This window comes from Pseudophryne corroboree, chromosome 2, assembly GCF_028390025.1.
Source record: "Pseudophryne corroboree isolate aPseCor3 chromosome 2, aPseCor3.hap2, whole genome shotgun sequence".
NCBI classification, from domain to species: Eukaryota; Metazoa; Chordata; class Amphibia; order Anura; family Myobatrachidae; genus Pseudophryne; species Pseudophryne corroboree.
Genome location: NC_086445.1, coordinates 25,124,649 through 25,268,827, shown reverse-complemented (window position 1 = coordinate 25,268,827; position 144,179 = coordinate 25,124,649). Strand labels below are relative to the sequence as shown.

The window sequence follows — 144,179 nt, the reverse complement described above, 5'->3', positions numbered from 1 at the left end:
CCTGACTGTAGGAAGTGCAGAAAACGACCCAGCTGAAATTCCTCTGTTTGGGCCTTCCTGGCCTCACACCACGCAACATATTTTCGCCAAGTACGGTGATAATGGTTTGCGGTTACTTCTTTCCTGGCTTTTATCAGCGTAGGAATGACTTCCTCCGGAATGCCCTTTTGCTTTAGGATCCGGAATTCAACCGCCATGCCGTCCAACGCAGCCGCGGTAAGTCTTGGAACAGACAGGGCCCCTGCTGTAGCAGATCCTGTCTGAGCGGTAGAGGCCATGGGTCCTCTGATATTATTTCTTGAAGTTCTGGGTACCAAGCTCTTCTTGGCCCATCCGGAACCACGAGTATCGTTCTTACTCCTCGTTTTCTTATTATTCTCAGTACCTTTGGTATGAGAGGCAGAGGAGGGAATACATAAACCGACTGGTACACCCACGGTGTCACTAGAGCATCCACAGCTATTGCCTGAGGGTCCCTTGACCTGGCGCAATATCTAGTTTTTTGTTTAGGCGGGACGCCATCATGTCCACCTGTGGCCTTTCCCAACGGTTTACCAACAGTTGGAAGACTTCTGGATGAAGTCCCCACTCTCCCGGGTGTCGGTCGTGTCTGCTGAGGAAGTCTGCTTCCCAGTTGTCCACTCCCGGAATGAACACTGCTGACAGTGCTAAGACGTGATTTTCCGCCCATCGGAGAATCCTTGTGGCTTCTGCCATCGCCATCCTGCTTCTTGTGCCGCCCTGTCGGTTTACATGGGCGACTGCCGTGATGTTGTCTGATTGGATCAGTACCGGCTGGTTTTGAAGCAGAGGCCTTGCCAGACTTAGGGCATTGTAAATGGCCCTCAGTTCCAGAATATTTATGTGTAGGGACGACTCCTGACTTGACCAAAGTCCTTGGAAATTTCTTCCCTGTGTGACTGCCCCCCAGCCTCGAAGGCTGGCATCCGTGGTTACCAGGACCCAGTCCTGTATGCCGAATCTGCGGCCCTCTTGAAGATGAGCACTCTGCAGCCACCACAGTAGAGATACCCTGGTCCTTGGAAACAGGGTTATCAGCCGATGCATCTGAAGATGCGATTCCGACCACTTGTCCAAGAGGTCCCACTGAAAGGTTCTTGCATGGAACCTGCCGAATGGAATTTTGCTTCGTAAGAAGCTACCATTTTTCCCAGGACTCATGTGCAGTAATGCACCGATACCTGTTTTGGTTTCAGGAGGTCTCTGACTAGAGATGACAGCTCCTTGGCTTTCTCCTGCGGGAGAAACACTTTTTTCTGTTCTGTGTCCAGAACCATCCCCAGGAACAGCAGGCGTGTGGTAGGAACCAGCTGTGACTTTGGAATGTATAGAATCCATCCGTGCTGTTGTAGCACTTCCCGAGATAGTGCTACTCCGGCCAACAACTGCTCCATGGACCTCGCCTTTATAAGGAGATCGTCCAAGTACGGGATAATTAAAAACTCCCTTTTTTCGAAGGAGTATCATCATTTCTGCCATTACCTTGGTAAAGACCCTCGGTGCCGTGGACAGTCCAAACGGCAGTGTTTGGAATTGGTAATGGCAATCCTGTACCACAAATCTGAGGTACTCCTGGTGAGGATGGTAAATGGGGACATGTAGGTAAGCATCCTTTATGTCCAGGGATGCCATGTAATCCCCCTCCTCCAGGCTTGCAATAACCGCCCTGAGCGATTCCATCTTGAACTTGAATTTTTTTATGTATGTGTTCAAGGACTTCAAATTTAAAATGGGTCTCACCGAACTGTCCGGTTTCGGTACCACAAACAGTGTGGAATAGTAACCCCGTCCTTGTTGAAGTAGGGGCACCTTGACTATCACCTGCTGGGAATACAGCTTGTGAATTGCCTCTAGCACAGCCTCCCTGCCTGAGGGAGTTGTCGGCAAGGCAGATTTGAGGAAACGGCGGGGGGGAGACGCCTCGAATTTCAGCCTGTACCCCTGAGATACTACTTGAAGGATCCAGGGATCCACCTGTGAGCGAGCCCACTGATCGCTGAAATTTTTGAGGCGGCCCCCCACCGTACATGGCTACGCCTGTGGAGCCCCCGCGTCATGCGGTGGACTCAGAGGAAGCGGGGGAAGAATTTTGATTCTGGGAACTGGCTGACTGGTGCAGCTTTTTCTCTCTTCCCTCGTCTCTGTGCAGAAAGGAAGCGCCTTTGACCCGCTTGCTTTTCTGAAGCCGAAAGGACTGTACCTGATAATACAGTACTTTCTTAGGCTGTGAGGAAACCTGAGGTAAAAAAATTTCTTCCCAGCTGTTGCTGTGGATACGAGGTCCCAGAGACCATCCCCAAACAATTCCTCACCCTTATAAGGCTCTATGTGCCTTTTAAAGTCCGCATCACCTATCCAGTGTCGGGTCTCTAATACCCTCCTGACAGAATGAACATTGCATTAATTCTGGATGCCAGCCGGCAAAATATCCCTCTGTGCATCCCTCATATATAAGACGACGACTTATGTTCGCAAAATAGTATCCCTGTTTGACAGGGTTACAGACCACGCTGCAGCAGCACTATCTGCAGGTCTCAGTCTAGTACCTGAGTGTGTAAATACAGACTTCAGGATAGCCTCCTGCTTTTTATCAGCAGGTACCTTCAAAGTGGCCGTATCCTAAGACGGCAGTGCCACCTTTTTTGACAAACGTGTGAGCGCCTTATCCACCCTAGGGGATATCTCCCAGCGTAACTTATCCTCTGGCGGGAAAAGGTACGCCACCAGTAACTTTTTAGAAATTACCAGTTTCTTATCGGGGGAACCCACGCTTTTTCACACTTCATTCACTCATTTGATGGGGGAACAAAACACTGCCTGCTTTTTCTCCCCAAACATAAAACCCTTTTTTAGTGGTACTTGGGTTAATGTCAGAAATGTGTAATACATTTTTTATTGCCGGGATCATGTAACGGATGTTCCTAGTGGATTGTGTATATGTCTCAACCTCGTCGACACTGGAGTCAGACTCCGTGTCGACATCTGTGTCTGCCATCTGAGGGAGCGGGCGTTTTTGAGCCCCTGATGGCCTTTGAGACGCCTGGGCAGGCGCGGGCTGAGAAGCTGGCTGTCCCATAGCTGTTACGTCATCCAGCCTTTTATGTAAGGAGTTGACACTCGGTTAATACCTTCCACCTATCCATCCACTCTGGTGTCGGCCCACAGGGGGCGACATCCCATTTATCGGCATCTGCTCCGCCTCCACATAAGCCTCCTCATCAAACATGTCGACACAGCCGTACCGACACACCGCACACACACAGGGAATGCTCTGACTGAGGACAGGACCCCACACAGCCCTTTGGGGAGACAGAGAGAGAGTATGCCAGCACACACCAGAGCGCTATATAATGTAGGGATAAACACTATCACTGAGTGAATTTTCCCCAATAGCTGCTTGTATAAACAATATTGCGCCTAAATTTAGTGCCCCCCCTCTCTTTTTAACCCTTTGAGCCTGAAAACTAAAGGGGAGAGCCTGGGGAGCTGTCTTCCAGCTACACTGTGAAGAGAAAATGGCGCCAGTGTGCCGAGGGAGATAGCTCCGCCCCTTTTTTGCTGACTTTTCTCCCGCTTTTTTATGGATTCTGGCAGGGGTAATTATCACATATATAGCCTCTGGGGCTATATATTGTGATTATTTTGCCAGCCAAGGTGTTTTTATTGCTGCTCAGGGCGCCCCGCGCCCTGCACCCTCAGTGACCGGAGTGTGAAGTGTGTATGAGGAGCAATGGCGCACAGCTGCAGTGCTGTGCGCTACCTTGGTGAAGACTGAAGTCTTCTGCCGCCGATTTTCCGGACCATCTTCATGCTTCTGGCTCTGTAAGGGGGACGGCGGTGCGGCTCCGGGAACGAACACCAAGGACGGGTTTTGCGGTCGATCCCTCTGGAGCTAATGGTGTCCAGTAGCCTAAGAAGCCCAAGCTAGCTGCAAGCAGGTAGGTTCGCTTCTTCTCCCCTTAGTCCCTCGTTGCAGTGAGCCTGTTGCCAGCAGGTCTCACTGTAAAATAAAAAACCTAACATATACTTTCTAGGAGCTCAGGAGAGCCCCTAGTGTGCATCCAGCTCGGCCGGGCACAGAAATCTAACTGAGGTCTGGAGGAGGGGCATAGAGGGAGGAGCCAGTGCACACCAGATAGTACCTAATCTTTCTTTTAGAGTGCCCAGTCTCCTGCGGAGCCCGTCTATTCCCCATGGTCCTTACGGAGTTCCCAGCATCCACTAGGACGTCAGAGAAAATTAAACCCCCTTTTTTTTAATGTGGGCCGGTGATAATGTTACGGTCCTGATGCTCAGGACAGGGGAGATCTTATGTAGTGAGCCCTGAGCACCAAGACGGAATGCTGGGATTGGGAAATGGGAAGGAAATAGCCCCTAGCACCCTACCTCCTTTGTCTTACCCGTGTTATCAATTCACACCTGAACGACTATGGTTTCTTGGGCCCATGGCAGCCGCGTTTGAAGGGCGGATTAGGTCTGCCCAACTCCGATGCCCCCTCAGGTCTTAAAGAGAGACAAGGCGTGAACTGAGACAGGGTAATAACAAGGGGACCTCTAACTGAAACAACCACGCTAGGGGCTATAAGCTACCTAAAAACTAAACGTATGTGCGGTACGCCGCCAAAGGAAAAGAACTACAAAGAAACCACTGTCCACTCCCCCACACGGCACCGCCGAGTTCCGGGGAGGACAGTGAAAGTGGGAACCTCCGCAAATGCACCGATTCACAGTGAAGTAAACACTAAGCGGCATAGGCCACAACACGCGGCAGAAGCCGCTACTCACGAAACGGGTGAGAACCCCAGATGACAGCAACAGGTTCGCAAGGACTAGAAGGATTCCCAGGACCGGCATCGGACCTACAAAGTACCAGAGGGCAGGGAGCAAGATCACCAAACACAGCTGACAGGAACAGAGTTCTGCAAGGCAGGAACCGCATCCAAGAAGCTATCACCGGCAGGGCTGCAGTGTGCTGGCTCACATAAAAAGGCCCTGCTGGCCAATAACAGGAGGGCCAGCAGAACCAGCCCCCAGACCCTAATTACTAGTTGCCGCGAGCAACCTAATTAACTATTCTTAGCAACGGGGAACGCGGTCCACCTGTGGCGTCCCCGTTGCTATGCACCCGGCGGCCCTGCACGCACGGCGTCCTGCGTTGCCAGGGACCCGGCGGCTATCGTGCGCACGGCGTCCTGGCATTGCTAGGCGCCGTGCGGGGAACAGGGAAGGAGAAAGGCGCGGCGGCCGTGACCGCTGCTCAGTCAGGGCACGGCCGAAGACCGCCGCGCCTAACACACAGTGCCAGTTACAATGCCTCACAGTGCCAGATACATGCCCCACAGTGCCAGATACATACCCCATAGGGTGTATAGCTATAGGGAGAGAGAAGAGGGTGAGATGGGTGTATAGCTATAGGGAGAGAGAGGAGGGTGAGATGGGTGTATAGCTATAGGGAGAGAGAGGAGGGTAACATTGGTGTATAGCTATAGGGAGAGAGAGAGGAGGGTGAGATGGGTGTATATAGCTATAGGTAGAGAGAGAGGAGGGTGAGATGGGTGGGTGTGTTGCGCTGCGGCATCATCAGGCCGGACAGTAGCTGCTGAGAGGGGGCATGTAGCCTGGTGCTGCCCTCTGATGCTGTGCCCTGACTGCTGCCTTACCCCAGCCTGGCTCTCTTCATGTTCTACATGTACAGTAATGTGTGTATAGCTATAGGGCGAGAGAGGAGGGTGACATGGGTATATAGCTATAGGGAGAGAGAGAGGAGGGTGACATGGGTGGGTGTGTGCTGCTGCGGCATCATTAGGCCGGACAGTAGCTGCTGAGAGGGGGCATGTAGCCTGGTGCTGCCCGCTGCTGCTGTGCACTGACTGCTGCCTTACCCCAGCCTGGCTCTCCTCATGTTCTACATGTACAGTAATGTGTGTATAGCTATAGGGAGAGAGAGGAGGGTGAGATGGGTGTATAGCTATATGGAGAGAGAGGAGGGTGAGATGGGTGTATAGCTATAGGGAGAGAGAGGAGGGTGAGATGGGTGTATATAGCTAAAGGGAGAGAGAGGAGGGTGAGATGGGTGTACAGCTATAGGGAGAGAGAGGAGGGTGAGATGGGTGTATATAGCTATAGGGAGAGAGGAGGGTGAGATGGGTGTGTATAGCTATAGGGAGAGAGAGAGGAGGGTGAGTTGGGTGTATATAGCTATAGGGAGAGAGAGGAGGGTGAGATGAGTGTATATAGCTATAGGGAGAGATAGGAGGGTGAGATGGGTGTATAGCTATAGGGAGAGAGAGGAGGGTGAGATGGGTGTATAGCTATAGGAAGAGGAGGGTGAGATGGGTGTATAGCTATAGGGAGAGAGAGAGGAGGGTGAGATGGGTGTATAGCTATAGGGAGAGAGAGAGGAGGGTGAGATGGGTGTATAGCTATAGGGAGAGAGAGGAGGGTGAGATGGGTGTATATAGCTATAGGGAGAGAGAGAGGAGAGTAAGATGGGTGTATAGCTATAGGGAGAGAGAGGAGGGTGAGATGGGTGTATAGCTATAGGAAGAGGAGGGTGAGATTGGTGTATATAGCTATAGAGAGAGAGAGAGAGGAGGGTGAGATTGGTGTATATAGCTATAGAGAGAGAGGAGGGTGAGATGGGTGTGTGCTGCAGGGGCATCATCAGGCCGGACAGTAGCTACTGAGAGGGGGTATGTAGCCTGGTGCTGCCCGCTGCTGCTGTGCCCTGACTGCTGCCTTACCCCAGTCTGGCTCTCCTCATGTTCTACATGTACAGTAATGTGTGTATAGCTGTAGGGAGAGAGGAGGGTGAGATGGGTGTACAGCTATAGGGAGAGAGAGGAGGGTGAGATGGGTGTATATAGCTATAGGGAGAGAGGAGGGTGAGATGGGTGTATATAGCTATAGGGAGAGAGAGAGGAGGGTGAGTTGGGTGTATATAGCTATAGGGAGAGAGAGGAGGGTGAGATGAGTGTATATAGCTATAGGGAGAGATAGGAGGGTGAGATGGGTGTATAGCTATAGGGAGAGAGAGGAGAGTGAGATGGGTGTATAGCTATAGGGAGAGAGAGGAGGGTGAGATGGGTGTATAGCTATAGGGAGAGAGAGGAGGGTGAGATGTGTGTATAGCTATAGGGCGAGAGGAGGGTGAGATGAGTGTATATAGCTATAGGGAGAGAGAGGAGGGTTAGATGGGTGTATAGCTATAAGAAGAGGAGGGTGAGATTGGTGTATAGCTATAGGGAGAGAGAGGAGGGTGAGATGTGTGTATAGCTATAGGGCGAGAGGAGGGTGAGATGAGTGTATATAGCTATAGGGAGAGAGAGGAGGGTGAGATTGGTGTGTGCTGCAGGGGTGTCATCAGGCCGGACAGTAGCTACTGAGAGGGGGTATGTAGCCTGGTGCTGCCCGCTGCTGCTGTGCCCTGACTGCTGCCTTACCCCAGCCTGGCTCTCCTCATGTTCTACATGTACAGTAATGTGTGTATAGCTATAGGGAGAGAGGAGGGTGAGATGGGTGTATATAGCTATAGGGAGAGAGAGGAGGGTGAGATGGGTGTATAGCTATAGGGAGAGGAGGGTAAGATGGGTGTATAGCTATAGGGAGAGAGAGGAGGGTGAGATGGGTGTATAGCTTTAGGGAAAGAGAGGAGGGTGAGATGGGTGTATAGCTATAGGACGAGAGGAGGGTGAGATGGGTGTATATAGCTATAGGGAGAGAGAGGAGGGTGAGATGGGTTTATATAGCTATAGGGAGAGAGAGGAGGATGAGATGGGTGTATATAGCTATAGGGAGAGAGAGGAGGGTGAGATGGGTGTATAGCTATAGGGATAGAGAGGAGGGTGAGATGGGTTTATATAGCTATAGGGAGAGAGAGGAGAGTGAGATGGGTGCATAGCTATAGGGAGAGAGAGGAGGGTGAGATGGGTGTATAGCTATAGGGAGAGAGAGGAGGGTGAGATGTGTGTATAGCTATAGGGCGAGAGGAGGGTGAGATAGGTGTATAGCTATAGGGAGAGAGGAGGGTGAGATGGGTGTATAGCTATAGAGAGAGAGAGGAGGGTGAGATGGGTGTATAGCTATAGGGAGAGAGAGGAGGGTGAGATGGGTGTATATAGCTTTAGGGAGAGGGAGGAGGATGAGATGGGTGTGTATAGCTATAGGGAGAGGAGGGTGAGATGGGTGTTTAGCTATAGGGAGAGAGGAGGGTGTGATGGGTGTATAGCTATAGGGAGAGAGAGGAGGGTGAGATAGGTGTTTAGCTATAGGGAGAGAGAGGAGGGTGAGATGGGTGTATAGCTATAGGGAGAGAGAGGAGGGTGAGATGGGTGTATAGCTATAGGGAGAGAGAGGAGGGTGAGATATTTGTACAGGTATAGGGAGAGAGAGGAGGGTGAGATGAGTGTATATAGCTATAGTGAGAGAGAGGAGGGTGAGATGGGTGTATAGCTATAGGGAGAGAGAGAGGAGGGTGAGATGGGTGTATAGCTTTAGGGAGAGGTGGGTGAGATGGGTGTATATAGCTATAGGGAGAGTGAGGAGGGTGAGATGGGTGTATATAGCTATAGGGAGAGAAAGGAGGGTGAGTTGGGTGTATAGCTATAGGGAAAGAGAGGAGGGTGAGATGGGTGTATAGCTATAGGGAGAGAGAGGAGGGTTAGATGGGTGTATAGCTATAGGGAGAGAGGAGGGTGAGATGGGTGTATAGCTATAGGGAGAGGAGGGTGAGATGGGTGTATATAGCTATAGGGAGAGAGGACGGTGAGATGAGTGTATATAGCTATAGGGAGAGAGAGAGAGGAGGGTGAGATGGGTGTATATAGCTTTAGGGAGAGAGAGGAAGGTGAGATGGGTGTATATAGCTTTACGGAGAGAGAGGAGGGTGAGATGGGTGTATATAGCTATAGGGAGAGAGGAGGGTGAGATGGGTGTATATAGCTATAGGGAGAGAGAGCAGGGTGAGATGGGTGTATATAGCTATAGAGAGAGAGAGGAGGGTGAGATGGGTGTATATAGCTATAGAGAGAGAGAGGAGGGTGAGATGGGTGTATATAGCTATAGGGAGAGGGAGGAGGATAAGATGGGTGTGTATAGCTATAGGGAGAGAGGAGGGTGAGATGGGTGTATATAGCTATAGGGAGAGGGAGGAGGATAAGATGGGTGTGTTTAGCTATAGGGAGAGAGGAGGGTGAGATGGGTGTATATAGCTATAGGGAGAGAGGAGGGTGAGATGGGTGTATAGCTATAGGGAGAGAGAGGAGGGTGAGATATGTGTACAGGTATAGGGAGAGAGAGGAGGGTGAGATGAGTGTTATAATCCTGACACTCAGGTCAGGAGAGATCTTATACTGTGAGACCTGAGTGCCAGGACGTAATGCTGGAAAGGGGAAACGGAATGGGAATAGCCCCTGGCGCCCTACCTCCGTTGTCTTACCCGTGCTGTCAGTTCACTCTTGCGAGACTATGGTTTCTTGGGCCCATGGCAGCCGCGTTTGAAGGGCGGATTACGTCTGCCCAACTCCGATGCCCCCTCAGGTCTTAATGAGAGACAAAGAGTGAACCGAGGCAGGGTAATAACAAGGGGCCCTCTAACTAAACAACAAGGCCAGGGGCTACTGGCTAACCTGAAACTAAAAGTATGCGCGGCTTACCGCCAGGGAAAAGAACAACCAAATTAATCCACTTGTCCACTCTCCTACACGGCACCGCCGAGTACCGGAGAGGACTATGGAAGCGGAAACCTCCGCAATGCTCCAATGCAAGAAAACAATACTAAAGCGGCCTAGGCCGCAACACGCGGCAGGGCCGCCACTCACGAAACCAAGTGAGAACCTCAATCGACTGCCACAGGTAAATGAGGACCAGGAGAATTCCTTGGGACCAGGTGACAAACTCCAAGATTCAGGAACTCAGAGAACTGGAGGGACCGGACACAGCAGACCAGGAACAGACGTTCACCAAACATGAGCAGCATGCAGGAAGCTATCACCGGCGTCTGTGTGAGGCACTGAGGAGGCATTTAACAGGGAACCCTCCAATAAGAGCACAGAGCCTAATTACAATAAATGTCGTGCAGCTGCCTTGCTGCACGACCAGAGAAACGTGTGAACACTTTAATTAATCAATCCCTGCAACGGGGAACGCGGTCTGCCTGTGGCGTCCCCGTTGCTAAGGTCCCAGCGGCTCGGCGCGCCCGGCGTCCTAGCGTTGCTAGGGACCCGGCGGCTCAGCGCGCACGGCGTCCCTAGTTGCTAGGCACCGGGCGGGCAAGGAGGAGGGTGCAGCGGCCGCGGTCGTTGCTCGGAGACGGACCGAGCGACGCCACGGACCGCGGCGCCTAACAGTACCCCCCCCCCTTGAGGAGGGGTCAAAGAACCCCTAAAGCCCGGTTTCTGAGGAAACTCCTGAAAAAATAATCTCTTGAGTTTAGGGGCATGAAGATCTTTATCCAGGACCCAAGATCTTTCCTCCGGACCATAGCCTTTCCAGTGAACCAAAAAATAAAGCCGGCCCCGAGACATTTTTTAATCTAAAACCCTCTCTACCAAGAACTCCTGTTGCCCCTGAACATCCACCGGAGATCTACCCTGGGAAGTCCTCCGAGGAAATCTCCTGGAAGAAAAATACTGTTTAAAAAGGGAACAGTGGAAAGTATTTCCAATTCTGAGAGATCTTGGCAAGCGTAGCCGAAAAGCAACTGGGTTGACCTTCTTAATGATAAGGAATGGTCCAATAAATTTGGGACCCAATCTAGCCGAGGGTTATCGGAGCTTGATGTTGCGAGTTGACAACCACACCTTATCTCCCACCTTAAAAGTGCAAGGACGTCGGAGCCTATCAGAAAATTTCTTTTCTCGGAAGGCAGCTTTTCTCAGGGCAAGGTGCACTTTTCTCCAAATTGCTCTGAGATGGGAGGTTAAGGTCAACGAGGAGACTGGAGAATGATGGAAAAAAGAGTTGGCTCTAGGATGAAAACCAAAGACTGAAAAGAAAGGAGACTCCTTGGTGGAAGAATGACAAGAGTTATTATAAGCAAATTCGGCCAAAGGAAGAAATTCAGACCAATTATTCTGGAGTTTGGCCGAAAATAAGCGTAAATATTGTTTTAATGACTGGTTGACTCGTTCGGTTTGCCCGTTGGACTGTGGATGGTAACCAGATGTTAAAGACAGTTTCATATTCAATGAGGCACAAAAACGTTTCCAGAATCGTGCGATGAACTGCGGACCCCGATCAGAGACAATATCAGTGGGCAAACCATGGAGCCTAAACACATGGCGGAGGAACAAAACTGCCAACCCTTGAGCAGAGGGTAATTGGGGAAGAGCAATGAAATGAGCCATTTTACTAAAACGGTCCACTACCACCCAAATGACTCGAAATCCGGCTGAAAGGGGAAGGACCACCACGAAATCCATGGATATATGAGACCATGGCCTGAGAGGAACGGCTAAAGGTATGAGTTGCCCGATCGGCAACGAACGAGGGACCTTATGCTGTGCACAAACCTGACAGGAACGGACAAATTCCTTTACGTCTTTAGAAAGACTAGGCCACCACACTGAGCGAGAGACTAACTCCAAGGTCTTAGTGATAACTGGATGACCCGAGACTTTGTTGTCATGAAATTCAGCTAAAACAGTGCCTCTCAAAAATTCAGGGACAAAAAGACGATCAGCAGGAGTAAGTCTAGGAGCCTGGTGTTGAAGCTGGTTTAACTGAGTAAATAAATCCTGTGTGAGACCTGCCCGGATGACTGAAGATGGAACTATGGGGGTAGTAACAGGATTGCTATTGTGAACCGGAAGAAAGCAACGTGACAGGGCATCAGCTTTCGTATTCTTGGAACCAGGCCTGAAGGTGATAATAAACCTGAAACGAGTAAAAAACAATGCCCAACGTGCCTGCCGAGCATTAAGCCATTTAGCTGACTCAATATATTGCAGGTTCTTATGGTCAGTAAATACTGTAATAGTATGCCTAGCTCCCTCTAGCCAATGCCTCCACTCCTCGAAAGCCCATTTAACTGCCAGTAATTCCCGATTACCAACGTCATAGTTGGATTCTGCGGAGGAGAATTTCCTGGACATGAAGGCACAAGGATGTAATTCCTGAGACTCCGGATCTTCCTGAGAAAGGATAGCCCCCACTCCAACCTCTGAGGCATCAACCTCAACAATAAAGGGGAGCTGCGGATTAGGGTGTCTGAGGACAGGAGCCAAGACAAAGGCCTGCTTCAAGGCCCGAAAGGCAGACTCAGCTTCAGGCGACCAATTGAAAGGATCCGCTCCTTTTTTAGTCAAAGCTACTATAGGAGCGACCAGGTCAGAAAAGGTATGAATGAACCGCCTGTAATAATTTGCAAACCCTAAAAAGCGCTGAATTGCTTTTAAATTAGTGGGTTGCGCCCAATTAAGGATGGCCTGAAGTTTTTTCGGTTCCATAAAAAATCCCTGGGGAGAAATAATGTACCCCAAGAAGGACACTTCAGTGATGCGAAAATCACACTTCTCAAGCTTAGCGTATAAATGATTCTCTCGTAGTTTTTGAAGAACCAGACGCACCTGGGTAACATGTTGTTCCATAGACTCAGAGTATATCAAAATGTCGTCTAAATAAACGACCACGAACTTCCCAAGGAAGTCACGGAGAACATCGTTGATGAGGTCCTGAAACACTGCAGGAGCATTTGACAGGCCAAACGGCATCACCAGGTATTCATAGTGACCCGACTGAGTGCTGAAAGCCGTCTTCCACTCATCCCCAGATTTTATTCGGATGAGGTTGTAAGCTCCCCTAAGATCGATTTTTTTAAAAGATCACGGCGGAGCGTAACTGATCAAAAAGCACTGAAATCAATGGCAAAGGATTGGTGTTTTTAACAGAAATCTTATTCAAAGCCCGAAAATCAATACATGGTCTGAGTGACCCATCTTTTTTCTCAACAAAGAAAAAAACTGCACTCAACGGAGATTTCGAAGGCCTAATAAAGCCTTTTTTCAAGCTTTCCTGAATGTAATTATTCATGGCCGTGGTTTCTGGCCCGGACAGGGCATATAATCTCCCCTTAGGCAAAGTGGCACCTGGTACTAACTCTATCGCACAGTCATAGGACCGATGGGGAGGCAGAATGTCCGCATTGCCTTTGGAGAACACATCGGCAAAATCTTGATATTCCACAGGAATAAGTTCTGGGACAACTGCCGCAACCCGGACTGGATGGGAAATACATTCCTTAACACAAAAAGGACCCCATTGGGAAATCTCCCCAGACCGCCAATCTATGGTGGGATTATGAAAGGCAAGCCAGGGGTGACCCAAAACTACAGGAACTGCCGGACAATGTGTAAGGTAAAATTCTATGTCTTCAGAATGTAAGGCCCCCACTGTCAGTAATACTGGAGGTGTGCGGTGAGTAATTATCTCATTGGAAAGCGGACCCCCATCCAAGCCGTGCATGGTGATACGTTTATCCAATGGTATCTGTGGAATGCCTAAAGCCTTAGCCCAAGCCAAGTCCATAAAATTTCCTGCAGCTCCACTGTCGACGAAGGCTGACACCAATGAACTGAGGCTGCCAAAGGAAATCTTAACAGGAACTAATAGAGAATCATTTGAGGAGATTAGCTGCAGACCCAAGTGAACCCCCTCACAATTCACTTGGTCAGAGCGTTTCCCGACTTGTTCGGGCAGTTGCGAGCAATATGTCCCTTACCACCACAATACAAACAAAGACCAGAACTTAATCTTCTGGTTCTTTCCTCTGGGGACAGCCGGGAGAGACCCATCTGCATGGGCTCCTCGACGTCCTCAGGAAAGGTATAAACACAAGGATTAGGCCTAAAAATTGTTCCTCTTTCAGCCTTCCGCTCTCGGAGACGACGATCTATTTTAATAGCAAGCTCCATGAGTTTGTCGAGAGTCTCAGGAGCGGGGTACTGAAGGAGACTGTCTTTAATAAGTTCAGACAAACCGAGGCGAAACTGACTGCGCAGGGCCGGGTCATTCCAGCCACAGTCGTTCGACCAACGGCGAAATTCGGTACAATACACCTCTGCTGGATTTTTACCTTGTTTAAGGGCACGCAGGTGACTCTCAGCTGACGCCTCTCTATCTGGGTCATCATATAACAGGCCTAACGATTTAAAAAAGGCATCTACAGATAACAAAGCAGGATCATCTGTTCTTAACCCAAACGCCCAGGTCTGTGGATCACCCTGGAGCAACGACATAACAATCCCAAACCCGCTGAGACTCAGTACCAGAGGAACGAGGCCTTAAACGAAAATAAAGGTTACAAGCTTCTTTAAAATTAAAAAAATCTTTTCGGTTACCCAAAAAACGGTCGGGTAAATGCATCTTTGGTTCTAGGACCACACTCGGGTAGGCTCGCAAAAGATCTTCCTGCGATTTCACCCGAAGAGTAAGGTACTGAACCATCTGAGTTAGTTCTTGAATTTGGTTAACCAAAAGCTGACCGGGATTTGGCCCTAACCCTGCCGGATTCATGAAGCCGAATTTTACTCTCACCAAAACAAAAAATGGAAAAAATTAACCCCCCTTTTTTTTTTAAATGTTTTGGGCCGGTGATAATGTTATAATCCAGACACTCAGGTCAGGGGAGATCTTATACTGTGAGACCTGAGTGCCAGGACGTAATGCTGGAAAGGGGAAACGGAATGGAAATAGCCCCTGGCGCCCTACCTCCGTTGTCTTACCCGTGCTGTCAGTTCACTCTTGCGAGACTATGGTTTCTTGGGCCCATGGCAGCCGCGTTTGAAGGGCGGATTACGTCTGCCCAACTCCGATGCCCCCTCAGGTCTTAATGAGAGACAAAGAGTGAACCGAGGCAGGGTAATAACAAGGGGCCCTCTAACTAAACAACAAGGCCAGGGGCTATTGGCTAACCTGAAACTAAAAGTATGCGCGGCTTACCGCCAGGGAAAAGAACAACCAAATTAATCCACTTGTCCACTCTCCTACACGGCACCGCCGAGTACCGGAGAGGACTATGGAAGCGGAAACCTCCGCAATGCTCCAATGCAAGAAAACAATACTAAAGCGGCCTAGGCCGCAACACGCGGCAGGGCCGCCACTCACGAAACCATGTGAGAACCTCAATCGACTGCCACAGGTAAATGAGGACCAGGAGAATTCCTTGGGACCAGGTGACAAACTCCAAGATTCAGGAACTCAGAGAACTGGAGGGACCGGACACAGCAGACCAGGAACAGACGTTCACCAAACATGAGCAGCATGCAGGAAGCTATCACCGGCGTCTGTGTGAGGCACTGAGGAGGCATTAAACAGGGAACCCTCCAATAAGAGCACAGAGCCTAATTACAATAAATGTCGTGCAGCTGCCTTGCTGCACGACCAGAGAAACATGTGTGAACACTTTAATCAATCCCTGCAACGGGGAACGCGGTCCGCCTGTGGCGTCACCGTTGCTAAGGTCCCAGCGGCTCGGCACGCCCGGCGTCCTAGCGTTGCTAGGGACCCGGCGGCTCAGCACGCACGGCGTCCCTAGTTGCTAGGCGCTGGGCGGGCAAGGAGGAGGGTGCCGCGGTCGTCGCTTGGAGACGGACCGAGCGACGCCACAGACCGCGGCGCCTAACAATGAGTGTATATAGCTATAGTGAGAGAGAGGAGGGTGAGATGGGTGTATAGCTATAGGGAGAGAGAGGAGGGTGAGATGGGTGTATAGCTATAGGGAGAGAGAGAGGAGGGTGAAATGGGTGTATAGCTATAGGGAGAGGAGGGTGAGATGGGTGTATATAGCTATAGGGAGAGAGAGGAGGGTGAGATGGGTGTATATAGCTATAGGGAGAGAGGAGGGTGAGTTGGGTGTATAGCTATAGGGAGAGAGGAGGGTGAGATGGGTGTATAGCTATAGGGAGAGAGAGAGGAGGGTGAGATGGGTGTATAGCTATAGGGAGAGAGAGGAGGGTTAGATGGGTGTATAGCTATAGGGAGAGAGGAGGGTGAGATGGGTGTATAGCTATAGGGAGAGGAGGGTGAGATGGGTGTATATAGCTATAGGTAAAGAGGAGGGTGAGATGAGTGTATATAGCTATAGGGAGAGAGAGGAGGGTGAGATGGGTGTATAGCTATAGGGAGAGAGAGAGGAGGGTGAGATGGGTGTATAGCTTTAGGGAGAGGTGGGTGAGATGGGTGTATATAGCTATAGGGAGAGAGAGGAGGGTGAGTTGGGTGTATAGCTATAGGGAAAGAGAGGAGGGTGAGATGGGTGTATAGCTATAGGGAGAGAGAGGAGGGTTAGATGGGTGTATAGCTATAGGGAGAGAGGAGGGTGAGATGGGTGTATATAGCTATAGAGAGAGGAGGATGAGATGTGTGTATATAGCTATAGGGAGAGAGAGGAGGGTGAGATGGGTGTACATTGCTATAGGGAGAGAGAGGAGGGTGAGATGGGTGTATAGCTATAGGGAGAGATAGGGTGAGATGGGTGTATAGCTAAAGTGAGAGAGAGGAGAGTGAGATGGGTGTATAGCTATAGGGAGAGAGAGGAGGGTGAGATGGGTGTATAGCTCTAGGGAGAGAGGAGGTTGAGATGGGTGTATAGCTATAGGAATAGGAGGGTGAGATGGGTGTATAGCTATAGAGAGAGGAGGGTGAGATGGGTTTACAGCTATAGTTAGAGAGAGAGGAGGGTGAGATGTGTATATAGCTATAGGGAGAGAGGAGTGTGAGATGTGTATATAGCTTTAGGGAGAGAAAGGAGGGTGAGATGTGTGTACAGCTATAGTGAGAGAGAGGAGGGTGAGATGGGTGTATAGCTATAGGGAGAGAGAGGAGGGTGAGATCGGTGTATAGCTATAGGGAGAGAGAGGAGGGTGAGATGGGTGTATAGCTATAGGGGAGAGAGAGGAGGGTGAAATGGGTGTATAGCTATAGGGAGAGAAAGATGGGTGTATATAGCTATAGGGAGGAAGAGATGGGTGGTATATAGCTATAGGGAGAGAGAGGAGGGTGAAATGGGTGTATATAGCTATAGGAGAGAGAGGAGGGTGAGATGGGTGTATATAGCTATAGGGAGAGAGAGGAGGGTGAGATGGGTGTATAGCTATAGGGAGAGAGAGAGGAGGGTGAGACGGGAGTATAGCTATAGGGAGAGAGGAGGGTGATATTTGTGTACAGCTATAGTGAGAGAGAGGAGGGTGAGATGGGTGTATAGCTATAGGGAGAGAGGAGGGTGAGATGGGTGTATAGCTATAGGGAGAGAGGAGGGTGAGATGGGTGTATATAGCTATAGGGAGAGAGAGAGAGGAGGGTGAGATCAGTGTATACAGCTATAGGGAGAGAGGAGGGTGAGATGGGTGTATATAGCTATAGGGAGAGAGAGAGGAGGGTGAGATGGGTTTATATAGCTATAGGGAGGGAGAGGAGGGTTAGATGGGTGTATACACCCTGGGCAGCATGAAAACCTACTCTGGCAAAAAGGTAGCATATTGGGCCGTGGCACAATCCTACACCCCCACCAGTATAAATATTACCTCATGTTTCCTCAGGCAGCCAGCACACTGCTCAACGCCATTTTCTTCCAGCAAAAAGCAAGGGAAGAAACGCTGATCCTCGTCTCAAGTTATGGTTTTAGTATCAGAGTGCAAAAAAGGGGGGGGGAGTGTATATTGTGGTATTATAACCTATTATTGACAATATATATATAGAGCGGAAAGTCTCTGTGTACAAAGTACACGACACAGGGATTTTTTATTTAAGCGCTGAGTGGTGGACTGGCAATGTTTTTTTCTGTGTCCCTCTGACAGATTTTACTGTGGGTCTGTCCTCTATAAGCCCGGAGTGTCTGTGGTGTGATTGTGCACGTGTGTGACATGTCTGAAGCAGGGAGCTCTCCCTCGGTGGGAGTCATGTTAGGGACACAGAGTTGTAATGTGACACCAAGAGCCTGATTGGGTGAAAGAATAACGTGATAGTGTGAATCATATCAGTAAGAGATTGGATAAGTCTGAGTCTCATGCAGAAAACTAAAAATAATCAGTTGAAGATGTGATTTTTAATAGTTCTGCCTTTCATCCACAGGGGACCCCTCTGGGTCACATAAACTTTTGCACAAGTAGTATGAACTGATACAGACACGGACGCTGATTCCTGTGTCGACACTAGTGACTCCAGGGGAATAGGTCCTAAGTTAGAGAAAAACATTCAAAACATGTTTTTAGCTATAAAGGAGGTATTAGAAATTATGGGCCCCCTCCTTTACCACAGGAGCAGGCTTACTTTAGTAAAGAAGTAATGTAACTTTCCCTCCACCTCATGAGCTGAACAGTCTCTTGGAGGGAGTCTGGTTTAACCCGAAAAGAAAGTTCAGATTCCCAAAAGAAGTCAGGCAGCTTAGCTTTTTCCATGCAGAGGACAGGAAAAGGTGGGAGTCACCCCCCATGTTAGACAGTGCCCTGTCACGGTTAAAGGAAAAAGGTATTTCTCTAACGTCCTAAGTGGATGCTGGGGACTCCGTAAGGACCATGGGGAATAGCGGCTCCGCAGGAGGCTGGGCACATCTAAAGAAAGCTTTAGGACTATCTGGTGTGCACTGGCTCCTCCCCCTATGACCCTCCTCCAAGCCTCAGTTAGATCTCTGTGCCCGAACGAGAAGGGTGCACACTAGGGGCTCTCCTGAGCTTCTTAGTGAAAGTTTTAGATTAGGTTTTTTATTTTCAGTGAGACCTGCTGGCAACAGGCTCACTGCATCGAGGGACTAAGGGGAGAAGAAGCGAACTCACCTGCGTGCAGAGTGGATTGGGCTTCTTAGGCTACTGGACATTAGCTCCAGAGGGACGATCACAGGCCCAGCTTGGATGGGTCCCAGAGCCGCGCCGCCGGCCCCCTTACAGAGCCAGAAGGCAGAAGAGGTCCGGAAAATCGGCGGCAGAAGACGTCCTGTCTTCAACAAGGTAGCGCACAGCACTGCAGCTGTGCGCCATTGCTCTCAGCACACTTCACACTTCGGTCACTGAGGGTGCAGGGCGCTGGGGGGGGGGGCGCCCTGAGACGCAATAAAAACACCTTGGATGGCAAAAAAAATGCATCACATATAGCTCCTGGGCTATATGGATGCATTTAACCCCTGCCAGAATCCATAAAAAAGCGGGAGAAAAGTCTGCGAAAAAGGGGCGGAGCCTATCTCCTCAGCACACTGGCGCCATTTTCCCTCACAGCTCCGTTGGAGGGAAGCTCCCTGTCTCTCCCTTGCAGTCACTACACTACAGAAAGGGTTAAAAAAAAGAGAGGGGGGCACTAATTAGGCGCAGTATTAACTGTACAGCAGCTATAAGGGGAAAAACACTTATATAAGGTTATCCCTGTATATATATAGCGCTCTGGTGCGTCTCCCTCTGTCTCCCCAAAGGGCTAGTGGGGTCCTGTCCTCTATCAGAGCATTCCCTGTGTGTGTGCTGTATGTCGGTACTTTTGTGTCGACATGTATGAGGAGAAAAATGATGTGGAGACGGAGCAGATTGCCTGTAATAGTGATGTCACCCCCTAGGGGGTCGACACCTGAGTGGATGAACTGTTGGAAGGAATTACGTAACAGTGTCAGCTCTGTATAAAAGACAGTGGTTGACATGAGACAGCCGGCTACTCAGCTTGTGCCTGTCCAGACGTCTCATAGGCCGTCAGGGGCTCTAAAGCGCCCGTTACCTCAGATGGCAGATATAGACGCCGACACGGATACTGACTCCAGTGTCGACGGTGAAGAGACAAATGTGACTTCCAGTAGGGCCACACGTTACATGATTGAGGCAATGAAAAATGTTTTACACATTTCTGATAATACGAGTACCACCAAAAAAGGGGTATTATGTTCGGTGAGGAAAAACTACCTGTAGTTTTCCTGAATCTGAGAAATTAAATGAGGTGTGTGATGATGCGTGGGTTTCCCCCGATAACAACGGATAATTTCTAAAATGTTATTGGCATTATATCCTTTCCCGCCAGAGGTTAGGGTGCGTTGGGAAACACCCCCTAGGGGGGATAAAGCGCTCACACGCTTGTAAGGGCTCTACCTTCGCCTGAGATGGCCGCCCTTAAGGATCCTGCTGATAGAAAGCAGGAGGGTATCCTAAAAGGTATTTACACACATACTGGTGTTATACTGCGACCAGCAATCGCCTCAGCCTGGATGTGCAGTGCTGGGTTGGCGTGGTCGGATTCCCTGACTGAAAATATTGATACCCTAGATAGGGACAGTATATTTTTGCCTATAGAGCATTTAAATATTAAGGGAGGAGTTATTTGGGGTCGGTCTTTCAGACCTGGTGGCCACGGCAACAGCTGGGAATTCCACGTTTGTACCCCAGGTCGCCTCTCAACATGAGAAGACGCCGTATTATCAGGCGCAGTCTTTTCGTGGACAAGCGGGCAAAAGGTTCCTCATTTCTGCCCCGTGACAGGAGGGAGAGGAAAAAGGCTGCAGAAATCAGCCAGTTCCCAGGAACAGAAACCCTCTCCCGCCTCTGCCAAGCCCTCAGTATACGCTGGGGCTTTACAAGCAGAATCAGGCACGGTGGGGGGCCCGTCTCAATGAATTTCAGCGCGCAGTGGGCTCACTCGCAAGTAGACCCCTGGATCCTTCAGGTGATATCTCAGGGGTACAAATTAGAATTCGAGACGTCTCCCCCTCGCCGTTTCCTAAAGTCGGCTTTACCGATGTCTCCTTCTGACAGGGAGACAGTTTTGGAAGCCATTCACAAGCTGTATTCCCAGCAGGTGATAATCAAGATACCCCTCCTGCAACAGGGAACGGGGTATTATTCCACACTGTTGTGGTACCGAAGCCGGACGGCTCAGTGAGACCGATTCTAAATCTAAAATCTTTGAACACTTACGTACAGAGGTTCAAATTCAAGATTGAGTCACTCAGAGCAGTGATTGCGAACCTGGAAGAAGGGGACTACATGATGTCTCGGGACATCAAGGATGCTTACCTTCATGTCAAAATTTACCCTTCTCACCAAGGGTACCTCAGGTTTATGGTACAGAACTGTCACTATCAGTTCAGACGCTGCCGTATGGATGGTACACGGCACCCCGGGTCTTTACCAAGGTAATGGCCGAAATGATGATATTCCTTCGAAGGAAGTGAATTTTAGTTATCCCTTCCTTGGACAATTCCCTGATAAGGGTAAGATCCAGGGAACAGTTGGAGGTCGGTGTAGCACTATCTCTGGCAGTGTTGCGGCAGCACGATTGGATTCTCAATATTCCAAAATCGCACCTGGTTCCGACGACGTGTCTTCTGTTCCTAGGGATGATCCTGGACACAGTCCAGAAAAAGGTGTTTCTCCCGGAGGAGAAAGCCAGGGAGTTATCCGAGCTAGTCAGGAACCTCCTAAAACCGAGCCAAGTCTCAGTGCATCAATGCACAAGGGTTCTGGGTAAAATGGTGGCTTCCTACGAAGCAATCCCATTCGGCAGATTCCACGCAAGAACTTTCCAGTGGGACCTGCTGGACAAATGGTCCGGATCGCATCTTCAGATGCATCAGCGGATAACCCTGTCACCAAGGACAAGGGTGACCCTCCTGTGGTGGTTGCAGAGTGCTCATCTTCTAGAGGGCCGCAGATTAGGCATTCAGGACTGGGTCCTGGTGACCACTGATGCCAGCCTGCGAGGCTGGGGAGCAGTCACACAGGGAAGGAATATCCAGGGCTTATGGTCAAGCCTGGAGACATCACTTCACATAAATATCCTGAAGCTAAGGGACATTTACAATGCTCTAAGCTTAGCAAGACCTCTGCTTCAAGGTCAGCCGGTGTTGATCCAGTCGGACAACATCACGGCAGTCACCCACGTAAACAGACAGGGTGGCACAAGAAGCAGGAGGGCAATGGCAGAAGCTGCAAGGATTCTTCGCTGGGCGGAAAATCATGTGATAGCACTGTCAGCAGTATTCATTCTGGGAGTGGACAACTGGGAAGCAGACTTCCTCAGCACGACCTCCACCCGGGAGAGTGGGGACTTCACCCAGAAGTCTTCCACATGATTAAAAACTGGACAGATATTGCGCCAGGTCCAGGGACCCTCAGGCAATAAGCTGTAGACGCTCTGGTAACACCGTGGGTGTACCAGTCAGGGTATGTGTTCCCTCCTCTGCCTCTCATACCCAAGGTACTGAGATTGATAAGATGGAGAGGAGTAAGCACTATATTCGTGGTTCCGGATTGGCCAAGAAGGACTTGGTAACCGGAACTTCAAGAGATGCTCACGGAGGATCCGTGGCCTCTACCTCTAAGAAGGGACCTGCTCCAGCAAGGACCCTGTTTGTTCCAAGACTTACCGCGGCTGCGTTTGACGGCATGGCGGTTGAACGCCGGATCCTGAAGGAAAAAAGGCATTCCGGATGAAGTCATCCCTATCCTGATCAAAGCCAGGAAGGATGTAACCGCAAAAACATTATCACCGCAATTGGCGAAAATATGTTGCGTGGTGCGAGGCCAGTAAGGCCCGACGGAGGAAATTCAACTGGGTCGATTCCTACATTTCCTGCAAACAGGAGTGTCTATGGGCCTAAAATTGGGGCCCATTAAGGTTCAAATTTCGGCCCTGTCAATTTTCTTCCAAAAAGAACTAGCTTCAGTCCCTGAAGTTCAGACGTTTGTAAAAGGGGTACTGCATATACAGCCTCCTTTTGTGCCTCCAGTGGCACTTTGGGATCTCAATGTAGTTTTGGGTTCCAAAAGTCACATTGGTTTGAACCACTTAAATCTGTGGAGTTAAAATATCTCACATGGAAAGTGGTCATGCTGTTGGCCCTGGCCTGGGCCAGGCGCGTGTCAGAATTGGCGGCTTTATCCTGAAAAAGCCCTTATCTGATTTTCCATTCGGACAGGGCGGAATTGAGGACTCGTCCTCAGTTTCTCCCCAAGGTGGTTTCAGCGTCTCACCTGAACCAACCTATTGGTGGTGCCTGCGGCTACTAGGGACTTGGAGGCCTCCAAGTTGCTAGATGTTGTCAGTGCCCTGAAAATATATGTTTCCAGGACGGCTGGAGTCAGGAAATCTGACTCGCTGTTTATCCTGTGTGCACCCAACAAGCTGGGTGCTCCTGCTTCTAAGCAGACTATTGCTCGTTGGATTTGTAGTACAATTCAGCTTGCACATTCTGTGGCAGGCCTGCCACAGCCAAAAATCTGTAAATGCCCACTCCACAAGGAAGGTGGGCTCATCTTGGGCGGCTGCCCGAGGGGTCTCGGCTTTACAACTTTGCCGAGCAGCTACTTGGTCAGGAGCAAATACGTTTGTAAAATTCTACAAAATTGATATCCTGGCTGAGGAGGACCTGGAGTTCTCTCATTTGGTGCTGCAGAGTCATCCGCACTCTCCCGCCCGTTTGGGAGCTTTGGTATAATCCCCATGGTCCTTACGGAGTCCCCAGCATCCACTTAGGAAGTTAGAGAAAATAAGAATTTACTTACCGATAATTCTATTTCTCATAGTCCGTAGTGCAGTGATTCCCAAACTTTTTTGAATCATGGCGCCCTAGATTATCAGAATTTTTTCACGGCACCCCTAGGCCAAAAGTTTCTTATTGAGAATTTTAGAAATCAATAAGTAATTTATGTTTATGTGTCATCATTAGTTTCTTTAGTGTGGTGCGGGACAATATTTGCTTCTGTTTGTCCTCATATTTTATAACTGGCAGCCACAAGCACTGGTTTTGTCTATTACTTTGACCAGAAATAGTTTGAATTGGTCCTGGACCACCAATCCAAGGCACCCCTGCTAGTGTCCTGAGGCTCCCCAGGGTGCCTAGGCACACAGTTTGGGAACCACTGCCGTAGTGGATGCTGGGCGCCCATCCCAAGTGCGGATTGTCTGCAATACTTGTACATAGTTATTGTTACAAAAATCGGGTTATTATTGTTGTGAGCCATCTTTCAGAGGCTCCTCTGTTATCATGCTGTTAACTGGGTTCAGATCACAGGTTATACGGTGTGATTGGTGTGGCTGGTATGAGTCTTACCCGGGATTCAAAATCCTTCCTTATTGTGTACGCTCGTCCGGGCACAGTATCCTAACTGAGGCTTGGAGGAGGGTCATAGGGGGAGGAGACAGTACACACCAGATAGTCCTAAAGCTTTCTTTAGATGTGCCCAGTCTCCTGCGGAGCCGCTATTCCCCATGGTCCTTACGGAGTCCCCAGCATCCACTACGGACTATGAGAAATAGAATTATCGGTAAGTAAATTCTTATTTTCTCCCTGCGCCTGGGACGACTTCACTTAAGGAGCCGGCAGACTGCAAATTGGAGTCTACGTTGTAATCTATTGATGTGGCCAATGGGACACTACTCAGGCCTACCATTGCCTGTGAGTGGGTGAGTAGTGCTATTGAAAAGTGGTCAGAAAACTTGTCATTAGACATTGACACAATAGATGGAGACGAGATACTCCTAACGTTAGGTCATATCAAAGACGCTGCTGCGTACATGCTAGAAACCATGAAAGATATTCGTCTCTTTGGATCAAGAACCGCTACCATGGCAATCTCAGCACGGACGGAATTGTGGATTTGCCAATGGAAGGCTGACACAGATTCCAAAAGGAATATGGAGGCTCTCCCGTATGAAGATGGGCTGGATGCTTTAGTTTCTGCGGCTACCGCAGGTAAGTCGACATTTTTGCCTATTGCGCCTGCGCCGGTGAAAAAGACACATCACTCTCAGATGCAGTCATTTCGGCCCAAAAATTACAAAAAAGGGTAAAGGAGACACTGTGGACTTTATTTCCTTTTCCCCTTTCTTTACCCACAAAGAAAGGGGAAAATGAAATAAAGTCCACAGTGTCTCTAGGATCACAGGAGCAGAAATCAACCTCTGCTACTGCCAAATCTTCAGCATGATTGTAACTTTTGAACCATAACTGCTATTTCACATCTGCTTGCGGCAATAAACTTTTCTGCAAATTCTGACGTCCTAGAGGATGCTGGGGTCCACATTAGTACCATGGGGATGTACCAAAGCTCCCAGTACGGGAGGGAGAGCGTGGAGGCTCCTGCAGAACTGATTGACCAAACTTTAGGTCCTCAGAGGCCAAAGCATCGAACTTGTAGAACTTAGCAAACGTGTTCGACCCTGACCAAGTAGCCGCTCGGCAAAGCTGTAAAGCCGAGACACCCCGGGCAGATGCCCAGCAAGAACCCACCTTACGAGTAGAGGGGGCCTTAACAGATCTAGGACACGGCAATCCTTCCATAGAATAAGCCTGCTGGATCGTGAACTTGATCCAGCGAGAAATCGTCTGCTTAGAAGCATGGCACCCAATCATGTTGGGATCATAAAGGACAAACAGAGAGTCTGGCTTTCTGTGATGTGAAGTCCTCTTCACATAAATTTTCAAAGCCCTCACAACATCCAAGGACTTTGAGGCAGTTGAGGAGTCAGTAGCCACTGGCTAGGTTGGTTGATATGAAAAGCCGACTCAACCTTTGGAAGAAACTACTGACCTGACCTGAGCTCACCTCTAGCTTCATGGAAAATCAAGTAGGGGCTCTTGCAGGACAATGCCCCTGTGACGACATGTGATGACACAGCCAGCGTGTCGTGTCGCACAGTGGTAAAAGACACGTGGTTACTTTCCTAGCCCTGGTCCTACACATGGACTTCATCAATTGCCAATATGTTATTAGTTCTATGTTAGGCAATATTGTACTGTATTGTGTGGTTATTATATTGTACAGTTATATTGTATCTGTTATATTTGGTATATGTAGTTTATTTGGTTATTATATATTCAATGTAATTGTTAACTGCATAAGTCTAGGCCAGAGTGTTAGTAACATATATAAATCAGTTCATTGTAATGTAAGTCCCCTAGCTGTACACTCAGATGTGATTAGGATGAGTAGGTTATGTAGTAACCAGGTTATGTATGGAGATTCAGGTAATCTGATCCTGTGCACTCCATTGTGTACAAGAGTCCAGACACCTCGTCTCCACTCCTGACTGACCAGCTTGTGTGATGAATAGACAGGAGGGTATAACAAGAGGAGTGAGCTCTGCTGGGGAGAGAGATCTGAGACAGAAGGTGAGAGAGTAGCAGAAGACTGACTAAGAAGTAATGTTCTGTCAGGAGTTCCAGGAGGGATTGTCGTGTAGAATTGGATCACAGAAGTGTGCTGAGCTGTTTATAACCCATTCTGTTCAATAAACCACTGTTGGTTTTTCATCTACCACCGTGACTGAGTGATTTTGAACCCAATATCCTCACAGCCCCCAATTCAGACACACGCCTAGCCGAAGCTAATGCCAACAGTGTGACCGCCTTCCAAGTGAGAAACTTGATCTCAACCTCCTGCAGAGGATCAAACCAATCCAATTGCAGGAACTGCAACACCACGTTAAGATGCCAAGGTGCCGTAGGAGGCACAAAGGGAGGCTGGATGTGTAACACTCCTTTCAAGAAAGTCTAAACCTCAGGGAGGGAAGCTAATTGTTTCTGGAAGAAAATGGACAAGGCCGAAATCTGGACTTTTATGGAGCCCAAACGTAGGCACACATCCACACCTGCCTGCAGGAAGGGGAGAAACTCCACCGTAGGAAACTTCTTGGATTCACACCAAGACACATACTTTTTCCAAATGCGATGGTAATGTTTAGACGTTACTCCTTTCCTAGCCTGTATTAGGGTAGGCATAACCTTGGTCGGAATGCCTTTCCGAGCTAAGATCTGGTGTTCAACCTCCATGCCATCAAACGTAGCCGTGGTAAGTCTTGATAAGCGAACGACTCCTGTTGCAGAAGGTCCTCTCGTAGAGGAAGAAGCCTCGGATCTTCCAGCAGTAACTCCAGAAGATCCGCATACCAAACTCGTCTTGGCCAGTCCGGAGCAATGAGGATCGCCTGAACTCTTGTTCTTTTTATAAGTTTTAGAATCCTTGGGCTGAGTGGAAGAGGAGGAAACACATACACCGACTAGAAGATCCATGGAGTTACCAGTGCGTCCACCGCGACCGCCTGTGGGTCTCTCGACCTGGAACAGTACCTGCGAAGCTTCTTGTTGAGGCAAGAGGCCATCATGTCTATTTGAGGTATGCCCCAAAGACTTGTTACCTCTGCGAACTCCTCGGGGTGGAGTCCCCACTCTCCTGGATGGAGATCGTGTATGCTGAGGAAGTCCGCTTCCCAGTTGTCCACTCCCGGAATGAAGATTGCTGATAACGCCATTGCATGCTTTTCTGCCCAGAGGAGAATCTTTGTTACCTCAGCCATTGCAGCTCTGCTCTTCTTTCCACCTTGTCGGTTTATGTAGGCCACCGTCGTTACATTGTCCGACTGCAACTGAATGGTCTGATCTTGCAGAAGATGTGCCGCTTCTATAAGGCCATTGTACACGACTCTTAGTTCCAGAATGTTTATCAGAAGGATAGATTCCAGACTTGACCACCTGCCTTGGAAGTTTTCCCTTTGGATGACCGCGCCCCAACCTCTGAGACTTGCATCCGTGGTTAGACGGATCCAGTTCTGAATCCCGAACCTGCGGCCCTCGAGAAGGTGATGCATTTGCAGCCACCATAGGAGCGAAATCCTGGCTTTCAGCAACAGAAGTATCCTCTGGTGCATGCGCAGTTGAGAACCCGACTATTTGTCCAGGAGATCCAGTTGGAATGACCTTGCATGAAATCTTCCGTACTGTAGAGCCTAGTAGGAGGCAACCATCTTCCCCAGAAGGCGAATGCACTGATGAACCGATATCCAGACAGGTTTCAATACATCTAGGACCATTGATTGTATCACCAACGCTTTCTCCACCGGTAAAAATACCCTCTGCACTTCCGTGTCGAGGATCATCCCTAGGAAAGACAATCTCCTTGTCGGCTCCAAATGTGATTTTGGAAAATTTAGGAACCATCCATGATCCCTGAGCAGTCGAGTTGTGAGAACAATGGACTGCAACAACTTCTCCCTGGATGATGCTTTTATCAGCAGTTTGTCCAGGTATGGAATTATGTTCACTCCCTGCTTGCGGAGCAGGACCATCATCTCTGCCATTACCTTGGTAAACACCCTTGGTGCCGTGGAGAGACCGAATGGCAGTGCCTGGAACTGATAGTGACAGTCCAACAGTGCAAATCTGAGATAAGCCTGGTGCTGCGGCCAAATTGGAATGTGAAGGTACGCATCCTTGATATCTAAGGATACCAGGAATTCCCCCTCCTCCAGACCTGAGATCACCGCTCTCAGGTGAACACCCTTGGTGCCGTGGAGAGACCAAATGGCAGTGCCTGGAACTGATAGTGACAGTCCAACAGTGCAAATCTGAGATAAGCCTGGTGCGGTGGCCAAATTGGAATGTGAAGGTATGCATCCTTGATATCTAAGGATACCAGGAATTCCCCCTCCTCCAGACCTGAGATCACCACTCTCAGAGATTCCATCTTGAACTTGAATTTGAGGTTCAATATTGGTCTGACCGAACCGTCCGGTTTCGACACCACAAATAGGTTTGAGTAGTAACCCTTGTTTACCAGATGAGGTGGAACTGGAATAATGACATTTGCCTTTTCCAATTTTTGAATAGCTTCCTGCAGGATAGCCCTTTCTGTCAGCAAAGCTGGTAAGCCTAATTTGAAGAATCTGTGAGGTGAAAGTTCTTGAAACTCCAATCTGTACCCCTGGGATACAATATCTTGCACCCAGGGGTACAGGCCTGAGGCCACCAAGACCTGACTGAAATTCCGTAGATGAGCTCCCACCTGCCCAATCTCCAGGCTGGGAGGTCCACCGTCATGATGAGGATTTTGAGGAAACAGAACCCGGCTTCTGTTCCTGGGAACCTGTCGGTGCAGGTTTTCTGTATTTCCCCTGACCACCTCTGAAGAAGGTGGAAGAGGCTTTGGACTTCTTAACCTTTGCGGTCTGAAAGGACTGCATTATAGATGTAGAAAAAGAATTCTGCGTCGGGGTGGCTGAGGGAAGAAAAGTTGACTTACCCACAGTTGCCGTGGAGATCCACGCATCCAAAGCTTACCCAACTAGAGCCTGACCTGTGAAGGGTAGGTTCTCCACACTCTTCTTGGATTCCACATCCACAGACCACTGGCGCAGCCAGAGTTCCCTGTATGCCGAGACAGCCATGGCAGACGTCCGTGCATTCAGATGACCAAGATCCTTCATGGCCTCCACCATGAAACCTGCAGAATCCTCCATGTGCTAAAAACATTTCAATGTCACTTCTATCCATAGTATCTAAGTCCTCTAGTAATGTGCCTGACCACTTTAATCAGTGGCGTAACTAGAAATTTTTCTCCCCCAAGCCAAAAAATTGTCTTGCACCCCCCCCCCCCCCCCCCCCAATAATTGGCATTAGGAAAGCGATGAATCTGTGCCACAAAATAAGGGACGTGGCCTTGCTGAAATGGCCGTGGCTTTGCATAAAGGGGCGTGGCATTGCAGGAAAACATACCTTATACCCCAGTTTTGCAACCTGCACGCCCAGAAGTTGGCCACCACAGGAAAGAAAAATAATCCTGATTCATGCCCCTTACATTATTTGTCATTTTTCCTCCTTATAGTAATGCCCAGTATACATTATGCCACATACTGCAATGGCCCTTAGACATTATGCCACACACAGTAATGCCCATGACACAATATGCACACACTGTAATGCCCCTGACATATTATGCCACACCGTAATGCCTGTAACACATTATGACAGGAATCGCAATGCCCGTTATACATTATGCTACACACTGCAATGCCCCTGATACATTATAGCACATACAATGCCTGTGACACATCATGACACACACCGCAATGACCCTGAGACACTATACCACATACCACAATGCCCGTGATATAGTATAACACACACCGTAATGCCTGTGACACATACGCAGTGCTCGTTATACCCTATGCCACACACCGCAATGCCCGTTATACATTATGCCACACACTGCAATGCCCCTGAGACATTATACCACATACCACAATGCCTGTAATATAGTATGCCACACATCGTAATGCCTGTGACACATTATGACACACACCGCAATGTCTGTGATACATTATGCCACACACCGTAATGCCCATTACACATTAAGTGCTACAGTAAGGCTTCTAATTACTTTTAAATTACATGCTCGTTGCCAGGGGTTTCATGCTCTTGGTTTCATGCACGGTGCCGGGGTTTTCATGCTCAGGGTGTCATGCTCGTCGCCAGGGGTTTCATGCAGTAGGTGTTATGCTTGTTGCCAGAGATATTTTGTGCTGGGTATCAAGCTTGTTGCCAGGGGGTAATATTCGTTGCCAGGGGTTTCATGCACTGGGTGTCATGCTCGTTGCTAGGGGGTAATGCTTGTTGCCAGGGATTTCATGCACTGGGTGTTGCGCTTGTAACCAGGGGGTAATGCTTGTTGCTAGGGCTGTGCTCCCAGTGCCACATATGCCGCACAGTGCCAGATATTCCCCCACAGTGCCAGGTACACACATGCCCCCAGTACCAAATATGCCCCCCCTGTGCCAGGTACACACATGCCCCCAGTGCCACATATGCCCCCTCAGTGCCAAATATGCCTCCCCCCAGTGCCAAATCTGCTCACCCAGTGCCAGGTACAACTCCCCCCCCCCCCCCCCGTGCTCCCCCACTGTTTTGTGAAGGAGGATAAGGAGGGCACAGCGCGCGCCTCTCCTGTGTCCCTCCTGCATCTCCAGCGGCAGCGGCGTGTCTGTTAAATAAAGTGCCGGTTCATGGGCCAATCAGAGCTCACGGATGGGCACTTCATTTAATAGACACGCTGCTGACGCAGGAGGGACACAGGAGAGGCGCATGCTGTGCCTCCGTGGCAGCAGAGATAAGTGGCGTCTAGGGCGCCCTGCAGCCCTGCGCACCTCCGAGCGATCGCAGTGGATGCGGACCCCTAGTTACACCACTGACTATACTATGGCTTTAGAAATCCATGCACAAGCGATAGTGGGCCTTAGCGCCATGCCTGAAGCAGTGTATATGGATTTGAGTGTAGATACAGAAGCATATACTATAGGGGGGTTTTCCCACTTTTTCCTATCCTCTTCAGGGAAAAGAAAAGCAAGGAGAACCTCTTTGGGATCTGGAATTTTTTCTCTGGGTTTTCCCAGGATTTCTCAAACAATTATTATTACTATTATTATTATTATCATCCTTTATTTATATGGCGCCACAAGGGTTCCACAGCGCCCAATTACAGAGTACATAAACCAATAATCAAACAGGAAAACAGCAACTTACAGTTGATGACAGTATAGGACAAGTACAGGGTAAATAAACATAGTTACATCAGCAGATGACACTGGAATAAGTATCAGGTGGCAGAAGACTGTTGGATTTGGTGCAGTTGAAGATTATTAAAGTAAGAAAGGATAAGCACATGAGGGAAGAGGGCCCTGCTCGTGAGAGCTTACATTCTAAAGGGGAGGGGTAGACAGACAGGGGTGACACAGATGGGGTACATAGAGAGCGTGGAACAGAGGGTTAGGATGAGAGTTGGCTGGGTTTGGTGAAGAAGTGGGTCTTGAGAGCCCATTTGAAGTTTTGTAGAGAGGTGGAGAGTCTGAGGGGGAGAGGTAGGGAATTCCAGAGAAGTGGTGCAGCATGTGAAAAATCTTGGAGGTAGGAGTGGGAGGAAGTAATCCGTAGGCAGGAGAGTCGGCGTGCATTAGCAGAGCGAAGAGGATGGGTGGAAGTGTAAAGGGAGATAAGGTCAGAGATGTAGATGGGAGAGGAGTGGGTGAGGGCTTTGTAAGTGAGTGTGAGAAGCTTGAAATGGATTCTGAAAGGGAAGGGGAGCCAGTGAAGGTCTAGTAAGAGAGGAGAGGTGGGCGTAGTGCGTTTGGTGAGGAAGATGAGCCGGGCAGCAGCATTGAGGATAGATTGGAGTGGAGAGAGGTATTTGTCTGGAATGCCAGTCAGGAGGAGATTACAGTAGTCCAGTCTGGAGATGACCAGTGAGTGGAGTCTTAGTAGCATCCTGGGTCAGAAAGGGTCTGATACTGGAAATATTTTTTAGATGAAAACGGCAGGTTTGTGAGAGGTGCTGAATGTGTGGTTTGAAGGAGAGGGAGGAGTCAAGGATTACTCCAAGACAGCGCACTTGGGGGGTAGAGGAGATAGTAGTGCCATCAATAGATAATGAGATTGTGGGAGGTGAGGTTATGCGGGAGGGAGGGAAGATGATCAGCTCGGTCTTAGACATGTTAAGTTTAAGAAAGCGCTGGGACATCCAGGAAGAGATAGCAGAGAGACAGTTGGAGATACGAGTGAGGAGAGCAGGGGAGAGGTCTGGAGAGGAAAGATAGATTTGGGTGTCATCAGCATAGAGATGATATTGGAAACCAAAAGAACTAATGAGCTCACCTAGTGAGGACGTATAGAGAGAGAAGAGAAGAGAACCAAGGACAGAACTTTGGGGTACCCCTACAGTTAGTGGAAGTGAGGTGGAGGTGGTGTCATGAGAGGTGATAGAGAATGAACGGTCAGAAAGGTAGGAGGACAGCCAAGAGAGGGCAGTATCACCCAGACCAATGGAGTGAAGGATTTGCAGTAGGAGAGGATGGTCCACAGCGTCAAAAGCAGCAGAGAGATCCAGTAGAATAAGTAGAGAGTAGTGTCCCTTAGAACAATGCGTTCAATTCCTTATATGCAGGGAATGTAAGGGAGGATTTCTTATTGTCAGTAAAGTAAGCCTCCTCGACCTGTTCAGGTACCTTATCAGTAATGTGTAAAACGTCCCCGAATGGCCTCAATCATGAGATGCAACCCCTTAGCAAGTGATACTTCCCCCCTCAGTATATCCCCCTCACCGTCTCCCGTATCAGAGTCGGTGGCCGTGTCGACCGGCATTACCTGGGTAAGAGCACGTTTTTGTGGGCATATACCTTCAGAGAGACACAGAGTTAAGGAGCCAGCACACACAGCGCCCCAGTAGGCAGCGATATAATAACAGCCTGGTGCTGCCTGAGTGACCTTAATAGACTACACAGGAATTTAGTGAACAAACACTCTCCCCGCTCTTCTATAACCCCCTGGTACTGCACAGGATAGCTGGAGTTATGTGGAGGGTCAGCGCTCCCTGTCAGCGTCTGTGATCTGCAGGGAGGAAAATGGCGCTGGTGAGTGCTGGGTCAACTCTGAGAAGCTCCACCCCCTTGTAATGGCGCATCTTCCCGCACTTCTAAGGATTATACTGGCCTGAGGTAATGGTGACTAGCAGTAGCAGAGTCCCTGATAGTCTTAGTGACCAGTTTTAGGGTATTGTCGCTGGCCCAGGGCGCCCCTCACAGCGCCGCACTACAGCACTGTTGAGCCCTCATGGAGCGCAGCTTCAGCACTGCGCTCCCACCCTGATGCCGCCATTCTCACCGGCTTCCCTCTTGTCAGGGCGCCAGCTTCCTACTCACCACCGACGTCTTCTGGCTCTGTCATGGGGTGGCGGCAGTGCTGCGAGAGCGAGCGGTCGCTTCGGGTGCTTGCGATCGACACCCTCAGGAGCTCAGTGTCCTGTCAGCGGAGATAGTGGCCATAAACTTCAAGGGTTGGATACTGTTCCCCCCCTAAGTCCCACGAAGCAGGGAAGCTGTTGCCAGCAGCCTCCCTGTGCCTAACATCTTAAAATTAAATAATAAAACCAGAAAAGCTCTAGGAGCTCCCCTGGCTGTGACCGGCTTCACCGGGCACATTTTCTAAACTGAATCTGGTAGGAGGGGCATAGAGGGAGGAGCCAGCCCAAAATATCCTAGTGAACCTGTCTATATCCTATGGTACTAATGTGGACCCCAGCCTCCTCTAGGACGTAAGAGAAAATAATACTACTAACAGGACACCAAAGGCTACTCCACCTGCTTAATAATAGCAGGACACAATAGGCTGCTCCCCCTGCATAATAATAATAATTATAAATCAGGACACCACAAGCTGCTCCTCTATAATTATAACAAGACACCACAGGCTTCTCCACCTATATCATAGTAATAAAAATAACAATAGGGCACCACAGGCTGCTCCCACTGTATAATAATAACCTAACACCACAGGCAGCTCCCATGGTATAGTAATAACAGGACACCAGAGACTGCTTCCCCTCTAAAATTCTAATATCAGGAGCTCAGAGGCTGTTCCCCTTGTGTAATAACAGGATTTGGCAGGATGCTCCTCCTGTATAATAATAAGACAACAGAGGCTGCCCCCCTGTATAACAGGACACCACACGTTGCTAATTATCCATTTACCTCTAATATCTAGCCAGAGTTGCCGACATTCTGGCTGCTCTCTGCGGGAGAGAGCAGCCAGGTCAGCACAGCAAGGGGGCAGGGGAGGGCTGGATGCGGTGAGGAGGTGGTCCGAAGGTGGGGCGGGGGCAGAGCAAGGGCGAGACAGGGGCGGAGCAAGGGCGGGGTCTCGCTGACGCCCGCTTTAAGCCATGCCCCCCGCTCTGTAATGCCGCGATCTCCTGCATTACACTGCAGGGGGCGTGGCTATGATGACGCGATTCTGCAAGAATCGCGTCATCAACTGCCCGGACCGCCCACTTTACACAGAAAGTGGGCGGACGGGCAGGGGGACCCCCGATTCCGGGAGACTTGCCTGCTCTTCCGTGGGGCCGGGAGGGACACCCGATTTTCGGGAGCCTCCCGGCCATTCCGGGAGAGTAGGCAAGTATGTATCTAGCCCAGGCCTGGCAAATCTATGGCTCTCCAGCTGCTGTGAAACTACACTTCCCAGCATGCCCATATTTTAGCGTTCCCTAAATGCAAAACTGTGGCAGAATATGCTGGGACTCCTAGTTTCACAACAACTGGAGATCCACAGGTTTACCAAGCCTGATCTAGCCATTGCTTCATGCCTTTCAATATACCCATAGGCCAGGCATGTGCAGGATATGGGAGATTGGGGGTAATTCTGAGTTGATCGCAGCAGGAATTTTGTTAGCAGTTGGGCAAAACCATGTGCACTGCAGGGGAGGCAGATATAACTGTGCAGAGAGAGTTAGATTTGGGTGGGGTGTGTTCAATCTGCAATCTAAATTGCAGTGTAAAAATAAAGCAGCCAGTATTTACCCTGCACAGAAACAAAATAACCCACCTAGTGATGAGTGGGTTCGGTTTACGAGAAAACGAACCCCCCCGAACTTTACCCTTTTTACACGGGTCCGAGCCATACTCGGATTCTCCCGTATGGCTCGGTTAACCCGAGCGCGCCCGAACGTCATCATCCTGCTGTCGGATTCTCGCGAGATTCGGATTCTATATAAGCAGCCGCGCGTCACCACCATTTTCACACGTGCATTGGAGATGATAGGGAGAGGACGTGGCTGGCGTCCTCTCCGTTTATTTATTGTAGAAGAGACAGTTGATTGCTTGTTTATTACTAATGTGGGGAGGATTGGGGATCAGCTGTTAGGAGTACAGTGCAGAGTTTTGCTGATAAGTGACCACCAGTTTTTATCCGTTCTCTGCCTGAAAAAAACGCTCCATACCATATCTGTGCTCAGTGTGCTGCATGATATATCTGTGCTGAGTGCTCACACTGCTTAATTGTGGGTACTGGGGAGCAGCTATAGCAGGAGTACAGTAGAGTTTTGCTGACAGTGACCACCAGTATACGTTTGTCTGCCTGAAAAACACTCCATATCTGTGCTCACAGTGTGCTGCTTTATTGTGGGGATTGGGGACCACCAGTATAATTATTAATTAATAATATTATATAGGAGGAGTACAGTGCAGAGTGCACTGCTGTACCTACCTACCTACCTCTGTGTCGTCATCCATTAAGTATACTATCCATCTACATTCCTATACCTGTGGTGCATTTTAGTTTAGCAGTTTGCTGACAGTGTCCACCAGGTCCAGTATACTATATATAGCAGTACGGTAGGCCACTGCTGTACCTACCTCTGTGTCGTCACTCGTCATCCATTAAGTATACTATCCATCCATCTACATTGTATACCTGTGGTGCCTTTTTTTTAGACTAGTTTTGCAGTTTGCTGACAGTGTCCACCAGGTCCATTATACTGTATATAGCAGTACGGTAGGCCACTGCTGTACCTACCTCTGTGTCGTCACTCGTCATCCATTAAGTATACTATCCATCCATCTACATTGTATACCTGTGGTGCCTTTTTTTTATACTAGTTTAGCAGTTTGCTGACAGTGTCCACCAGGTCCATTATACTGTATATAGCAGTACGGTAGGCCACTGCTGTACCTACCTCTGTATCGTCACTCGTCATCCATTAAGTATACTATCCATCCATCTACATTGTATACCTGTGGTGCCTTTTTTTTAGACTAGTTTAGCAGTTTGCTGACAGTGTCCACCAGGTCCATTATACTGTATATAGCAGTACGGTAGGCCACTGCTGTACCTACCTCTGTGTCGTCACTCGTCATCCATTAAGTATACTATCCATCCATCTACATTGTATACCTGTGGTGCCTTTTATTTTTATACTAGTTTAGCAGTTTGCTGACAGTGTCCACCAGGTCCAGTATACTATATATAGCAGTACGGTAGGCCACTGCTGTACCTACCTCTGTGTCGTCACTCGTCATCCATTAAGTATACTATCCATCCATCTACATTGTATACCTGTGGTGCCTTTTTTTTAGACTAGTTTAGACCATTTTAGACTATTGATACTGGCATATAATTCCACACATTAAAATGTGGAGGTTAAAAAAATAGGGAAAGATCAAGATCCACTTCCACCTCATGCTGAAGCTGCTGCCATGGCCGAGACGATGAAATGCCATCAACGTCGTCTGCCAAGGCCGATGCCCAATGTCATAGTAGAGAGCATGTAAAATCCAAAACACAAAAGTTCAGTAAAATGACCCAAAAAGCAAAATTAAAAGCGTCTGAGGAGAAGTGCAAACTTGCCAATATGCCATTTACGACACGGAGTGGCAAGGAACGGCTGAGGCCCTGGCCTATGTTCATGGCTAGTGGTTCAGCTTCACATGAGGATGGAAGCACTCATCCTCTCGCTAGAAAAAAGAAAAGACTTAAGCTGGCAAAAGCACAGCAAAGAACTGTGCGTTCTTTGAAATCACAAATCCCCAAGGAGAGTCCAATTGTGTCGGTTGCGATGCCTGACTTTCCCAACACTGGACGGGAAGAGCTTGCGCCTTCCACCATTTGCACGCCCCATGCAAGTGCTGGAAGGAGCACCCGCAGTCCAGTTCCTGATAGTCAAATTGAAGATGTCAGTGTTGAAGTACACCAGGATGAGGATATGGGTGTTGCGTGTGCTGGGGAGGAAATTGACAAGGAGGATTCTCATGGTGAGGTGGTTTGTTTAAGTCAGGCACCTGGGGAGACACCTGTTGTCCGTGGGAGGAATATGGCCATTGACATGCCTGGTCAAAATACAAAAAAAATCAGCTCTTCGGTGTGGAATTATTTCAACACAAATGCGGACAACAGGTGTCAAGCCGTGTGTTGCCTTTGTCAAGCTGTAATAAGTAGGGGTAAGGACGTTAACCACCTCGGAACATCCTCCCTTATACGTCACCTGCAACGCATTCATCATAAGTCAGTGACAAGTTCAAAAACTTTGGGTGACAGCGGAAGCAGTCCACTGACCACTAAATCCCATCCTCTTGTAACCAAGCTCCTGCAAACCACACCACCAACTCCCTCAGTGTCAATTTCCTCCTTACCCAGGAAAGCCAATAGTCCTGCAGGCCATGTCACTGGCAAGTCTGACGAGTCCTCTCCTGCCTGGGATTCCTCCGATGCATCCTTGAGTGTAACGCCTACTGCTGCTGGCGCTGCTGTTGTTGCTGCTGGGAGTCGATCGTCATCCCAGAGGGGAAGTCGTTAGACCACTTGTACTACTTCCAGTAAGCAATTGACTGTCCAACAGTCCTTTGCGAGGAAGATTAAATATCACAGCAGTCATCCTGCTGCAAAGCGGATAACTGAGGCCTTGGCAGCCTGGGCGGTGAGAAACGTGGTTCCGGTATCCATCGTTAATTCAGAGCCAACTATAGACTTGATTGAGGTACTGTGTCCCCGGTACCAAATACCATCTAGGTTCCATTTCTCTAGGCAGGCGATACCGAAAATGTACACAGATGTCAGAAAAAGAGTCACCAGTGTCCTAAAAAATGCAGTTGTACCCAATATCCACTTAACCACGACATGTGGACAAGTGGAGCAGGGCAGACTCAGGACTATATGACTGTGACAGACCACTGGGTAGATGTATTGCCTCCCGCTGCAAGAACAGCAGCAGCGGCACCAGTAGCAGCATCTCGCAAATGCCAACTCGTTCCTAGGCAGGCTATGCTTTGTATTACCGCTTTCCAGAATACGCACACAGCTGAAAACCTCTTACGGCAACTGAGAAAGATCATCGCAGAATGGCTTACCCCAATTGGACTCTCCCGGGGATTTGTGACAATGCCACCAATATTGTGCGTGCATTACATCTGGGCAAATTCCAGCACGTCCCATGTTTTGCACATACCTTGAATTTGGTGGCGCAGAATTATTTAAAAAACGACAGGGGCGTGCAAGAGATGCTGTCGGTGGCCCGAAGAATTTTGGGCCACTTTCGGCGTTCAGGCACCGTGTACAGAAGACTGGAGCACCACCAAAAATACCTGAACCTGCCCTGCCATCATCTGAAGCAAGAGGTGGTAACGAGGTGGAATTCAACCCTCTATATGCTTCAGAGGATGGAGGAGCAGCAAAAGGCCATTCAAGCCTATACATCTGGCCACGATATAGGCAAAGGAGGTGGAATGCACCTGTCTCAAGCGCAGTGGAGAATGATTTCAACGTTGTGCAAGGTTCTGCAACCCTTTGAACTTGCCACACGTGAAGTCAGTTCAGACACTGCCAGCCTGAGTCAGGTCATTCCCCTCATCAGGCTTTTGCAGAAGAAGCTGGAGACATTGAAGGAGGAGCTAAAACAGAGCGATTCCGCTAGGCATGTGGGACTTGTGGATGGAGCCCTTAATTCGCTTAACCAGGATTCACGGGTGGTTAATCTGTTGAAATCAGAGCACTACATTTTGGCCACCGTGCTCGATCCTAGATTTAAAACCTACGTTGTATCTCTCTTTCCGGCAGACACAAGTCTGCAGAGGTTCAAAGACCTGCTGGTGAGAAAATTGTCAAGTCAAGCGGAACATGACCTGTCAACAGCTCCTCCTTCACATTCTCCCGCAACTGGGGGTGCAAGGAAAAGGCTAAGAATTCCGAGCCCACCCGCTGGCGGTGATGCAGGGCATTCTGGAGCGAGTGCTGACATCTGGTCCGGACTGAAGGACCTGCCAACGATTACTGACATGTCGTCTACTGTCACTGCATATGATTCTCTCACCATTGAAAGAATAGTGGAGGATTATATGAGTGACCGCATCCAAGTAGGCACGTCAGACAGTCCGTACGTATACTGGCAGGAAAAAGAGGCAATTTGGAGGCCCTTGCACAAACTGGCTTTATTCTACCTAAGTTGCCCTCCCTCCAGTGTTTACTCCGAAAGAGTGTTTAGTGCAGCCGCTCACCTTGTCAGCAATTGGCGTACAAGGTTACTTCCAGAAAATGTGGAGAAGATGATGTTCATTAAAATGAATTATAATCAATTCCTCAGTGGAGACATTCACCAGCAGCAATTGCCTCCAGAAAGTACACGGGGACCTGAGATGGTAGATTCCAGTGGGGACGAATTAATAATCTGTGAGGAGGGGGATGTACACAGTGAAAGGGGTGATGAATCGGAGGATGATGATGAGGTGGACATCTTGCCTCTGTAGAGCCAGTTTGTGCAAGGAGAGATTGATTGCTTCTTTTTTGGTGGGGGCCCAAACCAACCAGTCATTTCAGTCACAGTCGTGTGGCAGACCCTGTCACTGAAATGATGGGTTCGTTAAAGTGTGCATGTCCTGTTTATACAACATAAGGGTGGGTGGGAGGGCCCAAGGACAATTCCATCTTGCACCTCTTTTTTCTTTCATTTTTCTTTGCATCATGTGCTGTTTGGGGACTATTTTTTGGAAGTGCCATCCTGTCTGACACTGCAGTGCCACTCCTAGATGGGCTAGGTGTTTGTGTCGGCCACTTGGGTCGCTTAGCTTAGTTACACAGCTAGCTCATTGCGCCTCTTTTTTTCTTTGCATCATGTGCTGTTTGGGGACAATTTTTTTGAAGTGCCATCCTGTCTGACACTGCAGTGCCACTCCTAGATGGGCCAGGTGTTTGTGTCGGCCACTAGGGTCGCTTAGCTTAGTCACACAGCTACCTCATTGCGCCTCTTTTTTTCTTTTCATCATGTGCTGTTTGGGGACTATTTTTTTTAAGTGCCATCCTGTCTGACACTGCAGTGCCACTCCTAGATGGGCCAGGTGTTTGTGTCGGCCACTTGGGTCGCTTAGCTTAGTCACACAGCTACCTCATTGCGCCTCTTTTTTTCTTTTCATCATGTGCTGTTTGGGGACTATTTTTTTGAAGTGCCATCCTGTCTGACACTGCAGTGCCACTCCTAGATGGGCCAGGTGTTTGTGTCGGCCACTTGGGTCGCTTAGCTTAGTCACACAGCTACCTCATTGCACCTCTTTTTTTCTTTGCATCATGTGCTGTATGGGGACTATTTTTTTTCAAGTGCCATCCTGTCTGACACTGCTGTGCCACTCCTAGATGGGCCAGGTGTTTGTGTCGGCCACTTGGGTCGCTTAGCTTAGTCACACAGCTACCTCATTGCGCCTCTTTTTTTCTTTGCATCATGTGCTGTTTGGGGACTATTTTTTTGAAGTGCCATCCTGCCTGACACTGCAGTGCCACTCCTAGATGGGCCAGGTGTTTGTGTCGGCCACTTGTGTCGCTTAGCTTAGCCATCCAGCGACCTCGGTGCAAATTTTAGGACTAAAAATAATATTGTGAGGTGTTCAGAATAGGCTGAAAATGAGTGTAAATTATGGTTATGAGGTTAATAATACTATGGGATCAAAATGACCCCCAAATTCTATGATTTAAGCTGTTTTTTTTAGGTTTTTTTAAAAAAAAACACCCGAATCCAAAACACACCCGAATCCGGCAAAAATTTTTCGGTGAGGTTTTGCCAAAACGCGTCCGAATCCAAAACACAGCCGCGGAACCGAACCCAAAACCAAAACACAAAACCCGAAAAATTTCAGGTGCACATCACTAAACCCACCCAAATCTAACTCTCTCTGCACATGTTATATCTGCCTCCCCTGCAGTGCACATGGTTTTGCCCAACTGCCAACAAAATTCCTGCTGCGATCAACTTGGAATTACCCCCAAAATTAGAGATGAGCGGGTTCGGTTCGTCAAGATCCGAACCCCCCCCCCCCCCCCTCCCAAACTTCACGTGTTTTACACGGTTCCGAGGCAGCCTCGGATCTTCCCGCCTTGCTCAGTTAACCCAAACGAGGCCAAACATCATCATCCCGCTGTCGGATTCTCACGAGATTCGTATTCCATATAAAGAACCGCGCGCCGCCGCCATTTTCACTCGTGCATTGTAGATTGAGCGGAGAGGATGTGGCTACGTTCTCTGCCTGAAAAGCTCAATATCTGTGCTCAGTGTGCTGCATTGTGGTGACCACCAGTATATAGTAGTACAGTACAGTAGGCCATTGCTGTATCTTGCAGCTCCGTGTCAGACTCAGTTCTAGTATCCTGATCAGTGCTCAATATCTGCTGCATTGTTGTGTGACCAGTATATCTCTCTCTGCACATGTTATATCTGCCTCCCCTGCAGTGCACATGGTTTTGCCCAACTGCTAACAAAGTTCCTGCTGCGATCAACCAGTGGCGGATCTAGACTTTTCTTTCAGGGGGGGGCGGTTTACTGGGTAGATATGACTCCTCCCCTCTGTAGTCTCAACTCCTCCCCTCTCCGGTACTGACTCCTCCCCTCTCCTGCAGTCGCTGCACCCTACTCTTGTCAGATCATACATCAGGCCCCTGTCAAAAAGCAATGTGGATGATTGAATTGCATGGAATCTTTTTATGAAACCTACCAGGCTACTCCTGCAAATAATTAACACATGAATCCTTTACTATTTAAATATACATTTTAGCTTATCAGCATCAACCCATTTCCATCTCTATACCACACAGCAGTGTGATGCAGCACGTCTCTTATCAGCTCTAGCACAAGCCGTCATCCAGTGACGCTAGCTCTGCAGCTACTCCCCGTACCCACCTCATCCCAATTCTATTGGCCCGGTGGCAGCAGCTACTTCCTCAACCCAGTCCCAAGCTCCGCACCCACCCCTGGACGGACTGGAGCAGAGATGGAGGAAGAGCAATGTGGGGAGCAGTGTGAGCGCATTCATTGTGGAAGCACCCGGCAGGATATTTTGTGGCAGAAACTCAGCCAAGTACACCATTGTGGCCAATGGAGCTCTCTAAGTCTGGTGCCCAGGGCAAACACCCTGCTCTTTTCATCTTACCCCAGCTCTGCCTATGAGTTATACAGGATAGTGCAGTACCAGCAGAAGTTCCATAAGGTTCATTTCAAATTGAAAAGTGAAATTGTACTGGTTCCAATAGAAAGTAATAATAGAACAGTATGAAATGAGCGAAGGAAGAGAAGAGGCTGAGCAATCAGTAATAGTGAGACATTACTACAGCACACATTAAATATATGGATAAATGACACATAAAGGAAAACAGCCAGCCCATCTAATTATAAAAATAGTGGTAAAATAGGTGACCCCTGAATGAAAGGGTAAATATACCCTGAATAAGAAGAGGCTGACATATCAGTGGTGCCCTTGCTCTTACACTGGAGAAAGTACCTGTTGGAGTAGTCCAGATGTCTCTGAGAAGATGATGTGGCTACCCTCAAGGGAACACTCTGTTTCTCTCCTTACCCACTGACGGGTGTGAAAGCGAATGCTGGGGGGGACCAGTAATTTGCAGCTGCGAGAAAAGTTGTGGACCTGAGACCTGGGAGGGGGGCAGTGACTGTCAGGGCCGTCTTTTCGTATGGGCTCAATGGGCTCTTGCCCAAGGGCCCCAGGAGTATAAGGGCCCTAGACTGATAGCTGAGGGACCCCTCTTTCCAGGGGTACCATATTTTTTTAAATCGGCCTTGAGGAACCGGAGATATCCAAAGTGAAAGCAGTGGTCCCCATCCGAGCCTGTTAATTGCTCTTCCTAGCCAGATATCTCAGGTTCTGTCTGACACAGAGGTTTTCTGAGGGTATAATCCAAAAGCTGGAACTCTCCCCTTTTGCTTGTCTATACTATGCCCAGAACCAGAGATATCAGCCTTCCAGCAGCTGGTCCCTGCTCCAGCTCCACACGCCTGGTATACAGTTTTATATATTCATTGGAGGATTGCTCTGGCTCCTGACCTCTGATCCCCAAGTCCCCAGTACCTTCTGAAAGTTAGCACTCTGTAGTTTTTTATCCCATTCAAAGCTAAGAAATATATTTTCAGGAACTTGAGATATCTGCAATCAAGCAAGCTTCCCTCCCACCAGAAAATGATGAATATTAAGCCCACTCCACTATCCACCCCTCCCCTGCATATTAAACATTCCCTACCACCCGGAAGTCAATGACCAGGGCGCTTTCATTCAGCCCAATGCCCCCGTCTACAGTTAAGTGTTCTCCCTTCTGCCCCATCTGTGCAGTAAAGGAGCAATTAGTATAAATTACTACTCCAGGTCCTACATGCTGAGCGGAAGATAGAACACCCCCTACCGCCCGCGGGACATCAAAGCTGCCGCTGATAGCACACCCCACTTCTACTACCGCTGGAGGATGGGTAGGGGGCCCAATGCATTGCTGTGCCCAAGGGCCTACACTGCCGTTAAGACGGCCCTGGTGACTGTAGAACTACAAGCATGGTCATCCAGGTCAGGCTGGAACTTGTAGTTACACATGATCCAGCTGCTATAGGTAGCAGATATCGGTGGTGGGAGTAAGACACTGGGGAAGGAGGGAATATACTGGGAGTTCAGACACAACCAGAACGATGGGAAGGTAGAAAGTGAAAGTGAAACTCAGGGTCGCAGGGGGGTGGGGGGAGGGGAGGGCTGCTGCTGCCTTCTCTCCTGGAGATCGTGCCCGATAGAACGAGATAACGTTACTGGCAGCTGGTGCTGGAGGCAGAGGGGAGAGATGTCTCATAGTATGTGATGAGTCCCAGGAATACAGCGCTGACTGTATGTGCCGCAGTGGCCGGAGTTGCAGACAGCTGGGCATGGCTGAGACTATGTTAGGGGGGGGCGAATGCTCTGATCGCCCCCTGCTGGATCCGCCACTGCGATCAACTCAGAATTACCCCCATTGTTGTAACATGCAGAGAGTGACCAGTTCTAGGGAGAAATCTTTTATTGTTTCTGTAGTCCCCATTAATGGCAGAGTCAGTCTCTGACAAGATGGGTAGCGGGATTGGAAATGTAGGCACCTCAAGCAAAGGTGCCTACTAGGTTAAAAATACAAAGAGTGGACAGCTGAGGGGCATGGCCTAGCGGAGATCCGGGCTGGATGCGCTTACTCTGGGTCCAACATAGCCGCCTCTTAAAGCCCTCTTTCCGCGCTCACCGCCGCCCAGCTTTGTCCCTCCAGACACCTGCGGCTTCCTCCAGTGTCCGGGTTAGCACAGCGGAGCCGAGAGGCCTTTTTAAAGGCGTCTGCAGGTTGCGGCCTACCCGCAATCGGAAGCCGCGGACTAAAGTTGAGGCCACTGCCCATCGGGAGAGCTGCGTTAGCGCTGTTGTGGAGAAATTAGCTCCAAACCGCTTGGCTTGCTGCTGGCCGCTGCCCTGACCTTCCCTAAGCCCCCTGCTCCCTTGACCTCTCCCAGGCTGCCCTCAGGGGGGATTTTAGAGTCATCTGAGCCCTTCAGGAGTGAGACCTTCTGGCTACACTCCTCAATTGCTGCACAGTGAGTTTCCCTAACCTGCTATCTCTCAACCTCTTGCCTGTCTTTAGCCCCCTGGGAGACAAGGAGGGACTCCTGCATTATTACACCCCTCTCTCCAGGCCTACTGTAGGGATTGCTTAATAGATTTGTGCACTCCATTTTAAGGGCTTCCCCACAGGCTTCAACCCCATACAGCTGTGTGTGTGGCTGCTCACTCATTTTGTTGTCCTTGGAGGGTCGCATACAAGTAAAGAAGCTCACTACAGTGCTCCACCTTCTTACCAACCCTTGGAGCTTCCCCATAACTTTGGCTGTCATGTAACCGGAACCATCCACAACCTTTATGCTTACCTGACTGCTGTTATTTTTATCTCAAGATCCTTCTCATTCTCTGTGTTGACTCTGCATCCTGTGAACCGTGATATATATAGAAAATGCTGCCGAAAAAAAGGCTAAGGGTGTTCTGCCCTCGATAGTGACCTTCCCATCCTGGAAAGCTGCTCCCCCTTCCAATCCTATATCAAAGTCTCCCACCCCTTTCTCTCCGGCAAGCAAATCCCAGAGTGCTCCCTCTGTTTCTGAGTCTGATGCCCCGCTTACAGTTAAGACTGTGTATCAGGCGCTGTCTGCAGTTAAAACTGAGTTAACGCAGGACCTCACGGCTGCTATACGGGAAGTTAAGACGGTACTTGGCACTATTGGAGAACGCACAGACCATCTGGAACGGAAAATGGGGGAACTGGTAGCGTCTCATAGTGATCTCATCACCGCCCATGATCATCAGCAGAGCGACCTTGCAGCGTTTAAAGACAAGATCACGGAAATGGAGGATCGCTTGAGGCGCAATAATATTAAAATTAGAGGCATACCGGACTCGGTGTCAAACTCAGAGCTAGAGGGGTATGCTCTCTCCCTATTTCGGAAGCTTCTGCCGGGAGCGGAGTCCAGGGATCTGCTTATTGATCTAATACACCACTTGCTCAGACCACGTTCAGTACCCTCTTCACTGCCGAGAGATATACTTTTTGAGGGTACATTTTTGTACTACGAAGGAACGTATCCTTAAAACAGCTAGAATGGGCGGAGACTCTAATTCTGACGTCCAGGGCGGGGTGCAGCTATTTCCATATTTTTCTGCGTTAACCATTGCCAAAAGGAGATCGTTAACCCCCATTATCTCAGCTCTGCAGGCTCAATAAATCACCAACAAATGGGGATTCCCGGTTAAGTTAATTAACTCCTACGAGGGCTATTCGTACACAATCTCCTCCTTGGATGCTGCAGTCAAGTTGCTACTGGAATGGGACATCTCTATCGCTTTGCCTTCTAGTTCTAGGATACCCTACAAGCCGATTCGTCTGTCACCTGAAAGTGGTCTCTCTACATTTTGGTTGGACTTTTGGACTTTATAGTCTGACAGACTCATGGTTGGTACTCAGTGTTGCACATACTCTATTGTAGGAGCTCAGCACATGAGTAGCCTATTGAGATTCTATTGGAAAGGTCCCCCTTTCCAAGTTTCTATGTTAACTCAATCTGTTTATTTAGTTTCAGGTCAGTATTTCTAATTTTGTTGTTATATTTTGTTCTAATGGGTGGTGGCGCTAGGCCACATGTTCTCCCTCGATGTTACACTATTGCATTTTTTCCTTTCCTCTGCAGTAGTCACGCCGGCCCGATATACTGGGCTGTTTTGGTTTTTTTTTTTCCCTTTCCTTGTTGCCTTACAGTACCTTCACCTTTCTCCTTTTGGCTCTACTACCAATATTTGAGACTTTTCTCTATTACTATCCCACAGTGATATATGATGTTTAACATTTTCTATATTGTGCCTTTGTGTTTCTTTTTCCATGGTCCAGGTTCTTTCTATGAATGTTAAGAGGTTAAATTCCCCGAATAAAAGACGGTTAGCGCTGAGATAGTTTGCCAAACACAGTGCTGACATAGTGGCTTTACAAGAGACCCACTTCTCCTCCCTTGGTCCTCCCATCCCGAAAGACCGTAGATTCCCCCTTGGATACATTGCTAATGGTCCCTTTAAAAGGAATGGTATGGCTATCCTGTTTAGGAATACTATTTCGTTTTCATTACATTCGCAAGTGGCTGATAAAAATAGCCGCTACCTTATCTTAAGTGGCCTCTTAGATGATAAATTAGTCACTATGGTTTCAGCATATGCCCCTAACTCGGATCAAGTATCCTTCTGTCACAAATTATGTCTAGCTATAAAGAAAGTCCGTAAGGGCTCTCTCCTCATCTTAGGTGACTTTAACCTGGTGTTGGATCCTAAACTAGATAAGTCCCCCAAGCCCTCGGCCATTCATGTATCCTCTTCTAATATCCAATCTTTGTCCTTTCCGAAATCTCTAAACTGAATTTGACCTTTATGACATATGGCGTGTGCAAAACCCTACTGGTTGTGAATACACATATTATTCACCAGTACACAGTTCATACTCTCGCATTGATTTTATATTTTCCGATAAGTGGACCCGCCAGTTCGCCAGGTCTATAGATATTCTTCCTATAATGTGGTCAGACCATGCCCCGATAATTCTTAAATGGGATGTTGCCCGTCAGTTTACCTCACCTCACCCTTTGAGACACTCTCCTCACTTATTACCTGACCCTGTGTCAAGAAAGTCCATTGCAGATTGCATTATGACCTATGAGGAATTTATCCATCCAACAGACACGTCCACTTTGAATTATTGGTGTGTACGTAAGGCGGTGGCTAGAGGGGCGGCGATACAAGCTGATCCTGAACTTAAATTAAAAGAGCTAGAAGACAAGAATAATAGCCAACCCTCAAAAAGTTTGCGGAAAGAGTTAGCTGATACCCGATCCAAGTTGTAGACCATGTTGCAGAATCTACTTCTGGCTGCCACCCAGGCTTCTTTTAATAGATTGCGTCAAAAGTTTTACTTAGCAGGTAACATATCGGGAAGAATGCTTGCTCGTAATCTTCGTGCGCAGCAGGCTAGAAATAGAATCAGACATATTATTCTTGTTTCCGGCACCAAACTTTCGAATCCCCTAGATATCTCTAATCAATTTGCCACCTTCTGTTCTCAACTGTACAACCTTTCTTCTGATTCTTCTGTCCCCCAACCCACTCTTTCATCTATTACTTCATTTCTGGCGGACTTGAAACGCCCCTCGTTATCCAAGGACCAACTGGATTTATTGAATGCTCCTTGGACATCTGAGGAGACATCTAGAGCCATTCGGTCTCTCCCTAAGGGCAAAGCTCCAGGCCCTGACGGCTTTATTAATGATTTTTATGTCACCTTTCAGGATCTTTTGGTTCCCTCTTTACTCACAGTTTATAATGACATAACTGCCCGTGGTAGTCTTCCGACAGAGATGCTGGAGGCCCAAATAGTCACATTTCCTAAACCTGATAAGGACCCAGCTCTGTCAGAACTACTGCCCTATTGAATGGTGATATTAAAATATAAGCTAAATTGATAGCAACGCGCTTAAATACTTTTCTTCCTGCATTAGTCCACCCGGATCAGGTTGGGTTTGTACCTGGCAGGCAGGCGTCCGATAATACACGTAGGGTGTTTAATTTAGTAGATTCTTTACCTCATGATAGGGGCATTCTTTTGCTATCTTTATACGCAGATAAGGCATTTGATCGTCTAAACTGCCTATATAGGTCTGAAGTCTTAACGAAATTTGACTTTCGTGACCATCCATTTTAGCGCTATAGGGCTCCCCGTCGGCTCGAGTTTTCAGTAATAGCTTCTTATCGGACTCCTCCATTTAGAACTGTACCTGTCAAGGTTGCCCTCTCTCTCCCCTCATTTTTGTTTTAGCAATCGAGCCACTAGCAGCTAAAATCAACGCCTACTCCCTTTTCCCGAGTTTACAAGCTGGCCCCTCCTCTCACAAATGATGCTTATTCGCAGATGATGTCTTATTATTTGTAACTGATCCGTGCACTACTCTCTCTATTTGCATAATACTCTAGATAAATTATCTGAAGCGTCCTATTATAAATGAAATACCACCAAAACAGATGCCCTTCCTATCAACCTCTCTCTTTCTATTGCTTCTCTTTGTGCCCTATACCCCTATAACTGTCAAACTGCTTCAACGCTATTTGGGCATTCACATTCCATCACCATCTTCCTCCATTTTTGAGGTTAATCTCCCTCCACTTCTTCACTCATTGTCATCATTAACTAAGTCATGGCTCACATATGATATATCTTGGCTGCCTTTAAGATGTCCCTACTCCCTAAATTAATGTATCTCTGTAGGACTATACCATACACTTTTCCCAAAAAGTATCTAGATAAATTTAACTCTACATTAACTCAATATGTGTGGTCGTCTCGCCCGCCCAAATTAGCTCGCTCATGAATGTTTCTACCCAAAAGTAAAGGTGGTCTGAACCTAACCGACTTAGTATTGTATCAGGGAGCTTGCCTCCTAACTCAAGTTAAAGCCTACTGCAATGTGCACCTGGGATTGGAGTGGACGTGTCTTGAGGACTTGGCCTACCCACGTTTCCCCTTAAGAGATTTGTTCTGGTTACCCAAGTCTCTTCGCCCGAAGTCTTTAAATCTCCTCCCCTCTACTCACGTGACCCTGCAGGCTTGTGATAGATTGACCTCTAGATTGTCTCCTACTTTTCATAACCTACCTCTGATCTCCTTACGCACGGTGGCCAACCTTATTCCTAACCTTAACCTTGCAAAATGGTACTCCAGGGAGATTGCTTCACTGGGGGACCTGCAAGATGTTTCTTTAATCAGCTCCTTTTCCAGTCTCCAAGAGACTTTTAGGCCCTACACACTGGCCGATTTTCTGAAAGATATGAACGATCTCGTTCATAAATGAACGAGAACTCGTTCATATCTTTCAGTGTGGAGACTCCAGCGATGAACAATGCGCGTCCCCGCGCTCGTTCATCGCTGGTCTCCCGTCGGCTGTGCATGCAGGCCAATATGGACGATCTCGTCCATATTTGCCTGCACTTCAATGCAGCCGCGTGACGGGGGGAGTGAAGAAACTTCACTCCCCCCGTCACTACCCCCCCGCCGCCGGGTCGCTCGTCGGCCGTATCCGCCGTCGGGCAGCTCGGCGGCGGATCGGCTAATGTATAGGGCCCCTTTCTCCTTGCCTAGCTCAGAGAGACTACAGTATTATCAAATTCAGCATTGGTGGGATAGCTTACAATACACAACGACTATCTCTTTGAATCCTCTTCTAGCCTCTGTGTTTGGCCGACTTTTTTCCTTTTGGTATAAAATATTTATGGAAATGACTCCTTCTCCCAAATCTAACCCTCAAAAGCGATGGGAATTAGACATTGGCCAAGTTCTATCAGACTCTCAATGGAAGAAAATATTTCAGTCCACAAAATGTCTAAATCTCTCAGATTCATATTAAGCTGTTACACAGGTTGTGCTTACACCCGATAAGACTGCACACAATCTGACCCTCTTGCTCAAAGTTTTGTTGGTGTCTTTGTGGGGAGGTTGGACACCATATGTTTAGGTCTTGCTCTCTTCTAAAATTGTTCTGGGAAGCAGTATTTGGGCTAATTAACGTTTTATTAAATCTCTCCCTGACCCCCTCTCCCCTTATAGCCCTCCTGAACGTCTATCCACCCACAGTGGGTTCTCATCTACATTATGGCCTTGCTCAATGTTGGAAACAACCCTCCCTACCACCAATTCCACTTACTAATGGAGACGGAGTATATACCTTACTCCTTTTCTGCCAACTCCCCTTTTGTGCGCTAGTTGCCTTGGAATGAGTACGTTGCAGATGGTGAAGAGGCAAAACACATCGTCCGCCCCTCTTCCCCACTCATACCTCAGTTTAACTTGAATGAAACTGGGGAATCTCCAAACACTTAGCCTGGTTCTGAGCCTCTACCATTAGCCCTGTCCCCCTTACATCCCATACTTAACCTTGAGGGTCATTTAGACCTGATCACTCGCTAGCGTTTTTTTGCGCCGCTGCAATCAGGTCAGAACTGCGCATGCACTGCAATGCGTAGGTGCGTCGCACGGGTACAAAGCAGATTGCTGCTCAGCAATGGATTGTGTAAAGAATCTGTTCGCAAGGTGATTGACAGGAAGAGGGCGTTTCTGGGTGTCAACTGACCGTTTTCTGGGAGTGTTTGGAAAAACGCAGGTGTGTCCAAGCGTTTGCAGAGAGGGTACCTGACGTCAATTCCGGGACCGGACAGGCTGAAGTGATCGCAGCGGCTGAGTAAGTCCAGAGCTACTCAGAAACTGCACAAAGCTTTTTGTACCGCTAGGCTGTACATGCGTTCGCACACTTGCACAGCTAAAATACACTCACCAGTTCGCGGCGACTATGCGACCGCAGGACTGCAAAAAACAGCTAGCGAGCGATCAACTCGGAATGAGGGCCCTTGTCTTTAGACCTCTGATGCATTTTATTGAATTTAACTGTGGTAACTAGCGTAACAGATGGGTCCACTGTTATCTTGAGTAGTTTTCTGCGCCTAGTCACAACATGAGTTAATAGTATAAACCCTTCATCTATTGTTCTCAGCTGCAATACAATACAGAGAACAATACAGCAGGGGATTAAATCCGACTGGCCAGTCTCAGTTAATCCTATTAAATGTCAAGATAAATGTGGACCCATCTGTATGTTATACTTTTATGATATATTGTCTCATGATGCTGTATTGCCTTGACCCCCTCTTCTTTTCTGTACTTCCCCATTTTGAAAAGCAAAAATTCTCAATAAAAATTATTGATGTTAAAAAAAAAATTGCAAAGAGTGAACTAGGATTAAAGCCTATTTATCATAAGGGGGCATTAAATAATAGCTGTTTTGACTGCAATCCCCATACAACTAGGCTCACCTACTTAAAGGGCTGTGGTCGAATCTTTCCTAGTGCTCACTGTGCTAGCCTCACCGGTTGCATTTCCCCCAAAGCTACTTGCTGCCAAGGTACCATTTTAAGTTTTTCAGCAGTTGAAGCAGTAACTTCCCACTATAATCCTGCCGACTACACCACTGAGCCCTCACGGTAACTATGCTTATGAGTTTTCTCCTTGTCAGCAATTCTGGAGGAACTTCTTGATCTTGGCAATGTATCTGCTATCCCACATTGTCCACCTTATTGATAATCTTCATAATGCTCCAGGATACATGTAATGCCTCTCAGCAATAGTACACAGATGTTCTGAAAGCTCCTTGCAGACCATGGCTATCTCAGGAAATCATACGGGAACAGTTGACCTGTACTTGGGGTTAATCACATCAGTTTAATTACCTATGGACATGATTTAAAATGCTATTGGTTACCCTGAACAGGGCTACAGCCCCATTTGAAAGGGTTTTTATCTTTAGTAGTAACTGGAGCCAAACTACCTCCAAGAGTATCAACAAAATATTGTTTAGTTTATACCAGTGGTTTCCAAACTTTTTGGAATCACGGCGCCCTAGAATATCAGAATTTTTTTCACGGCACCCCTAGGCCACAAATTTCTTATTGAGAAATTTAGAAAGAAATATTACATTAAGTAGATCGCGTTTATATGTCATCCTTAGGGTCAGGCGTGTGGTGAGGGACAAGATTTGCTTCTGTCTGGCCACATATTTTATGACTGGCAGCCACCAGCACTGGTTTTGCCTTTTATATTGACCATGAATAATTTGAATTGGTCCTGGACCACCAACCCAGGGCACCCCTGCAAGTGTCCCGAGGCACCCCAGGGAGCCACGGCACAGTTTGGGAACCTCTGGTTTATAAGTTTTCCTCAGCGATGCGGTGTCTATTGCCTAATGGTCTGTCCTCCACCATGTTTGGTTCTTCTTTGGAACCACCCATCTTATTACACCAAAGCCCCTCCTGTTATGTCATAGAAATGAATGTCTAATATAGACACCAGATAGTTTTATAACAATATTTTATAACAACAATATTGTACAAACATATTTAATAAAGAAGTTAAAATATAGTGATCTCAGAAATGACAGAAAAATAAAACTACAATGTAGTCTGTATGAAAATATCACTATACAAACTGACAAAATTGTTTGAAAAAGATCTTTGCAGCATCCGCTCTGCTTTAATATGAGAGAGAGAGAGAGAGCCGTCTTATACAGGACACACAAATATACATACTGCAAATGTATGGAGCTTCAGGAGCACCCATATATAGGACAGACCTTATACCCCACCGCTGCTGTATCCTGATAGTGTGACAGTGTTTTTTATGCTTTGTTATATCTTTGAGTAACTGCAAGCAATTCCGAGCTGGCCATATCTCAAATGTATCTAACTTACGGCTGAATGGGAGTTTGTGTCTCAACTGGGTGTTTGTATGCAAAGCTGTCTCCAGTGGCTATTTAGATGCAATTGTGAGCTAATATAAGTTGTGCATTTGGCCATTCCATGTCACTGTCCGTTGGATATTTTGCACCTGGTATTGGGTATGTGTAAGTACAGTTTCTGGTCATGGCGGCTGATCTAGTCAGTGGAGAGATGGGTTCAGAGTGTATACAAAACGCATCTAACTCCGATTACCGCCATGAGAATTTTGTTCGAGGAAAGTGACAGGAATTGCAGACACATTACCTGCAACTCCGAATCAGGCCTTAAATGTTCATTTATAGCCTCACGTTCCTCCGGGAACTTGGACTCATTGTTGCATTAATTAGAATTGAGGGGAAGTTTATGGCAGGAACTTGTCTCCCAGGTTTGAGAAGAAAAATGAACAAATATACAAGAATGTAATTAATACAGTAACGTAAGTGATGCCGCAATGAAAAAGAAATGTGAAGGTCTATAAACAGCCGGTGAGTAAAGAAATATGCTTACTGAGGTTTATTCTTTCAATAACATATTCTCACTTGCAAACACACAAAGTATCACCTGAGCAAATCCACTTAACCTGGGTATACGCCGAAAGATTTCTGTCCAATCTGTCTGGTGGGAACAAAAACCTGGTCATGTATGGGAGCAAATGACAATCAACCATTTGCTCCCAAATGCTGGAAATGGACAAAAATATTTGTTCAGATAAATTTGTTAAATCAAATGGAATTAACTAATTTGTATGTTTTCCAGCATTTGGGAACAAATGGTTGGCATTTACTCCCATATACTGTATTACCAGATTAGACAGACTAAGTATGTAACCAGCTTTACTCAGGACATGAAATTGGCTTCTCATCTGAGTGACTTCTCTGATGAGCAACAAGATTTGATTTATGTGTAAAACATTTCCCACACTCAGGACATGAAAATGGCCTCTTTCCCGTGTTCTCTGATGTTTATCAAGATTTGATTTACATGAAAAGCATTTCTCACACTCCAGACATGGAAACAGCCTCTTTCCTGTGTGTGTTTTCTGATGTATAACAAGAATTGATTTGTGTGTAAAACATTTCCCACACTCAGGACATGGTAATTACCTCTTTCCTGTGTGTGTTCTCTGATGTCTAACAAATTCTGATTTCAGTCTAAAACATTTCCCACACTCAGAACACGGATATGTCTTCTCTCTTGTGTGCGTTCTCTGATGAGTAACCAGATATGATTTACGTGTAAAGGATTTTCCACACTGAGAGCATGGAAATGGCCTCTCATCTGCATGATGTTGCTGATGTTTAACAAGCTCTGATTTCAGGGTAAAACATTTCCCACACTCAGAACATGGAAATGGCTTCTCGCCAGTGTGACGTCTCCGATGTGTAGCAAGATTTGATTTATATGTAAAACATTTCCCACACTCAGAGCATTGAAAGGATTTCTGCCCTGTGTGACGTCTCTGATGTGTAACAAGATCTGATTTCAGTGTAAAACATTTCCCACACTCAGAGCACGGAAACGGCTTCTTACCTGTGTGACGTCTCTTATGTGTAGCAAGATTTGATTTATCTGTAAAACATTTCCCACACTCAGAGCATGGAAATGGCTTCTCACCTGTGTGAGTTCTCTCGTGTGTTATTAAACGTGATTTATATCTAAAATGTTTTCCACACTCAGAACATGGATATTGCCTCTCAAGTTTCTTAGCTGGCTGATGGGTAATACGCTTTTTGATCTGTGTAAAACATTTGACATCTATAGGACAAGGAAACGTATCTACTGTAGGTGGTGTAACAGATGTAGCAATATCAGCGTTATCAGAATATCTTTGATGACCAGAGGGTTCAGATGACATATCAGTATGGTGAGGTACTGGATATATGATTGGAATTATTGGATTTTCTTCTGGAGATTCTCTTGTGATACCATCTACTTCACAATTCTGAATTAAAACGAGATGATGGTCTGAGATATTCCGGCTGCTACATTCATCTGCTGGAAATAAAAGAAATATATGGAAATATGAACATTTGTCTAAAAGTAAAATTTTTCATGAAAGACTATGTGATGTATTCAATTAAGTCTGTTTTTTACGCCTAGGCAAAAAACTTCACTTTTCGTTATTTTTTTAGGGTGAATGGGGATTCGCCCTTTTTAATAGCAGGGCCGTTTCCTTGCCTAAGCAAAAAATTCAGCAGAAGCAACAACAAAAAAAGAAAGAAAGGTTCAGATAATACACATTTTCTCACCTGCGGCTGCGATTTTGAGGCAATTTTTTGCAATGACTTTTCACTTTAAGAAAAATAAATAAATGAAAAGGCACTGGCGAAAATGCCTTAAAAACACGTGAAAACGGCCGGCAATTGAATAGGCAGGGTGGCAAATTCAATAGTTTAGAGGTTACCGGAGCTAATTGCAAATTGCCATGATATGGGCAGATGTTGGAGTCATATTTGAATTAACTGGCATCAAAATAAATTTATATTGATAGATATTGATAGGCTCTTCTTCCTCTTCAGACACCAATTCAAGCTTCTCACACTCGCTTATAAAACTCCCACACAAACCTCTCCCATTTACGTATCTGACCTAATCTCCCTTCACACTCCAGCACGCCCACTTCGCTCCAGAAATGAATACAGTCTCATCTGCCTGATTACTTCCTACCACTCACGCGATTTTGCCTGTGCTACTCCTGAACTCTGGAATTTTATCTCTACCAGACTCTCCTCCTCTCTTCAAAACTTCACACAGGCTCTCAAGACCCACTTCTTCATAAATGCCATCCAGATCTCATCCTAGCTCACTGCTCCTTCCTCGCTGTCGTTGCCCTGTCTGTCTGCCCCTCCCCTTTAGAATGTAAGCTCTTATGAACAAGGCCCTCTTCCCTCATGTGCTTCTACATCCCATACTTTTATTATCATTTCATACTCCGTACCACGGCACCTAACCCTTAGTTTGCTGCCTCACTGCTGCATATCCCAGTGGTACAATCTCTCACGCAGCAATGTTTATAAACCATGCACTTGTCCTGCACTGTTTTGTACTGCAAGTTATAGGTTTCTTATTTTATTCATTTGCTTATGCACTTTGTAATGCACTGTGGATTCCTTGTGGCACCATATAAATGAAGGATAATAATATACACTCACTTGCCAGAAAACCTGGCATCAAGAGTTTGCCAGATTTGAACCCAGCAGAACAGTATTTCCCAACCTCAGTCTTCAAAGCATACTAACATTCCAGAGAGCTGCTGTAATACTATCAAAAGAAGGACCCAGGCTTTATCGGATGTGTCTGTAGCTAATATATATATATATATATATATATATATATATATATATAGGAGTGCACCCCCACGCAAGCTACATGGTGTGCTCCTGCAGCAGACAAGTGGTGGTAAAGGTATAAAATGAGTAGAGGGACACTGATTAGATCATTTGCTAATGCTTGCCGGAAGGAGCTAACAGAGTTTGAAAAGGGGATCATCGTAGGGGTTGTTAAATCCATTGCGTCTTTTGTCATTAATGTGTGGATGAACCTCGCCCTGGAAGACCCCCAAAACTGCAACCCAGGAACCGGAGAGTGCTAACCAAGGAGCTGCAAAAGAACAAGGGTTGTCCCATTCATACCATTACACTAGAGTTCTAAATGGCCACTAATGTGCCGGTTTTGACAAGAACACTTGGTAGGAAGACCCACACACTTGGATATTATGGACGAGCAGCTGCTTATAATCACAAAGAAGAACGCAGCCCAGCGCTTACAATGGTGTAACAAGCACAACAATTGGACAGTTGAACAAGGACGGCGAGTGTTATAGAGTGACAAATCACGGTTTACACTTTTCAGGTCAGATGAATGTTTGGGTTTGGCGATTGCCAGGAGAACGTCTGATGCCAGAGTGTACAGTACCAGCAGTAAAGCACGGAGGTGGTGGCATTATGCTGTGGGGCTGTGTCAGCTGGTGTGGCATGGGACCACTAGTTGTAATGTATGGTCACATTCATTCTGAGAAGTACAGTATTCAGATGTTCCTTATAATAACTCTGTGCTCCCAACATTGTGGCAGTTCTTCAGAAACTCCGAATGTTTTTATCAGGACAACAATGTCAACTGTCATGGGATGAGTCTACAAAGAGCGTTTGTTCTGTATTCTTTGGGAATGTCTTACAGTCAATGTATTTCTACGGGCTCCAGATCTCCAGCAGTGTAGCAAGACATTCCTGTCAGCACAACTGGAATGTGGAACCTTCCGGACTGTACCCAGGCACCTCCACCTTACTATGCATGGAGACACTGTTTACTAATAAGAACGTCTCCAAGAGAAAGATCCCGATATTGAGCTACAGATGCGTCTTCATACATTTTTGCTGCAGTCACGCCAAACAGCACTTCTTGGCACACCAGGTCGTGCTGGAATCTTCTAGCGTCAGGCGTCTTTTTTTGCTTCCTTCTTTTGCCGAAAATGCATCTTATTCACAACACTCGTAACTAGAACGCACGAGGAGACTGTGCCGAGTAATCTGATATACAGATGGAGCCTCGCTCATCTAGCCTTCTCTGGTGCACCAAGGCTTATTAGCATAAGTCTTTCATCTATTGTTCTCAGATGCAATACAATACAGAGAGAACAATCCAGCAGTGGATTAAGTCATTACAGCAGGGGATTAAGTCCATCTGCCCTGACTCAGTTAATTCTATTAAAGGGATAGATGAGCATGGCTTCATCTGTATGACACATATATATCTGTGTGCGACTGAGTCTCTGAATCCCTACCCGAAGTGTTACAATGTAGCAGCCACAGCTTGTTTCCAATAGAAGTTCTGTTCCGTATACAGACTTAGTCACACACAGTATACAAGTGACTTTACTCAGCACAGTCTCCTTGTGCATCCTACATGCCCGGCATTAGCAGAGTTGCACTGGACCTGGCAGCTCACTGACGCCAGGCATTTCACGCTGCATGCCGTATTGAGGCTACATGTATGGAGGACACATCTGTATCTGCAAAATACAAAGAACTGTGGCACATTATATTTACTGGGACATTGGAGATCTGCCTAACAAAGTTTAGAGTAATCGTTAGGAGAGGCCACATGATATCTGTGCGTCCAAGTATTCCCCTGACTGGGTAATGCCACTTACATACCAGCACACTAGGCCGATGCCTTACCTACTAGCTATTACATGGGTGGTATTCATGTGACCGCCGGTCAGCTGACCGACAGTCACATGACCTCCTCCACCAGCCCGACGGGTCACTGTCCCGAAGGTCGACATGCCGACCAACAGGGACTATTTCCACTCGTGGGTGTCCACGACACCCATAGAGTGGGAATAGAACCCGTGGCGACCGCAGGTCGCCACCGAGCCCGCAAGGGGCTTGCTGCACTCGCCCCTCCCCGCCGGGATCCCGGCGTCGGTATGCTGCCGGGATCCCGGCGTCGGTAAGCTGACCGGCGGTCATACATGTTACACACACCCTGTAACATCAGTGATTGGAGTCCTCTGCGCAGGTTACAATATCCTGGTCAACATGAGCACCAAGATGAAGAACAAGTGAGATAGTGGCCAGCCCGATCCGGTACCACTGTGGCTTGTGGACTGTGGGCCGGGGTCCTGGATGGGTGCAGTGCCGATATTCACGCATATGGTCAACGTTTAACTGCGCAATTGTTGAAATAGCTTTAAAAAAAAAAATCGCAGAAGCCATGCATTTTATGAAGTGTGCGTACAGAGTCGCAGTACCAATTGAGATGCACGGTCTCTGACCTGTAATGGAAATGTATTGAATGGGATGTGGCAATACCTAGGAAAGATATGGCATCGGGAAGCACTCACACAAGCTGGTGAAGGGAGTGTGATGCTTTGGGCAGTGTCCATCTTAGAACTCTGTGTACGGCCACTGATGTAGACATTACCACATAGCTACAAATCATTTCATGGTAATGGTATTCTCTGATGCAAGTGGCTTCTCTCAAGATAATGCGCCCGGCCACACTGCATGGATTATATGAAAATAGTTTGAGGAACATGATGAAGAGTTCAAGGTGTTGCCCTGGCCTCCAAACTTACCAGATCTCAATCCGATCGAGCATCTGAGGGATGTGCTGGAACTAATACTATCCGCAGTGGTTCCATCTCATAACTTACAGGACCTAAAGGACCTGCCCGTAACATAACATCCTGGTACCAAAGACCACAGCACAAAGTTGCGGCTTTGTAGATTCCATGACCTGCTGGATCAGAGCTGTTTTGGTGGCACATTATAGAGAAACAGCATATAAGGCCGTAATGTTTTGGCTCATCTGTGTAATTATGACAGGAGACCCATGAACCACGACACCCTCTTCCCTAAATCAGAGATTATTACAGCATTTGAGGCTAAGATGATCCAGAACTCATCTTGCATGCAAGAGCCATTATCCCAGATAACCAAATATAATGAGGCAGTAAAAGGGCCTTGTCCAAGTGTTCTTAGCAAATTAGGGAACGCTCTCTAGAGGAATAAATAAAACAATTGTAGACAAATAACACACTCTGCGTCTGATTGGTCTAATATTAAAGTATGTAAATGGGAAAATGAAAGGTAACCTCTTTAACGTCCTAGTGGATGCTGGGGACTCCGTAAGGACCATGGGGAATAGACGGGCTCCGCAGGAGACTGGGCACTCTAAAGAAAGATTAGGTACTTTCTGGTGTGCACTGGCTCCTCCCTCTATGCCCCTCCTCCAGACCTCAGTTAGAATCTGTGCCCGGCCAGAGCTGGGTGTTCATAGTGGGCTCTCCTGAGCTTACTAGTAAAGAAAGTATATTGTTAGGTTTTTTATTTTCAGAGAGCTTCTCTGCTACGTGGGACTGAGGGGAGAGAAGCAAACCTACTCACTGCAGCTAGGTTGCGCTTCTTAGGCTACTGGACACCATTAGCTCCAGAGGGATCGAACACAGGTACCTGACCTTGATCGTCCGTTCCCGGAGCCACGCCGCCGCCCCCCTCGCAGAGCCAGAAGTACAGCAGCCAGCAGAAGAAAGAAGACATCGAAATCGGCGGCAGAAGACTCCTGTCTTCACTTAAGGTAGCGCACAGCACTGCAGCTGTGCGCCATTGCTCCCACAGCACACCGCACACTCCGGTCACTGTAGGGTTCCGGGGCGCGGGGGGGGGGGGGCTCCCTGGGTAGCAATTTAATACCTTTTTTGGCAAAAAATAGACATATATACAGTCAGGGACTGTATATATGTCCGAGCCCCCGCCATTTTTACACATTGAAAGCGGGACAGAAGCCCGCCGCTGAGGGGGCGGGGCCTTCTTCCTCAGCACTAACCAGCGCCATTTTCTCTTCACAGCTCCGCTGGAAGCAGCTCCCCAGGCTCTCCCCAGCAGTATCCAGGTACAGAAAGGTAAAAAGAGAGGGGGGGCACATAAATTTAGGCGCAAAAGACATAAAATCAGCAGCTATTGGGTAATCACTTATTTTAGTGTAAATCCCTGGGTTATATAGCGCTGTGATGCGTGCTGGCATACTCTCTCTGTCTCCCCAAAGGCCTTTGTGGGGTCCTGTCCTCAGTCAGAGCATTCCCTGTGTGTGTGCAGTATGTCGGTACGGCTGTGTCGACATGTTTGATGAGGAGGATTACGTGGAGGCGGAGCAAGTGCAGATAAATGTGGTGTCGCCGCCGTCGGGGCCGACACCTGATTGGATGGATATGTGGAAGGTCTTAAATAATAATGTAAGCTCCTTACATAGAAGGTTTGATGACGCTGCAGCCTTGGGACAGCCGGGGTCTCAACCCGGGCCTGCCCAGGCGACTCAGAGGCCGTCAGGGTCTCATAAACGACCACTATCTCAGATGGTTGACACAGATGCCGACACGGAGTCCGACTCCAGTGTTGACGATGATAAGGCACATTTACAGCCTAAGATGACCAAGGCCATCCGCTACATGATTATTGCAATGAAGGATGTATTGCACATTTCAGAGGTTAACCCTGTCCCTGACAAGAGGGTGTATATGTTTGGGGAGAAAAAGCAGGCAGTGACTTTTCCCCCTTCACATGAATTAAATTAATTGTGTGAAGAAGCGTGGAGCTCCCCTGATAAGAAAGTAGTGATTTCCAAAAAGCTAACGGACAGGTTACTTTGGGAATCCTCCCCTAGGGTAGACAAGGCGCTGACACGCTTATCTAAGAAGGTGGCCCTGCACCTAAAGGATCCTGCGGATAGGAAGCAGGAAGCTATCCTGAAGTCAGTTTATACACACTCTGGTACTCGACTGAGACCAGCTATTGCTTCGGCCTGGATGTGTAGCGCTGTAGCAGCATGAACAGATACTCTGTCAGAGGAGATAGATACCCTGGACAGGGATACTGTTTTGCTAACCCTGGGCCATATAAAAGACGACGTCTTATATATGCGGGATGCTCAGAGGGACATTTGCCTGCTGGGCTCTAGAATAAATGCAATGTCCATTTCTGCCAGAAGGGTCTTATGGACTCGGCAATGGACAGGGGATGCCGATTCTAAAAAACACATGGAGGTTTTGCCTTATAAGGGTGAGGAATTGTTTGGGGACGGTCTCTCGGACCTCGTGTCCACAGCGACAGCTGGAAAGTCGACTTTCTTGCCTCAGGTTTCCTCACAGCCTAAGAAAGCACCGTATTATCAAATGCAGTCCTTTCGTTCTCAGAAAAGCAAGAAGGTCAAAGGTGCGTCCTTTCTTGCCAGAGGCAGGGGTAGAGGAAAGAAGTTGCACCATGCAGCCAGTTCCCAGGAACAAAAGTCCTCCCCGGCTTCCACTAAGTCCACCGCATGACGCTGGGGCTCCACAGGCGAAGCCAGGTGCGGTGGGGGCGCGTCTCCGAAACTTCAGCAACCAGTGGGTTCGCTCGCAAGTGGATCCTTGGGCTGTACAAATTGTATCTCAGGGATACAAGCTGGAATTCGAAGTGACTCCCCCTCACCGTTACCTAAAATCAGCCTTGCCAGCTTCCCCCATGGAAAGGGAGGTAGTGCTGGCGACTTGCTGTACCTCCAGCAAGTGATAATAATGGTCCCCCTCCTTCAACAGGGATGGGGTTACTATTCCACAATGTTTGTGGTACCGAAGCCGGACGGTTCGGTAAGACCCATTCTGAATTTAAAATCCCTGGACATTTATATGAAAAAATTCAAGTTCAAAATGAAATCGCTCAGAGCGGTCATTGCAAGCCTGGAAGAGGGGGATTTTATGGTATCTCTGGACATCAAGGATGCTTACTTGCATGTCCCCATTCATCCACCTCACCAGGAGTACCTCAGGTTTGTGGTACAGGACTGTCATTACCAGTTCCAGACGTTGCCGTTTGGTCTGTCCACGGCACCGAGAGTATTTACCAAGGTAATGGCGGAAATGATGGTACTCTTTCGGAAGCAAGGAGTTACAGTTATCCCGTACTTGGACGATCTCCTCATAAAGGCGAGGTCCAGGGAGCAGTTGTTGATCAGCGTAGCACACTCTCAGGAAGTGTTGCCACAGCACGGCTGGATTCTGAATATTCCAAAGTCGCAGCTAATTCCTACGACGAGTCTGCCCTTCCTGGGTATGATTCTGAGCACAGAACAGAAGAAGGTGTTTCAACTGGAGGAGAAGGCTCAGGAGCTAGTGACCTTGGTAAGGGACCTCCTAAAACCAAAACAGGTCTCGGTGCATCACTGCACGCGAGTCCTGGGAAAGATGGTGGCATCATACGAAGCCATTCCCTTCGGCAGGTTCCATGCGAGGATCTTTCAGTGGGATCTGTTGGACAAGTGGTCCGGATCGCATTTTCAGATGCATCGGCTGATCACCCTGTCCCCGAGGGCCAGGGTGTCTCTTCTGTGGTGGCTGCAGAGTGCTCATCTTCTCGAGGGCCGCAGGTTCGGCATACAGGACTGGGTCCTGGTGACCACGGATGCAAGCCTCCACGGATGGGGGGCAGTCACTCAGAGAAGAAACTTCCAAGGGCTGTGGTCAAGTCAGGAGACTTGTCTGCACATAAAATAAGAATTTACTCACCGGTAATTCTATTTCTCGTAGTCTGTAGTGGATGCTGGGTACTCCGTAAGGACCATGGGGAATAGCGGGCTCCGCAGGAGACTGGGCACTCTAAAAGAAAGATTAGGTACTATCTGGTGTGCACTGGCTCCTCCCTCTATGCCCCTCCTCCAGACCTCAGTTAGGGAAACTGTGCCCGGAAGAGCTGACATTACTAGGAAAGGATTTGGAATCCAGGGTAAGACTCATACCAGCCACACCAATCACACCGTACAACTTGTGATAACTATACCCAGTTAACAGTATGAAAACAATAATGAGCCTCATTAACAGATGGCTCATAACAAAACCCTTTAGTTACGCAATAACTATATACATGTATTGCAGAGAGTCCGCACTTGGGATGGGCTCCCAGCATCCACTACGGACTACGAGAAATAGAATTACCGGTGAGTAAATTCTTATTTTCTCTGACGTCCTAGTGGATGCTGGGTACTCCGTAAGGACCATGGGGATTATACCAAAGTTCCCAAACGGGCGGGAGAGTGCGGATGACTCTGCAGCACCGAATGAGCAACTCAAGGTCCTCCTCAGCCAGGGTATCAAACTTCTAGAATTTTGCAAATGTGTTTGAACCCGACCAAGTAGCAGCTAGGCAAAGTTGTAAAGCCGAGACCCCTCGGGCAGCCGCCCAAGAAGAGCCCACTTTCCTCATGGAATGGGCCTTTACAGATTTAAGATGCGGCAGTCCAGCCGCAGAATGTGCAAGCTGAATCGTGCTACAGATCCAGCGAGCAACAGTCTGCTTTGAAGCAGGAGCACCCAGCTTGTTGGGTGCATACAGGATAAATAGCGAGTCAGTTTTCCTGACTCTAGCCGTCCTGGACACATAGATTTTCAGGGCCCTGACTACGTCCAGCAACTTGGAATCCTCCAAGTCCCGAGTAGCCGCAGGCACCACAATAGGTTGGTTCAATTGAAACGCTGATACCACCTTAGTAAAAAATTGGGAACGAGTCCTCAATTCCGCCCTATCCATATGGAAAATCAGATAAGGGCTTATACATGACAAAGCCGGCAATTCTGATACACGCCTGGCCGAAGCCAAGGCCAACAGCATGACCACTTTCCACGTGAGATATTTTAACTCCACGGTTTTAAGTGGCTCAAACCAATGCGACTTTAGGAAAACCAACACCACGTTGAGATCCCAAGGTGCCACTGGAGGCACAAAAGGGGGCTGAATATGCAGCACTCCTTTAACAAATGTCTGAACTTCAGGCAGTGAAGCCAGTTCTTTTTGGAAGAAAATCGACAGAGCCGAAATCTGGACCTTAATGGAACCCAATTTGAGGCCCATAGTCACCCCAGACTGTAGGACGTGCAGAAATCGACCCAGCTGAAACTCCGCCGTTGGGGCCTTCCTGGCCTCACACCAAGCAACATATTTCCGCCATATGCGGTGAAAATGTTTTGCGGTCAAATCCTTCCTAGCTTTAATCAGCGTAGGAATGACTACCTCCGGAATACCCATTTCCTTTAGTATCCGGTGTTCAACCGCCATGCCGTCAAACGCAGCCGCGGTAAGTCTTGGAACAGACAGGGCCCCTGCAGCAGCAGGTCCTGTCTGAGCGGCAGAGGCCATGGGTCCTCTGAGATCAGTTCTTGAAGTTCCGGGTACCAAGCTCTTCTTGGCCAATCCGGAACAATGAGTATAGTTCTTACTCCTCTTCTTCTTATTATCCTCAGTACCTTGGGTATGAGAGGAAGAGGAGGGAACACATAAGGTGTCACTAGAGCGTCCACAGCTATCGCCTGAGGGTCCCTTGACCTGGCGCAATATCTTTTTAGCTTTTTGTTGAGGCGGGACGCCATCATGTCCACCTGTGGCCGTTCCCAACGGTTCACAATCAGCTGGAAGACTTCTGGATGAAGTCCCCACTCTCCCGGGTGGAGGTCGTGCCTGCTGAGGAAGTCTGCTTCCCAGTTGTCCACTCCCGGAATGAACACTGCTGACAGTGCTATCACGTGATTCTCCGCCCATCGAAGAATCCTTGTGGCTTCTGCCATTGCCACCCTGCTTTTTGTGCCGCCCTGGCGGTTTACATGGGCGACCGCTGTGATGTTGTCTGACTGAATCAGAACCGATTGGTTTTGAAGCAGGGGTTCTGCTTGACTCAGGGCGTTGTAAATGGCCCTTAGTTCCAGAATATTTATGTGTAGGGAAGTTTCCTGACTCGACCAGTGTCCTTGGAAGTTTCTTCCCTGGGTGACTGCCCCCCAACCTCGAAGGCTTGCATCCGTGGTCACCAGGACCCAGTCCTGTATGCCGAATCTGCGGCCTTCGAGCAGATGAGCACTCTGCAGCCACCACAGCAGAGACACCCTGGCCCTTGGGGACAGGGTGATTAACCGATGCATCTGGAGATGCGATCCGGACCACTTGTCCAACAGATCCCACTGGAAGATCCTTGCATGGAATCTGCCGAAGGGAATTGCTTCGTAAGAAGATACCATCTTTCCCATTATTCGCGTGCAGTGATGCACCGACACCTGCTTTGGTTTCAGGAGGTCCCTGACCAGAGATGATAATTCCTGGGCCTTCTCCTCCGGGAGAAATATCTTCTTCTGTTCTGTGTCCAGAATCATGCCCAAGAACAGCAGACGCGTCGCAGGAATCAGCTGCGACTTTGGGATAGTCAGAATCCAGCCGTGCTGATGCAGCACTTCCTGAGATAGTGCTACGCTGACTAGCAACTGCTCTTTGGACCTCGCCTTTAGAAGGAGATCGTCCAAGTACGGAATAATCATGACTCCCTTCTTTCGGAGGAGCATCATCATTTTGGCCATTACCTTGGTAAATACCCGCGGTGCCGTGGACAGACCAAACGGCAACGTCTGGAATTGGTAATGACATTCCTGTACCACAAACCTGAGGTACTCCTGGTAGGGTGGATAAATGGGGACATGCAGGTAAGCATCCTTGATGTCTAATGACACCATAAAATCCCCCTCTTCCAGGCTTGCAATGACGGCCCTGAGCGGTTCCATCTTGAACTTGAACTTCTTTATATAAATGTTAAAGGATTTTAAATTTAGAATGGGTCTCACCGAACCGTCTGGTTTCGGTACCACAAACATTGTGGAATAGTAACCCCGTCCCTGTTGAAGGAGGGGTACCTTGATTATCACCTGCTGAAGATACAGCTTGTGAATTGCCGCCAGTACTACCTCCCTTTCTCTGAGGGCAGCTGGCAAGGCTGATTTGAGGTAACGGCGGGGGGAAGTCGCCTCGAACTCCAGCTTGTATCCCTGTGATACTACTTGCAGAACCCAGGGATCCACCTGTGAGCGAGCCCACTAGTCGCTGAAGTTCCGGAGACGCGCCCCCACCGCACCTGGCTCCGCCTGTGGAGTCCCAGCGTCATGCGGTGAACTTAGAGGAAGCGGGCGAAGATTTTTGATACTGGGAACTGGCTGTCTGGTGCAGCTTTTTCCCTCTTCCCTTGCCTCTGGGAAGAAAGGAAGCGCCTTTGACCCGCTTGCTTTTCTGAGGCCGAAAGACTGTACCTGATAATACGGTGCTTTCTTAGGCTGTGAGGGAATCTGAGGTAAAAACTTCGACTTCCCAGCTGTTGCTGTGGATACGAGGTCCGAGAGACCATCCCCAAACAATTCCTAACCCATATAAGGCAGAACCTCCATGTGCCTTTTAGAATCAGCATCACCTGTCCACTGCCGGGTCCATAATACCCTCCTGGCAGAAATGGACATTGCATTAATTCTGGATGCCAGCCGGCAAATATCCCTCTGTGCATCTCTCATATATAAGACGACGTCTTTAATATGCTCTATGGTTAGCAAAAATAAGAATTTACTCACCGGTAATTCTATTTCTCGTAGTCCGTAGTGGATGCTGGGAACTCCGAAAGGACCATGGGGAATAGTGGGCTCCGAAGGAGGCTGGGCACTCTAGAAAGATTTATGACTACCTGGTGTGCACTGGCTCCTCCCACTATGACCCTCCTCCAAGCCTCAGTTAGGACACTGTGCCCGGACGAGCTGACATAATAAGGAAGGATTTTGAATCCCGGGTAAGACTCATACCAGCCACACCAATCATACCATATAACTCGTGATAGGAACCCCGGTTAACAGTATGACAACAAAAAGGAGCCTCTGAAGAGATGGCTCACAACAAAACCCGATATTTGTAACAATAACTATGTACAAGTATTGCAGACAATCCGCACTTGGGATGGGCGCCCAGCATCCACTACGGACTACGAGAAATAGAATTACCGGTGAGTAAATTCTTATTTTCTCTGACGTCCTAGTGGATGCTGGGAACTCCGAAAGGACCATGGGGATTATACCAAAGCTCCCAAAAGGGCGGGAGAGTGCGGATGACTCTGCAGCACCGAATGAGAGAACTCCAGGTCCTCCTCAGCCAGGGTATCAAATTTGTAGAATTTTGCAAACGTGTTTGCCCCTGACCAAGTAGCCGCTCGGCAAAGTTGTAAAGCCGAGACCCCTCGGGCAGCCGCCCAAGATGAGCCCACCTTCCTTGTGGAATGGGCATTTACAGATTTTGGCTGTGGCAGGCCTGCCACAGAATGTGCAAGCTGAATTGTATTACAAATCCAACGAGCAATAGTCTGCTTAGAAGCAGGAGCACCCAGCTTATTGGGTGCATACAGGATAAACAGCGAGTCAGATTTTCTGACTCTAGCCGTCCTGGAAACATATATTTCCAGGGCCCTGACAACGTCTAACAACTTGGAGTCCTCTAAGTCCCTAGTAGCCGCAGGCACCACAATAGGCTGGTTCAGGTGAAACGCTGACACCACCTTAGGAAGAAACTGGGGACGAGTCCTCAATTCTGCCCTATCCATATGGAAAATCAGATAAGGACTTTTACAAGACAAAGCCGCCAATTCTGATACTCGCCTGGCAGAAGCCAAGGCCAATAACATGACCACCTTCCACGTGAGATATTTCAGATCCACGGTTTTAATGGCTCAAACCAATGTGATTTTAAGAAACTCAACACCACGTTGAGATCCCAAGGTGCCACAGGGGGCACAAGCGGGGGCTGAATATGCAGCACTCCTTTTACAAATGTCTGAACTTCAGGTACTGAAGCTAGTTCTTTTTGAAAGAAAATCGACAGAGCCGAGATCTGTACCTTAATGGAGCCCAGTTTTAGGCCCATATTCACTCCTGCTTGCAGGAAATGCAGAAATCGACCTAGTTGAAATTCCTCTGTTGGGGCCTTTTCGGCCTCACACCATGCAACATATTTCCGCCATATGCGGTGATAATGATTTGCTGTAACCGCTTTCCTGGCTTTAATAAGCGTAGGAATGACTTCCTCCGGAATGCCCTTTTCCTTCAGGATCCGGCGTTCAACCGCCATGCCGTCAAACGCAGCCGCGGTAAGTCTTGGAACAGACAGGGCCCCTGCTGTAGCAGGTCTTGTCTGAGCGGCAGAGGCCACGGGTCCTCTGAGATCATCTCTTGAAGTTCCGGGTACCACGCTCTTCTTGGCCAATCCGGAACCACGAGAATTGTGTTTACTCCTCGCTTTCTTATTATTCTCAATACCTTTGGTATGAGAGGAAGAGGAGGGAACACATAAACTGACTGGTACACCCACGGTGTCACTAGAGCGTCCACAGCTATCGCCTGAGGGTCTCCTGACCTGGCGCAATACCTCTCTAGTTTTTTGTTTAGGCGGGACGCCATCATGTCCACCTGTGGACGGTCCCACTGATTTACAATCATTTGGAAGACTTCTGGATGAAGTCCCCACTCTCCCGGGTGGAGGTCGTGCCTGCTGAGAAAGTCTGCTTCCCAGTTGTCCACTCCCGGAATGAACACTGCTGACAGTGCTAGTACATGATTTTCCGCCCATCTGAGAATTCTTGTGGCTTCTGCCATTGCCATCCTGCTTCTTGTGCCGCCCTGTCGATTCACATGGGCGACTGCCGTGATGTTGTCTGACTGGATCAGCACCGGCTGGTGTAGGAGCAAGGATTTTGCTTGACTTAGGGAATTGTAAATGGCCCTTAATTCCAGAATATTTATGTGAAGGGAAGTCTCCTGACTTGACCATAGTCCTTGGAAGTTTCTTCCCTGTGTGACTGCCCCCCAGCCTCGGAGGCTGGCATCCGTGGTCACCAGGACCCAGTCCTGTATGCCGAATCTGCGGCCCTCCAGAAGATGAGCACTCTGCAGCCACCACAGAAGAGACACCCTGGTTCTTGGAGACAGGGTTATCAAGCGATGCATCTGAAGATGCGATCCGGACCACTTGTCCAACAGGTCCCACTGAAAGATTCTGGCATGGAACCTGCCGAATGGAATTGCTTCGTAAGAAGCTACCATCTTTCCCAGGACCCGCGTGCAGTGATGCACCGATACCTGTTTTGGTTTCAGGAGGTCTCTGACTAGAGAAGACAGCTCTCAGAATCCAGCCGTGCTGGTGCAGCACTTCCTGAGATAGTGCTACACCCAGCAACAACTGTTCCTTGGACCGTGCCTTTATTAGGAGATCGTCCAAGTATGGGATAATTAAAACTCCCTTTTTTCGAAGGAGTATCATCATTTCCGCCATAACCTTGGTAAATACCCTCGGTGCCGTGGAGAGTCCAAACGGCAGCGTCTGGAATTGGTAATGGCAATCCTGTACCACAAATCTGAGGTACTCCTGGTGAGGATGGTAAATGGGGACATGCAGGTAAGCATCCTTGATGTCCAGGGATACCATGTAATCCCCCTCGTCCAGGCTTGCAATAACCGCCCTGAGCGATTCCATCTTGAACTTGAATTTTTTTATGTACGTGTTCAAGGATTTCAAATTTAAAATGGGTCTCACCGAACCGTCCGGTTTCGGCACCACAAATAGAGTGGAATAGTAACCCCGGCCTTGTTGAAGTAGGGGTACCTTGATTATCACCTGCTGGGAATACAGCTTGTGAATTGCCGCTAGCACCGCCTCCCTGTCTGAGGGAGCAATCGGCAAGGCAGATTTTAGGAACCGGTGGGGTGGAGCCGCCTCGAATTCCAGTTTGTACCCCTGAAATACTATTTGAAGGATCCAGGGATCCATCTGTGAGCGAGCCCACTGATCGCTGAAATTCTTGATGCGGGCCCCCACCGTACCTAGCTCCGCCTGTGGAGCCCCACCGTCATGCGGCGGACTTGGAAGAAGAAGCGGGGGAGGACTTTTGCTCCTGGGAACCTGCTGTTTGTTGCAGCCTTTTTCCCCTACCTCTGCCTCTAGACAGAAAAGACCCTCCTTTTCCACGCTTGTTTTTCTGGGTCCGAAAGGACTGAACCTGATAAAATGGCGCCTTCTTAGGCTGTGAGGGGACATGGGGTAAAAATGCTGACTTCCCAGACGTTGCTGTGGAAACTAGGTCGGAGAGACCATCCCCAAATAATTCCTCCCCCTTATAAGGCAAAACTTCCATGTGCCTTTTGGAATCTGCATCACCAGTCCACTGGCGAGTCCATAAGCATCTCCTAGCAGAAATGGACAATGCACTTACTTTAGATGCCAGCCGGCAGATTTCCCTCTGTGCATCTCTCATATATAAGACTGAGTCTTTGATATGGTCAATTGTTAGCAGAATCGTATCTCTGTCTAATGTGTCAATATTTTCTGACAGGGAATCTGACCACGCAGCGGCAGCACTGCACATCCATGCTGACGCAATAGCTGGTCTAAGTATAATGCCTGAGTGTGTATATACAGACTTCAGGATCGCCTCCTGCTTTCTATCAGCAGGCTCCTTAAGGGCGGCCGTATCCTGAGACGGTAGTGCCACCTTTTTAGACAAACGTGTGAGCGCTTTATCCACCCTAGGAGGTGTTTCCCAACGTAACCTATCCTCTGGCGGGAAAGGGAACGCCATTAGTACCTTCTTAGGAATTACCAATTTTTTATCAGGGGAAGCCCACGCTTCTTCACACACTTCATTTAATTCATCTGACGGGGGAAAAACTACGGGTAGTTTTTTCTCCCCAAACATAATACCCTTTTTTGTGGTACCTGGATGTAAATCAGAAATGTTTAACACCTCTTTCATTGCCTCAATCATGCAGTGAATGGCCTTAATGGGCATTAGATTCGACTCATCGTCGTCGACACTGGTGTCAGTATCAGTGTCGACATCTGCGTTTGCCATCTGAGGTAGCGGGCGTTTTAGAGCCCCTGATGACCTTTGAGACACCTGGACAGGCACGAGCTGAGAACTCGGCTGTCCCACAGTTGGCATGTCGTCAAATTTCTTATGTAAGGAGTCTATACGTGCACTCATTTCTTTCCATAAGCTCATCCACTCAGGTGTCTGCCCCCCAGGGGGTGACATCCCTTCTAAAGGCATCTGCTCCGCCTCCACATCATTATCCTCATCAAACATGTCGACACAGCCGTACCGACACACCCCACACACACAGGGAATGCTCTAATAGAGGACAGGACCCACAAAAGCCCTTTGGGGGGACAGAGTGAGAGTATGCCAGCACACACCAGAGCGCTATATAATGCAGGGACTAACTGAGTTATGTCCCCTATAGCTGCTTTTTTCTATATAAATATATACTGCGCCTAAATTTAATGCCCCCCCTCTCTTTTTTACCCTTTTCTGTAGTGTAGTCTGCAGGGGAGAGCCAGGGAGCTTCCTTCTAGCAGAGCTGTGAGGGAGAAAATGGCGCCAGTGTGCTGAAGGAGATAGCTCCGCCCCTTTTCCGCGGCCTATTCTCCCGCTTTTTTGTGGTATCTGGCAGGGGTATTTACCACATATATAGCCTCTGGGGCTATATATTGTGGTATTTTTGCCAGCCAAGGTGTTTTTATTGCTGCTCAGGGCGCCCCCCCCCAGCGCCCTGCACCCTCAGTGACCGGAGTGTGAAGTGTGTATGAGGAGCAATGGCGCACAGCTGCAGTGCTGTGCGCTACCTTGGTGAAGACAGAAGTCTTCATGCCGCCGATTTTCCGGACCTCTTCTTGCTTCTGGCTCTGTAAGGGGGACGGCGGCGCGGCTCCGGGACCGAACATCAAGGCTGGGCCTGCGGTCGATCCCTCTGGAGCTAATGGTGTCCAGTAGCCTAAGAAGCCCAATCCGGCTGCAAGCAGGAGAGTTCGCTTCTTCTCCCCTTAGTCCCTCGCTACAGTGAGCCTGTTGCCAGCAGGTCTCACTGAAAATAAAAAACCTAAATCTATACTTTCTGTCTAAGGGCCCCTAGTGTGCATCCAACCTCGGCCGGGCACAAAATCTAACTGAGGCTTGGAGGAGGGTCATAGTGGGAGGAGCCAGTGCACACCAGGTAGTCATAAATCTTTCTAGAGTGCCCAGCCTCCTTCGGAGCCCGCTATTCCCCATGGTCCTTTCGGAGTTCCCAGCATCCACTAGGACGTCAGAGAAATAGTATACCTGTCGAGGGTATCAATATTATCTGACAGGGTATCAGACCACGCTGCAGCAGCACTACACATCCATGCTGAGGCAATAGCGGGTCTCAGTATAGTACCTGAGTGTGTATATACAGACTTCAGGATCGCCTCCTGCTTTCTATCAGCAGGCTCCTTCAAGGCGGCCGTATCCTGAGACGGCAGTGCCACCCTTTTTGACAAGCGTGTGAGCGCCTTTTCCACCCTAGGGGATAACTCCCAACGTGACCTATCCTCTGGCGGGAAAGGGTACGCCATCAGTAACTTTTTAGAAATTACCAGTTTCTTATCGGGGGAAGCCCACGCTTCTTGACACACTTCATTCAACTAATCTGATGGGGGAAAATAAGATGTTACTCACCGGTAAATCTATTTCTCGTAGTCCGTAGTGGATGCTGGGACTCCGTAAGGACCATGGGGAATAGCGGCTCCGCAGGAGACTGGGCACAACTAAAGAAAGCTTTAGGACTACCTGGTGTGCACTGGCTCCTCCCTCTATGACCCTCCTCCAGACCTCAGTTAGGATACTGTGCCCGGAAGAGCTGACACAATAAGGAAGGATTTTGAATCCCGGGTAAGACTCATACCAGCCACACCAATCACACCGTACAACTCGTAATACTATACCCAGTTAACAGTATGAATACAACGGAGCCTCTCAACAGATGGCTCTCAACAATAACCCTTTTGGTGAACAATAACTATATACAAGTATTGCAGACAATCCGCACTTGGGATGGGCGCCCAGCATCCACTACGGACTAAGAGAAATAGATTTACCGGTGAGTAAAATCTTATTTTCTCTAACGTCCTAAGTGGATGCTGGGACTCCGTAAGGACCATGGGGATTATACCAAAGCTCCCAAACGGGCGGGAGAGTGCGGATGACTCTGCAGCACCGAATGAGCGATCTCTAGGTCCTCCTCAGCCAGGGTGTCAAACTTGTAGAATCTTGCAAATGTGTTTGACCCAGATCAAGTAGCTGCTCGGCAAAGTTGCAAAGCCGAGACCCCTCGGGCAGCCGCCCAAGAAGAGCCCACCTTCCTCGTGGAATGGGCTTTCACTGATCTAGGATGCGGCAGTCCAGCCGCAGAATGTGCAAGCTGAATCGTGCTACAGATCCAGCGAGCAATAGTCTGCTTAGAAGCAGGAGCACCCAGCTTGTTGGGTGCATACAGGATAAATAGCGAGTCAGTTTTCCTGACTCTAGCCGTCCTGGAAACATAAATTTTCAGGGCCCTGACTACGTCCAGCAACTTGGAATCCTCCAAGTCCCTAGTAGCCGCAGGCACCACAATAGGTTGGTTCAAATGAAAAGCTGATACCACCTTAGGCAGGAATTGGGAACGAGTCCTCAATTCCGCCCTATCCATATGGAAAATCAGATAGGGGCTTTTACATGACAAAGCCGCCAATTCTGACACACGCCTGGCCGATGCCAAGGCCAACAGCATGACCACCTTCCACGTGAGATATTTTAGCTCCACGGTTTTAAGTGGCTCAAACCAATGCGACTTTAGGAAATCCAACACCACGTTGAGATCCCAAGGTGCCACTGGAGGCACAAAAGAGGGCTGAATATGCAGCACTCCTTTAACAAAAGTCTGAACTTCAGGCAGTGAAGCCAGTTCTTTTTGAAAGAAAATCGACGGAGCCGAAATCTGGACCTTAATGGAACCCAATTTTAGGCCCATAGTCACCCCTGACTGTAGGAAGTGCAGGAATCGACCCAGCTGAAATTCCTCCGTTGGCGCCTTTCTGGCCTCACACCACGCAACATATTTCCGCCATATGCGGTGATAATGTTTTGCGGTCACATCCTTCCTGGCTTTGATCAGCGTAGGAATGACTTCCTCCGGAATGGCCTTTTCCTTTAGGATCCGGTGTTCAACCGCCATGCCGTCAAACGCAGCCGCGGTAAGTCTTGGAACAGACATGGCCCCTGCTGCAGCAGGTCTTGACTGAGCGGTAGAGGCCATGGGTCCTCTGAGATCATCTCTTGAAGTTCTGGGTACCAAGCTCTTCTTGGCCAATCCGGAACAATGAGTATAGTCCTTACTCTTCTTCTTATTATTATCCTCAGTACCTTGGGTATGAGAGGAAGAGGAGGGAACACATAAACCGACTGGTACACCCACGGTGTCACTAGAGCGTCCACAGCTATCGCCTGAGGGTCCCTGGACCTGGCGCAATATTTTTCTAGCTTTTTGTTATTATTATTATTACATTTTATTTATAAGGCGCCACATGTGTTTCGCAACGCCGTACAAAGGACAGTACAGGGAACAAAACATTGCATTACAGTAAATAAATAACAGAAATAGAGTACAGGTAACAGAGCAGCACACATTCTCAAGACATAGTACAGCTAGGATGTAAGTATTGAGGGAGTGATCATCGTACTGTTGAGGCGGGACGCCATCATGTCCACCTGTCGTCTTTCCCAACGGTTTGCAATCAGCCGGAAGACTTCTGGATGAAGTCCCCACTCTCCCGGGTGGAGGTCGTGCCTGCTGAGGAAGTCTGCTTCCCAGTTGTCCACTCCCGGAATGAACACTGCTGACAGTGCTAATACGTGAATTTCCGCAAATCGGAGAATCTTTGTGGCTTCTGCCATCGCCATCCTGCTTCTTGTGCCGCCCTGTCGGTTTACATGGGCGACCGCCGTGATGTTGTCTGACTGGATCAGCACCGGCTGGCCTTGAAGCAGGGGCTTTGCCTGACTTAGGGCATTGTAAATGGCCCTTAGTTCCAGAATATTTATGTGTAGGGAAATCTCCTGGCTTGACCATAGTCCTTGGAAATTTCTTCCCTGTGTGACTGCCCCCCAGCCTTGAAGGCTGGCATCCGTGGTTACCAGGACCCAGTCCTGTATGCCGAATCTGCGGCCCTCCAGAAGATGAGCACTCTGCAGCCACCACAACAGAGACACCCTGGTCCTTGCAGACAGGGTTATCATCCGATGCATCTGAAGATGCGATCCGGACCACTTGTCCAACAGATCCCACTGAAAGATCCGTGCATGGAACCTTCCGAATGGAATTGCTTCGTAAGAAGCTACCATCTTTCCCAGGACTCGCGTGCAGTGGTGCACAGACACCTGTTTTGGTTTGAGGAGGTCTCTGTCTAGCGATGACAACTCCTTGGCCTTCTCCTCCGGGAGAAACACCTTTTTCTGTTCTGTGTCCAGAACCATCCCCAGGAACAATAGACGCGTTGCAGGAACCAGCTGCGCTGTTGCAGCACTTCCCGAGCTAGTGCTACTTCGATCAACAACTGCTCCCTGGACCTCGCCTTTATAAGGAGATCGTCCAGGTACGGGATAATTATAACTCCCTTTTTTCGCAGGAGTATCATCATTTCGGCCATTACCTTGGTAAATACCCTCGGTGCCGTGGACAGATCAAACGGCAACGTCTGGAATTGGTAATGACAGTCCTGTACCACAAATCTGAGGTACTCCTGGTGAGGAGGGTAAATGGGGACATGCAGGCAAGCATCCTTGATGTCCAGTGATACCATGTAATCCCCTTCCTCCAGGCTTGAAATAACCGCCCCGAGCGATTCCATCTTGAACTTGTATCTTTTTATATATGTGTTCAAGGTTTTCAAATTTAAAATGGGTCTGACCGAACCGTCCGGTTTCGGTACCACAAACATTGTGGAATAGTAACCCCTTCCTTGTTGAAGGAGGGGTACCTTGACTATCACCTGCTGCGAATACAGCTTGTGAATTGCCTCTAGCACTGCCTCCCTGTTCAAGGGAGTCGTTGGCAAGGCAGATTTTAGGAAACGGCGAGGGGGAGACGTCTCGAATTCCAGCTTGTATCCCTGAGAAACCACTTGTAGAATCCAGGGATCCACCTGTGAGCAAGCTCACTGATTGCTGAAGTACTTGAGACGGGCCCCCACCGCACCTGGCTCCGCCAGTGGAGCCCCAGCGTCATGCTGTGGACTTTGAGGAAGCGGGGGAGGACTTTTGTTCCTGGGAACTGGCTGTATTTTGCAGCTTTTTTCCTCTACCTCTGCCACTGGGCAGAAAGGACGTGCCTCTAACCCGCTTGCCCTTCTGGGGCCGAAAGGACTGTACCTGATAATACGGTGCTTTCTTTGGCTGTGAGGGAACATGGGGTAAAAATGCTTATTTCCCAGCTGTCGCTGTGGAAACTAGGTCAGAGAGACCATCCCCAAACAACTCCTCACCCTTGTAAGGCAAAACTTCCATGTGCCTTTTAGAATCTGCATCCCCTGTCCACTGCCGAGTCCATAAACCCCTCCTGGCAGAAATGGACAGTGCATTTATTCTAGATGCCAGGCGGCAAATACCCCTCTGTGCATCTCTCATGTATAAGACCGCGTCTTTTATATGCTCTATGGATAGCAATATAGTGTCCCTGTCTAAGGTATCAATATTTTCTGACAGAGAATCTGACCATGCAGCTACAGCACTGCACATCCATGCTGAAGAAATAGCTGGTCGCAGTATAATGCCCGAGTGTGTATAAACAGACTTCAGGATAGCCTCCTGCTTTCTATCAGCAGGTTCCTTGAGGGCGGCCGTGTCCGGAGACGGTAGTGCCACCTACTTTGATAGACGTGTGAGCGCTTTATCCACCCTAGGGGGCGTCTCCCAGCGTAACCTGTCCTCTGGCGGGAAAGGGTACGCCATTAGTAACTTTTTAGAAATTACCAGTTTCTTATCGGGGGAAGCCCACACTTCTTCACATACTTCATTTAATTTCATCAGATGGGGGAAAAACCACTGGTAGTTTTTTCTCCCCAAACATTATACCCTTTTTTGCGGTACCTGGGGTAACATCAGAAATGTGCAAGACATTTTTCATTGCCGCAATCATATAACGGGTGGCTCTATTGGAATGTACACTAGTCTCATCGTCGTCGACACTGGAGTCGGTATCCGTGTCGACATCTGTGTCTGCCATCTGAGGTAGCGGGCATTTTAGGGCCCCTGATGGCTTTTGAGACGCCTGGGCAGGCACGAGCTGAGAAGCCTGCTGTCCCACATCTGTTATGTCGTCAAACCTCTTATGTAAAGAGTCGACACTATCACGTAATTCCTTCCACATTACCATCCATTCAGGTGTCGGCCCCGCAGGGGGTGACATCACATTTATCGGCACCTGCTCCGCCTCCACATAAGCCTCCTCATCAAACATGTCGACACAGCCGTACCGACACCCGCACACACACAGGGAATGCTCTGACTGAGGACAGGACCCCACAAAAGCCCTTTGGGGAGACAGAGAGAGAGTATGCCAGCACACACCAGAGCGCTATATAACACAGGAATTAACACTATAACTGAGTGATTTTTCCCAATAGCTGCTTATATGTATAATATTGCGCCTAAATTTAGTGCCCCCCCCTCTCTTTTTTACCCTATGTAGTCTTGAAACTGCAGGGGAGAGCCTGGGAGCGATCCTTCCAGCGGAGCTGTGAGGGAAAATGGCGCCAGTGTGCTGAGGGAGATAGCCCCGCCCCTTTTTCGGCTGACTTCTCCCGCTTTTTATATGTATATCTGGCAGGGGTATTTTACACACACACACACATATTATATATATATATATATATATATATATATATATATATATATATATATATAGTCTCTATGACTATATTATGTGTTTTTTTAACCAGCAAGGTATTCTATATTGCAGCCCAGGGTGCCCCCCCCAAGCGCCCTGCACCCATCAGTGACCGGAGTGTGAGGTGTGCATGGGGAGTAATGGCGCACAGCTGCAGTGCTGTGCGCTACCTTGATGAAGACCGAAGTCTTCTGCCGCCGATTTCCAGGAACGTCTTCTTGCTTCTGGCTCTGTAAGGGGGACGGCGGCGCGGCTCCGGGACCGGACGACCGAGGCTGGGCCTGTGTTCGTTCCCTCTGGAGCCAATGGTGTCCAGTAGCCTAGAAGCCCAAGCTAGCTGCAAGCAGGTAGGTTTGCTTCTCTCCCCTTAGTCCCTCGTAGCAGTGAGTCTGTTGCCAGCAGATCTCACTGAAAATAAAAAACCTAAAATAAACTTTCTTTTTCTAAGAGCTCAGGAGAGCCCCTAGTGTGCATCCAGCTCAGCCGGGCACAAAATTCTAACTGGGGTCTGGAGGAGGGTCATAGAGGGAGGAGCCAGTGCACACCAGGTAGTCCTAAAGCTTTCTTTAATTGTGCCCAGTCTCCTGCGGAGCCGCTATTCCCCATGGTCCTTACGGAGACCCAGCATCCACTTAGGACGTTAGAGAGAGAACACTGGCTGCTTTTTCTCCCCAAACATAATACCCTTTTTGGTGGTACTTGGGTTAATGTCAGAAATGTGTAACACATTTGTTATTGCCGTAATCATGCAATGGATGCCCCTAGTGGATTGTGCATATGTCTCATCGTCGTCGACACTGGAGTCAGACTCACGGTCTAGGTGAATACGTGATGAGCACGGTCTAGGTGAAAACGTGCGTGCACGGTCTAGGTGAAAACGTGCGACGGAGTGTGATAAAGTTTTCGTGGTATTACGCTCCGGCTGTTTTGGAGCACAGTAGGGAGACTCCAATGATCCTACCATTTATAGGCAACAAGTGTCTATAAGTGGTATGATTGGACCGCACGGTTGTATGTGTGACCAATAACGCGACGTGATATGAGGTCGTATATTGCCCTCATACGTGTTGTAGGGAGCACATGCAAGCGTGATTTGTGTAAAGTAAAAGGAAGGGAATTTTCGCTGGTCTCTCAGGAAAATCTCTAGAGGTAGGGCCTGCAACGGCTACACGTGTCTGCTAGAAGGCGGACCGGGGATATCCGGAGCAGAAGAAGCTGGTGGAAGAGCTTGGGTAACTTCCACCGTAGACCTCTGTGTTTGGTGCATTTTAGGAAGTTTTTCTGTGTTAAAAAGGTCCACAATGGAAGCCAAGTGCACAACACAGGGACGTTTAGCAGTCAGGGTTCAGACTGAAGAGGCTTGCAGACCCCGAGGGTCTGCTCGGTTAGTAATGTGGGGAAAGTATGGTCCCCACACTGAGACCTTTTGTGATGAATGGACACGAATGACTGTGGGGGATAAAGCACCATTTCCTGGGATAGGTAGTTTTGACTCAGAGGTATTGCATAATTTAAGGCGAAGGATCTGTCTCATAAAATCCGGGAAGCAACGGATCAGACATTATGATTGTTTACAGTTATGGCAACAGGAAGGTGAGATACAAAGGGAATTAGCTTACCAAGCTGGCTCTCACCTTGGTAGGGAAAACATGGCAACTAGAGAACAAATGGCTGCAGAGAATGATATACTGGGACATGATAATAATTGTGCACTTAGTAACTGTATTATTTATGTTAAGAGTAATTGTAATAAATGTAATAATGATAGGAGGAAAACTGATAAATGTACAAATTCTAACCCGTGCCAGTTGCACTCCATGTTAAACTTCCCTCAGGACTACAAGCAAGAAAGTGAGCCCAGCACGATATCGGCACCTCTTCCAGTAGCCAGCCTACAAGACATCCAGGTGGACGCGACCAAATTGGTAAAGACAGTAATCAAACCCCCTAACGGAGGGTCAGGTGAGGTCGTGTCCACAGGTACGTACGGTGTTATATATCACGCACAAACAAATGTACCTCATATTGTAAGACCAACACAAGATGATGTAATTGAATTTAATCCTGTCAGGGTGAACACAATATATTAAAACAAATGTACACTACAGAAAAGTAGCAGTTTAGGTGTTAATAAATGGTTTAAAGGAAGTGTTGAGAACAAGGGTACAGACCACTCAACCTAACTGGATAAGTATCTCAGTGGCTGCATTAAGAAAGTCCGCTGTTGGGCACGAACGGAGTATCAGCAAGCACAGGGAGTCACAGGGGGGTAAGCTGGTGACAATAAGTAAACTACCTCAGGCTAAGCCCCAGATCCCTGTGGGTAAGTCAAAGGTGTTAAGGTGTTATAATTGCCAGAAGGAAGGTCATTTTGCAAGAGATTGTAGATCAAGAAGTAGACCAAATTCATATAAACCCCCTAGACAAAGATATGAGCAGAGTTATGACACACCAAATTGTAATCAGGGATCACATAGGAAGGAGTTTGGGCCGCACCTGTAACATGCAATCAGGAAAGGTGATCATTAGGACTGATAGTAAGCCTGAGGTTACAGTTAATGAAATGGGAGGTCAGTTCCTTGCAGGCACAAGGACGGCCAGGTAGACGTTGTAATTTATCTGTAAATGTTCTTTTCCCCATCTCTGACGTTCATCGGCAGGACCCAAATATCACATAGCTATTTGGTCCTTGCAGAAGTCTACCAAACCCCAGTATGACCTACCAGCATCGATGTATCCTGGCCAGATACAGAGTGTAGGTATGGAAATACTGGTGGGAGAGGCTATGCAAGGATACCATTGGACATGTAGATGTGACAGCCTGAGGGTGAACGGAAGATCTGATAATGTTTTTTTTTTTTTTTGTTTGTTGCTTAATGAAAAATGTGATGAATTGTTCTCTCTCGGTTTTTTTTTCCCTCTCTCTCTTCGCACTCATGTTTTCATGTTTTAAAGATGGTATGTCACCCATCAGTTAGACAAATGGTAATGGAAGATTTTTGCTCCTTACAGAGAGATTGCTGATTTGGAAGAAATATTGTATCACCAGAATGTTTAGAAGACTGAGAGACAGCACCTTTGAGATGACAGCAGAACAAGAAGAACAACAAGACTAGAGAACTTATTATCGTAACAAGTTTCTCTCCCCCTCAAACTGTTTTCCTGTACCCCCATTACAAATTTCTCCTTTTCTCCTCCTGTAAGATGGACTCGCCTCAAGAGACTGTGATCCGTGTTTTCATGTTGACCCTGATGTTGACCAGAGCAGTCTGTTTCGGTGAGAGTACCAGTGAGGTCGAGAAAGGATCCAGAATGGGTTTCTGATGACTGAGACGGAGGTGTAAATTTCCAATAGCAACACAATCACCAAGCAAAGGCGAGTACCGGAAACGATCTAGCAGCCATGTTATTTGTAAACATTGTGAAGGATTGTTAGCTGAAAAAAAAAAAAGAACTGTATCTGTAGACTCTGTGACAGTGTAGTAGAGGATGGGTGCATCAAGAAATGTCAGTCCAGTTTTAACATTAACATGGACCGGCACCCATTGAGTGACTATCACTCCTTAGTGGGTAAAGTGTTAAATCAGACAGATTGTTGGGTATGCTCTCAAGTACCTCAAGGCCACAGCAAGCCAGGACTAGTACCATTCCCTTTAACGGTAGGGGAGGTACTTGAGCTAAGTGGTGGGAGGCCGGTGGACAGGAGGTTTAATATCTCCAGTCCTCCTAGTTTGAAGCTCCACCAATATCATGTGGATAGATCCCTAATATGTTTTAACATTTCCAATCCCCGAAAGCCGGGAAATTGGGAAGTGTCATGGAGTAACCAAACCATGACCTTTTCATATAGAGCAGATAGAATGCCTACAGATACAGAACTTATACGCCACATAGCCGGTAGTGGAAAATCATTCCGATATAGGTATACCCTAGGAAGTAGGATCATGAGAGTTGGAGAGGTATCACCAGGATACTGTGCACATATCATACAAACAGATACGTGTACTAGACAGATGGGAGAATTAGGGTTAGGAGATTTCATATGGAAAATGTGTAATATGGTTATGTCCTACTCGGTCCCATATGTCCTCCCCGATGATGCATATTTCATATGCGGGAGGAAGGCGTATAAGTGGCTTGCCCCAAACTCTGAAGGACTGTGTTATATTGGAAAAATACTGCCTGAGGTAATGACTGTATCACATACCAAAATGAAAGATATTCACCGTGGTGCCCAAGCTCCTTACACTCACACTCATTACGAGCACGTAGTTAAAAGGCAACTGACAGAAAGGACAGAGCATCCAGCCTCTGACCTGATCCATGAATCCACCTGGATTCAGGTTCTACTCGCGTTAGATTTCACTCGCACCGCTAGAGGAGTGTTGAACTATAGATATATATCTGCGCTTGCAAATTTATTAGACAATATCACTGAAATGTAGGACGACACTTTTAGATATACCGGAAGAGAGCTCCAAGCTTATAAAACAGAACTGGTTCAGCATAGGATGGTTCTTAATTATCTCACGGCAGTGACAGGCGGATATTGTGTCACACTGGCAATGCAGTATGGCGTGAAATGCTGCACTTATATTACGAATAGCACCAAGGACCCGGTCGAGGTCATAGACCAAAAGATGGAAGACATTCTCCAATTAAAGTGGGAATTTCGCAGGAGACACAATCTCACCCTTGCTGCTGTGGGTAATGAGCTGACCGGTTGGGTGTCATGGTTGAACCCGCGAAATTGGTTCTCTGGTTTAGGAGAATGGGCTCAAGGAGTCATAATGGATGTAGGGAAATTTCTTCTGTGTATCTTGGGTATCGTCATATCGGTTGGTTTGATATTTAGATGCGTTCAGGCTTTGACGAAGTGTAAACAAAGTACTAGGGTGATGAGTCTAAGGAGTGAGGGAATTGTAATTCCAATGGATTTGATTTATGACCCAACGATAGAGACAATGTTGTGATGAAAATGTGATTCTACGGTCCGTTTCTTTCACCTGTTTCTCCTTTGTTTTTATCCAAGGTAAAAAGACCCGCTTGGAAGAGGAATTTGACGACCTTGTATACAGACAACAGATAGACTAAAGAAGAATTTGACAACCTTGTACGCAGACAACAGATGGACTATGCCATAGACCCCCTTATCCCTAGTAACGTTAAATTTACGCTAGCCCAACATTTTTTGTAAGTCTATGGACATTGACAAAGCTTTTGCTCGCACTTTTGACAAAAGCCCAAGGAGACTACAGTCAACATGTACATCAAGACAAGACATCAGACAAGACTCCAATCAACGAATGTATATTAACCTCACATAGAATACCCCTGCATTTACCATAATTGTTTCTTATCTTCATCTCTACAACCTCCAGGTAATAACACACATAGTCGATAGGGAATACAGGCACAGATATCAGCACTCACATACCTCCCCCATTCATGTATCATCAACTAAAATGTGCTCCCCCATTTTGTTGCAACCAAAAGCCGAAAAGAGCTCGGTAAAGTTTGACAGCCCATCCACAGACCCTTAATACGGGATAAGAAGGAATTCAAATGTATACTTCGCAATACCTCGAAGCTTGATTTAAAACACGTACGGCACGATGATACATGACCCCCCAAACATGGATTCATACACACATGCTTCTGCTGTCTCACTAGGTCATACCCTTTTCCCACCTTCTTCTCTCCTCCCTTACCCAATCATAGAAATGTATTTACATATATGACATATATTTTTCTCTTTTTGAAATGTTTTAGGAAGTGGCAGTTATTGGTGACTGCCAAAGGGTGGACTGTCAAAGTCAAAAATATTACATAGAGAGAACATACAAACTGCACACATTTAAGTCGCTATACTTGCAAATATGCGCAGCGAGCACAGCAATATATGTTAACACATGCATTTACACGGACATGGCACAGAGATGGATTCGACACTTATTTCATACAGTACATAATTATAATAATATCAAGCACCAGAAATCATGGAGATTTAAAATTACCTAATGAATTAATGTCATGAATGTGTATTATTTGAACAGAACCAGATACACCCGTCATGTTTACTATTGAAACAAGCAGATTGGTGTGTAGATTAATTTGATACTTGTTGTGAAGTTGTGGGACATTGCAGTGGAGAGATATGATTATATGTATAAAAGCTAAAATCACTTTGTTAGAACAATGAATGATACAGTGAACAGGGAACTGAAGCCAACCCTGTTAGCAGTTTTCAGGGCTGAACCTGATCAGCATATACAAAGAGAATAGTAACTGAATCGTGCAGGAGAGACCCCTCCCCCAGGAACTAGTCAAACAGGAAAGTAGTTCCTGGCTAAAGAAGAGATCAGTGCAGTTGCTTGTGGTCTCAGAGGACAGATGTACTGTAGCTACACACAGTTACAAAGCACCCGGAAGCATGGCTGGATCATCACTAGGACTTACCTCCTTACGAAGGCCAAGTATAGAATTCACATGGCTTAATGGCATAGAATAGTTTAGATATGTGTTTGAGGTAGAGTGGTTGGTTTGGAGATACAAGTGGCTTAAGGTTAGTGATGCTTGTGCAGTTGTGTGATTGTTGGGTGTTTGTGTTGATACTCTGTGAGGTCTGTGATGAATTGGAACAGTGGACAATCTGTGGCATAGCATTCCTGGTATCCATTTATGGATGGTGATTTATAACAGATTATGGTAGTTTTACATGATGCATCTTGCTGAAGGTTTGAAGTCAAAACATACTTCCTTTTGTTACTGTAGTCATGTGCTTGTAGCAATGGCAGGCTGATACTTGTGGTTACATTGTGATCTGGTGTTGTGATGGTTCATATAACATGGACTGTATGCAATAAACGGAGTTTGTTTGGAATGTGTAATTGAATAAGATGGTTCTAGGAAGTTGGATTGGAATGTGGAATATAATTAGTTGGTTTGTAGAAGATGGCTGCTGCTGGGTGTTTTCTCCTCCCCCTTTGAACCATGTGTTGCAGTCTTTGGAATCATGGGAGTTTTTCCCAAAATGGAGTCTAGCTTCTGTCCCATGCGGTATTGTAGGGACCATTGTGTTGTTGCTGGGTGTTGTGTATATAGGGACAGCCAGCCTGGGTAAGCTCAAGTATTCTCTCCACAAAGATTCTCAGCATTGACTAACTGCGCAGCGATTGTTTCTAACATGTGTAAGTTTCTCTGCAACCATATTGTCTTTATTGTTATTGTAAGCCATTCTCTCTCTCTCTCTCTCTCTCTCCCTCTCCTTCCCCTTAAAAGTACTACTGTTTTTATTGTATTTTATGTGTAGTAACTTAGTTAGAGTCTATGTTATTTTGGTAGTGTATAACTTGTATTATTTATTCTTTTGCAATTGAACGTTCATTCTCTCCTTAAAGGCGTTAGAACCTTAGACCGGTATTTGATTGATTATTATATTGATAAAGGGTTCTCAGAGCATCACAGCCGCTCATACAGCTTTTAAGCTAACAAGGTTACACTGCATTACATCTACACATTATCACTGCACAAAGGTTTACATTATAAGTACATTCCTTAAGGTATAGTTATTCTAGTTTAATTCTGTAAGTATCTGCAACGCCTGTGTTCACACCCTGTGCACAGCGTCTGCTACGCTAAGGGCGTACCCTTGCGGTACTTTTTGCGCCAATTGCGTACTGTCTCCTAATCTTTTAGAGTGTTTTAAATAGGATAAATATATAGGCTTTGTCAATGGGGACATGCAGGTAAGCATCCTTGATGTCCAGGGATACCATGTAATCCCCCTCGTCCAGGCTTGCAATAACCGCCCTGAGCGATTCCATCTTGAACTTGAATTTTTTTATGTATGTGTTCAAGGATTTTAAATATAAAATGGGTAACACCGAACCGTGCGGTTTCGGTACCCCAAACAGTGTGGAATAGTAACCCCGTCCTTGTTGAAGTAGGGGCACCTTGACTATCACCTGCTGGGAATACAGCTTGTGAATTGCCTCTAGCACAGCCTCCCTGCCTGAGGGAGTTGTTGGCAAGGCAGATTTGAGGAAACGGCGGGGGGGAGACATCTCGAATTCCAGCTTGTACCCCTGAAATACTACTAGAAGGAAACGGGGATCCACCTGTGAGCGAGCCCACTGATCGCTGAAATTTTTGAGGCGCCCCCCCCACCGTACCTGGCTACGCCTGTGGAGCCCCCGCGTCATGCGGGGGACTCAGAGGAAGCGGGAGAATAATTTTGATTCTGGGAACTGGCTGACTGGTGCAGCTTTTTCCCTCTTCCCTTGTCTCTGTGCAGAAAGGATGCGCCTTTGACCCGCTTGCTTTTCTGAAGCCGAAAGGACTGTACCTGATAATACAGTGCTTTCTTAGTCTGTGAGGAAACCTGAGGTAAAAATTTGTCTTCCCAGCTGTTGCTGGGGATACGAGGTCCCAGAGACCTTCCCCAAATAATTCCTCACCCTTATAAGGCAGAATCTCTATGCGCCTTTTAAAGTCAGCATCACCTGTCCAGTGACAGGTCTCTAATACCCTCCTGACAGAATGGACATTACATTAATTTTGGATGCCAGCCGGCAAAATATCCCTCTGTGCATCCCTCATATATAAGACAACGTCTTTAATATGTTCTTATGTTAGCAAACTAGTATGTTTGACAGGGTCACCGACCACGCTGCAGCAGCACGATCTGCAGGTCTCAGTCTAGTACCTTAGTGTGTAAATACAGACTTCAGGATAGCCTCCTGCTTTTTATCAACAGGTACCTTCAAAGTGGCCGTGTCATAAGACGGCAGTGCCACCTTTTTTGACAACTGTGTGAGCGCCTTATCCACCCTAGGGGATATCTCCCAGCGTAACTTATCCTCTGGCGGGAAAGGGTACGCCATCAGTAACTTTTTAGAAATTACCAGTTTCTTATCGGGGGAACCCACGCTTTTTCACACAATTCATTCACTCATCTGATGGGGGAACAAAACACTGCCTGCTTTTTCTCCCCAAACATAAAACCCATTTTTAGAGGTACTTGGGTTAATGTCAGAAATGTGTAACACATTTTTTATTGCCGGGATCAAGTCACGGATGTTCCTAGTGGATTGTGTATATGTCTCAACCTTGTCGACACTGGAGTCAGACTCCGTGTCGACATCTGTGTCTGCCATCTGAGGGAGCGGGCGTTTTTGAGCCCCTGATGGCCTTTGAGACGCCTGGGCAGGCGCGGGCTGAGAAGCCGTCTGTCCCACAGCTGTTACGTCATCCAGCCTTTTATGTAAGGAGTTGACACTGTCGGTTAATACCTTCCACCTATCCATCCACTCTGGTGTCGGCCCCACAGGGGGCGACATCACATTTATCGGCATCTGCTCCGTCACCACATAAGCCTCCTCATCAAACATGTCGACACAGCCGTACCGACACACCGCACACACACAGGGAATGCTCTGACTGAGGACAGGACCCCACAAAGCTCTTTGGGGAGACAGAGAGAGTGTATGCCAGCACACACCAGAGCGCTATATAATGTGGGGATTAACACTATAACTGAGTGAATTTTCCCCAATAGCTGCTTGTATATACAATATTGCGCCTAAATTTAGTGCCCCCCCTCTCTTTTTAACCCTTTGAGCCTGAAAACTACAGGGGAGAGCCTGGGGAGCTGTCTTCCAGCTGCACTGTGAAGAGAAAATGGCGCCAGTGTGCTGAGGGAGATAGCTCCGCCCCTTTTTCGCAGACTTTTCTCCCGCTTTTTTATGGATTCTGGCAGGTGTATTTATCACATATATAGCCTCTGGGGCTATATATTGTGATTGTTTTGCCAGCCAAGGTGTTTTTATTGCTTCTCAGGGCGCCCCCCCCAGCGCCCAGCACCCTCAGTGACCGGAGTGTGAAGTGTGTATGAGGAGCAATGGCGCACAGCTGCAGTGCTGTGCGCTACCTTGGTGAAGACAGAAGTCTTCTGCCGCCGATTTTCCGGACCTCTTCTTGCTTCTGGCTCTGTAAGGGGGACGGCGGCGCGGCTCCGGGAACGAACACCAAGGCCAGTTCCATGCGGTCGATCCCTCTGGAGCTAATGGTGTCCAGTAGCCTAAGAAGCCCAAGCTAGCTGCAAGCAGGTAGGTTCGCTTCTTCTCCCCTTAGTCCCTCGGTGCAGTGAGCCTGTTGCCAGCAGGTCTCACTGTAAAATAAAAAACCTAACATATACTTTCTTTCTAGAAGCTCAGGAGAGCCCCTAGTGTGCATCCAGCTCGGCCGGGCACAAAGATCTAACTGAGGCTTGGAGGAGGGTCATAGTGGGAGGAGCCAGTGCACACCAGGTGACCTAAAGCTTTCTTTAGTTGTGCCCAGTCTCCTGCGGAGCCGCTTTTCCCCATGGTCCTTTCGGAGTTCCCAGCATCCACTAGGACGTTAGAGAAATATATATTTCCAGAACGGCTGGAGTCAGGAAGACTGACTCACTGTTTATCCTGTATGCACCCAATAAGCTGGGTGCTCCTGCTTCAAAGCAAACTATTGCTCGCTGGATCTGTAGCACGATTCAGCTGGCTCATTCTGCGGCTGGATTACCGCATCCAAAATCAGTGAAAGCCCATTCCACAAGGAAGGTGGGCTCTTCTTGGGCGGCTGCCCGAGGGGTCTCGGCTTTACAGCTTTGCCGAGCTGCTACTTGGTCGGGTTCAAACACATTTGCAAAATTCTACAAGTTTGATACCCTGGCTGAGGAGGACCTTGCGTTTGCCCATTCGGTGCTGCAGAGTCATCCGCACTCTCCCGCCCGTTTGGGAGCTTTGGTATAATCCCCATGGTCCTTACGGAGTCCCCAGCATGCACTAGGACGTTAGAGAAAATAAGAATTTACTCACTGGTAATTCTATTTCTCGTAGTCCGTAGTGGATGCTGGGCGCCCGTCCCAAGTGCGGACTTTCTGCAATACGTGTATATAGTTATTGCTTAATAAAGGGTTATTCTTATGAGCCATCCGTTGAGTGAGGGTCAGTTGTTGTTCATACTGTTAACTGGGTAAGATTATTACAAGTTGTACGGTGTGATTGGTGCGGCTGGTATGAGTCTTACCCTGGATTCCAAAATCCTTTCCTTGTAATGTCAGCTCTTCCGGGCACAGTTTCCCTAACTGATGTCTGGAGGAGGGGCATAGAGGGAGGAGCCAGTGCACACCAGATATAGTACCTAATCTTTCTTTAGAGTGCCCATCTATTCCCCATGGTCCTTACGGAGTCCCCAGCATCCACTACGGACTACGAGAAATAGAATTACCGGTGAGTAAATTCTTATTATTGTTCCAGTATTACTTATATCTTGGTGGGAACATTAAAGGAAGGTTGCCTCCTGATTTCAGTAGTTGATTACTTAGCTGTACCACTGTGGTAACGGGACCAGGTGTCGCAGTGTCACCCATTCAGTAACATTGATTGGAAATACAAAGCAGCTAGAACTAAGGAAGGCTCACTGGTATTTCCAGAATAACTGGCACTAACTCTGCAGGACAGGAGGTAAAATTGGAGACTGCAGTGGTAAATACCTTCATTGTACCCAAACCATTTCTATCGATAGGCAAAAGGCTCTTCATTGCATCAGACAAGGTAGAATAAGGTGCAGATGACATCAACGTCATGGCTGAGTGTCCTCCTCTATCGCACCAGGGACGGTACCTCCCCTTTTCCTGCTACAGGAGATCTTCCATATTGTCACACTTGTGCCTCAATTGGTTTGTAGAACTGGATTTGAATCACAGGCTGGAATGGAGTCTGATGCTGAAGATGGTAAAACTGGATGGCCTTGAGTAACTTCTGTTCTACAGCTGGATTCACGGGAGTACTGGAACTGGACACTGTAGAACCAGTGGCGCAGCCTCTAGGCTTTTGGTTGAAGATGTACGAGTTTAACTCCGAACCTAGCTGGAAAATGACTTGCTCGGAACTGGGCTGAAACCAGACTTGCAATGCAGCTTGGAAGGTAACTGCACTGGTATGTACTTTATACAGAGTGGAGTGCCTCTGAGGCTTGCGTCCGTGGTTAGCAGAATCCAAGTCCGAAGCCACCACAGAAGAGAAATCCTGGCTCTTGGTGACAGACGTATCCACTAGTGCATGTGGAGATGCGATCCGGACCATTTGTACAACAGATCCAGCTGGAAGGGCCTTACGTGAAACCTTCCGTACTGCAGCGCCTCGTAAGCAGCTACCATCTTCCCCAGAAGACGAATGCACAGATGCACCGATATCCAGGCTGATCTTATAACATCCTGCACCATCGACTGGATTACCATACTTTTTCCAATGGAAGGAATACTCTCTGTGCTTCCGTGTCCAGTATCATGCCCAGGAATCAAAGCCTCCTTGTCGGTTCCAGGTGAGATTTTGGCAGGTTCAGAATTCACCCGTGAGCCTGGAGTAGTCGAGTCGAAAGGGCAATGCTGTCTAACCGCCTCTCCCTGGATGGTGCATTTATCAGCAAGTCGTCCAGGTATGAAATGATGTTCACTCCCTGTCTGCAGAGGAGGAACATCATCATTGCCATTACCTTGGTGAACACCCATGGTGCCGTTGAGAGCCCACATGGCAGGGCCTGGAACTGGTAGTGACAGTCCTGCAAAGCAAACCTTAGATAAGTCTGATGAGGTGGGCAGATCGGGATATGAAGGTACACATCCTTGATATCCCGAGACATCAAGAATTCCCCCTCCTCCAGACCTGAGATCACTGCTCTCAGAGACTCCATCTTGAATTTGAACACCCATAAATATCGATTCAGTGACTTGAGGTTTAAAATGGGTCTTACCGAACCGTCCATTTTGGAACCACAAACAGGTTGGTTAATAACCCTTGTTTTGCAGCTGAGGTGGAACTGGAACAATGACCTGAGTCCGTACCAGTTTTTGAATTGCTGCCTGTAAAGTCATACTTGTCTCTGGAGAAGCTGGTAAGCCTGATTTGAAGAATCTGTGAGGTGGGAGGAGCAGAGTAGGTTTTCCTAGCTGGGGGTGCTGCGGAAGGAAGGTATGTAGACTTAACCGCCGTAGCCTTGGATATCCATGTATCCAGTTAATCTCCAAACAGGGCTTCACCTGTGAACGGTAGGCTTTCTATGCCTTTCCTGGAATCCACATTCCACTGGCATAGCCCATAAGCCCCTACGTGCTGACACGGCCATGGCGCATGCGTGGAGTAAGCCTACCTCCTTTAGGGACTCCACCATAAAATTTGCGGAGTCCTGTATATGTTGTAGGAGTAAAACTATCTCCGCCCTGTGTAAAGAATCTAAATCCTCCATTAGATTACCTGACCATTTTGAAATGGCCGTAGTGATCCAAGCACAAGCTATAGTGGGTCTTTGGGCCACCCCCACAGCCATGTACAGATATTTGAGAGTAGTCTCAATCTTGCGGTCAGCCGTGTCTTCTAAGGAGGATGCACCTGGGACCGGTAAGTCTATTTTACGGGACAACCTAGAGACTGATGCATCAACAATCGGCGGGACCTCTCACTTTTTCCTATCATCCTGAGGAAAGGGGAAAGACGCTATCAACCGTTTAAGGATCTGAAACTTCTTGTCAGGATTGACCCAAGTTTCTTCAAATAGAGAATTGAATTCCTTAGATGCAGGGACAGTAGCAGAGGATTTCTTTTTTACATTGAAATGAGATTCCTCAATGTCCTCTATCACCTTATCAGGAATGTGTAGCACCTCCCTAATAGCCTCTGTTAGGGCCTGTATTCCCTGTGACAGATCTGCATCCCCCCCACCTAAATACATCTCACCGTCATCTGCATCTGTGGCATCATCATCGGTGTCAGTATGCATGATCTGTGCCAATGTACGCTTTTGTGGACAAATGGTAGGGGTCCGAGATGCTGGTACGGCAGCTGAATCTCTATTTATCAGGTCATCCATAGACTGTCTTAAGTATTGCGTCTCTTTCTCAGTTTGGGACAATTTCTGAGAAATATTTGAGATCATCCCTTTTAGTGAATCCAACCACACTGGTTCAGACCCACTAGTCTGAGGTATACTATCCTGAGTACCGTGTAGTGATCCCCCTGGGGACGAGAAGCACTCTGCAGTGCAGGACACACACTCTTTTGACATAGCAATAAGTGAAAACACACCCACACAGGAGAGAAGTGGTTAAAGCACAGTTAACCCACACAGAGCCCCCTAGGGGGAGACAGAGTATGATGGAACCAGCCACAGCGTGCCCTTATAGATAATGTAAGCTTAGCCGGGTCGCAAACTAAGTACTCTTAATAGGGGCTTAGTATTCCACTATTGCTCCCCCCTTTTGCTATAATCCCCTAGTACGCAGAGTTAAACTGGAGTCTTGATGGATGAGCTGCGAGTCCCTGAGACACTGTTCAGTGAGATCTGCAGAGGGAAAAAGGGCTGGTGAGCTGCTGGATCATAGTGAAGCCCCGCCCCCTTAATGGCGCGTGGTTTTCAGTTTTTTTTTTTAATACTGGCTGAGGTAATCTGTGTGCTTAACAGTGGGTTAGCACCCCTGTAAGCGTCTAGCGTCAGTGTGGGTATCAGTAGTGGCTTCAGCTCGCCCCTCACCGCTGATACACACTCTTACAGCATGTTACTGAAGCCTACAGCAGCAGCAGCCTGCCAGCCAATGCTGCGCTCCTACCCTTGTGCCGCCATTACTGCAGGCGACCCGCTAACAAGGACACCAGCGTCCTACTCACTACTCTTCTTTCTTCTGGCTCTGTTAGGGGTGGCGGCGTGCTGCGGGAACGTACGCTCGCTGTGGTGGGGCTTATGAATGATTTCCTCAGGAGCTCAGTGCCCTGCCAGCGAAGAATGGTACCATTAACTCTTTAGGAAGTTGGGTCTTCCTTCCCCCCCTCCCCACCCCCTCACCAATGTTGTGGTCACTTGGCTTTACAACGGGTTACCGGTGCTCAAAGGGAAGGGTCCAAGCCTTTCAGAACTGCAGATTAAGAAAGCGTCATGCCCTAATATTGTTCTATCAGTTCTGGGTTCAGGGTCATTCTAAATGAGGGCGAGTAGTGTTGATGGAAATTATTTGTACCTCTACTACTTTATGCAAAGAGTGGTCTTCATCTCCAAAAGTCCCATGTAACCCCCTTATCCATATGAGACATGTTCCCAGCCACATGCTGATCTCTTCAGAGGGCAGAAAGGACTCCTGCCTTCAGTGTCTCTTGGTAGTAGGTGAGAAGATATCGCTCCTCAAAAGGGGGTAATTACGTTGAGAGCAAAGTTTGCTGCACGGGGAATAGCTCTGGTAGTCACATTCAAAGATATTTAATAAAACAACTTTTTCCTGCCTGATAAAACTAGGGAGTAACATGCAATAACCCAAGGATTCCGTGTAAAATGCGTTTTCCCTTGTGATAAATGCCAAAGGATGCCTTTTCCCAGACTGTTACGAGCAGCTCCTGAAGCTGTGAGGAAGAGTCCGCCACTGGACTGAACGCACCCAGTAAACACTGTTAACTAAATTGCCCAGCGGTTAATTAGACTCCCCCCCCCAGTAGTGGCTACAGCTGTTCCCGAGAGCATGACACCGCACCCTGCCCGACTTTAAATAAAAAAATGTTCCCTGACTTTATGGAGGTGCTCCAACGAATCAGCCTGGCCTCTGCCGTCCCCACTCGCGGGCCACTGTGTCCCGTGGGGGGGTTAAGTTGGGGTGTGGCGCTCACTGCTGGTGAATAGATGCCATGTGCACGGCATCTATTCAGAGTGCAGGGAGAGATTGGGCACAGCCCCAAGAGTGATGAACAAGACACACGTCACAAGGTCACGTCCCTGGAGAGGCCACACCTCCTATTTGGGCACAAGGCAGTCGCAGAAGTGCCCTTTTTTTGGACACCAGCACCCTGCCCGCTGTTCACCATAGAGTGAACACACACGCTGCTCATGAGAAGGCTCCAATTGCATCATCAGAAGTCACCAATATCTTGATCTGGTCAATAAGATCTCCCCCCTTCCTAGCTTCTCTGTGACATAAAGGAACCCGAGTTATACTACCAGGAGAGATGTACATAGTAACATAGTATTTGAGGTTGAAAAGAGGCAAAATGCCCATCGCGTTCAACCTGTTTATTGAATTAAGTTGTGTTGATTTTACTGTACCTGCAGAAGAATGTTTTATGACTAGTTAACAACTACAAATCATGTTACACCCGGATTAACAACATCAATATTTTAAATGTTGTAACCTTGGATATTCTTTTCAATCAGAAATTCATCTACTCCCCTTTTAAATGAATTTACAGAGTCCGCCATTACCACCTTCCCTGGCAGAGAATTCCACATCCTGATTGCCCTAACAATGAAGAACCCTTTCCTCCGTTGCGTTCAGAACTTTCTCTCCTCCAGTCGCAGTGAGTGCCCACGTGTCCTAAACTGTGTTCTTTTAATAAATAATTCCCCTGATAACTCTTTGTGATATCCCTTTACATATTTGAAGATATTAATATCTCCTCTTAGGCGCCTCTTTGCTAGTGTATACATATTCAGCCTAGTAAGTCTTTCCTTATAGTCCAGTCCTTCTAGGCCTTTAATCAATTTAGTAGCTCGCCTTTGAACACTCTCTAGTTCACAGATATCTTTTTTATACAATGGTGCCCAAAACTGAACACAATATTCCAGGTGCGGACGTACCAATGATTTGTACAGCGGCAGGATTACATCCTCGTCCCGTGTCTCAATTCCCCGTTTAATGCACGCTAGCACCTTACTTGCCTTCTTTACTGCGCTTTGACATTTTATACGGATATTAAGCTTATTATCAAGGAGTACCCCCAAGTCCTTTTCCAAAACTGTTACTCCTAGACTTTCCCCATTTAATACGTAGGATGCAAGTTTGTTTTTATTCCCAAAATGCATAACCTTGCTTTTTTCTATATTGAACCTTATTTTTCATTTAGACGCCCAGATTTCAAGTTTATAGAAGTCATTCTGCAGAGACTCCACATCTATTTCTGAATTAATTACCCTACGCAGTTTAGAATCATCTGCAAGGATTGACACTGTGCTTTCCAGGCCTATTTCTAGGTCACTGATAAATATGTTGCATAGTACTATCACACACCCTACAATCTCACAGCTTCACGCCACATCACACATCCATAACGTGCACCATTTTACACTAGCTACCATAACGGTAATGTCAGCTGTGCGCGCCCGAACGGAGCAACATTCAAATGTATCCGTCGGGCGCCATGTAGTGGCTGCCGGTGCGCAGAACACTTGAATTCCCCCCCCATAGAGGTGAGGAGCAACATTAGCCTTTTATTACATAGGATGCACTATAATAGCATTTGTAGGACTATTACACAACTTGTCTCAATACGACAGAGAGGATGTATCATCATTATCATTACTAAGTGCAACCTGTACACATTTTCTCTGACGTCCTAGTGGATGTTGGGGACTCCGTAAGGACCATGGGGGATAGCGGCTCCGCAGGAGACTGGGCACAAAAGTAAAGCTTTAGAACTACCTGGTGTGCACTGGCTCCTCCCCCTATGACCCTCCTCCAAGCCTCAGTTAGATTTTTGTGCCCGAACGAGAAGGGTGCACACTAGGTGGCTCTCCTGAGCTGCTTAGTGAAAAGTTTAGTTTTAGGTTTTTTATGTTCAGTGAGACCTGCTGGCAACAGGCTCACTGCATCGAGGGACTAAGGGGAGAAGAAGCGAACTCACCTGCGTGCAGAGTGGATTGGGCTTCTTAGGCTACTGGACATTAGCTCCAGAGGGACCGATCACAGGCCCAGCCATGGATAGGTCCCAGAGCCGCGCCGCCGGCCCCCTTACAGAGCCAGAAGAGGTCCGGAAAATCGGCGGCAGAAGACGTCCTGTCTTCAACAAGGTAGCGCACAGCACTGCAGCTGTGCGCCATTGCTCTCAGCACACTTCACACTCCGGTCACTGAGCAATAAAAACACCTTGGATGGCAAAAAATGCATCACATATAGCTCCTGGGCTATATGGATGAATTTAACCCCTGCCAGAATACACAGAAAAACGGGAGATAAGGCCGCCGAGAAGGGGGCGGAGCCTATCTCCTCAGCACACTGGCGCCATTTTCCCTCACAGCTCCGTTGGAGGGAAGCTCCCTGGCTCTCCCCTGCAGTCACTACACTACAGAAAGGGTTAAAAAAGAGAGGGGGGCACTAATTAGGCGCAGTATAAACAATACAGCAGCTATAAGGGGAAAAATACTTATATAAGGTTATCCCTGTATATATATAGCGCTCTGGTGTGTGCTGGCAAACTCTCCCTCTGTCTCCCCAAAGGGCTAGTGGGGTCCTGTCCTCTATCAGAGCATTCCCTGTGTGTGTGCTGTGTGTCGGTACGTTTGTGTCGACATGTATGAGGAGAAAAATGATGTGGAGACGGAGCAGATTGCCTGTAATAGTGATGTCACCCCCTAGGGGGTCGACACCTGAGTGGATGAACTGTTGGAAGGAATTACGTGACAGTGTCAGCTCTGTATAAAAGACAGTGGTTGACATGAGACAGCCGGCTACTCAGCTTGTGCCTGTCCAGACGTCTCATAGGCCGTCAGGGGCTCTAAAGCGCCCGTTACCTCAGATGGCAGATATAGACGCCGACACGGATACTGACTCCAGTGTCGACGGTGAAGAGACAAATGTGACTTCCAGTAGGGCCACACGTTACATGATTGAGGCAAAGAAAAATGTTTTACACATTTCTGATAATACGAGTACCACCAAAAAGGGGTATTATGTTCGGTGAGGAAAAACTACCTGTAGTTTTCCTGAATCTGAGAAATTAAATGAGGTGTGTGATGATGCGTGGGTTTCCCCCGATAACAACTGATAATTTCTAAAATGTTATTGGCATTATATCCTTTCCCGCCAGAGGTTAGGGTGCGTTGGGAAACACCCCCTAGGGTGGATAAAGCGCTCACACGCTTGTAAGAACAAGGGCTCTACCCTCTCCTGAGATGGCCGCCCTTAAGGATCCTGCTGATAGAAAGCAGGAGGGTATCCTAAAATGTATTTACACACATACTGGTGTTATACTGCGACCAGCAATCGCCTCAGCCTGGATGTGCAGTGCTGGGTTGGCGTGGTCGGATTCCCTGACTGAAAATATTGATACCCTAGATAGGGACAGTATATTATTGACTATAGAGCATTTAAAAGATGCATTTCTATATATGCGTGATGCACAGCGGAATATTTGCCGACTGGCATCAAGTCTAAGTGCGTTGTCCATTGCTGCCAGTAGAGGGTTATGGACACGACAGTGGTCAGGTGATGCGGATTCCAAACGGCATTTGGAAGTATTGCCTTATTAAGGGGAGGAGTTATTTGGGGTCGGTCTTTCAGACCTGGTGGCCACGGCAACAGCTGGGAAATCCACAATTGTACCCCAGGTCGCCTCTCAACATAAGAAGACGCCGTATTATCAGGCGCAGTCCTTTCGTGGGCAAGCGGGCAAAAGGTTCCTCATTTCTGCCCCGTGACAGAGGGAGAGGAAAAAGGCTACAGAAATCAGCCAGTTCCCAGGAACAGAAGCCCTCTCCCGCCTCTGCCAAGCCCACAGTATGACGCTGGGGCTTTACAAGCAGAATCAGGCACGGTGGGGGCCCGTCTCAATGAATTTCAGCGCGCAGTGGGCTCAACCGCAATTAGACCCCTGGATCCTTCAGGTGATATCTCAGGGGTACAAATTGGAATTCGAGACGTCTCCCCCTCGCAGTTTCCTAAAGTCGGCTTTACCGATGTCTCCCTCTGACAGGGAGGCAGTTTTGGAAGCCATTCACAAGCTGTATTCCCAGCAGGTGATAATCAAGGTACCCCTCCTGCAACAGGGAACGGGGTATTATTCCACACTGTTGTGGTACCGAAGCCGGACGGCTCGGTGAGACCGATTCTAAATCTAAAATCTTGAACACTTACATACGGAGGTTCAAATTCAAGATTGAGTCACTCAGAGCAGTGATTGCGAACCTGGAAGAAGGGGACTACATGATGTCTCGGGACATCAAGGATGCTTACCTTCATGTCCCAATTTACCCTTCTCACCAAGGGTACCTCAGGTTTGTGGTACAGAACTGTCACTATCAGTTTCAGACGCTGCCGTATGGATGGTCCACGGCACCCCGGGTCTTTACCAAGGTAATGGCCGAAATGATGATACTCTTTCGAAGGAAGGGAATTTTAGTTATCCCTTACTTGGACGATTCCCTGATAAGGGTAAGATCCAGGGAACAGTTGGAGGTCGGTGTAGCACTATCTCAGGTAGTGTTGCGGCAGCACGATTGGATTCTCAATATTCCAAAATCGCAGCTGATTCCGACGACTCGTCTTCTGTTCCTAGGGATGATCCTGGGCACAGTCCAGAAAAAGGTGTTTCTCCCGGAGGAGAAAGTCAGGGAGTTATCCGAGCTAGTCGGGAACCTCCTATAACCGAGCCAAGTCTCAGTACATCAATGAAGGGGTTCTGGGAAAAATGGTGGCTTCCTACGAAGCAATCCCATTCGGCAGATTCCACGCAAGAACTTTCCAGTGGGACCTGCTGGACAAATGGTCCGGGTCGCATCTTCAGATGCATCAGCGGATAACCCAGTCACCAAGCACAAGGGTGTCTCTCCTGTGGTGGTTGCAGAGTGCTCATCTTCTAGAGGGCCGCAGATTCGACATTCAGGACTGGGTCCTGGTGACCACGGATGCCAGCCTGCGAGGCTGGGGAGCAGTCACACAGGGAAGGAATTTCCAGAGCTTATGGTCAAGCCTGGAGACATCACTTCACATAAATATCCTGAAGCTAAGGGCCATTTACAATGCTCTAAGCTCAGCAAGACCTCTGCTTCAAGGTCACCCGGAGTTGATCCATTCGGACAACATCACGGCAGTCACCCACGTAAACAGACAGGGTGACACAAGAAGCAGGAGGGCAAGGCAGAAGCTGCAAGGATTCTTCGCTGGGCGGAAAATCATGGGATAGCACTGTCAGCAGTATTCATTCCGGGAGTGGACAACTGGGAAGCAGACTTCCTCAGCAGACACGACCCACACCCGGGAGAGTGGGGACTTCACCCAGAAGTTTTCCACATGTTTATAAAACTCGACAAGTATTGCGCCAGGTCAAGGGACCCTCAGGCAATAGCTGTAGACGCTCTGGTAACACAGTGGGTGTACCAGTCAGTGTATGTGTTCCCTCCTCTGCCTCTCATACCCAAGGTACTGAGAATTATAAGATGGAGAGGAGTAAGCACTATATTCGTGGCTCCGGATTGGCCAAGAAGGACTTGGTAACCGGAACTTCAAGAGATGCTCACGGAGGATCCGTGGCCTCTACCTCTAAGAAGGGACCTGCTCCAGCAAGGACCCTGTCTGTTCCAAGACTTACCGCGACTGCGTTTGACGGCATGGCGGTTGAACGCCGGATCCTGAAGGAGAAAGGCAATCCGGATGAAGTCATTCCTATCCTGAGCAAAGCCAGGAAAGATATAACCGCAAAACATTATCACCGCATTTGGCGAAAATATGTTGCGTGGTGCGAGGCCAGTAAGGCCCCGACGGAGGAATTTTCAACTAGGTCGATTCCTGCATTTCCTGCAAACAGGAGTGTCTATGGGCCTGAAATGGGGGTCCATTAAGGTTCAAATTTCGGCCCTGTCAATTTTCTTCCAAAAAGAACTAGCTTCAGTCCCTGAAGTTCAGACGTTTGTGAAAGGGGTACTGTATATACAGCCTCCTTTTGTGCCTCCAGTGGCACCTTGGGATCTAAATGTAGTTTTTGGGTTCCAAAAGTCACATTGGTTTGAACCACTTAAATATGTGGAGTTAAAATATCTCACATGGAAAGTGGTCATGCTGTTGGCCCTGGCCTGGGCCAGGTGCGTGTCAGAATTGGCGGCTTTATCCTGTAAAAGCCCTCATCTGATTTTCCATTCGGACAGGGCGGAATTGAGGACTTGTCCTCAGTTTCTCCCTAAGGTGGTTTTCAGCGTTTCACCTGAATCAACCTATTGTGGTGCCTGCGGCTACTAGGGACTTGGAGGACTCCAAGTTGCTAGACGTTGTCAGAGCCCTGGAAATATAGGTTTCCAGGACGGCTGGAGTCAGAAAATCTGACTCGTTGTTTATTCTGTATGCACCCAACAAGCTGGGTGCTCCTGCTTCTAAGCAGACTATTGCTCGTTGGATTTGTAGTACAATTCAGCTTGCACATTCTGTGGCAGGCCTGCCACAGCCAAAATCTGTAAAAGCCCATTCCACAAGGAAGGTGGGCTCATCTTGGGCGGCTGCCCGAGGGGTCTCGGCTTTACAACTTTGCCGAGCAGCTACTTGGTCAGGAGCAAATACGTTTGTAAAATTCTACAAATTTGATACCCTGGCTGAGGAGGACCTGGAGTTCTCTCAATTGGTGCTGCAGAGTCATCCGCACTCTCCCGCCCGTTTGGGAGCTTTGGTATAATCCCCATGGTCCTTACGGAGTCCCCAGCATCCACTAGGACGTCAGAGAAAATAAGAATTTACTTACCGATAATTCTATTTCTCGTAGTCCGTAGTGGATGCTGGGCGCCCATCCCAAGTGCGGATTGTCTGCAATACTGGTACAAAGTTATTGTTACCAAAAAAAAAAAAAAAAATCGGGTTATTGCTGTAGTGAGCCATCTTTTCTAGAGGCTCCTCTGTTATCATGCTGTTAACTGGGTTTAGATCACAAGTTATATGGTGTGATTGGTGTGGCTGGTATGAGTCTTACCCGGGATTCAAAATCCTTCCTTATTGTGTACGCTCGTCCGGGCACAGTATCCTAACTGAGGCTTGGAGGAGGGTCATAGGGGGAGGAGCCAGTGCACACCAGGTAGTTCTAAAGCTTTACTTTTGTGCCCAGTATCCTGCGGAGCCGCTATCCCCCATGGTCCTTACGGAGTCCCCAGCATCCACTACGGACTACGAGAAATAGAATTATTGGTAAGTAAATTCTTATTATTACCATTAGTGATGGAATCACTATGGCAACATCCCTTGTACTGCTCTATGGGAACCATCAGAGAGGGCAGGGAGGAGACTGGTCACATTTTCCTGACCCAATGTCTGACCAAGATGTCTCCCGACTCCCGCACTGTGCAGATACATATTATTCTTTCGCTAATACTGACAGAGGAAGCTGTAGGATAAGATTGTTGTAGCGACTGTGAAGCAGAATGTGACTATTTCCTGTAATAAGTGTTTATTACTCACCTGTGCTGATCTCTGTAGGGATTTCCTCCTCCTTACACTGCTGAAAACCCGTCATATACATCTCTTCTTCTTCTTCATCTATTACTTCTACCTTAATATCAGCCAGAGCTTTACACTAAATACAACATAATAATATAGATTACACAGTAGAATATCAGTATATAAGACACACACAGCTTCTCTACAGGTCATATAATGACATATACTGGGGTGTATTGACGAGACCCTAAATCCCACCTACCTGATCCTCCTGTGAGATCCTGTAATTCTCCTCTGTACAATCCTGGGAATACAGAGGACAGGGACATCTCTCTGGGGTATCTCTGTTACTGGGTCCATCTGTAGGAGACACACAGTGACTGAGTACATTGTATATATGTGACTATCAGATGATGTGTATATATAGGGGGCCCCCATACCCGCTCTCCCCTGTACAAATATGACAGTCTCCTCTTACCCAGTGATGTGAGGGGCCGGTGAATCTCCATCGTCTCGTCCTTGTACAGACCCCTGTGTTCCTCTATATACTCCCCCTCCTCCATGGAGAAACAGACGGTAACATCCTGACACCTTATAGGAACCTGACACACAATGATATAGTCATCACCCAGACACGTCCCCTGGTGTTACTGTATAATGTCCCATTCCCAGCAGTCACATCTCCAGTCATCACCCTGACACATCCCCTGGTGTTACTGTATAATATCCCATTCCCAGCAGTCACCTCTCCAGTCATCACCCAGACACGTCCCCTGGTGTTACTGTATAATGCCCCATTCCCAGGAGTCACCTCTCCAGCCACCACCCAGACACATCCCCTGGTGTTACTGTATAATGTCCCATTCCCAGCAGTCACCTCTCCAGTCATCACCCAGACACATCCCCTGGTGTTACTGTATAATGCCCCATTCCCAGGAGTCACCTGTCCAGTCATCACCCAGACACATCCCTTGGTGTTACTGTATAATGCCCTATTCCCAGCAATCACCTCTCCAGTCACCACCCAGACACGTCCCCTGGTGTTACTGTATAATGTCCTATTCCCAGCAGTCACCTCTCCAGTCATCACCCAGACACATCCCCTGGTGTTACTGTATAATGTCCTATTCCCAGCAGTCACCTCTCCAGTCATCACCCAGACACATCCCCTGGTGTTACTGTATAATGTCCTATTCCCAGCAGTCACCTCTCCAGTCATCACCCAGACACATCCCCTGGTGTTACTGTATAATGTCCCATTCCCAGCAGTCACCTCTCCAGTCATCACCCAGACACATCCCCTGGTGTTACTGTATAATGTCCCATTCCCAGCAGTCACCTCTCCAGTCATCACCCAGACACATCCCCTGGTGTTACTGTATAATGTCCCATTCCCAGCAGTCACCTCTCCAGTCATCACCCAGACACATACCCTGGTGTTACTGTATAATGCCCCATTCCCAGCAGTCACCTCTCCAGTCATCACCCAGACACATTCCCTGGTGTTACTGTATAATGCCGCATTCCCAGCAATCACCTCTCCAGTCATCACCCAGACACGTCCCCTGGTGTTACTGTATAATGCCCCATTCCCAGCAGTCACCTCTCCAGTCATCACCCAGACACATCCCCTGGTGTTACTGTATAATGTCCCATTCCCAGCAGTCACCTCTCCAGTCATCACCCAGACACATCCCCTGGTGTTACTGTATAATGTCCCATTCCCAGCAGTCACCTCTCCAGTCATCACCCAGACATATCCCCTGGTGTTACTGTATAATGCCCCATTCCCAGCAGTCACCTCTCCAGTCATCACCCAGACACGTCCCCCGGTGTTACTGTATAATGTCCCATTCCCAGCAGTCACCTCTCCAGTCATCACCCAGACATATCCCCTGGTGTTACTGTGTAATGCCCCATTCCCAGCAGTCACCTCTCCAGTCATCACACAGGCACATCCCCTGGTGTTACTGTATAATGTCCCATTCCCAGCAGTCACCTCTCCAGCAGGCAGCTGAATGATCTTGTTGGTGAGTTCCAGGATCTTCTGGTCATTGTGCCTCTCATGTATTAGTGAGTGAGGTGGAGGCACCGTGATTGGGCTGTGGGTCCTGCTCTGTCCTCCTGACACACGGGGACAGCTGCTGGGTGTCACACAGTCACTGGATGTCTTCTTCACCACTGTGTAACCCTGTATATTGGGGGGAAACGTCAATAAAAAGCTGAATTCCACCAACATGGAGCTGTGCTGGTGGAGAGTATACAACACTTCTCCTGCCATCTTCCTTTCTGTGAATGAAAACACAACACATTGGGGCTGACGCAGAATCCACACAAAGCGGCTGCATCTGGGGCTGTATTTCATGCTTAGAAATAGCTGCAGATTTCCGGTGGAATTCAGTTGGCCGGATCCCTGTGGCTGCACCGCCCCTATACTGTATATCTACATGCTAGAGCAGCTGTCCTTACTATCAGCGCACATATGTAGCAGCTCAGTCCTGGGTGCAAGAGGTCATTCTGAGATTACGGGATCTTTGAGAACTCAATAGACCTCAATAACACACATGGCAAGTGTGAGTGCACCACTGCTGACCAGTTACACAAAATTAGGTGCAAGTGCAACTCCGAATGACTTCTGTGCTGTTCTAAATATCCATACAGATCTGCTGAGATTTGTATGTCCGCCTCGGGTGGCAAATAACTGTGAGTGTCTCAGTGACGAAAATCAAAAGGGTTGGAGCCATGCATATAATGGTACCCGGGACAGCCGCCTAATTGCATGGAGTGTTCATGGTTTAGGTCCAACAACTGGGACTAAATGAATGGAGTACTGTGGGATTCTACAATGCTAGATGTAAGTGATGTCACCGAAACTCTCCTACATACCCTCCCCATTTATGTCCCTGTATTATTACTTACAGAGCTCCTCACCTCCCCAGTCATGTCCCTGTATTATTACTATAGATATGCGACGTCACAGTGACACTCCCAGATCCCCTCACCTCCCCAGGCGTGTCCCTGTATTATTACTATAGATATAAGTGATGTCACGGTGACACTCCCAGATCCCCCTCACCTCCCCAGTCATGTCCCTGCATTATTACTATAGATATAAGTGATGTCACTATGATACTCCCAGATCCCCTCACCTCCCCAGTCATGTCCCTGTATTATTACTTCAGATATAAGCGATACTCCCAGATCCCCTCACCTCCCCAGTCATGTCCCTGTATTAGTTCTATAGATATAAGTGATGTCACAGTGACACTCCAAGATCCCCTCACCTCCCCAGTCATGTCACTGTATTATTACTACAGATATAAGTGATGTCACTGTGACACTCCCAGATCCCCCTCACCTCCCCAGTCATGTCCTTGTATTATTACTATAGATATAAGTGATGTCACTGGGACACTTCGTGATCCCCTCACCTTCCCAGTCATGTCCCTGTATTATTACTATAGATATAAGTGATGTCACTGTGACACTCCCAGATCCCCTCACGTCCCCAGTAATGTCCCTGTATTATTACTATAGATATAAGTGATGTCACTGTGACACTCCCAGATCCCCTCACCTCCCCAGTCAGCAGGTAGATGATCTCCAGGGTGAGATTTAATATCCTCTCAGTCACAGGGCTCCTGTCCGTGTCCATCCTCAATGACTCGGTGATTTATACAGGACAGGTTTCACCCTCCTGTGATTTCGTCTCGGTCCTCACTGCACGGTAGTCTAGGAATAAATATAATTATTAGTAGTATAATATTAGTATAATAAGCCTCACAGAGCACATTGAGTGACCATTAATTCCACCTATTTAACTCAAACCACAGAACCATGGTCAGGGTTTCTCAGAAGTTTCCCTGACCCAGCTTCATAAATCTGCTTAGCCATACGATGATGTATTGCTTAAGGCTAAACCAATGGTCCTCTTGCAAAAATGAGTTTTGTTTGCCCAACAGTGTCAATACTCCGAGGCCAGAGCAGGTCTGGCTCATCGGGGTAATGCTGGGATCCGCTACCAGTCTGTGTCCGGCTGTCTTCACCGGCTCCCGAACATACAAACGGCATCGGAAAATATGGGGTGGTGCCTATCTGTGTACAGGGCGCATATAAAATACTTATTATATAAAATACATCCCTTCTTTGACGAGGAATACAAATATCCTTCGTATAGAGGCTTGAGATCTTCTCTGATATGTGATTTTTTTTTATCTCAAAGTGTCACACAGTGGTCCCAATATTCATAAAAGACAAAAGGGAAAAGAACAAATGTGTAGAATAGTTTCACACCACTCTGGATACTTTCGCAACTCAGAGAAACAGAAGGGCGTACCCCACTCACACAGAAACAAGTGAGTGGAATCCCATAAAGGTATCTTTGATAAATAAGTGTCTATGATACTACGATGCAAATCTCAGGGGCGTACCCAGAACTCACACTGGAGATACGATGACAAATCACATAAAGGTATCTTTAAAGCCTGTTAGATGCGCACCCCAACTTACACAATTTGTAGTTGAGAGAAATATATAAAGGTATCTTTTATTCTCTAAATGATATGCGTACCACAACTCACTGGATATATCGAGGGTCGACTCCTATCAAGGTATCTTTTGGCCGGGATCACATGGAATCCAGCAGGAAATTATTACTTGCAGAGTATACGGGACAAATAATGGAAGTTCCTCTTTATAGGATTAAAAAGGGGGAATTTATTTCCAAAAAAAATTCCAAAGTGCATCAAAAAGTGCTTTGCAAAATATAAAAGAAACAATAAAAAAAAAAAATATATTATACAGCAAAAAATAAGAATTTACTCACCGGTAATTCTATTTCTCGTAGTCCGTAGTGGATGCTGGGAACTCCGTAAGGACCATGGGGAATAGCGGCTCCGCAGGAGACTGGGCACAAAAGTAAAGCTTTAGGACTACCTGGTGTGCACTGGCTCCTCCCCCTATGACCCTCCTCCAAGCCTCAGTTAGGATACTGTGCCCGGACGAGCGTACACAATAAGGAAGGATTTATGAATCCCGGGTAAGACTCAAACCAGCCACACCAATCACACCGTACAACTTGTGATCTGAACCCAGTTAACAGTATGATAACAGAGGAGCCTCTCAAAAGATGGCTCACTACAACAATAACCCGATTAGTTAACAATAACTATGTACAAGTATTGCAGACAATCCGCACTTGGGATGGGCGCCCAGCATCCACTACGGACTACGAGAAATAGAATTACCGGTGAGTAAATTCTTATTTTCTCTGACGTCCTAGTGGATGCTGGGAACTCCGTAAGGACCATGGGGATTATACCAAAGCTCCCAAACGGGCGGGAGAGTGCGGATGACTCTGCAGCACCGAATGAGAGAACTCCAGGTCCTCCTCAGCCAGGGTATCAAATTTGTAGAATTTAGCAAACGTGTTTGCCCCTGACCAAGTAGCTGCTCGGCAAAGTTGTAAAGCCGAGACCCCTCGGGCAGCCGCCCAAGATGAGCCCACCTTCCTTGTGGAGTGGGCATTTACAGATTTTGGCTGTGGCAGGCCTGCCACAGAATGTGCAAGCTGAATTGTACTACAAATCCAACGAGCAATAGTCTGCTTAGAAGCAGGAGCACCCAGCTTGTTGGGTGCATACAGGATAAACAGGGAGTCAGATTTTCTGACTCCAGCCGTCCTGGAAAAATATATTTTCAGGGCCCCGACTACGTCCAGCAACTTGGAGTCCTCCAAGTCCCTAGTAGCCGCAGGTACTACAATAGGCAGGTTCAGGTGAAACGCTGAAACCACCTTAGGGAGAAATTGAGGACGAGTCCTCAATTCCGCCCTATCCGTATGAAAAATCAGGTAAGGGCTTTTATAGGACAAAGCCGCCAATTCTGACACGCGCCTGGCTGAAGCCAGGGCCAACAGCATTACCACTTTCCATGTGAGATATTTTAAGTCCACAGTGGTAAGCGGTTCAAACCAATGTGATTTTAGGAATCCCAAAACCACATTGAGATCCCAGGGTGCCACTGGAGGCACAAAAGGAGGCTGTATATGCAGTACCCCCTTGACAAACGTCTGGACTTCAGGAACTGAAGCCAATTCTTTCTGGAAGAAAATCGACAGGGCCGAAATTTGAACCTTAATGGACCCTAATTTTAGGCCCATAGACAGTCCTGTTTGCAGGAAATGCAGGAAACGACCTAGTTGAAATTCCTCTGTAGGGGCCTTCCTGGCCTCGCACCACGCAACATATTTACGCCAAATACGGTGATAATGTTGTGCGGTTACATCCTTCCTGGCTTTGATCAGGGTAGGGATGACTTCATCCGGAATGCCTTTTTCCTTCAGGATCCGGCGTTCAACCGCCATGCCGTCAAACGCAGCCGCGGTAAGTCTTGGAACAGACAGGGTCCCTGCTGGAGCAGGTCCCTTCTTAGAGGTAGAGGCCACGGGTCCTCTGTGAGCATCTCTTGAAGTTCCGGGTACCAAGTCCTTCTTGGCCAATCCGGAGCCACGAGTATAGTTCTTACTCCTCTCCGTCTTATAATTCTCAGTACCTTGGGTATGAGAGGCAGAGGAGGGAACAGATACACTGACTGGTACACCCACGGTGTTACCAGAGCATCCACAGCTATTGCTTGAGGGTCCCTTGACCTGGCGCAATACCTGTCTAATTTTTTGTTGAGGCGGGACGCCATCATGTCCACCTTTGGTTTTTCCCAACGGTTTACAATCATGTGGAAGACTTCTGGATGAAGTCCCCACTCTCCCGGGTGGAGATCGTGTCTGCTGAGAAAGTCTGCTTCCCAGTTGTCCACTCCCGGAATGAATACTGCTGACAGTGCTATCACATGATTTTCCGCCCCGCGAAGAATCCTTGCAGCTTCTGCCATTGCCCTCCTGCTTCTTGTGCCGCCCTATCCGTTTACGTGGGCGACTGCCGTGATGTTGTCTGACTGGATCAACACCGGCTGACCCTGAAGCAGAGGTCTTGCCTGGCTTAGAGCATTGTAAATGGCCCTTAGTTCCAGGATATTTATGTGAAGTGACGTTTCCAGGCTTGACCACAAGCCCTGGAAATTTCTTCCCTGTGTGACTGCTCCCCAGCCTCTCAGGCTGGCATCCGTGGTCACCAGGACCCAGTCCTGAATGCCGAATCTGCGGCCCTCTAGAAGATGAGCACTCTGCAACCACCACAGGAGAGACACCCTTGTCCTTGGGGACAGGGTTATCCGCTGATGCATGTGAAGATGCGATCCGGACCATTTGTCCAGCAGATCCCACTGGAAAGTTCTTGCGTGGAATCTGCCGAATGGAATCGCTTCGTATGTAGCCACCATTTTCCCCAAGACCCTTGTGCATTGATGCACTGAGACTTGGCCTGGTTTTAGGAGGTTTCTGACTAGCTCGGATAACTCCCTGGCTTTCTCCTCTGGGAGAAATACCTTCTTCTGGACTGTGTCCAGAATCATCCCTAGGAACAGCAGACGTGTCGTCAGAATCAGCTGCGATTTTGGGATATTTAGAATCCACCCGTGCTGCCGTAGCACTACTTGAGATAGTGCTACTCCGACTACTAACTGTTCCTTGGATCTTGCCCTTATCAGGAGATCGTCCAAGTAAGGGATAATTAAGACGCCTTTTCTTCGAAGAAGTATCATCATTTCGGCCATTACCTTGGTAAAGACCCGGGGTGCCGTGGACAATCCAAACGGCAGCGTCTGAAACCGATAGTGACAGTTCTGTACCACAAACCTGAGGTACCCTTGGTGAGAAGGGTAAATTGGGACATGGAGGTAAGCATCCTTGATGTCCAGAGACACCATATAGTCCCCTTCTTCCAGGTTCGCGATCACTGCTCTGAGTGACTCCATCTTGAACTTGAACCTTTGTATGTAAGTGTTCAAGGATTTCAGATTTAAAATCGGTCTCACCGAGCCGTCCGGCTTCGGTACCACAAACAGTGTGGAATAATACCCCTTTCCCTGTTGCAGGAGGGGTACCTTGATTATCACCTGCTGGGAATACAGCTTGTGAATGGCTTCCAATACCGCCTCCCTGTCGGAGGGAGACGTCGGTAAAGCAGACTTTAGGAAACGGCGAGGGGGAGACGTCTCGAATTCCAATTTGTACCCCTGAGATACCACCTGAAGGACCCAGGGGTCTACTTGCGAGTGAGCCCACTGCGCGCTGAAGTTATTGAGACGTGCCCCCACCGTGCCTAAGTCCGCTTGTAAAGCCCCAGCGTCATGCTGAGGACTTGGCAGAAGCGGGAGAGGGCTTCTGTTCCTGGGAATTGGCTGTCTGTTGCAGCCTTTTTCCCCTTCCTCTGCCCCGGGGCAGAAATGAGGAGCCTTTCGCTCGCTTTCCCTTATGGGGACGAAAGGACTGCGCCTGATAATACGGCGTCTTCTTATGTTGAGAGGCGACCTGGGGTAAAAATGTGGATTTCCCAGCCGTTGCCGTGGCCACCAGGTCTGAAAGACCTACCCCAAATAACTCCCCCCCTTTATAAGGCAATACTTCCATATGCCGTTTGGAATCTGCATCACCTGACCACTGTCGCGTCCATAACCCTCTTCTGGCAGAAATGGACAGCGTACTTACTCTTGATGCCAGTCGGCAAATATCCCGCTGTGCATCACGCATATATAGAAATGCATCTTTTAAATGCTCTATAGTCAGTAATATACTGTCCCTGTCAAGGGTATCAATATTTTCAGTCAGTGAATCCGACCAAGCCAACCCAGCACTGCACATCCAGGCTGAGGCGATTGCTGGTCGCAGTATAACACCAGTATGTGTGTAAATACATTTTAGGATACCTTCCTGCTTTCTATCAGCAGGATCCTTAAGGGCGGCCATCTCAGGAGAGGGTAGAGCCACCTGTTTTGATAAGCGTGTGAGTGCTTTATCCACCCTAGGGGGTGTTTCCCAACGCACCCTAACCTCTGGCGGGAAAGGATATAATGCCAATAATTTTTTTAGAAATTATCAGTTTTTTATCGGGGGATACCCACGCTTCATCACACACCTCATTTAATTCCTCAGATTCAGGAAAAACTACAGGTAGTTTTTTCTCACCGAACATAATACCCTTTTTAGTGGTAGTGGTATTATCAGAAATATGTAAAACATTTTTCATTGCCTCAATAACGTGTGGCCCTACTGGAAGTCACGTTTGTCTCTTCCCCGTCGACACTGGAGTCAGTATCCGTGTCGACGTCTGTATCTACCATCTGAGGTAACGGGCGTTTTAGAGCCCCTGATGGCTTTTGAGACGCCTGGACAGGCACAAGCTGAGTAGCCGGCTGTCTCATGTCATCAATCTTTTGTAAAGAGCTGACACGGTCACGTAATTCCTTCCAGCATCTCATCCACTCAGGTGTCGACTCCCTAGGAGGTGACATCTCTATTATAGGCAATTGCTCCGCCTCCACATCATTTTCCTCCTCATACATGTTGACACAACGTACCGACACACAGCACACACACAGGGAATGCTCTGACAGAGGACAGGACCCCACTAGCCCTTTGGGGAGACAGAGGGAGAGTATGCCAGCACACACCAGAGCGCTATATAAATATACAGGGATAACCTTATATAAGTGTTTTTCCCCTTTATAGCTGCTATATGTTCATATTACGCCAATTAGTGCCCCCCTCTCTATTTTACCCTGTTTCTGTAGTGCAGGACTGCAGGGGAGAGTCAGGGAGACGTCCTTCCAGCGGAGCTGTGAGGGAAAATGGCGCCTGTGTGCTGAGGAGATAGGCTCCGCCCCCTTCTCGGCGGCCTTTTCTCCCGCTTTTATGTGGAATCTGGCAGGGGTTAAAATTCATCCATATAGCCCTGGGGGCTATATGTGATGTATTTTTGCCAGCCAAGGTGTTTTTTTTTGCTGCTCAGGGCGCCCCCCCCTAGCGCCCTGCACCCTCAGTGACCGAAGTGTGAAGTGTGCTGAGGAGCAATGGCGCACAGCTGCAGTGCTGTGCGCTACCTTGGTGAAGACAGGATGTCTTCTGCCGCCGATTTTCCGGACCTCTTCTTGCTTCTGGCTCTGTAAGGGGGCCGGCGGCGCGGCTCCGGGACCGGACTCCGAGGCTGGGCCTGTGTTCGATCCCTCTGGAGCTAATGGTGTCCAGTAGCCTAAGAAGCCCAATCCACTCTGCAAGCAGGTGAGTTCGCTTCTTCTCCCCTTAGTCCCTCGATGCAGTGAGCCTGTTGCCAGCAGGTCTCACTGAAAATAAAAAACCTAAAACTAAACTTTTCACTAAGAGCTCAGGAGAGCCCCTAGTGTGCACCCTTCTCGGCCGGGCACAAAAATCTAACTGAGGCTTGGAGGAGGGTCATAGGGGGAGGAGCCAGTGCACACCAGGTAGTCCTAAAGCTTTACTTTTGTGCCCAGACTCCTGCGGAGCCGCTATTCCCCATGGTCCTTACGGAGTTCCCAGCATCCACTAGGACGTCAGAGAAATCCAGTAGTAAAAATAGATCCAACTTTGGTCATCCAAGGCTACTCACAGTACTGTTTGATCAACGCGTTTCGGTCTTTAACAGGACCTTTATACAAACGGCATCGCTGATGTCACAACCAGACAATGATGCAGACAATAGGTGCAAGTGCAGCGAGCGCGGTGCCTCTAAACATTGTCCCGGCATACACAGACTGGCAGCGGATCCCGGCAATTCCTCAGTGAACCAAACCGACTCTGCTGACACTTATATTTGGTGTAGGTTTTTCCACTTGAAATCTTTTACAAATGCACAACTGGAATTTTTTTCCCCCAGTGTTATTTTATCCCAAAAACACAGAGATCATTTTGGTCTCCAAAATGTCACCCACACTGCATAGACCACCCTGCTAACTAGGGGGGGCTGCAGGATTCTGTGAGGAGGCTCTTTTCACTTTCTAGACATGGGGAAAGGAAATCTCTAGCTTTGTCCTGCTAAACTGCTGGGGGATAAGCGGACAGTGTCTTCTATATACAGACTGCACAGTCCGCGCTTCCATATCGTTGGTACAGGATCAAATACTGAATTTACTCCCACCCGCGACTCCTGCTAGCCGCAGATAGCTGACCTACTGTTTCCCTATTACTGTATGTGTCTTACACACCTCTCCTGGCAACAGTAATGCCCCCCCTCCTGGTACCATTCATACCCCTCTCTCGGTATCAGTCATGACCCCACCTGGTACCAGACACACTTTCTACCCAGTATCTGTAACACCTCTCTCCTGATCCCAGGCACCGCCTTCTCTCAGTAAAGTACCAGTAACGTACATCCCTCCCCCAATACCAGCCGCGTCTCCCCCACGGTACCAGTAAGACCCCTGTTTCCCAGTATCGGTCACCCACCTCTACCAGTATCAGAAAGTCACCGCTCCCAGTACCAATAAGACCCTTACGTCCCAGAATCAGTTACTCCCCTCTCCCAGGACCAGTAAGACCCCTGCTTCCCGATATCAGTCACCCCCTCTCCCAGTACAGACACCCCTCTCCCAATACAGTATCAGACACACCCCTCTCCCAGTAGAGTACCAGTTCATACCCTCCAACATCTTACACACAAAAACTGGTAAAAAATTATGAAAGGGGGCGTGGTCATGAGTAAAGGCGCGTGGTCATGCTCCCTTTCCTATATTTTCAATGTCAATTTGGAGAGTCAAAAATCAGTACAAGGCCCCTTTTGGCAGGTACAGACCAGAAAAATAGGAATTTAATTAGCTACCGGTAAATCTTTTTCTCATAGTCTGTAGGGGATGCTGGGGTCCACTTTAGGACCATGGGTATAGACGGGTCCACTAGGAGCCATTGGCACTTTAAAAGTTTAATAGTGTGGGCTGGCTCCTCCCTCTATGCCCCTCCTACCAGACTCAGTCTAGAAACTGTGCCCGAGGAGACGACATACTTCGAGAGAAGGAAATACACAGATAGTGGCGAGATTCATACCAGCTAACACAAACATGGCAAACCAGCCTAACAAGCCCGAAAACTCAGCAACAGCTGAAACAGTACTGAAACCAGTAAAGAAATGCAGAACTTACCTAAGAACAAGGCAGTAGTGAACCAAAGAACCACTGCAGGATAACGAAGCGCTGGGCGGGCGCCCAGCATCCTCTACAGACTACGAGAAAAGGATTTACCGGTAGGTAATTAAAAGCTCATTTTCTGTTACGTTCTAGAGGATGCTGGGGTACACATTAGTACCATGGGGATGTACCAAAGCTACCAGAACGGGAGGGAGAGCGTGCAGGATCCTGAAGAACTGCTTGACCAAACTTGAGGTCATCAGAGGCCAAAGTATCGAACTTGTAAAACATAGCAAACGTGTTCGACCCAGACCAAGTAGCCGCTCGGCAAAGCCGAGACACCCCGGGCGGCCGCCCAGGAAGAACCCACCTTACGAGTAGAGTGGGCCTTAACAGATCTTGGACACAGCAATCCTGCCGTAGAATATGCATGCTGGATAGTGAACCTGATCCAGTGAGAAATCGTCTGCTTAGAAGCAGGACACCCAAGTCCGATTTTCTGTGACGAGCAGTGTTCTCCACATAGATCTTCAAAGCCCTCACAACATCCAAAGACTTCGAAGCAATTGAGAAGTCAGTAGCCACTGGCACCATAATAGGTTTGTTGATATGAAAAAGCGACACAACCTTGGGAAGGAACTGTTGACACATCCTGAGTTCCGCCCTATCTTCATGGAAGACCAAATAGGGGCTTTTACAGGACAAAGCCCCCAATTCCGACACACGTCGCGCAGAAGCAAAGGCCAACAATGTGACCGCCTTCCACGTGGGAAACTTGACCTCAGCCTCCTGTAAAGCTCAAACCAATCCGATTGCAGGAAATGCAACACCACGTCAAGATCCCAGGGTACCGTCAGCGCCACAAAGGGAGGCTGGATGTGCAGAACCCCTTTCAAAAAGGTCTGAACCTCAGGGAGGGCAGCCAATTGTTACTGGAAGAAAACGGATAAGGCCGAAATCTGGACCTTTTACGGATCCCAACCTCAGGCCCATGAAACTCCACCACAGGAAACCTCTTGGATTCACACCAAGATACATGCTTTTTCGAAATGCGATAGTAATGTTTAGACGTTACTCCTTTCCTAGCCTGTATGAGGGTAGGAATGACTTTGTTCAAAATGCCCTTCCGAGCTAATATCTGGCGTTCAACCTCCATGCCATCAAACGTAGCCGCGGTAAGTCTTGATAAATGAACGGCCCCTGTTGCAACAGGTCCTCCAGAAGAGGAAGAGGCCTCGGATCTTCCAGCAATAGATCCAGAAGATCCACGTACCAAGCCCTTCTTAGCCAGTCTGGAGCAATGAGGATTGCCTGAACTCTTGTTCTCCTTATGAGTTTTAGAACTCTTGGAATGAGTGTAAGTGGAGGAAACAGGTACACCGACTGGAACACCCACGGAGAGACCAGGGAGTCCACTGCCTTGGCTTGCGGGTCCCTTGACCTGGAACAATACCTCTGAACCTTCTTGTTGAGCCGGGAGGCCATCATGTCTATTTGAGGTACACCCCAAAGAACGGTCACCTCCGTGAACATCTCCAGATGTAGGCCCCACTCTCCTTGATGGAGATCGTGTCTGCTGAGGAAGTGCGCTTCCCAGTTGTCTACTCCCGGAATGAAGATTGTTGACAGCGCCAATGCATGTTTTTCTGCCCAGAGGATGACTATTGTTACCTCTGCCATTGCAGCTCTGCTCTTCGTTCCGCTCTGTCGGTTTATGTAGGCCACCATTGTTACATTGTCCGACTGCACTTGAACGGCTCGATCTCGCAGAAGATGGTTCGCTTGGAGAAGACCATTGTAGACGGCTCTTAGTTCCAGAATGTTTATCGGAACGCCGGATTCCAGGCTTGATCAACTTCTCTGGTAGGTTTCCCCCTGAGTGACTGCGCCCCAGCCACAGAGACTTACATCCGTGGTTAGAAGGATCCAGTCCTGAATCCCGAACCTGCGGCCCTCCAGGAGGTGAGGTATTTTCAGCCACCAGAGGAGTGAAATCCTGGCTTTCGGCGACAGGCGTATTCGCTGGTGCATGGGTAGATGAGATCCCGACCACTTGTCCAGGACAGCCAGTTGGAAAGACAGAGCATAAAACCTTCCGTACTGTAGAGCCTTGTAAGAGGCAACCATCTTTCCCAGAAGGTGAATGCACTGATGAACCGATACTTGGGTTGGCTTCAGGACTTCCTGGACCATTGTTTGAATCACCAATGCTTTCTCCTCCGGGAGAAACACCCTCTGCACTTCCGTGTCAAGGAGCATTCCCTGAAAAGACAATCTCCTTGTCGTCTCCAAATGTGATTTTGGAAGGTTCAAGATCCAACCGTGTTCCCTGAGCATATGAGTTATGAGAGTAACAGCACATCTGAGATAAGCCTGGTGCGGCAGGCAAATCGGAGTGTGGAGGTACTCATCCTTGATATCCAGGGATACCAGAAACTCTCCCTCCTTCTGACCTGAGATCACTGCCCTGAGAGACTCCATTTTAAAATTTGAACACCTTCAGGTAAGGGTTCAGCGATTTCGAGTTCAAAATTGGTTTGACCAAACCATCCGGTTTCGATACCACAAAAAGGTTTGAATAATAACCCATGTTTTGCATATGAGGTGGAACTGGAACAATGACTTGTGACTTCCCCAATTTTTGGATGGCTTCCTGTAGGATAGCCCTGTCTGTCAGCAAGGCTGGCAAGCCTGATTTGAAGAATCGGTGAGGTGGGAGTTCCTGAAACTCCAGTCTGTACCCCTGGGACACAATATCCAGTACCCCAGGATCCAGGCCGGACGACCCCCAGACGTGGCTGAAACGTCCGAGTATTGCCCCCACCAGACCGTCCTCCAGGCTGTGTGGTCCACCGTCATGCTGAGGATTTTGATGAACCAGAAGGAGGTTTCTGGTCCTGGGAGCCTGTGGGATCAGGCTTTTTAGGATTTTGCCCGACCATCTCTTAATTTCTGTGTAGGGGGTGTAGGGAAGGGAAAGTGACTTACCCGAGGCTGCCGTGGAAATCCACGCATCCAATGCTTCCCCAAATAGAGCCTGATCTGTGTAGGGTAGGTTCTCCACACTTCTCCTGGACTCCACATCTGCAGACCATTGCGAGCCGATACCGACATGGAAGATAGCCGCGCAGTCACCGTACCCAGGTCCTTCATGGATTCCACCTTGAACCCTGCTGAATCCTGTATGTTACGTAAAAACAATTCAATGTCACTTTTATCCATTGTATCTAAATCCTCTAGTAATGTGCCTGACCACTTTACTATGGCTTTAGAAATCTATGCACAGGCAATAGTGGGTCTTAACACCACTCCTGAAGCAGGATTTGAGCGTAGCGTCAATCTTACGATCAGCTGTGCTTTTAATGCGGTAGATCCAGGCACAGGAAAAAACATCTTTTTTTTTTATAGTCTGGAGACAGATGCGTCAACTATGGGTGGGTTTTCCCATTTTCTCCTATCCTCCTCAGGGAAGGGAAAAGCAACCAGAATCCTTTTTCAAAAATAGCGTTTAATTCTTTGGACACAGACCTGCTCAGGTGGTATATCAGTAATGTGTAACACATCTTTAATGACCTGAATCATGAGCTGCACGCCCTTAGCAAGGGATGCGACCCCCCTCAGCACATCCCCACTACGTCTGCTGTGTCAGAGTCGGTATCCGTGTCATCTTGCATAAGTTGGGCAAGTGCACGTTTTTGTGGGAACATGCTAGGGGATTTTGCAGGAATAGGAACAGAACCTGACCAAACTGCCATAGACTTCTTCAACACCTGAGTTTTGTATTAGCTACCAAAGTAGAGATCTATCGAAGGAAGGATATCTCAGAAGTTAACCACTCAGGCTCAACAACAGGGATCTGAGACAAAGCATTACATTCCTGTGTACATGGAATGGATACCTCCTGAGAGGAAACATCTTCTGCAGCATATGACACAATGGGGCAGATGTATTAACCCGGGGAAGGCATAAGGAAGTGATAAACCAGTGATATGTGCAAGGTGATAAAGGCACCAGCCAATCAGCACCAATATGTAAATTAACAGTTAGGAGCTGATTGGCTGGTGTATTTATCAGCTTGCACATATCACTAGTTTATCACTTCGTTATGCCTTCTCCAGGTTAATACATCTGCCCCAAAGTCCCTAGACATGGCTATGGGAGATATTGAACACCCCCCCCACTCACACTCACACTCACACACACACACACACACACACACACACGGAAATGTCATACACAGGGGGAAATTTACTAAGCTCCCGATTTTGACCGAGATGCCGTTTTTTCATCAAAGTGTCATCTCGGTAATTTACTAAGCACTAATCACGGCAGTGATGAGGGCATTCGTAATTTTTTGCAAGTCCAAGTAAAAAATTACGAATGAATACACCATCGGTCAAAACGCGGCTGTTTAAGTATGAATCTCGGTCATTTACTAAGAAGTGCAAAGCAAAGAAAGAACAAAAACTGCCGTGAAAAATTACAACTCGTAAAAAAGTGCTAAAAAAAACCAGACCTTTTTTTTCCCCCCGTGATTAGATAGGCATGCACGGATCCATGAGATCCGTGCATGTATATCAATGGGAAGGGGTGGGAAAGTGCTTATTTTTCCATAAAAAATTGCGTGGGGTCCCCCCTCCTAAGCATAACCAGCCTCGGGCTCTTTGAGCCGATCCTGGTTGCAAAAATATGGGGAAAAAAATGACAGGGGTTCCCCCATATTTAAGCAACCAGCATCGGGCTCTGCGCCTGGTCCTGGTCCCAAAAATACGGGGGACAAAAAGAGTAGGGGTCCCCCGTATTTTTAAAACCAGCACCGGGCTCCACTAGCTGGACAGATAATGCCACAGCCGGGGGTCACTTTTATATAGTGCCCTGCGGCCGTGGCATCAAAAATCCAACTAGTCACCCCTGGCCGGGGTACCCTGGGGGAGTGGGGACCCCTTCAATCAAGGGGTCCCCCCCCCCAGCCACCCAAGGGCCAGGGGTGAAGCCCGAGGCTGTCCCCCCCCATCCAATAGGCTGCGGATGGGGGGGCTGATAGCCTTTGATGTAAAAGAAAAGATATTGTTTTTAGTAGCAGTACTACAAGTCCCAGCAAGCCTCCCCCGCATGCTGGTACTTGGAGAACCACAAGTACCAGCATGCGGCGGAAAAACTGGCCCGCTGGTACCTGTAGTACTACTACTAAAAAAATACCCAAAAAAAGACAAGACACACACACCGTGAAAGTATAATTTTATTACATACATACACACATACATACATACTTACCTATGGCCCCACGCAGGTCGGTCCTCTTGTCCAGTAGAATCCAAGGGTACCTGTTGAATAAATTATACTCACGAGATCCAGGGGTCCAGGCTCCTCGGGGAATCCAGGGTTAATCCACGTACTTGAAAAAAATAACAAAACGGTGTCCCGACCACGAACTGAAAGGGGACCCATGTTTGCACATGGGTCACCTTTCCACGAATGCCAGAAACCCACTTTGACTTCTGTCTAAGTGGGTTTCTTCAGCCAATCAGGGAGCGCCACGTTGTAGCACTCTCCTGATCAGCTGTGTGCTCTTGTCCTCACTGACAGGCAGCACACGGCAGTGTTACAATGTAGCGCCTATGCGCTACATTGTAACCAATGCTGGGAACTTTCTGCTCAGCGGTGACGTCACTTTAGGTCAACCGCAGGGCAGAAAGTTCCCATCATTGGTTACAATGGAGCGCATAGGCGCTACATTGTAACACTGCCGTGTGCTGCCTGTCAGTGAGGACAAGAGCACACAGCTGATCAGGAGAGTGCTACAACGTGGCGCTCCCTGATTGGCTGAAGAAACCCACTTAGACAGAAGTCAAAGTGGGTTTCTGGCATTCGTGGAAAGGTGACCCATGTGCAAACATGGGTCCCCTTTCAGTTCGTGGTCGGGACACCGTTTTGTTATTTTTTTCAAGTACGTGGATTAACCCTGGATTCCCCGAGGAGCCTGGACCCCTGGATCTCGTGAGTATAATTTATTCAACAGGTACCCTTGGATTCTACTGGACAAGAGGACCGACCTGCGTGGGGCCATAGGTAAGTATGTATGTATGTGTGTATGTATGTAATAAAATTATACTTTCACGGTGTGTGTGTCTTGTCTTTTTTTGGGTATTTTTGTAGTAGTAGTACTACAGGTACCAGCGGGCCAGTTTTTCCGCCGCATGCTGGTACTTGTGGTTCTCCAAGTACCAGCAGGCGGGGGAGGCTTGCTGGGACTTGTAGTACTGCTACTAAAAACAATATCTTTTCTTTTACATCAAAGGCTATCAGCCCCCCCATCCGCAGCCCATTGGATGGGGGGGACAGCCTCGGGCTTCACCCCTGGCCCTTGGGTGGCTGAGGGGGGGGGACCCCTTGATTGAAGGGGTCCCCACTCCCCCAGGGTACCCCGGCCAGGGGTGACTAGTTGGATTTTTGATGCCACGGCCGCAGGGCACTATATAAAAGTGACCCCCGGCTGTGGCATTATCTGTCCAGCTAGTGGAGCCCGGTGCTGGTTTTAAAAATACGGGGGACCCCTACTCTTTTTGTCCCCCGTATTTTTGGGACCAGGACCAGGCGCAGAGCCCGATGCTGGTTGCTTAAATATGGGGGAACCCCTGTCATTTTTTTCCCCATATTTCTGCAACCAGGATCGGCTCAAAGAGCCCGAGGCTGGTTATGCTTAGGAGGGGGGACCCCACGCATTTTTATTTTTATTTTACATTGTTTAATTTAAAAAAAAAAAAAAAATGAACCCCAGCACGGATCACACAGATCCGGCCGAGATTGATTGTAAAAAAAGTCGGCAGTGTTTTGCTAATCACTGCCGTAAAAATATAAAAAAAAACACGAATGACATCGACATCGGAAGAAAAGAAAAACCCGAATACGACAGCTTAGTAAATTAGTCGTAATCAATTCAAAAAGTTGCAATTTTACACTGTCGATGTCATTCGTGATTGAACTTGGACATGATTCTGGAAAATACGAATCTTAGTAAATGTACCCCACAGTTTCCACCCAAGCATGCCACAGAGAGACACAGAGATTGGAGCCAACCCCCACACAGCGGTTTCTGAGGTAGAACTAATAAAACTACCAGCGCTGTCTGTGCACCTTAATAGACTACACAGACTTTACACAGCCTCCCCCTCCCTTCTACAACCCCCTGGTACCGCACAGGATAGCTGGAGTTGCTTGGGGGGACAGCTCTCCCTGTCAGCGTCTGTGGAATAGGAGCTGCAGGCAGGAAAATGGCGCTGAACGCTGCTGGGTCCGCTCCGAGAAGAAGCTCTGCCCCCTGAAGATGGCACGTCATCACGCACAAATTATTTATACTTGCCTGAAGATACTGTCGCTAGCCTGGGGATTCGGGGGGTCATTCCGACCCGTTCGCTCGCTGCGTTTTCACGCAGCAGAGCGAACGGGTCCCTGATGCACATGCGCAGGCGCCATTGTGCGCCTGCGGGATGGGGGACGGCCGTAGCAGGACAGCGATCGCCTCTGCCTGAATGACAGGCAGAGGCGATCAATGGGCGGAAGGGGGCGAAACAGCGGCGTTTGGCCGCCATTTCGTAGGCGCGGTCTGGCCAACGCAGGCGTGGCCGGACCGAATGGGGGGCGGGCCGCAGCGGCTGCGTGATGTCATACGCAGCCGCTGCGGGTCAGGGAGTGAGGAGTAGCTCCCGGCCAGCACGCTAAAGCTGCGCTCGCCAGGAGCTACTCCTGAAGTGCAAAGGCATCGCCGCTGTGCGATGCCTTTGCACTTCTGCGGGTGGGGCCGAACTGACATGCGGGGTGGACTAGCCCTGTGCTGGGCATCCCCCCGCATGTCAGGAAAGTTGATCGTAGATGTGCTAAATTTTGCACAGCTACGATCATCTCGGAATGACCCCCTCGGTCTCCGGTTAGCGGCTGTGACCAGTTTAGGGTATTTAGACGCTGGCTCAGAAAGCCTCCCATAGCGCCACACCGTGTGCCGCTGAGCCTTCCCCGGAGCGCAGCCGTTCAGAGCTGCGCTCCTTCCCTTGTGCCGCCATAACTCACCACCTTCTATCGTCTGGCTCTGTAAGGGGGTGGCGGCATGCTGCAGGGGTGAGCGGACACCTGTGGCGTGAACGATCAATCCCCTCAGGAGCTCAATGTCCTGTCAGCGGAGATAGTGGCTCGGACCCCGCAGGGCGGTCACTACTCCCCCCCTAAGTCCCACGAAGCAGGGAGACTCTTGCCAGCAGCATCCCTGTGCCTAAACTCTAATAAAATAATAAAACTAGAAAAACTCCTATGGAGCTCCCCTACCTGTGACCGGCTCCTCCGAGTACATTTTCTAAACTGAGTCTGGTAGGAGGGGCATAGAGGGAGGAGCCAGCCCACACAATCAAACTCTTAAAGTGCCAATGGCTCCTAGTGGACCAGTCTATACCCCATGGTAATAATGTGGACCCCAGTATCCTCTAGGACGTAAGAGAAAAAGGTACTGTACCTGGCAAAAAGGTACAGATGGAGAGTTTGCCAGTCACACACACCCCTCTCCCAGTACAGTACCAGTCACACACACACCTCTCCCAGTACAGTACCAGTCACACACACTCCTCTCCCAGTACAGTACCAGTCACACACACCCCTCTCCCAGTACAGTACCAGTCACACACACACCCCTCTCCCAGTACAGTACCAGTCACACACCCCTCTCCCAGTACAGTACCAGTCACACACACACACCCCTCTCCCAGTACAGTACCAGTCACACACACACCTCTCCCAGTACAGTACCAGTCACACACACCCCTCTCCCAGTACAGTACCAGTCACACACCCCTCTCCCAGTACAGTACCAGTCACACACACCCCTCTCCCAGTACAGTACCAGTCACACACACCCCTCTCCCAGTACAGTACCAGTCACACACCCCTCTCCCAGTACAGTACCAGTCACACACACCCCTCTCCCAGTACAGTACCAGTCACACACACCCCTCTCCCAGCACAGTACCAGTCACACAGACACCCTCTCCCAGTACAGTACCAGTCACACACACCCCTCTCCCAGTACAGTACCAGTCACACACAGCCCTCTCCCAGTACAGTACCAGTCACACACCCCTCTCCCAGTACAGTACCAGTCACACTCACCCCTCTCCCAGTACAGTACCAGTCACACACACCCCTCTCCCAGTACAGTACCAGTCACACACACCCCTCTCCCAGTACAGTACCAGTCACACACACCTCTCTCCCAGTACAGTACCAGTCACACACACACCCCTCTCCCAGTACAGGACCAGTCACACACAGCCCTCTCCCAGTACAGTACCAGTCACACACACCCCTCTCCCAGTACAGTACCAGTCACACACCCCTCTCCCAGTACAGTACCAGTCACACACACCCCTCTCCCAGTACAGTACCAGTCACACACACCCCTCTCCCAGTACAGTACCAGTCACACACACCCCTCTCCCAGTACAGTACCAGTCACACACCCCTCTCCCAGTACAGTACCAGTCACACACACCCCTCTCCCAGTACAGTACCAGTCACACACACACCTCTCCCAGTACAGTACCAGTCACACACACCCCTCTCCCAGTACAGTACCAGTCACACACACCCCTCTCCCAGTACAGTACCAGTCACACACCCCTCTCCCAGTACAGTACCAGTCACACACACACCTCTCCCAGTACAGTACCAGTCACACACACCCCTCTCCCAGTACAGTACCAGTCACACACACCCCTCTCCCAGTACAGTACCAGTCACACACACCCCTCTCCCAGTACAGTACCAGTCACACACACCCCTCTCCCAGTACAGTACCAGTCACACACCCCTCTCCCAGTACAGTACCAGTCACACACACCCTCTCCCAGTACAGTACCAGTCACACACACACACCCCTCTCCCAGTACAGTACCAGTCACACACACACCTCTCCCAGTACAGTACCAGTCACACACACTCCTCTCCCAGTACAGTACCAGTCACACACCCCTCTCCCAGTACAGTACCAGTCACACACACCCCTCTCCCAGTACAGTACCAGTCACACACACCCCTCTCCCAGTACAGTACCAGTCACACACCCCTCTCCCAGTACAGTACCAGTCACACACACCCCTCTCCCAGTACAGTACCAGTCACACACACCCCTCTCCCAGCACAGTACCAGTCACACAGACACCCTCTCCCAGTACAGTACCAGTCACACACACACCCCTCTCCCAGTACAGGACCAGTCACACACAGCCCTCTCCCAGTACAGTACCAGTCACACACACCCCTCTCCCAGTACAGTACCAGTCACACACCCCTCTCCCAGTACAGTACCAGTCACACACACCCCTCTCCCAGTACAGTACCAGTCACACACACCCCTCTCCCAGTACAGTACCAGTCACACACCCCTCTCCCAGTACAGTACCAGTCACACACACCCCTCTCCCAGTACAGTACCAGTCACACACACCCCTCTCCCAGCACAGTACCAGTCACACACACCCCTCTCCCAGTACTGTACCAGTCACACACACTCCTCTCCCAGTACAGTACCAGTCACACAGACACCCTCTCCCAGTACAGTACCAGTCACACACACACCCCTCTCCCAGTACAGGACCAGTCACACACAGCCCTCTCCCAGTACAGTACCAGTCACACACACCCCTCTCCCAGTACAGTACCAGTCACACACCCCTCTCCCAGTACAGTACCAGTCACACACACCCCTCTCCCAGTACAGTACCAGTCACACACACCCCTCTCCCAGTACAGTACCAGTCACACACACCCCTCTCCCAGTACAGTACCAGTCACACACACCCCTCTCCCAGTACAGTACCAGTCACACACACCCCTCTCCCAGTACAGTACCAGTCACACACACCCCTCTCCCAGTACAGTACCAGTCACACACCCCTCTCCCAGTACAGTACCAGTCACACACACCCCTCTCCCAGTACAGTACCAGTCACACACACACCTCTCCCAGTACAGTACCAGTCACACACACCCCTCTCCCAGTACAGTACCAGTCACACACACCCCTCTCCCAGTACAGTACCAGTCACACACACCCCTCTCCCAGTACAGTACCAGTCACACACCCCTCTCCCAGTACAGTACCAGTCACACACACACCTCTCCCAGTACAGTACCAGTCACACACACCCCTCTCCCAGTACAGTACCAGTCACACACACCCCTCTCCCAGTACAGTACCAGTCACACACACCCCTCTCCCAGTACAGTACCAGTCACACACCCCTCTCCCAGTACAGTACCAGTCACACACACCCTCTCCCAGTACAGTACCAGTCACACACACACACCCCTCTCCCAGTACAGTACCAGTCACACACACACCTCTCCCAGTACAGTACCAGTCACACACACTCCTCTCCCAGTACAGTACCAGTCACACACCCCTCTCCCAGTACAGTACCAGTCACACACCCCTCTCCCAGTACAGTACCAGTCACACACCCCTCTCCCAGTACAGTACCAGTCACACACACACACCCCTCTCCCAGTACAGTACCAGTCACACACACTCCTCTCCCAGTACAGTACCAGTCACACACCCCTCTCCCAGTACAGTACCAGTCACACACCCCTCTCCCAGTACAGTACCAGTCACACACACCCCTCTCCCAGTACAGTACCAGTCACACACACCCCTCTCCCAGTACAGTACCAGTCACACACACCCCTCTCCCAGTACAGTACCAGTCACACACACCCCTCTCCCAGTACAGTACCAGTCACACACACCCCTCTCCCAGTACAGTACCAGTCACACACACCCCTCTCCCAGTACAGTACCAGTCACACACACCCCTCTCCCTGTACAGTACCAGTCACACACACCCCTCTCCCAGTACAGTACCAGTCACACACACCCCTCTCCCTGTACAGTGCCAGTCACACACACCTCTCTCCCAGTACAGTACCAGTCACACACCCCTCTCCCAGTACAGTACCAGTCACACACACCCCTCTCCCAGTACAGCACCAGTCACACACACACCTCTCCCAGTACAGTACCAGTCACACACCCCTCTCCCAGTAAAGTACCAGTCACACACATCCCTCTCCCAGTACAGTACCAGTCACACACACCCCTCTCCCAGTACAGTACCAGTCACACACACACCCCTCTCCCAGTACAGTACCAGTCACACACACACCCCTCTCCCAGTACAGTACCAGTCACACACACACCCCTCTCCCAGTAAAGTACCAGTCACACACACACCCCTCTCCCAGTACAGTACCAGTCACACACACCCCTCTCCCAGTACAGCACCAGTCACACACACACCCCTCTCCCAGTACAGTACCAGTCACACACACCCTCTCCCAGTACAGTACCAGTCACACACCCCTCTCCCAGTACAGTACCAGTCACACACACCCCTCTCCCAGTACAGTACCAGTCACACACACACCCCTCTCCCAGTACAGTACCAGTCACACACACCTCTCTCCCAGTACAGTACCAGTCACACACCCCCCTCTCCCAGTAAAGTACCAGTCACACACACACCCCTCTCCCAGTACAGTACCAGTCACACACCCCTCTCCCAGTACAGTACCAGTCACACACCCTCTCCCAGTACAGTACCAGTCACACACCCCTCTCCCAGTACAGTACCAGTCACACACACCCCTCTCCCAGTACAGTGCCAGTCACACACCCCTCTCCCAGTACAGTACCAGTCACACACACCCCTCTCCCAGTACAGTACCAGTCACACACACCCCTCTCCCAGTACAGTACCAGTCACACACACCCCTCTCCCAGTACAGTACCAATCACACACACACCCCTTTCCCAGTACAGTACCAGTCACACACCCCTCTCCCAGTACAGTACCAGTCACACACACCCTTTCCCAGTACAGTACCAGTCACACACACCTCTCCCAGTACAGTACCAGTCACACACACCCTTTCCCAGTACAGTACCAGTCATACACACACCCCTCTCCCAGTACAGTACCAGTCACACACACCCCTCTCCCAGTACAGTACCAGTCACACACACTCCTCTCCCAGTACAGTACCAGTCACACACACCCCTCTCCCAGTACAGTACCAGTCACACACACACCCCTTTCCCAGTACAGTACCAGTCACACACACACCCCTCTCCCAGTACAGTACCAGTCACACACACCCCTCTCCCAGTACAGTACCAGTCACACACACCCCTCTCCCAGTACAGTACCAGTCACACACACCCTTCTCCCAGTACAGTACCAGTCACACACACCCCTCTCCCAGTACAGTACCAGTCACACACACACCCCTTTCCCAGTACAGTACCAGTCACACACACACCCCTTTCCCAGTACAGTACCAGTCACACACACACCCCTCTCCCAGTACAGTACCAGTCACACACACCCCTCTCCCAGTACAGTACCAGTCACACACACCCCTCTCCCAGTACAGTACCAGTCACACACACCCCTCTCCCTGTACAGTGCCAGTCACACACACCCCTCTCCCAGTACATTACCAGTCACACACCCCTCTCCCATTACAGTGCCAGTCACACACACCCCTCTCCCTGTACAGTGCCAGTCACACACACCCCTCTCCCAGTACAGTACCAGTCACACACCCCTCTCCCAGTACAGTACCAGTCACACACCCCTCTCCCAGTACAGTACCAGTCACACACACCCCTCTCCCTGTACAGTACCAGTCACACACACCCCTCTCCCAGTACAGTACCAGTCACACACACCCCTCTCCCTGTACAGTGCCAGTCACACACACCCCTCTCCCTGTACAGTGCCAGTCACACACACCCCTCTCCCAGTAAAGTACCAGTCACACACACCTCTCTCCCAGCACAGTACCAGTCACACACACCCCTCTCCCAGTACAGTACCAGTCACACACACACCCCTCTCCCAGTACAGTACCAGTCACACACACACCCCTCTCCCAGTACAGTACCAGTCACACACACACCCCTCTCCCAGTAAAGTACCAGTCACACACACACCCCTCTCCCAGTACAGTACCAGTCACACACACCCCTCTCCCAGTACAGTACCAGTCACACACACCCCTCTCCCAGTACAGTACCAGTCACACACCCCCCTCTCCCAGTAAAGTACCAGTCACACACACACCTCTCCCAGTACAGTACCAGTCACACACACACCCCTCTCCCAGTACAGTACCAGTCACACACACCCCTCTCCCAGTACAGTACCAGTCACACACACCTCTCCCAGTACAGTACCAGTCACACACACCCCTCTCCCAGTACAGTACCAGTCACACACCCCTCTCCCAGTACAGTACCAGTCACACACACCCCTCTCCCAGTACAGTACCAGTCACACACACACCTCTCTCCCAGTACAGTACCAGTCACACACCCCTCTCCCAGTACAGTACCAGTCACACACCCCTCTCCCAGTACAGTACCAGTCACACACCCCTCTCCCTGTACAGTACCAGTCACACACACCCCTCTTCCAGTACAGTAGCAGTCACACACACACCTTTCCCAGTACAGTACCAGTCACACACACCTCTCCCAGTACAGTACCAGTCACACACACCCTTTCCCAGTACAGTACCAGTCATACACACCCCTCTCCCAGTACAGTACCAGTCACACACACCCCTCTCCCAGTACAGTACCAGTCACACACACCCCTCTCCCAGTACAGTACCAGTCACACACACCCCTCTCCCAGTACAGTACCAGTCACACACACACCCCTTTCCCAGTACAGTACCAGTCACACACACCCCTCTCCCAGTACAGTACCAGTCACACACACCCCTCTCCCAGTACAGTACCAGTCACACACACCCCTCTCCCAGTACAGTACCAGTCACACACACCCCTCTCCCAGTACAGTACCAGTCACACACACCCCTCTCCCAGTACAGTACCAGTCACACACACCCCTCTCCCAGTACAGTACCAGTCACACACACCCCTCTCCCAGTACAGTACCAGTCACACACACCCCTCTCCCAGTACAGTACCAGTCACACACACCCCTCTCCCAGTACAGTACCAGTCACACACACACCCCTCTCCCAGTACAGTACCAGTCACACACACCCTCTCCCAGTACAGTACCAGTCACACACACCCCTCTCCCAGTACAGTACCAGTCACACACACCCCTCTCCCAGTACAGTACCAGTCACACACACCCCTCTCCCAGTACAGTACCAGTCACACACACCCCTCTCCCACTACAGTACCAGTCACACACACCCCTCTCCCAGTACAGTACCAGTCACACACACCCCTCTCGCAGTACAGTACCAGTCACACACACCCCTCTCCCAGTACAGTACCAGTCACACACCCCTCTCCCAGTACAGTACCAGTCACACACAGCCCTCTCCCAGTACAGTACCAGTCACACACACACCCCTCTCCCAGTACAGTACCAGTCACACACACCCCTCTCCCAGTACAGTACCAGTCACACACACCCCTCTCCCAGTACAGTACCAGTCACACACACCGCTCTCCCAGTACAGTACCAGTCACACACACACCTCTCCCAGTACAGTACCAGTCACACACCCCTCTCTCAGTACAGCACCAGTCACACACACACCTCTCCCAGTACAGTACCAGTCACACACACCCCTCTCCCAGTACAGTACCAGTCACACACCCCTCTCTCAGTACAGCACCAGTCACACACACACCTCTCCCAGTACAGTACCAGTCACACACACCCCTCTCCCAGTACAGTACCAGTCACACACCCTCTCTCAGTACAGTACCAGTCACACACACCCCTCTCTCAGTACAGTACCAGTCACACACAGCCCTCTCCCAGTACAGTACCAGTCACACACACCCCTCTCCCAGTACAGTACCAGTCACACACACCCTCTCTCAGTACAGTACCAGTCACACACACCCCTCTCCCAGTACAGTACCAGTCACACACACCCCTCTCCCAGTACAGTACCAGTCACACACACCGCTCTCCCAGTACAGTACCAGTCACACACACACCTCTCCCAGTACAGTACCAGTCACACACCCCTCTCTCAGTACAGCACCAGTCACACACACACCTCTCCCAGTACAGTACCAGTCACACACACCCCTCTCCCAGTACAGTACCAGTCACACACCCCTCTCTCAGTACAGCACCAGTCACACACACACCTCTCCCAGTACAGTACCAGTCACACACACCCCTCTCCCAGTACAGTACCAGTCACACACCCTCTCTCAGTACAGTACCAGTCACACACACCCCTCTCCCAGTACAGTACCAGTCACACACCCCTCTCTCAGTACAGTACCAGTCACACACACACCTCTCCCAGTACAGCACCAGTCACACACACTCCTCTCCCAGTTCTGTACCAGTCACACACACACCCCTCTCCCAGTACAGTACCAGTCACACACACCTCTCCCAGTACAGTACCAGTCACACACACACCTCTCTCCCAGTACAGTACCAGTCACACACACCCCTCTCCCAGTACAGTACCAGTCAGTCACACCCCTCTCCCAGAACAGTACCAGTCAGTCACACCCCTCTCCCAGAACAGTACCAGTCAGTCACACCCCTCTCCCAGTACAGTACCAGTCACACACACCCCTCTCCCAGTACAGTACCAGTCACACACCCCTCTCCCAGTACAGTACCAGTTACACACCCCTCTCCCAGTACAGTACCAGTCACACACCCCTCTCCCAGTACAGTACCAGTCACACACACACCCCTCTCCCAGTACAGTACCAGTCACACACACACCTCTCCCAGTACAGTACCAGTCACACACACACACCCCTCTCCCAGTACAGTACCAGTCACACACCCCTCTCCCAGTACAGTACCAGTCACACACACACCCCTCTCCCAGTACAGTACCAGTCACACACACACCCCTCTCCCAGTACAGTACCAGTCACACACACACCCCTCTCCCAGTACAGTACCAGTCACACACTCCTCTCCCAGTACAGTACCAGTCACACACACACACCCTCTCCCAGTACAGTACCAGTCACACACACACCCTCTCCCAGTACAGTACCAGTCAGTCACACCCCTCTCCCAGTACAGTACCAGACACACACTCCTCTCCCAGTTCAGTACCAGTCACACACAACCCTCTCCCAGTACAGTACCAGTCACACACCCCTCTCTCAGTACAGCACCAGTCACACACACACCTCTCCCAGTACAGCACCAGTCACACACCCCTCTCCCAGCACAGTACCAGTCACACACACCCCTCTCCCAGCACAGTACCAGTCAGTCACACCCCTCTCCCAGTACAGTACCAGTCACACACAACCCTCTCCCAGTACAGTACCAGTCACACACCCCTCTCCCAGTACAGTACCAGTCACACACACCCCTCTCCCAGTACAGTGCCAGTCACACACACCCCTCTCCCAGTACAGTACCAGTCACACACCCCTCTCCCAGTACAGTACCAGTCACACACACCCCTCTCCCTGTACAGTGCCAGTCACACACACCCCTCTCCCAGTACAGTACCAGTCAGTCACACCCCTCTCCCAGTACAGTACCAGTCACACACCCCTCTCCCAGTACAGTACCAGTCACACACACCCCTCTCCCAGTACAGTGCCAGTCACACACACCCCTCTCCCAGTACAGTACCAGTCACACACCCCTCTCCCAGTACAGTACCAGTCACACACACCCCTCTCCCTGTACAGTGCCAGTCACACACACCCCTCTCCCAGCACAGTACCAGTCAGTCACACCCCTCTCCCAGTACAGTACCAGTCACACACAACCCTCTCCCAGTACAGTACCAGTCACACACCCCTCTCCCAGTACAGTACCAGTCACACACACCCCTCTCCCTGTACAGTGCCAGTCACACACACCCCTCTCCCAGTACAGTACCAGTCACACACACCCCTCTCCCAGTACAGTACCAGTCACACACTCCCCCCTCCCAGTACAGCACCAGTTACACACACACCTCTCCCAGTACAGTACCAGTCACACACACTCCTCTCCCAGTACAGCACCAGTCACACACACCCCTCTCCCAGTACAGTACCAGTCACACACACCCCTCTCCCAGTACAGTACCAGTCACACACTCCCCCCTCCCAGTACAGCACCAGTTACACACACACCTCTCCCAGTACAGTACCAGTCACACACACTCCTCTCCCAGTACAGCACCAGTCACACACACCCCTCTCCCAGTACAGTACCAGTCACACACACCCCTCTCCCAGTACAGTACCAGTCACACACCCCTCTCCCAGTACAGTACCAGTCACACACACCCCTCTCCCAGTACAGTGCCAGTCACACACACCCCTCTCCCAGTACAGTACCAGTCACACACACCCCTCTCCCAGTACAGTACCAGTCACACACACCCCTCTCCCAGTACAGTACCAGTCACACACCCCTCTCCCAGTACAGTACCAGTCACACACACCCCTCTCCCAGTACAGTGCCAGTCACACACACCCCTCTCCCAGTACAGTACCAGACACACACTCCTCTCCCAGTACAGTACCAGTCACACACACCCCTCTCCCAGTACAGTACCAGTCACACACTCCTCTCCCAGTACAGTACCAGTCACACACACACCCTCTCCCAGTACAGTACCAGTCACACACACCCCTCTCCCAGTACAGTACCAGTCACACACACCCCTCTCCCAGTACAGCACCAGTCACACACACCCCTCTCCCAGTACAGTACCAGTCACACACCCCTCTCCCAGTACAGTACCAGTCACACACACCCCTCTCCCAGTACAGCACCAGTCACACACACCCCTCTCCCAGTACAGTACCAGTCACACACCCCTCTCCCAGTACAGTACCAGTCACACACACCCCTCTCCCAGTACAGCACCAGTCACACACACACCTCTCCCAGTACAGTACCAGTCACACACCCCTCTTCCAGTACAGCACCAGTCACACACACCCCTCTTCCAGTACAGTACCAGTCACACACACCCCTCTCCCAGTACAGTACCAGTCACACACACCCCTCTCCCAGTACAGTACCAGTCACACACCCCTCTCCCAGTACAGTACCAGTCACACACCCCTCTCCCAGTACAGCGCCAGTCACACACACACCCCTCCCAGCACAGTACCAGTCACACACACCCCTCTCCCAGTACAGTACCAGTCACAAACACATCCTCTCCCAGTACAGTACCAGTCACACACACCCCTCTCCCAGTACAGTACCAGTCACACACACACCCCTCTCCCAGTACAGTACCAGTCACACACACCCCTCTCCCAGTACAGTGCCAGTCACACACCCCTCTCCCAGTACAGTACCAGTCACACACAGCCCTCTCCCAGTACAGTACCAGTCACACACACCCCTCTCCCAGTACAGTGCCAGTCACACACACCCCTCTCCCAGTACAGTACCAGTCACACACACCCCTCTCCCAGTACAGCACCAGTCACACACACCCCTCTCCCAGTACAGTACCAGTCACACACACCCCTCTCCCAGTACAGTACCAGTCAAACACACCCCTCTCCCAGTACAGTACCAGTCACACACACACCTCTCCCAGTACAGTACCAGTCACACACACCCCTCTCCCAGTACAGTACCAGTCACACACACACCCCTCTCCCAGTACTGTACCAGTCACACACCCCTCTCCCAGTACAGTACCAGTCACACACACCCCTCTCCCAGTACAGTACCAGTCACACACACCCCTCTCCCAGTACAGTACCAGTCACACACACCCCTCTCCCAGTACAGTACCAGTCACACACACACCCCTCTCCCAGTACAGTACCAGTCACACACACACCTCTCCCAGTACAGTGCCAGTCACACACCCCTCTCCCAGTACAGTACCAGTCACACACACCCCTCTCCCAGTACAGTGCCAGTCACACACCCCTCACCCAGTACAGTACCAGTCACACACACCCCTCTCCCAGTACAGTGCCAGTCACACACACATCCTCTCCCAGTACAGTACCAGTCACACACACTCCTCTCCCAGTACAGTACCAGTCACACACACTCCTCTCCCAGTACAGTACCAGTCACACACACCCCTCTCCCAGTACAGCACCAGTCACACACACACCTCTCCCAGTACAGTACCAGTCACACACCCCTCTTCCAGTACAGCACCAGTCACACACACCCCTCTTCCAGTACAGTACCAGTCACACACACCCCTCTTCCAGTACAGTACCAGTCACACACACCCCTCTCCCAGTACAGTACCAGTCACACACACCCCTCTCCCAGTACAGTGCCAGTCACACACCCCTCTCCCAGTACAGTACCAGTCACACAAAGCCCTCTCCCAGTACAGTACCAGTCACACACACCCCTCTCCCAGTACAGTGCCAGTCACACACACCCCTCTCCCAGTACAGTACCAGTCACACACACCCCTCTCCCAGTACAGCACCAGTCACACACACCCCTCTCCCAATACAGCACCAGTCACACACACCCCTCTCCCAGTACAGTACCAGTCAAACACACCCCTCTCCCAGTACAGTACCAGTCACACACACCCCTCTCCCAGTACAGTACCAGTCACACACACCCCTCTCCCAGTACAGTACCAGTCACACACACCCCTCTCCCAGTACAGTACCAGTCACACACACACACCTCTCCCAGTACTATACCAGTCACACACCCCTCTCCCAGTACAGTACCAGTCACACACACCCCTCTCCCAGTACAGTACCAGTCACACACACCCCTCTCCCAGTACAGTACCAGTCACACACACCCCTGTCCCAGTACAGTACCAGTCACACACACACCCCTCTCCCAGTACAGTACCAGTCACACACACACCTCTCCCAGTACAGTGCCAGTCACACACACCTCTCCCAGTACAGTACCAGTCACACACACACCCCTCTCCCAGTACAGTACCAGTCACACACACCCCTCTCCCAGTACAGTGCCAGTCACACACACATCCTCTCCCAGTACAGTACCAGTCACACACACCCCTCTCCCAGTACAGTACCAGTCACACACACCCCTCTCCCAGTACAGTGCCAGTCACACACACCCCTCTCCCAGTACAGTACCAGTCACACACACTCCTCTCCCAGTACAGTACCAGTCACACACACTCCTCTCCCAGTACAGTACCAGTCACACACTCATCTCCCAGTACAGTACCAGTCACACACACCCCTCTCCCAGTACAGTACCAGTCACACACACTCCTCTCCCAGTACAGTACCACACACTCATCTCCCAGTACAGTACCAGTCACACACACTCCTCTCCCAGTACAGTACCAGTCACACACACCCCTCTCCCAGTACAGTACCAGTCACACACCCCTCTCCCAGTACAGTACCAGTCACACACCCCTCTCCCAGTACAGTACCAGTCACACACCCCTCTCCCAGTACAGTACCAGTCACACTCACCCCTCTCCCAGTACAGTACCAGTCACACACACTCCTCTCCCAGTACAGTACCAGTCACACACACCCCTCTCCCAGTACAGTACCAGTCACACACACCCCTCTCCCAGTACAGTATCAGTCACACACACCCCTCTCCCAGTACAGTACCAGTCACACACACATCCTCTCCCAGTACAGTACCAGTCACACAGATCCCTCTCCCAGTACAGCACCAGTCACACACACCCCTCTCCCAGTACAGTACCAGTCACACACACCCCTCTCCCAGTACAGTACCAGTCACACACACATCCTCTCCCAGTACAGTACCAGTCACACACACCCTCTCCCAGTACAGTACCAGTCACACACACACCTCTCCCAGTACAGTACCAGTCACACACACCCCTCTCCCAGTACAGTACCAGTCACACACACCCCTCTCCCAGTACAGTACCAGTCACAAACACCTCTCCCAGTACTGTACCAGTCACACACACCTCTTTCCCAGTACAGTACCAGTCACACACACCCCTCTCCCAGCACAGTACCAGTCACACACACCCCTCTCCCAGTACAGTGCCAGTCACACACACCTCTTTCCCAGTACAGTACCAGTCACACACACCCCTCTCCCAGTACAGTACCAGTCACACACACCCCTCTCCCAGTACAGTACCAGTCACACACACCTCTTTCCCAGTACAGTACCAGTCACACACACCCCTCTCCCAGTACAGTACCAGTCACACACACCTCTTTCCCAGTACAGTACCAGTCACGCACACCCCTCTCCCAGTACAGTGCCAGTCACACACACCCCTCTCCCAGTACAGTACCAGTCACACACACCCCTCTCCCAGTACAGCACCAGTCACACACACCCCTCTCCCAGTACAGCACCAGTCACACACACCCCTCTCCCAGTACAGTACCAGTCACACACACACCTCTCCCAGTACAGTACCAGTCACACACACCTCTTTCCCAGTACAGTACCAGTCACACACACCCCTCTCCCAGTACAGTGCCAGTCACACACACCCCTCTCCCAGTACAGTACCAGTCACACACACACCTCTCCCAGTACAGTACCAGTCACACACACCTCTTTCCCAGTACAGTACCAGTCACACACACCCCTCTCCCAGTACAGTGCCAGTCACACACACCCCTCTCCCAGTACAGTACCAGTCACACACACCCCTCTCCCAGTACAGTACCAGTCACACACACCTCTTTCCCAGTACAGTACCAGTCACACACACCCCTCTCCCAGTACAGTAACAGTCACACACACCTCTTTCCCAGTACAGTACCAGTCACACACACCCCTCTCCCAGTACAGTACCAGTCACACACACCCCTCTCCCAGCACAGTACCAGTCACACACACCCCTCTCCCAGTACAGTACCAGTCACACACACCCCTCTCCCAGCACAGTACCAGTCACACACACCTCTCTCCCAGTAAAGTACCAGTCACACACACACCCCTCTCCCAGTACAGTACCAGTCACACACACACACCTCTCCCAGTACAGTACCAGTCACACACACCCCTCTCCCAGCACAGTACCAGTCACACACACCCTCTCCCAGCACAGTACCAGTCACACACACCCCTCTCCCAGCACAGTACCAGTCACACACACCCCTCTCCCAGTACAGTACCAGTCACACACACACCCCTCTCCCAGTACAGTACCAGTCACAAACACCCTCTCCCAGTACAGTACCAGTCACACACACCCCTCTCCCAGTACAGTACCAGTCACACACACCCCTCTCTCCCAGTACAGTGCCAGTCACACACACTCCTCTCCAAGTACAGTACCAGTCACACACACCCCTCTCCCAGTACAGTACCAGTCACACACACCCCTCTCCCAGTACAGTACCAGTCACACACACCCCTCTCCCAGTACAGTACCAGTCACACACACACCCCTCTCTCCCAGTACAGTGCCAGTCACACACACCCCTCTCCCAGTACAGTACCAGTCACACACACCCCTCTCTCCCAGTACAGTGCCAGTCACACACACTCCTCTCCCAGTACAGTACCAGTCACACACACCCCTCTCTCCCAGTACAGTACCAGTCACACACACCCCTCTCTCCCAGTACAGTGCCAGTCACACACACTCCTCTCCAAGTACAGTACCAGTCACACACACCCCTCTCCCAGTACAGTACCAGTCACACACACACCCCTCTCTCCCAGTACAGTGCCAGTCACACACACCCCTCTCCCAGTACAGTACCAGTCACACACACCCCTCTCTCCCAGTACAGTGCCAGTCACACACACTCCTCTCCAAGTACAGTACCAGTCACACACACCCCTCTCCCAGTACAGTACCAGTCACACACACCCCTCTCTCCCAGTACAGTGCCAGTCACACACACCCCTCTCCCAGTACAGTACCAGTCACACACACACCCCTCTCCCAGTACAGTACCAGTCACACACACCCCTCTCCCAGCACAGTACCAGTCACACACCCCTCTCTCCCAGTACAGTGCCAGTCACACACACTCCTCTCCCAGTACAGTACCAGTCACACACACCCCTCTCCCAGTACAGTACCAGTCACACACACCCCTCTCCCAGTACAGTACCAGTCACACACCCCTCTCCCAGTACAGTACCAGTCACACACACCTCTCCCAGTACAGTACCAGTCACACACACCCCTCTCCCAGCACAGTACCAGTCACACACACCCCTCTCCCAGTACAGTACCAGTCACACACACCCCTCTCCCAGTACAGTACCAGTCACACACACCCCTCTCCCAGTACAGTGCCAGTCACACACACCCCTCTCCCAGTACAGTACCAGTCACACACACCCCTCTCCCAGTACAGTACCAGTCACACACACCCCTCTCCCAGCACAGTACCAGTCACACACACCCCTCTCCCAGTACAGTACCAGTCACACACACCCCTCTCCCAGTACAGTACCAGTCACACACACCCCTCTCCCAGTACAGTACCAGTCACACACACCCCTCTCCCAGTACAGTACCAGTCACACACACCCCTCTCCCAGTACAGTACCAGTCACACACACCCCTCTCCCAGTACAGTACCAGTCACACACACCCCTCTCCCAGTACAGTACCAGTCACACACACCCCTCTCCCAGTACAGTACCAGTCACACACACCCCTCTCCCAGTATAATACCAGTCACACACACCCCTCTCCCAGTACAGTACCAGTCACACACACCCCTCTCCCAGTACAGTACCAGTCACACACACCCCTCTCCCAGTACAGTACCAGTCACACACACCTCTCCCAGTACAGTACCAGTCACACACACCCCTCTCCCAGTACAGTACCAGTCACACACAGCCCTCTCCCAATACAGTACCAGTCACACACCCCTCTCCCAGTACAGTACCAGTCACACACACCTCTCCCAGTACAGTACCAGTCACACACAGCCCTCTCCCAGTACTGTACCAGTCACACACCCCTCTCCCAGTACAGTACCAGTCACACACACCTCTCCCAGTACAGTACCAGTCACACACAGCCCTCTCCCAGTACTGTACCAGTCACACACACCTCTCCCAGTACAGTACCAGTCACACACAGCCCTCTCCCAGTACAGTACCAGTCACACACACCTCTCCCAGTACAGTACCAGTCACACACAGCCCTCTCCCAGTACAGTACCAGTCACACACCCCTCTCCCAGTACAGTATCAGTCACACACACTCCTCTCCCAGTACAGTACCAGTCACACACACCTCTCCCAGTACAGTACCAGTCACACACTCCTCTCCCAGTACAGTACCAGTCACACACACCCCTCTCCCAGTACAGTACCAGTCACACACACCTCTCCCAGTACAGTACCAGTCACACACAGCCCTCTCCCAGTACAGTACCAGTCACACACACCTCTCCCAGTACAGTACCAGTCACACACAGCCCTCTCCCAGTACTGTACCAGTCACACACCCCTCTCCCAGTACTGTACCAGTCACACACCCCTCTCCCAGTACAGTACCAGTCACACACACCTCTCCCAGTACAGTACCAGTCACACACACCCCTCTCCCAGTACAGTACCAGTCACACACACCTCTCCCAGTACAGTACCAGTCACACACAGCCCTCTCCCAGTACTGTACCAGTCACACACCCCTCTCCCAGTACAGTACCAGTCACACACACACACCTCTCCCAGTACAGTACCAGTCACACACACCTCTCCCAGTACAGTACCAGTCACACACACCCTCTCCCAGTACAGTACCAGTCACACACACCCCTCTCCCAGTACAGTACCAGTCACACACCCCTCTCCCAGTACAGTACCAGTCACACACACCCCTCTCCCAGTACAGTGCCAGTCACACACCCCTCTCCCAGTACAGTACCAGTCACACACACCCCTCTCCCAGCACAGTACCAGTCACACACACCCCTCTCCCAGTACAGTGCCAGTCACACACACACACCCCTCTCCCAGTACAGCACCAGTCACACACACCCCTCTCCCAGTACAGTGCCAGTCACACACACACACAGCCCTCTCCCAGTACAGTACCAGTCACACACACCCCTCTCCCAGCACAGTACCAGTCACACACACCCCTCTCCCAGTACAGTACCAGTCACACACACCCCTCTCCCAGTACAGTACCAGTCACACACACCCCTCTCCCAGTACAGTACCAGTTACACACCCCTCTCCCAGTACAGTACCAGTCACACACCCCTCTCCCAGTACAGTACCAGTCACACACCCCTCTCCCAGTACAGTACCAGTTACACACCCCTCTCCCAGTACAGTACCAGTCACACACACCCCTCTCCCAGTACAGTACCAGTCACACACACCCCTCTCCCAGTACAGTACCAGTCACACACACCCCTCTCCCAGTACAGTACCAGTCACACACACCCCTCTCCCAGTACAGTACCAGTCACACACACCCCTCTCCCAGTACAGTACCAGTTACACACCCCTCTCCCAGTACAGTACCAGTCACACACCCCTCTCCTAGTACAGTACCAGTCACACACACCCCTCTCCCAGTACAGTACCAGTCACACACACACCCCTCTCCCAGTACAGTACCAGTTACACACCCCTCTCCCAGTACAGTACCAGTCACACACCCCTCTCCCAGTACAGTACCAGTTACACACCCCTCTCCCAGTACAGTACCAGTCACACACAGCCCTCTCCCAGTACAGTACCAGTCACACACACCCCTCTCCCAGCACAGTACCAGTCACACACCCCTCTCCCAGTACAGTACCAGTCACACACCCCTCTCCCAGTACAGTACCAGTCACACACCCCTCTCCCAGTACAGTACCAGTTACACACCCCTCTCCCAGTACAGTACCAGTCACACACCCCTCTCCCAGTACAGTACCAGTCACACACCCCTCTCCCAGTACAGTACCAGTTACACACCCCTCTCCCAGTACAGTACCAGTCACACACACCCCACTCCCAGTACAGTACCAGTCACACACCCCTCTCCCAGTACAGTACCAGTTACACACCCCTCTCCCAGTACAGTACCAGTCACACACCCCTCTCCCAGTACAGTACCAGTTACACACCCCTCTCCCAGTACAGTACCAGTCACACACAGCCCTCTCCCAGTACAGTACCAGTCACACACAGCCCTCTCCCAGTACAGTACCAGTCACACACCCCTCTCCCAGTACAGTACCAGTCACACACCCCTCTCCCAGTACAGTACCAGTCACACACCCCTCTCCCAGTACAGTACCAGTCACACACCCCTCTCCCAGTACAGTACCAGTCACACACCCCTCTCCCAGTACAGTACCAGTTACACACCCCTCTCCCAGTACAGTACCAGTCACACACACCCCTCTCCCAGTACAGTACCAGTCACACACACCCCTCTCCCAGTACAGTACCAGTCACACACACCCCTCTCCCAGTACAGTGCCAGTCACACACACCCCTCTCCCAGTACAGTACCAGTCACACACACCCCTCTCCCAGTACAGTACCAGTCACACACACCCCTCTCCCAGTACAGTACCAGTCACACACACCCCTCTCCCAGTACAGTACCAGTCACACACACCCCTCTCCCAGTACAGTACCAGTCACACACCCCTCTCCCAGTACAGTACCAGTCACACACCCCTCTCCCAGTACAGTACCAGTCACACACACCCCTCTCCCAGTACAGTACCAGTCACACACACACCCCTCTCCCAGTACAGTACCAGTTACACACCCCTCTCCCAGTACAGTACCAGTCACACACACCTCTCCCAGTACAGTACCAGTCACACACACACCTCTCCCAGTACAGTGCCAGTCACACACACCCCTCTCCCAGTACATTACCAGTCACCCACACCCCTCTCCCAGTACAGTGCCAGTCACACACACCCCTCTCCCAGTACAGTACCAGTCACACACACCCCTCTCCCAGTACAGTACCAGTCACACACACACACCTCTCCCAGTACAGTACCAGTCACACACACCCCTCTCCCAGTACAGTACCAGTCACACACACACTCCTCTCCCAGTACAGTACCAGTCACACACACCCCTCTCCCAGTACAGTGCCAGTCACACACCCCTCTCCCAGTACAGTACCAGTCACACACACCCCTCTCCCAGCACAGTACCAGTCACACACACCCCTCTCCCAGTACAGTGCCAGTCACACACACACACCCCTCTCCCAGTACAGCACCAGTCACACACACCCCTCTCCCAGTACAGTGCCAGTCACACACACACAGCCCTCTCCCAGTACAGTACCAGTCACACACAGCCCTCTCCCAGTACAGTACCAGTCACACACACACTCCTCTCCCAGTACAGTACCAGTCACACACACACCTCTCCCAGTACAGTACCAGTCACACACACACCTCTCCCAGTACAGTACCAGTCACACACACACCTCTCCCAGTACAGTACCAGTTACACACCCCTCTCCCAGTACAGTACCAGTCACACACAGCCCTCTCCCAGTACAGTACCAGTCACACACAGCCCTCTCCCAGTACAGTACCAGTTACACACCCCTCTCCCAGTACAGTACCAGTCACACACCCCTCTCCCAGTACAGTACCAGTCACACACCCCTCTCCCAGTACAGTACCAGTCACACACCCCTCTCCCAGTACAGTACCAGTCACACACCCCTCTCCCAGTACAGTACCAGTTACACACCCCTCTCCCAGTACAGTACCAGTCACACACACCCCTCTCCCAGTACAGTACCAGTCACACACACCCCTCTCCCAGTACAGTACCAGTCACACACACCCCTCTCCCAGTACAGTGCCAGTCACACACACCCCTCTCCCAGTACAGTACCAGTCACACACACCCCTCTCCCAGTATAGTACCAGTCACACACACCCCTCTCCCAGTACAGTACCAGTCACACACACCCCTCTCCCAGTACAGTACCAGTCACACACACCCCTCTCCCAGAACAGTACCAGTTACACACCCCTCTCCCAGTACAGTACCAGTCACACACCCCTCTCCCAGTACAGTACCAGTCACACACACCCCTCTCCCAGTACAGTACCAGTCACACACACACCCCTCTCCCAGTACAGTACCAGTTACACACCCCTCTCCCAGTACAGTACCAGTCACACACACCTCTCCCAGTACAGTACCAGTCACACACACACCTCTCCCAGTACAGTGCCAGTCACACACACCCCTCTCCCAGTACATTACCAGTCACCCACACCCCTCTCCCAGTACAGTGCCAGTCACACACACCCCTCTCCCAGTACAGTACCAGTCACACACACCCCTCTCCCAGTACAGTACCAGTCACACACACACACCTCTCCCAGTACAGTACCAGTCACACACACACCTCTCCCAGTACAGTACCAGTCACACACACCCCTCTCCCAGTACAGTACCAGTCACACACACACTCCTCTCCCAGTACAGTACCAGTCACACACACACCTCTCCCAGTACAGTACCAGTCACACACACACCTCTCCCAGTACAGTACCAGTCACACACACCCCTCTCCCAGTACAGTACCAGTCACACACACACTCCTCTCCCAGTACAGTACCAGTCACACACACACCTCTCCCAGTACAGTACCAGTCACACACACACCTCTCCCAGTACAGTACCAGTCACACACACACCTCTCCCAGTACAGTGCCAGTCACACACACCCCTCTCCCAGTACAGTACCAGTCACACACACACCTCTCCCAGTACAGTACCAGTCACACACACCCCTCTCCCAGTACAGTACCAGTCACACACACTCCTCTCCCAGTACAGTACCAGTCACACACACACACCTCTCCCAGTACAGTACCAGTCACACACACACCTCTCCCAGTACAGTACCAGTCACACACACACCTCTCCCAGTACAGTGCCAGTCACACACACCCCTCTCCTAGTACAGTACCAGTCACACACTCCTCTCCCAGTACAGTACCAGTCACACACCCCTCTCCCAGTACAGTACCAGTCACACACACACCTCTCCCAGTACAGTACCAGTCACACACACCTCTCTCCCTGTACAGTACCAGTCACACACCCCTCTCCCAGTACAGTACCAGTCACACACACCCCTCCCAGCAGTAGTCAGACAGGGGGAGGACAGCACTTACTGTAATAGTGGAGCGGGTCACTGGCAGCAATCACCTGGGGGACGGGAAATCTGAGCACCTGGCTGGAATAGAAACGAGGCTTGGGACGCAGGAAGTGCCGGTCACGTGCGGGGAGCGGGGCGGATCAGACGCTGGAACGAGGCTTGAGACGCCGGTAGTGCTGGTCATCATTGGGGCGTCGCCATAGTAACGAGGCCTGTAGTCACTGATAGCCGGAGGTGGGGTGAGAAAGATGGATGTAGTACAGGCAGGTATACAGACATTGCTATGTATAGAGGAGAGGACAGTATAACAAGTGATGAATGAGGCACAGCCTGTGTTACCACATACTGCACAGAGGGTGGCGCTCTCCTCACAGGTGTAGTAATATCAGTATGTGTAATATCTACATCCACCTCATACCTCATCTATTTCCTGCACATTGCGGGTCAGTCACAAAGGACAAGGTGTACAATATAAAATATAACTTCTATCGGTTATTATAAGAATTATGATCAGTATTAAAAGAAAACAGTCGGTGAAATATACAAGAAAAGTGAATA

The 144,179-nt window shown here is 49.3% G+C and overlaps 1 protein-coding gene across 2 annotated transcripts; it reads right to left on the bottom strand.

The window, feature by feature from the left end:
* Positions 1-52,853: 52,853 nt before the first annotated feature.
* LOC134993975 (oocyte zinc finger protein XlCOF8.4-like) lies at positions 52,854-143,820 on the bottom strand. 2 transcript variants are annotated; one of them, XM_063950917.1, is made up of 7 exons: positions 143,638-143,820; positions 105,082-105,236; positions 103,504-103,695; positions 101,983-102,106; positions 101,767-101,864; positions 101,526-101,640; positions 52,854-55,218 (listed from the first exon to the last, which is right to left on the bottom strand). In XM_063950917.1, exons 2-7 carry the CDS (start codon positions 105,157-105,159, stop codon positions 54,326-54,328), a joined length of 1,500 nt encoding a protein of 499 aa, XP_063806987.1. In that variant the 5' UTR covers positions 105,160-105,236; positions 143,638-143,820; the 3' UTR covers positions 52,854-54,325. The 2 variants fall into 2 exon arrangements, with proteins under 2 accessions (XP_063806987.1, XP_063806986.1); XM_063950916.1 differs by having other exon boundaries at positions 52,854-55,221; positions 143,638-143,818.
* Between the last annotated feature and the right edge of the window lie 359 nt (positions 143,821-144,179).

What these genes read in the sequence shown, in the direction of transcription:
- LOC134993975 (XM_063950916.1), bottom strand. Translation starts at nt 105,159, where the DNA reads ATGGACACGGACAGGAGCCCTGTGACTGAGAGGATATTAAATCTCACC. An exon ending in TCTACCTGCTGACTGGGGAG is followed by an intron (nt 103,696 to 105,081) that starts GTGAGGGGATCT and finishes CCCAATATACAG; the next exon opens with GGTTACACAGTGGTGAAGAA. An exon ending in TTCAGCTGCCTGCTGGAGAG is followed by an intron (nt 102,107 to 103,503) that starts GTGACTGCTGGG and finishes ATTGTGTGTCAG; the next exon opens with GTTCCTATAAGGTGTCAGGA.